The 144179-nt window shown below is 38.9% G+C and overlaps 1 protein-coding gene across 4 annotated transcripts; it reads left to right on the top strand.

Moving 5' to 3' along the window:
* Nucleotides 1-50734: 50734 nt before the first annotated feature.
* Nucleotides 50735-128143, top strand: MAN1A1 (mannosidase alpha class 1A member 1). 4 transcript variants are annotated; one of them, XM_032215727.1, is made up of 13 exons: nt 65717-65721; nt 73716-73719; nt 79989-80085; nt 98417-98532; nt 106022-106102; nt 106649-106743; nt 109020-109143; nt 111006-111099; nt 114158-114273; nt 116080-116299; nt 118302-118474; nt 121749-121864; nt 123247-128143. In XM_032215727.1, the coding sequence occupies exons 3-13, from the start codon at nt 79989-79991 to the stop codon at nt 123365-123367; spliced, it is 1353 nt and encodes a 450-aa protein (XP_032071618.1). In that variant the 5' UTR covers nt 65717-65721; nt 73716-73719; the 3' UTR covers nt 123368-128143. The 4 variants fall into 4 exon arrangements, with proteins under 4 accessions (XP_032071616.1, XP_032071615.1, XP_032071614.1 ...); XM_032215725.1 differs by lacking the exons at nt 65717-65721; nt 73716-73719 and adding an exon at nt 50735-51972; XM_032215723.1 differs by lacking the exons at nt 65717-65721; nt 73716-73719 and adding an exon at nt 56373-57425.
* Nucleotides 128144-144179: the final 16036 nt, after the last annotated feature.

Genomic DNA, 144179 nt, shown 5'->3' with positions numbered 1-144179 from the left:
AAGTGGTTGTTACAATCAGCTGTTGCTCATAACTGTGTTCTCTCTAAAATAAGCTGCCTGACCAATCAACTGTTCCATAATTGAATTTGTGGAATTTATCAGTGGCAAAAATAGGCCTATAACTAGGCATGTTTAAAGCCTGCAGCAGTTAAAGGGTTATTGGAATTAAACATGTGTGTTACGTATGGTTTTAACAGAGATAAGTGCAGACATTCTGACATAAATACACACAGATACATCTTGACAGATTCTGGCTTTCTCTCTAAAACACCACATAATTTTTAACTACATATTTTGATACACACAACATAATTTTAAATTGAAAATGAAAGCTTTTATTTCTCAGAATCTGGGCAATTGTCACTGAGGAGTACTGGATTTAGTGCGAGGCATTTATCAACATTAGATTTGTGAATCTGTCTAGATAAAAACAGTTTTAAATATTTCAAGACAGTGCCGTCCAATTTTGCATTGAAATTTTAATTACCAGGAAAATGGCCAAGGAATTACATCTCTTTTTATCAATTCCAACTTATCTGAATATTCTCCCTAATCATTTGACAACTTTCCCAAGTACAAAGGATATGGCTCATTTAATTGTCTTCTGAAATAGCACTTTTAGAAGAGGAAAATTAGTATTTACTCAGAATAATAAATATCTATTTCAACAAGCTTCTACACACACTCAGCCCTAATCCAAACAGAACTTAACCACTGTCATTTCATAATAGAAGAGAATGAAATAGTATGAAATAAAATGTTTTTTTTTTAAAAAAAATACAAGAAGCATATTATCTTTTGGACAGAGACTGGCAACAGTATTCTGTTATTTTAAAAAATGTACAGCACGTTATATAGTTTTCTTCCTTTCAAATTAAAAAAGATAAAAGCTATTCTCAGAGGTGTCCATAAAGAGGATTTTTTAAAAATCCAATTGGTATCCATCGCTGTGTTATTGCCTTTCTTTTGCACTAGTCACAGCCACTGTCTTGACTTTTGGATGCACACTTCCCTGGAGACATCCTTGACTGCCTTGGAAGAGAATTTCAAAACTATACTAAATACAAAATGCAGCTGACTGAATGACAGCCACTGCAGCAACATTGCACCTATGTTATGGGCATTGCATAGGTTGTATGTATCCTGTTCAAACGTGTTGAAATGAGAGGGATGCTTCAAATTCAGAGGTGGTATTCAGCAGGTTCTCACCAGTTCTGGAGAACTGGTAGCAGAAATTTTAAGTAGTTTGGAGAACTGGTAAATACCACCTCTGACTGGCAGTTCTCCCATCTATTCTCTGCCTCCCGAGTCCCAGCTGATCAGAAGGGAATGGAGATTTTGCAGTAACCTTCCCCTGGAGTAGGGTGGGAATGGAGATTTTACAGTATCTTTCCCCTGCCATGCCCACCAAGCCACGCCCACAGAACCAGTAGTAAAAAAAAATGAATCTCACCACTGTTCAGATTCATTCTCTATGAAAATAGGGAACACAAGAGAGCCCTTCTTGGTGATGACCCATTGCTTGCGGATATTACTATTCTCAAATCTTGGAAGGCCTGTTGTGCCAATTGTTTATAAAGCCATTAAAATGTGGCTTTTCTGGTAGATTATGCATAAGGTGTGAGATCTTATGAAAGCAATATTGGTTTTGATTATAATGATTATGTGCCATCTAACTGAAAATGAGTCTTTGTATAGATCTTCTCCATGATGCGCTGTCCTTAACTTGATCCTTCAGATGTTTCAATAGTGCACTCTTCACTGCTGTAACTATGTCTATCCATCTCGCTACTGTTTGTTTGTCCTCTGCTCTTTTCCTCTGTTTTTCCCAACATCAGGGCCTTCTCCAGAGAACCAGGTCTTTGCATAATGCAAGTTCAAAATAGGATCATTTGAACCTAGTTATCTATGCATTGAGTGAGAACTCTGGGTTGATTTGTTTGATTGTTCATTTGTTTGTTTTCTTGACTCAAGGTATTCTCAGGATTCTTTTCCAACACCAAAATTCAGAGACACTAATTCTCTTTCTATCTTCCTCATTCAAAGTCCAATTTTTGCTTCCATACAATGTCACAGCATGATTCTGATCTTTTTAGATATATGCATGACTTCTCTATAGGTTTCAATGAAGAGAACAATGAAGTGTTCTAGGACCCCTATTTTCTCTGCATTTTCCACTGCTTGATACAATCAATTCAATCAAAGGCCTTTGTTCCAGAGTTAGTAGCTGATAATCTCTTTGATGCTATAATTGAACTCCTCCATCTTTGTTTGGCAACAATGTACTCAGTTTGATTTCCATGTACTAAGTTTGGTGATGTCCATGTATTGTATACAGGTGTTGTTTTGATTTTTTTTTTTTTTGAAGACTTTGTTCTGTAAGTCCTTCCTTTGCTTCATTTTTTTCCTAAACCATACAATCCAACTACACATAGTTCTTTAATATTTCCAAATTTGGTACACTGATCAACTGCCCAAAGTCATTGGGAATCCAGCAGCATAAATTCCAGTCTCCAACTGTACAGACAACATCTTGCTTACAAGTTCTACCAATTTCAAATTGAATTTGATCATAAATTTCTTCTGCATCAATGATTGGAGAGTAAACTTAGATAATTGTGACACTGAAGTGTTGTCTATGAAGCCTAATTGAAATTGTTGGTTTTACTTTTATTTTACTTTTATCTTTTTCTATAGTTTCAGTTTTCTTCTTTTTCTTAATATTTATTATTGATGGTTTATGTTTTACTATGCTGCTTATTGCTATTAGCTACCCAGAATCATATTTAAATAGATGGGTGTGATGAAATGCAGTCTAAATTCCCAGGAGGGAAAGAGTACATTCCAAAGAAGTAAGAGGCAGATCAGTTTAGATAATTTGTATCAGAGAAAGGAGATGAAGACAGCTTCTCCCTAATAGTTCTCTGAGCATATATGTGTTGTAGATAGTACTTGATCTAGCAACATTCTGCCAACAGGTGTGGAACAATAAAGAAATCTGCTTGGAAGAATCTCCATGTGTCTTTCTTGGCTTTTAGAGTCCCAAGGGTATACAAATTCTATAAATAAATAAGGCCCCTTTCACACCTGGAGACCACCACTACCATCTCAATGTGCAAGTTCACAATGGAATACAAATTTGCGCCTCTCATTCCTACATAAAAAAAAAATGAAGTATATTTATGAGACCAGCTGAGAGAAATGTACAATGCTATTAGATGGGTAAGTTTAGATTTTGCATAATTTGGCTGATAGTTTGGTGTTTTAAAAACATTTGAAAATAGCTATGGTAACACAAGACCAATAAATAGTCCACAAACCAGATGGCCATTTTCTTTAGTGCTGCACCAGAGAATATCTTGTTCATAAAAACGCATGTCAAAAGCTCTGTCTTCCAATTACCTTATACTTTTACATGCCTTTTAAATGCTTGTTGCTGACTAATATTTTCCCCAAGTTGTAGCTATGTTGGCACTGGTGTGTTATAACGGAAAAGGGCTTTATCTGATTGCCTAATACTGATTATCAGACTCAACTTTGATTTGCTTTTCAAACAAAATGTGAGAGGTCTCCCAACCTCTTCTTTGTCTGGGGAGGCGCCAAAGAACCAATCTACTCCCCAGTTCTCCAGCCTTTGCTATGGCCGTTGTCTTTTTCAGAAATATGTTTAGTTCTTCGTGCTTCTCCCAGAAGTCTGTAAAAGATTATTTAAAGGATATTTTTCAGCGGAAAGGCTGATTCAAAGATTTGGGGTGTAAGATTTTGGTTTTGGAAAGGGTTACATGCAACATGACAGATTACATTTTAAGTCGAAACTCTTTGATCTTCATTGTTCTTTGATTTTCCAACTAATACATATGCAAGCTATCTACTACATAGCTATGACTATGACCTTTCCGGAATCAATTTGATTTGGCATCTTTTATACATGCCTTAGCTATATCATGTTCAGACTTTGAGCCTACCCCACATAAAATTACTGCAGAGAGTATTCAGAAGACTTAATTAGTGCAAAATATGGCAGGTAGATTACTACGGCTGTAATTATGTGGTCACTGAACTGTGGCATGTTGCTATTTCATTGTCAGAGAATGAAAGTCCAGCCTTGTATGCCAGGTTGCTGGTTTTATTCTTCATCAATATGCAAGACAAGAAATCAATATAAAGGTGGTCCTTGTTTAACAAGCATTTGTTCAGTTATCATACTAATTGGCAACAGTGCTCAAACATTGGTAGTTATGACCAGTCCTCAAAATACCAGCTCTTGAAGCGCACCCATTGAAATTTGGGTGCTTGGTAACTGGCCTGGATTTCCAACTGTCTCAGGGTCCCATGATCATCTGATTTGATTTGCATCCTTCCCTGCTGGCTTCCCACAAGTCAGTGTGGAAGCCAGCAGGAAGTCACATGAGATCCTTGCTTAACAGCCTACACAGTCTTTGCTTAATGGCAGCAACTGGGATTGTCAGAACTGCTGTCCCTAAGCAGTAAGATCATATGATGTCACACTTTATGACATCATTGTTTAGTGATGGAAATCCCAGTCCCAATGATAATCATTATACAAAGACTACACGTAGTCTTCAACTTACAAGTCTCTTAACAACTAAAGTCATGATGTACTCTAAAAGAGTTACTTATGACCCATCCTCTAAATTATGACTGCTGCATCACTCTCACAGTCACATGATCACATTTTGGGTACTTGGCAATGGGCTCACATTCACAACCAGTTGCAGCACTCTGTGGTCACATGATCGTGTTTTGTGACATTTTTGCAATTCTCTGGCACAAAATATCCATTGAATAAATTGTAATTGAACTTACCACCATGTGATTAGCTTGACGACCACTGCATAACTCACTTAAGAACCATTGTAAAAATGATAATAAAATCGAGTTTGCTCACATTGTGACTCAACTTATGGCCACAACAACCTAGAACCAAATTATGTACACGCACACACACACACACACAAACCTCCAAATCCCACTGCTGGCTGGCCCAACCCACCTCACCTCGCCTCTTCCAGGAGTCTCCACGCTGCCTGTTTTGGATGCAAGGTAAGTGCAGGGTCCACACAGAGGCTCAGGGAATGATATGCAATGGATTACATTATGAGTTATTTTCATGATCAACAGCCAAAAATATGTAAGATACACCCAAGTGTCATGAAGCCAAATTTTTGTTATCCACTTTTTAAAAAAAAATAAGACAAATGGCATCCCAAAACATGTTGCAGGCATTCAGTAACTGTCTAATGAAGTATGTTCACCCTTTTTCCTCACATACTTTATTTTGGTAATCAGGCTGTTGTTGTTTTTTTCCCCAAGAAGGTAACCTTACTTTGGAGTTTTACCAATAAAGGAGAATAGCAATAGTAATAGCACTTAGACTTATATACCACTTTACAGTGCTTTACAGCCCTCTCTAAATGGTTTATAGAGACAGCTTATTGCCCCCAACAACCTGGGTCCTCATTTTACCCACCTCCAAAGGATGGAAGGCTGAGTCAACCTTGAGTCTGGTGAGATTCGAACTGCAAAATTGCAGGCAGTCAGAAGAAGTACCCTGCAGTACTGCACTCTAACCACTGTGCCACCTAATATTTTGTAGTTCAGGCTGAAATGAATTTGGTTGTTTTCTTGCAGATGTTTCATTACCCAAACTAGGTAACATCATAAATCAGAATACCAAAGACCCCTCAGACTATTTCAATATCTCTGTAATTAATAGCAGTGAATGTCATCAGTTTTTTGAATCATCAAGATACAGCTATATATCGGGGGGGGGGGGGATGAAAACCTTGGATAGTGAGCCACTGCCAAGGTGAGGGGCACAGCATTTCCCCTTCCTAATTTCTCCTCATTTCATTTCTGACATCTACTTGTTCTTCTCCCTTAGTGAGACATTAATAAACATTTACATTCTTTGTGGGAAATGACCAACTTCTATCTACTTGCTACTAAATTGTTAATATTCTTACAACAGTGTTTAGGAATTATCATTATTATACAAATTGATAATAATAGGTGAGGTAATGAGATTTAGAAAATGAATTTAAGAGGATACTTTCAAATACGGCTACCCAGAGATGTTGTTGGTGAAGGTCAGGGAATTGAGTCCATGTAAGCAGATAAAGAAAAATACTTTTTAATTTAATTCAGATATGCACTTTCTTTCTTTCTTTTCTATCCTTCCCATAGCTCCATACTTAATTCCCCTGCATATTGGTATGAGACTTTTTCCAGTATATTTAGAGAAATGAGGAAGGAGAAAGAAGAAGAAAAGTATAGGTGAAGACATTAAGATTTTAAGAATTACTTTCAGGGGTTATTTTTTTCCTATTAGTAATTAGAGTAGTTCCTTGTCACCCTGAAATCCTTTGGTGCCAAGAATAGTTTTGCCTTGCTATGCAGCTTTTCAAATGCATTATGATGATGAGCATCCCTCAACAGTTGAGGAATGGGGGGGGGGGCGCACAGGAATGTAGGAGCAAATGTTTAAATAAAGAACAAAACTAAAGAAATTCCTGATTCTGCTATTTTCTTTCATTGCTGAAACTGAAAGAGCCCACACATTAATCACCTTGCATGGAAGAAGATGGTTCTACATGCAGGTAACAGAAGGCGAGAGGCGGAGGAGAGGGAGAGAGAACAGACACGAAAGGAACAGGACTATTGCTGTCACTTTCTTTCATCCAGTAAAATTCATGATTTCTGACTCATCATCTGGAATTTTTCAAACAGTCTCAGAGGCGTCCTTCTCTTTGTCTTCTAGAATACTTTGGAGAAAGCAAAGAGGCACTTTATCACCACCCATAAGTTTTCTACTTTTTTTTGTTTCTTCTCAAAGACATCTTGTCTCGACAATCATGTTTGCCAAATGACCTGTCTTGTTTACAAATGGCAGCAACATTTATCATAATCCATGATCATCCTTTCCCCTGATTTCTTTTTCCTGCTTTTATTTTGCATCTGCCTTTCAGGGCGGGGGCTGGGATGATTGAGGATAGTAAGGGAAAGTTTCGATCCAACTCACAAATTTCTGGTGGATTTTTGAAGATAACATGGCAAAGTGGTTTTTGGTTTACTATTTCTATATCACGTTCATATCCTGCTCTACCTTCTGAAGCTCAGCGCACCATATTTCTCTAATCCTCCTCCAACTTTTCCCTAAAACATTAACCTCTGAGGTCCAATAGACTAATAGACAGTGACTGCTCCAAAGTCAGCTTCAAAAGCTCCATGGCTGAGCAGGCACTTCCATCTTCCCAGGCCAAATCCTACTTGTACACTAACCATTATGTCATGCTGACTCCCACTTTTTTAAAAAATGTCCTAAAGATTATTGGACCAGAGCTTATTAGGTTTTGAATAAATATAATTGGCTAGATTCACATAACATACTAAACCATAAACCATGATTTATAAATGATAGTAATTGAATTCATATACTAAGCCAAATGGAAAAAATCATGATTAACAGAATAACAGAGTTGGAAGGGACCTTGTAGGCCATCCAGCCCAATCCCTTGCCCAAGCAGGAGACCCTACACCATTTATGACAGATGGCAGTCCAATCTCTTCTTGAAAGCTTCCAATGATGAAGCTCCCATAACTTTCAAAGGCAAGCTGTTCCATTGGTTGATTGTTCTCACTGTCAGAAAATTTCTTCTTATTTCTAGGGTGAATCTCTCCTTGGTCAGTTTCCATCCAGTATTCTTTGTCTGGCCTTCAGGTGCCTTCGACCCCCCCTCCTCTCTGTGACAACCCTTCAAATATTGGGAAATATGATAGTATAAAGCAGATCATTGTCAATGTAATATTCTCTGTCGCTTTTTGTGTTTTGAACCCAATACCTTAATGAAAAATAGTGTGCCGCAGAGCTTAAAGTAATTAAAAACTGGGAATGATATTTTAAGAGACCCAGTGACTGACTTAAATGAATAATTCCAAATTCTGCCATTTCAATTTGATATTTGAGCATGAAAACACCACCACGGTTTTTCTGGAACCACAACTATGAAGCTGGAAACATTAACGGAAACAGCAAATGACTTTCTTAATATCATGTCACTACAAACAGGCAGTGGTAGATTTCTAGCAACACAATATCCCACACTCAATAATGGCTATTATTTTTGGCTGCATAAGCCTTGGTTGCAGATGTCAGCTTGTCTCTTCTGCAAAATATAATAACTGCATCAAGACTGTAATAGACTGATTTATCACTGTGATGTTTTTGATTATTATTACATTATTATTATTATTATTATTATTAATATTAATATTATTCAATTTCAAATGCTATCGTTATTAAAGTACTTTTAGTCATTACAAACATATTTATAAGTATATTTTCTGTGGGCTTATAAGAAACCACTATTAGGGCCATGGAGTTTTCAGAGATTATTTGGTCTTTGTTAGGTAGTATGGAGTTTCTTGTACCTCATCTATTATAATTGTTGTCTGTAATTGAGAGCATCTGCTGTGTTTATTGCAAAAAGCCTTGCTTTCATATGGATTTGCCATTTTCTTTGGCCGAAAGCATATTTTTATCTTGGTAACAAGCAAACTCTATGTTTATCCCAATGTACCAGAACAAAGAAGGATGCCAAAGTGCTCTACATTTTCTATCAATTCAAGGAATGATGATGCTAAGTTTGTCAATCACAAAAGTTGGCAGTTTGGCGGTTCAAATCCCTAGTGCCGATAACACAGCGAGCTCGCGTTACTTGTCCCAGCTTCTGCCAACCTAGCAATTCAAAAGCACATGAAAAATGCAAGTAGAAAAATAGGAACCACCTTTGGTGGGAAGGTAACAGCGTTCCATGTGCCTTTAGCATTTAGTTATGCCAGCCACATGATCAATGAGACGTTTCGGACAGCACTAGCTCTTTGGCTTTGAAACAAGATGAACATGCTCTCTAGAGTTGGGAACAACTAGCACATATGTGCGAGGAGAACCTTTACCTTTTAAATACAATGTAATAATTAAACAAATATTCACTGTGAAAAGGTATACCTTTTTAGGTTTGCTGACTTTAAAAATGAAATGATACAATGCAGAAAAATTACATTATAAAAACCGATCCAATTGGTCCAGCCTTGTCCACATGTACTTTATAAATTTCACACTACTCATTGATATTATCAAGGTCTACATTTCTTAAATTCTTTTTTCCCAAGGATCCCTTTTCATTTTTAAAAATTATGGAAAGCTTTTGTTTGTGTGGGTTGTATTTCTTTGTAGGTTTTAACCATAAGTGTTAGCAAAATACAAATAAAATTGCTGTAATCCTTATTAGTTCAATACAACCCCTTCAATGTTAACAGCATTATTTGTCAGGATGTGCTTTAGTATCTTCCTTGCAGCCATTGCAATCAATGCAATTGGGTTATAATTATTGATATTTTTCAGGTTAAAAAGTACAGTCATATTTGTTTGTTTGTTTGTTTGTTTGTTAATATTTATAAGTGGTGTAATATGGGCAAATGTGAAACATTAATAATTGTGTCCCTGTTCTGACCTAGGCTTTCTCAGCAGCACGAAGCACAATTCCTCATCCCAATAAACCCCTTTTATTTAATTTACAGTGAATTCTTCTCCAAAAAAGTCTTTCCTCTCCCGCAGTCTTTCAAGATAGTTCACAATTACTCACCTTTATCAGGCTTGGAGACTGGCCAGGCTAGTGGTGGGTTCCGGCAAGTACACCCTAGTACGGGCATACCGGTGCCTGCTGGGAGCAGCAGGCACCGTATTGAAACAGTGCTTTGGAGGGCCCACCTACTCGCCCGTGTTCCTTACCTGTATTTGAGCCAACCGGGCCATTTGCGCACGCACACACAGCATACGGCACCTGCGCGACACCCCTCCGAGCAGCTGGAGAGTTGCAGGGTGGTGGGTGTGCATACCTGCACAGCATGCATGCACGTGGTGGACACCTGGCCCCGTTGCTTCGTGCTGCTGGTTGTGACGGGATCCAAAACGCACCACTGGGTCAGGACAATGTCTTTTAGATGCCGCAATACTTGGCAAGAATGCAGGAATGAACTCATTCTCTCCTGCAAACACTCCTCCCCTTTCACTCCTCTTTTGTTTCCTATGGGAGGGCCATTCACTGTCCACCTATGGCCTTACTCCCAAGTCAACCTTTGTCCCTTAGCTATTCCCTTCATCTGGCAACTCTGCACATGCGCACACTGGGAACAGCCTCCAGCTATTTGTCTGCCTCACTGATGTCTGATTCATAAGGCAGCTGATAACTGTCAGACAGCCCTGGCCCCATCTCTGCCTCTGACACAGAGCCCTCATCTGAGCCTTCCCCAGGCTCCAGGACTGGCCCATGTTCCTTCCATGTTCCTGTCAGACCGAGCGCTTTTAACATCCAGCATCAGAGCCTACCTTCGGGCAATTAGGACGACCAAAAGAACACACATTGCCTCTCTGATTGCTTCTGCTGAGTCGCGCCCAGCCGCCCTGTTCAGGATAACCTGTTCCCTCCTAAATAGGAGGGATACGGGCGATACTTTGCAGGGCAGAGCTGAGGATTACGTCCAATTCCTCACGGATAAAGTGGCTCGGCTTCGGATGGACCTGGACTCCAATTGCGCAGAGCCAGCCGAGGCACCAGGGGAGAATCTGGTAGGACATCACTGGATTGATTTCGAAGCTGTTACCCCTGAGGACGTGGACAAGGCCATGGGAGCTGTAAGTGCTTCCACATGTGTACTGGACCCGTGCCCCTCCTGGCTGGTTGCTAACATCAGGAAGGTGACACGGGGCTGGATCCAGGCGGTTGTTACCGCCTCCCTTCGGGAGGGGTTCTTTCCCCCCGCTTTAAAGGTGGCGGTGGTGAGACCCCTTCTGAAGAAGCCATCTTTAGATCCAGCCGTCTTAAACAACTATGGTCCAGTCTCCAACCTCCCCTTTGTGGGGAAGGTTGTTGAGAAAGTGGAAGCCTTTCAGCTCCGGCGGTCCTTGGAGGAAACCGATTATCTAGATCCCTTCCAGTCGGGATTTAGGCCTGGCTACAGCACGGAAACCGCTTTGGTCGCATTGATTATCTCTGGAGAGCCAGGGATGGAGGTCATGCCTCCGTCCTAGTGCTCCTTGACCTCTCAGCGGCCTTCGATACCATCGACCATGGTATCCTTCTGCGACGACTGCGGGAGGTGGGGGTGGGAGGCACTGTCCTACGGTGGTTCTCCTCTTACCTCTCGGACAGGTCGCAGTCGGTGTTGGTCGGAGGGCAGAGATCGACGCCTAAGACCCTGAATTATGGGGTGCCGCAGGGTTCGGTCCTATCCCCCCTCCTGTTTAATATCTACATGAAGCCGCTGGGTGAGATCATTCGATGGCACGGGATAAAATACCATCAGTATGCGGACGATACGCAGCTGTATCTGTCCGCCCCGTGCCAACTCAGTGAAGCAGTTGACGTGATGTGCCAGTGCCTCGAGGCTGTTAGGGACTGGATGGGGCTTAACAAGCTTGTACTCAATCCAGATAAGACCGAGTGGCTGCTGTGTTTCCCTCCTACTAATTGGCCAAGTGTTCCATCTCTCAGGCTGGGGGGTCAAACAGTACGCCCCTCAGACAGGGTTCGCAATTTGGGAGTCCTCCTGGACCCACAGCTGACTTTTGAACACCACTTGTTGGCTGTGACCAGGAGGGCATTTGCCCAGGTTCGCCTGGTGCACCAGTTGCGTCCCTACCTGAACCGGGAGGCCCTCACAACAGTCACTCGTGCCCTTGTGACCTCTAGACTGGACTACTGCAACGTGCTCTACATGGGGCAGCCCTTGAAGTGTATTCGGAGACTTCAGCTTGTCCAGAATGCAGCCGCGCGAGCGATCGTGGGTGTACCTCGGTTCACCCACGTAACACCTATCCTCCGCGAGCTGCACTGGCTGCCTATTGGTCTCCGGATACGCTTCAAGGTGCTAGTCGTCACTTATAAAGCCCTTCATGGTATTGGACCTGGGTACTTGAGAGACCGCCTGCTGCCAATTACCTCCACCAGACCGATTAGATCCCACAGATTAGGCCTCCTCCGAATTCCATCCGCCAGCCAGTGTCGACTGGCGACTACCCGGAGGAGAGCCTTCTCTGTGGCTGCTCCGACCCTCTGGAACGAACTCCCCGTTGAGATTCGAACCCTCACCACCCTCCAGGCCTTCCGTAAAGCCCTCAAAACCTGGCTGTTCCCACAGGCCTGGGGCTAAAGAGCTGTTGCCCCCGTCTCGAATGGTATGACTGTTGTGAGTTTTAAATTATATATTGTTATGCTTGCTGTTTTTTAAATTTTTTGTCTGTATCCCCCTTCCTCGGTTCGAGTTGTGAGCCGCCCTGAGTCCCCTTCAGGGGAAAAGGGCGGCATATAAATATAATAAACTGAAACTGAAACTGAAGCTTCCCGACCTCCTCACTGTCCAAATCTGCTGCCAGCTCCGCTGGTCGCTGGCGGGCCACAACAGTCCCCTTCCGATTCTCCCCCTGCCATTCCTAAGCTAAAGTACCTATCCTATTTAAAATAAACAAGAGATGGATTAGATTCCATCTAGGCTACCAATAGAAGAGGATACATCTCCATCAGGATTGAATTGTGGGGTCCTTTGTCCTCTATGAGCTTGGTTATTTTCTTTACCAATCTAGGTAACTTCTTCTGTGCTGCAAAGGAGTGAGTTTTGCTCTCTGTTTATATACAGTAGCTTGCCTTATCAGAGTAAATAGGGATGTTGTTTTCTCCTTGGTAGTTCTTTGATTAAGCTGTTGTTTATTGCTTGTTCATCTGAGTTGGTAGTTCCTTGATTAGGGCATTGTTTATTGCTTGTCTGGAGTTGCTTCTGGTTTTAATTCCTGTTTATCTTGATTGCTGGCAAGGAGATGTTCTGATCTTTTTATTTTAGCTTTTTTGTTCTCTTTTGAATAGTGTGTGGATTGGTTTATCTTTGTCTTTTTAAATTCTGGGTGGGCTTGCAGTCAGTCAGATCCAGTCTGCAACTTGGGAATTCTCCTGGACTCATGACTCCTGCTCAAAGAGCAGATTGCAGTCACACTAGGAGAACGTTTGCACAACTTTGGGTTGTGAACCTATTGTGGCCTTTCCTTGGTCAGGGGTCCCTGCACTCAGTCATTCAGGGTATAGTTATCTTATGACTGGACTACTATGATGCACTCTACATGCAGCTATGTTTGAAGACCATATGGAAGCTACAGCTTGTGCAGAGTTCAGTGGTGCGGGCAGTTCCTGGGGTCCCAGGAATGGCTTATATAATACCACCTCCGCAAGCTGCATTGGCTCCTAGTCTATTCCAGGTGCATTTCAAGGTGTTAGTAATCACTTTGAAGGCCTTCATGGCATGAGTCTGATCTTCTTGAGGGACTGTTTCATCCCACTGGGATTGGCCTGCCACACCCATGCTTGCAAAAGAGGTATGAGGAGGGCCCTGTCAGCCCAATTATTCCAGCTGGCAGGATCCAGGCGGCCTTTTCTGTCATTACTCCTGCCCTGAGGAACATCTTGCCCCCTGTGTGAGGTCAACCCCAACCCTCCTGACATTTTGGAAGAGCATGCACCTGGCTCTGGTGGTTAGCTTGGGGCCCCAATCGGAGAGTGAATATGGTTGATCAATTAATAATGGATACCACCTCCCTCTCATCCTTCTCCTGCTCTCCCCATTTTTTAATCAGGATGTGATGTGTTGGATTTTATATTTCGGGATGTGATGTGTTGGATTTTATATTTGTTATGTCTTTATTTTATATAGTTTTATTTTTTATGATTGTAAGCTGCCCAGGGATACCTTGAGGCAAGGCAGCATATAAATTTTAAAAAATAAATACACAAATAAACAAACCTGTTAATGGCTGATTTGTCTAAATGCCAAGAGTCCAGCATTCCCTAGCATTTTTGGATTTAGATGTCTATGATGGTTAGTTTCCCGGTTGAAACTATGGTTAAAAACTGTCTATGTGTTGTGAAATTAATGAGTTTTCATCATGTCTTCTGACTAGTTGCAGTTACAAGTCCTTACACTGTAGGTTGTAAATGACTCCTGTTTTGTTTTCTTCTCTTCTCTTTTGATTTACTTAAGATCTTTTACAAAGTTTTAATTGGTTTGTGTGCTACACTGATGCCATATAGCTGTAAGCCTGTTGGTTATTTCTAAGATATTTTTCATATATGGCAGTGCTATAGTGAGTTGACAGGTCAGGCAACTTTTTTGATAAAATTGCATCCATTTTGTTGGAAGATGTTGTAGAGATGGTCTGTTTCTTTTTCCCAATGTTAGGTTTACTCCCAAAGTATATGGGTGCTTTACAGATTTTTACTGCAGGACATCATATGTACTAAAGCAGCCAAATGAAGTAAGGATCTATTCCATTAATATATGAAGCCTTTCTTAAGGCTATTTGTAATACCCTGTGCAGAGAAGATGTGCAGTACATGAGATACAGGAACAAGATAGGAACAAGATATAGCTGTGATGGCAAACTTATGGCACGTGTGCCACAGGTGGCACGCAGAGCCCTCTCTGCTGGCACGCAAATCATTGCCCCAGCTCAGCTCCACCATGCATGCATGTACACCTCCTGCTGGCCAGCTGGTTTTCAGGTCTCTGCCACGCATGTGCGGGGGGCAGGCTGCATGCGGGGTGGGTGGAGCGCATAAATGGGGGTCATGTGCACATGTGGTGGAAGGGGCACACACAGGTGCAGGGTTGCATGTGTCGGGCCATGGCTCATGGGAGGTGGCATGTGCATGTGCAGGGTGTGGGGTATAAGTGGGGGGGTCATGCAGACCTGCATGTGGGAGGCGCGTGGGGGAGATATAACAACAGGAACAAAAGAAAATGAAAACACTCATTTTTATATGACTTTTACTTATATATCATTAACATATGGCTCCAGCAAATTACTCAAAGAAAATGAACCCCATAACATCAAACACAAGAACAAAAAGAAAAAGGATCGTAATCTCTTACATACATACACATTTCAAATGGGAAAGTACATATACATACTGTACACACGTAAGCCTATGTTTGTACTTTCTTTGGAATACAATGAATGTAGTTAGAAACCAGGATTTCTTTTAACTTTTTGTTGGATGAACATTATGAAACAAGTATTTGCTCCTATATAATGCATAGGATAATTGTTAGGCATATTTTCTTTTATTCATGGACTAAGGGGAAATGACATGAAAGAAGGTAACCAAATATAAAGAATATATAAGATTATACGCTTGAACAAACTACGAGTGGTGGGGTAGCCTAGAGGTGGAGTTTTCACACAATGAAGAGGCTGTGAGTTCAATTCTGGGAAGCAGCAGATATTTCTCTCTCTGGGTGCAATGAGTAATTATTTGCTGTGAACTCCATGTAGGTGTCAGGAAGGGCATCTGGCCAGAAAACGCTCAGCTTCATTCAGTCACACTGACACCACCCCAATGCAAGGAGTTACAGGGTCATCCAAAGGGGGGGAAATACACTTTAAATTAAACATTCATGATGATAAAATAATCAACTGGCACTCAACCACTAAAATCTTTTTCCAAAATGCTTTGATAAATACAGCAAGGGACATCTCATATGGAATGAATTTTCATTTTTATTCAGGCAGCTACTTGAAGACAATGGTGAGATGAGTCTGCTTTCTACCTTAGTCTTACTGGTTCTTCATATATCCATGCAAATATTCAAGCAAAACCAAAATCACTTCTCTAATAAGAAGATCAAAAGTTCACCTGTCAAAGAAAGGTCAGTTGACAATCTGTTTGATAGAAATGCCAGCCAATATTACTTTAAGTCAGTCCTTGACTCTGGACAGAAAGTGTTATAATATTTAGCAACATAAAGTATTATATACATTGTACATCATACTTATAACAGGCATGAGCTTGATATTAAAGGGAAAATATTTTCTCCTATACTTTTCAACAGAAAACAAAACAATGATTCTATAAGTTCGGCTGAATTTCTTGTGTCAAGTGAATAGTGTTAAAAACATGAAAATGATTCTTTACTGATACACAAGTGAAATCATAGGTATGAACTGATTTTGGCACAGGAAGGATTCTAACAAGGTACAAATATCAGGAGTCAAAGGTTTTGTAAAGATGTGTGTTTAAAAAATGCATAAATCACACTTCATCCAAATGGTCTGTAACTTACTGTATATATGAAATAATCCCTGATCTAGTCACTACCACTGAACTGTGGAATTAGAAGATATCACAAGATTCAGCTAGTCTAACTCTCTGCAATATGCAGGGAATCCAATTAGTGTAAACCATCCTTGAAATGTGGCTCTCCAAATTCTTAAATTATTTGTTAGAAATGGAGTACCATGGAGAACTTATGTAGGTAAACTATTCCATTGTTGTACAGGTTTTACTATCAAGAGTTTTCCCCCATATGTTTCAATGAAATAGACAGAATTGCTACCACCTATTATTTCTGACCTAGTTTTCCTGTGAATAGAAAATAATTCTTGACCATATTTCCAATGGTTCTCTTTTATGAACTGAAATACTAATATAATGTTTCCCTTTAGTCTTTTTTTCTAAACTGAACATATGTTCCTTCCACCCAGGGGTGGGTTCCTCCCGGTTCGCACCAGTTCGCATGAACTGGTTCGTCGGTGAACCCAGAAGTAATTAACTTCCGGGAACGCCGGTACCGGTCCTGGCCCCTGTCGCTGCAAAGCGCCCTTTTGCCGGCGCGTCGCAGCTTACTTGCTCATTCCCCCGCCCATCCGCAGCTCGCTCCCTCGCTCCCCCGCCCACCCTCACAATCAGTGAGCGGGCTGGAGGCGAAGCGAAGCTTTTTTCGCGCTTGACCTCCATTTGAAAATTCCCTTCGGCCTTCGCTTGCTGCTTCCCCCTCAGGTAAGCAACAAAGCCCAAGTAGCGGGATTCGGGAGGCTTCGGGTGGCGGGCGGGTGGCGGCCCAGCTTTCGTCATGGAAGGCCTCCAGGCCTTCGCTCACGAAAGCTACGGGCTCGCGTGCACTACGCGGCCAAAGGCAGGTGGGGGCGGCATTAGTGGTGGCGTTAGTGGCGGCGGCATTAGCGGCGGTAGCGGCGGCGGTAGCGGCGGCGGTAGCGGCGGCGGTAGCGGCGGCGGTAGCGGCGGCGGTAGCGGCGGCGGTAGCGGCGGCGGTAGCGGCGGCGGTAGTGGCGGTGGTAGTGACGGCGGCGGTGTTAGCGGCAGTAGCGGCGGTAGCAGCTGAAGTGGGGGGCGGCGGCTTACCTTTCACGAGGGAAGGCCTCCAGGCAAAAGCCGCGGGCTCGCGTGCACTACACGGCCAAAGGTGGGGGGCGGCGGTAGCGGTGGTAGCGGCGGTAGCGGCGGCAGTAGCGGCGGCGGTAGCGGCGGCGGCATTAGCAAGCCACTCCCATCCGGTCACATGGCTGGCAAGCCATGCCCACAAATGAGGCCACACCCACCAAGTAGGTTCAAACAAATTTTGAAACCCACTCCTGCTTCCACCTATCTTCAAAATACATATCCTCATTTTGTTGAATAATCTTTACCATTTGTCATCCTCCTCTGAACTCATCAATGTCCTTGTGGTGCCCAAAACTATAGAGACCTCCAAATGTGGTTTTCCTACCACTGAAGCATAGAGGAAAAAAAAGATTTCACATGTAATGCTTATTCTAATGCAGCCCAGAATGGTGTTAAACCTTGCATAAGTTGTCTTACACTAGGCTCAATAACCACACATCCAGGTCCTTCTATGTAGCTATAAAAACCAAACTTATATATATGATCTGCACTTTTCCTCCATATATGTAATGTCTTTTTGAAGGATATCTCATTCGCCTTAGACAATCTTCCAACCCATCCAAATTAGATTGCAATTTATTTTATCATCATAGATATTGGTTAGACTTCCAATTTTTGAGTCATCTAAAATTCTGACAACTAACACTTGGCTGTTACTCCAATCCAATAAGAAAATACTGTACATCTGTTCTAATTGTCTGAGCATGCTTAGCCAGCCAACTGTGTGGATCCATCTTACTGAAATGCCATGCAAGTAATCAAGAACCTCATCCAAAAACTTGGCTTAAATTAAAATAGATAATATTCCTAGCATTTTCCTTACCCAATAAAGTAGATACCTTATTAAAAGATATTTGTCTCACATGACTTGCTTTTGACATTGCTGACACTTAGGACTCTCAGCATTTCCGCTCAAGGTGCTCACAAATCATGTTTTATTACCTACTGTAACATCTTTCTAGCTATTGACATTAAGTTTACTCATCGATGATTGCTGGATCTTCATCTTTTTTAAAGAAGTGGGGGCTGTATTTGCACTTCTCTTAGTCTTCTGGCACTTTTCCAGTTCTCTATGACCCATCATAGATAATTGGCAGATAGCCCTGATAATTCTGCTCTTTTAGTACTCCAGAGTGTATTTCATCAAGGCTTGAGGACTTCAAGCCCACTTTAATATCTTCAATCAATTACTCCTATTAATAGAAACCAATAAATTCAGCAGAACCCTAATACTTATCTCAAACTTTTGAAAAAGAAAAGCCTGTCATAAGCTTGTCAATTTATGTGACATCTTGCAATTGGAAGAGTTACCGTAGTTTTCCAAATATCTAAGTAGTTGAAACATTTCATTCCAACCACTTCATGGTATATTTTTGTTTTTGAAGCTTCAGTATCAGCTTTAATAAGTTTTCGTTTATCTTTTCTGACTGATTTGGCAGTATGTAGTAGGCTCCAAGATATTATCCATTCTGTTAGTTTGCCTTTTACCTTAACTTGTTTCAAAATTTACAAATTTTCCCACCATCTTGCATATTTTGACACACAAATCCCTGTGGACACTTATTAAGTCTAATGTCCTGTGAGTGGGAATTACGTATTAGAACATAGTTGCCTTTGTGCTTTATAATATTCATATTATCTTGCCCATACTTCATAAATTATATGTGATAATGGGTTACATTTCCTCTATTCACTCTTTTTCTTTATGCCTTTGGTTCCATTATTTCGTTGTTAAATTATTAATATTCCAAAACACTATTTTACTGCTGTTTTTAATTCATTAGATGCAAACTGATTCCTCACTAATGGGCTTAGATCTCCCACTTTCCTGCATTTTAGCCAAAAGCACTCCAAATCAAGAACTAGCTATTGTTCAAAGATGTACTTTACCCCTTAGTGTGATGAATTCTAAGTACCCCTTCATCCCTGAAGTTTGCACCACTGTTGAAAAATCCAAATTCTTTCACTTAAACCAATCTTGTAATCTGTTCTTGAAAAAAAAATAGTTTGGTCTTGCAGTCTTTTGCCTTCAATGTGAAGTCCTGATGAAAACGTCATCTCAAAATCCTTCCTCGCCAAAGCCAAGAAATTGCTCTTGATATACAGCGGTCTTGTCTTGCAGTTATATTTGTTTCCACATTGACAAGTAAGCAGGTTTGATTGAGCTTTGCCAGTCTTTCTATCACATCTTACATTTGCTTCCAAGGACACAACATGCATGTCAAGATGAAAAATCCAGATGATAAATAGGTGATTTTCTGCCTCTTAAGAGGAGTTACCTACAGACATTACTTGATGCCCTTTTATAGCTCACTCATGATTGTAGAATCCTGAGATATTAATGGTTGGAATCAGTTGCCATAGTCCAGGGGAATCATCATTCTTATCTTTTTATTAAACCTGTTTTCTTCAGGTAGTTCAGGTTTCATGAACTACTACTTCCAGCAGCAACTGTTAGAAGTTACAACAGTCCTGAAATTTTCTTTTTACAACCAAGGTACCATTTATGACTTTTGCAGCATGTCTCTGAAAGTGTAATAATGAATGCATGTTCCTCATTACACTTAGTACACATTAACCTGTGTCTGATTCTTTTCCCTCTCCCCCACATAGAGATTGTTTTAACAAACTATCTCTTCCTGAGCTGCTATTCTCTACAGTGCAGTTTTTTCCCCAAAAGATGCTGATTGCAAGTTAACAAATATCTTTTATGAGTCTAATTAGTTGGCTTGCAGCTGCTCCCTATAACTGACAAGATTTTAATCACTTTAATAACTTTTGCCTCCTAAGCAACTGAGGATCAGAATCAAGAGCGCACTAGGCCAGGGTTGTCAAACTTGTGGCCCACAGATCGGATGTGTCACACACTGGTCACACCCATGCCCGGTTTAGCAAAGGGGGGGAGTCCCAATACATTGTGTAACGCCATGATGCCACGAGTGACACCCCTACACTAGGCAAACAATCAGTAGCATTTATTTCAATGTATATTCACTATTATGTGAGTGCTTACTCTCTTGCAATCCCCTTCTCTCTAATAAATATGAATACATACTTTAATTCTCTTTCTGCTAATTATCCCAGCACTAGCAGGAGCATTCCAAAGTTTAGGGGAAAGTGGAAAAAGAAATCTGAAATAAAATTGCAACCACAGTTGCAGTCACATGATTTTCCACTTAGAGGGTGCATCATTTAGCAACTGTCCCAATTGTGATCACTAAATTATGATCCTTCAATTCACCCTATTATTCAAGATGTGTAGAGGAGTATGGTAAATACCTTGAAGGAGGAACCCAACAATGGTTATGGAAACATCAGCTTAATCTGGATAGATAGGAGGGGGTGAGAATTTTATGCAAAAGAGAATTTCTGTCAAACTTTCTAGATTCTATTATTATTCTCTGTGACAATAGAATACCGGTAGTTCTTGTGGTATCTGTTTCCTGATCTGGTCTATCTGAAAAGGCTAACAAGAAGTTATTTTCATTGTCTTCCAAGTTTCCAACAGCTGACATGTTATCAAGGTGAAGTCTGCTTTATCTTTGAAAAACAGATGAACATAGCCCATCTATTGCAGGTGAGTGCCAGGACCCTATCTCCCATATTTTGTATAAGGGGAAAAGCAGGTAGATTTGTTAAATTTCACATGCCATTACAGAAAAGTGTATTTGGTCCAGGAGATGGGGAGGGGGCATGTTAAAGAAACTCAGATTCCACCTTAATTATGCTAGGAATAAATTGATCTGCAGAACTGTTTTGACAGATCCTGTTACACTACCTCACTAGCAATAAAGATCATTCCAAAAAAATCCAAGCAGTTCTTGTTCCTGTGGGTGCAAGTTTCAAATGACATAATGTCAATCAGGCATGTGGGTTGCTGGCTTGAAATGGTCAGAAGTCCAACTTTTCCAGTTCTTGCAGTAACTTCTATTCCCTTCCACAAATATGCCAGGATGCCCTGTAAATGTACATCAGTTGGTCGTCAGACCTTGGTTTCTTTTTTAAAAAAATCAGAAGTCATGACATACAAACAAATGTTTTAGCGGGTATATAGAAGAAAATAATATTTTACATCTGAGGAATGCAGTGTGATTACAACCTGTATCCCTAATATTTACTGCCTAATTTTGTATCATAGCCAAGGCTATATGGTTCTCCAGTACACAGTTTAATGTGCACCTTTGAAAAAGCTCTTGGGATCAACAAATTACAGTTCACTATGCCTTGAAATTGCCAAGCATATCCCATATTAATATAACTGGGCAAGAAAGCTTAACCTTGGAAAAGGATTAAGAGTAATGAAAAAGATCAGCAGGATGTACAGATTTCTAAACTAGATTTCCCTCACCTATATTCAAAAAATTACTTAGTAAATAAGAAATGCCACAGATAAATACATGAAGATGCCAAACCATCCAAACCAGTGAGGCTTATTGGGAGATTGGGGAGTTAATGTCTGAATCCTGAAGGAAGCAGACTGTGTAGTTGTGTGAGCAGAATTCATGATACATGCTGAAGCCAAAGTGCCAAATAGTAATTAGCCTGGTAATAATCATTAAAACCAGAGCTAAGTTGTGAAATTAGTGATTATATTTATATCCTGTATTGTACTAGAATATTTTAGTAGCACATATGAACTGGAGACCAGAACATACATATTGGTTTTGTTGGCCATGCTAGAGATAAAGATAGGTCTAAAGAGGGGTGATGTTATAGTCCAGTGATGGCGAACCTCTAAGGTACAGAGTGCTCAAACCAGAAGGCGTGCATGTTCATGCGCGCACACATGTGCACGTCAGAGCGCCGGAACCCCAATGGCCAGCTGGCCAGCATGCATGCGCACTTCAGAAACCCGACGACCAGCTGGCTGAGCTGGGGCAACAGCGCACATGCCCACAGAGAGGGCTCTGTGTACCACCTCTGGCATGCGTGCTATAGGTTCACCATCCTGGTTAAAGTCTCTTTATAGACGTATACAAATTAGAATTTGCATGTGATTACATAAGTAGGCATTTCATTGGCTATAATACATCATGTGTCTAGTAAAATCAATGAGGCCATTAGGATGTAACTACAGATAATACCTGCTTAATGACAGTAATTGAGACTGGAATTTTTGTTGCTAACCAATGAAATCATAAATTGTGATATCACATCATCATGTCACTTAAATATGGCAATCCTGGTAGTCCCCGTTGCCACCGTTAAACAAGGATTAGAGTTGTTAAGCAACACCTCAGGTGACCCTGATTTGTGACTTCCTGCTGGCTTCCCATAAGCAAAATCAATGGGGAAGCCAGAAGGAAGTTGCAAGTCTCAGACAACTTGCAAGCAGGCTGGACAGTCAGTGAATATTAAACAGTGAGGTTGGAGGGGAGATGCTGCAGCAAGTGTCTGCAGAGAGGGTTTTGCACCACAACATGAGAGTGCAGGTAGGGTGGAAAAGTAATGCTGTGTAATCACAAGAGTGCATGTAGACTGGGGAAGGTGTGGTGCAGAGTCACAGGAATGGATGCAGACTTGGGTGTCCTGGGAAGCCAGCAGGACATTTGCACATCCTAGATGACTTGCAAGTAGGCCAGAGGGATGGCAAATACTATGCAGTGGGAAGGGGGATGCTGTGACGACCGCATGCAAGCTGGGGAAGGAGTTGAAGAGCAACACAACTGTGTGCAGGCTTGGGAGGGTGTGCTGTGGAGCTGCATGAATGTTGTGGGTTGAGGAAAGGATGATGCGGTACAATTCCATGCTTCTAAGGATGAGATATCTGAGGAAGAGATCACATACTCCTTAGCAGGATTTCTTGGAAGAACAAGCAGTGAGAGCAACTTGCAACCTTCTCTGCAGGCTTCCCTAATGGCATGGCTGGTGAAAAGCCACACAAAGGATGCCAGTGGTAGTCAGGGGATTGCGAGACACTTCCACCAATGTAAGGGTGAGCTGCTCGCCAAGCACTCAGGTTGTGATCACATGGCCACAGTGGTCTGCCTGTATAAGACAATGAGGCAGGTCTTCAAAGATAACAGGGCTTTGAAAGAACAAAAGGACAGGATTTCATGAATATTGTGTCTTTCTAGGGAGAAATTTTCTTCCACTTTCCCAGAGCCCTGCTTGTCTCCAGCAAATCAGGGGTCGCCACCCCCCGAGTCACAGACTGATATTGGGCAGCAGCCCATTTGGAACCAGGTTGCTCAAGCAGAGGGTGAGCGCACTTGCACGTGCAGCTCAGTAGTGGGTTGCAGGCGGTACACCCCAGTACGAGCGTACCGGATCTGCCCAGAGCATCGTTCCGGTAAGGTGCTCCGGAGGGCCCATCCGCCCGCCCAGGCTTCTTACCTGTGCTTTAAGCTTTTGGCACTTCTGCGCATATGCATGGTATATATGGCGCCTGCGCAATGCTCCGCTAAGCAGCTGGAGCATCATGGAGGCTTGCATACCGGTTGGAACGGAATCCGGAATCCACCACTGGTGCAGCTCCACTTGTGCAAATAGTGAGCGTGTGCACTTATGTGTGAAGCTCTATTCATGCAAGCAGTGGGCATATGCACCTGCCACTTCCACAAATGGAGCTGCACAAGCAAGCACATGTGCCCGCTGCTCATGGAAAACCATCTCCTCTCCCTGCCCCACCACTGATGCCGCCGGGCTGCAAAGCTAGAAAGGTTGGGGACCATTGCAGTATATTTTCCCAGCTTACAGTACAAGCAGTTCTTGACTTACAACAGTTCACTTAGTGACTGTTTGAAGGTAAACGGCACTGAAACAAATTGACTTATGACCGTTTTTCATACTTATAATCCTTGCAGCATCGCCATGGTCACATGATCAGAATTCAGACACTTGGCAACTGAGTAACCTTTATGACGTTTGCAGTGTCCTGGGGTCATGTGATCATCTCTTGCGACTGTCTGACCAGCAAAAGTCAAATGGGGAAGCCAAATTCACTTAACAACCATGTAAGTAATTTAACCACTGCAGTGATTCATTTAACAAATGTGACAAGAAAGGTAGTAAAATGGGACAAAATTCACTTAACAAACTTCTCACTTAGCAAAAGAAATGTAGGGCTCCATTGTGGTCGTAAGTTGAGGCCTACCTGCATCCGCATCACTTGGCCTTCGCAATGTTTTATGACTAAGCTAAAAGTATTAGCTTTCCTGAGAAGCTGAATATGGAGTAGGGGCTTTTAACTTGGCTTAACTTCTTATTTAGTTCTTTACACATTCCCTTTGAAACATGTCAAATAATATATAAATGTTTTTGAAATAAGGGTAAAAGGAAAAACAATAATAGGATTGAGCCGCCCTGAGTCTCTCGAGAGTGGGCGGCATACAAACCCTATAAATAAATAAGTATAGAAAAACCCAAGATGTTCTTCGACAACTACTACATTACAAATATCTTAGTCTATTTTTAAAAAAACCCAGACAATTGTAACACAATTACATCCCTAAAGCAGAGTGATAGAAACAAATATCCTTTCTGAGCTCCTCAGAATTCAGTATGGGCTATCATTTTGTTCTCAAAGTGCTAGGCATATGGATCACACAGCAGGAAATATATTGTTTTATTTTGTGATAATGAGCATACTTTGATTAATTGTTCAGCTGAAATTGTCTATTAAGATCCTTTCCATGTTTGTTTAAAAAGAATAAAACATTGCTTGTGAATAGGTGGAAGTTCTTTAGGCGATTGGCTGATCTGCACAGAATTAAGACGAACATCAGTCAGATATTCAGCAGTCTTGAACCTCATGTAAGGGGTAATTAGTTAAGCAAATGTCATGCAACTCTGTCCAAAGCAAAATACTATCAAAAAGGGATCAGCCTGTCTTAATATTTCTTCAACATTTCCTCTGAATTTGATCTGTTTTCAACCCATCAAAACAATAAAAGCATTGCCCTCCTTTATACGTTTTCCATGCTAATCAATAGCAGGCACAAATTAGACAGCTTTTCATTTGATCGTCCCACAGGTGCTTTTTCTAGAGGCAATTGGACTTTCTGGTTTTTGTTTGAAGATGTTTCACTTCTCATCCAACCAACTTTGAGCTGAAGAAGCTTGGATAAGAAGCGAAACATCTTCAAACAAAAACCAGAAAGCCCAGTTGCCTCTAGAAAAAGCACCTTTGGGACAACCACAGGGGTGGGATTCTACTGGTTCAGAGCGGTCCAGGTGAACCGGTAGCTCCAAAGATCAGCTGGGAGTGAACCGATTCGTTCCGACAATCAAATGGGCCCACCCACCTGCCCCTGCACTTTACTGATCTTTGTCTTCTCAGCTGAGTCACATGGCAGAGTGGGTTGCCTCGCCTCAGCTGTTTTCCTCCCCAGCAGTAATGTGTAAGGTAAGTTTTCTCTAAACTGTGCACACACGCACCAATTGTTAAACTGGTAGGATCCCACCTCTGGACAACCATGACCTGGATGACTGAGAATCTCCATAGACTTTTAATTTGATCCTAATAATTTTTTTCCTACGTGCCAAATAAGGCCCAAACTTGTGGGAGATGTACAAACTTACTCCCTTTATTTTTTGGACAAAAAAATGAAGCTGAAACCTGAAAACCCATTTTCCCTTCATAGAAATTCACCTCCGACATGAAGAAATCAGCTCTGAAAGTAAGATTTATCCTCCAGCTTTTGCACATTTCTATACAAACCTTCCAAAAAGGGAAGTTGCATAGTGATCAATGAACTAAGGCCACCCAATAATTACTCTGGCATAGATTCAATGTTCACTGTACCACACAACCTGCAATTCTAAAAAAAGGTCATAAATCAGATCAAATATTGGTTTCCCCTTGGGACAGTTCAATCATCAAGATAAACTGTAAGCTCATATTATGTTCTCTCCTCCTTCAGTGCAACCAGAAAAAAAAGAAGAAAATTCCATTTAAAAAAATCAACAGCACATTTTAGTTTTAAGTGCAAACATTAAATGCTGGCAAATTATAGTTAGAATAACAGAGTTGGTAGAGACCTTGGAGGTCTTCAAGTCAAGTCCAAACCCTTGTTCAGGCAGGAGGCTCGCCACCTGTGATGGCGAACCTATGGGCCAAGTGCCAGAGGTGGCATACAGAGCCCTCTCTGTGAGCACATGCGCCGTCACCAGCTGCTCGTCTGGTCTTCAGGTTTCTGGTGCTCTGGTGCTCCTACTATGCGCACCGGTCTTTGGGTTTCTGGCAGTCCGGTGCACGTATGCGTTCCAGTTTGGACACTCAGTGCCGAAAAGATTCCCCATCTTGCTCTATACCAGTGTTTCTCAACCTTGGTGACTTTAAGTCCTGTGGACTTCAACGCCCAGAATCATCTGGGGGATTCTGGGAGTTGAAGTCCACAGGACTTAAAGTCACCAAGGTTGAGAAACACTGCTCTATACTATCGCAAACAAATGGCTGTCCAATGTCTTCTTAAAAATTTCCCCACTGTTGGAGCATTCACAACTTCTGAAGGCAAATCATTCCACTGGTTAATTGTTCTGTCAGGAAATTTCTTCTTAGTTCTAGGTTGCTTATCTCCTTGATTAGTTTCCATCCATTGCTTCTTGTCTGCCTTCAGATGGTTTGGAGAATATAATACAATGAATGAGCTGGGAGGGACCTTGGAGGTCTTCTAGTCCAACTCTCTGCTCAAGCAAGAGAACCTAAGCCATTTCAGAAAGGTGACTCTCTAGACTCTTTTTAAAAACATCCAGTGATGGAGTTCCCACGATTTCTGGAGGCAAGCTGTTCCACTGGTTAATTGCCCTCACTGTTAGGAAGCTTCTCCTTAATTCCAGGTTGCTTCTCTCTTGGATTAATTTGCAAGCATTGTTTCTTGTCCTGCCCTCCAGTGCTTTGGACAAGAATTTGACCCCCTCTTCTTTGTGGTAGCCCCTCAAATTTTTCAGTTTTCATTTTATAGTTTTTCAAATATACTTCTCTATTATACAGAAAGTTGCATGGTCATGTTAACTAGCTACAATCAACATCTCATACAAACACAAAATTTTGATAGCTTCAAACAAGCCAATTTTAAATTTTTTTCAAATTAAAAAAAGCCTATGTTATGTTTGATTATAGTTTGGCTTCAGGCAAAATTATAAGCCATTATTTATTTATTTTAAAAAAGGAGTGAAACATTCCCGTCTACTCCTTGTTGCCAAGACTTCTGATATGTAGAGATAATCTCAATTTATAATTGGTCACTTAATGATCATTTAAACTTCCACTAGAGCTACCCGGGAGGTACTTACAACCTGCATTTAAAGTTGCAACAATCACTCTCATGACTACACTTCATATGCTTGGCAACCAGGCCACATATACAACCATTTGAAGTGTCCCACAAACTATTGACTCATTTAACAACTGCAGATTTGCTTAACAAACACTGCAAGAGAGGGGGTCATCAAAACTGACAGGAAGTTGATGCCACAAGTTACAACTATGATGGGCAGGCCCCACTACAGTCAAAACTCAGGGACTATCTGTATTCTTTAATATATACATATATTCATCAAATAGAAGGGTTTGCCCAGAGTGGATTTCTAGTATAAGGTACTAGAAATCAGCCTGGAATAGACCTCTCTAAAAGGCGTGACCCGTCAAAACCGCGGTCCACAAAAGCACGATCGACGAAAGCGCACATTTGACATCATCACAGCGCGACGAAAAAAATTAAAAATTGAAATAAAAATTAAATTAAAGCAAGTCGATTCACATAAAGGTAAGGGTTAGGTTTAGGGTTAGGGTTAGGGTTAGGTTTGGGGGGGTTAGGGTAAGGTTTTCGCTTTATTTTTACATTTTTCTATCACAGTGCGATGTTTTCGTCGCGCTGTGATGACGTCAAATGTGCACTTTCGTCGACCGCGATTTTGTCGTCCGCAGTTTTGTGGTGGAACCTCTAAAAGGATGCAAATGACCAGCTGTCTGCAAGGAATATAAATCCTTCCTTTGCCCACCATCCAGTCAGAGCTAAGCTTGTTGGATGAGAAGTGAAACATCTTCCAAGAAAAACAAGGAAGTTCAATTGCCTCTTGAAAAAACACCTTTGGGATAACCTTGACCTGAATGACTGAGAATCTCCATAGACATTCAGCCTTAAATTTGTTGAAAACTAAGGTAGGCTTTTTTCTTTGCCTCTCCCCATTCATGTGTGTGTGTGTGTGTGTGTACTTAACAAGATGCTATTTCTGTGTGACTAATGCAAGCTGTAATACAATACTAAGATAGCGGATACGGCTGAATAGATTGTTTTGCTTGCGTCTCATATTTACGCAATTTATCTATATACAATTAAAATTCTCATCATGACCTTTATAACCATGTTGCTAGTATCTTTATGATTTATATTGCTTTATTTGTTTCCTAGTATGATTTGATTGCTCATTAGTAACTTATGACTATCACTAAGCGTTGTATCTTATGATTCTTGATGAATGTGTTTTTTCTTTTTATGTACACTGAGAGCATATGCACCAAAGACAAATTTCTTGTGTGTTCAATCATACTTGGCCAATAAAGAATTCTATTCTTCTTAACTAGGCAAAACGTTGCATGACACGACAACAATTTTTGAATGAACTAACTCAAATGGGCTAACTTGCAGAATACGAGACCCATCACTCCCAAGGGAATATCTGGGACCCATCACTTCCAAGGGAATGTAATTTGCCAAAACCAGGCCTTGAAGGCCTTTCTAAAGAGTGTCAAGTGGGAGCCAATCTTTTTTATGAAGAGATTATTTTCCACAGGGAAGGAGCCACCACGGAAAAGGCCCTTCTTCTTGGTTCCACTAGATGGATCTCCTTAAGAGAAGAGCCCAGTGAATCAGGTAGATGTAACTGGGAAAATTCCTGCCAGCTTCCCCACTGCCTTTCTCCCTTTCTCCCTGAAGGCTTTCCACAATTAAAAGAATTCCAGGCAGGCAGGCAGGCAGGCAGGCAGGCAGGCAGGCAGGCAGGCAGGCAGGCAGGCAGGCAGGCAGGCAGGCAGGAATTTTAATTGCTTGCCAGGCTATTTGCTATTGGCAGACTTCACACCGAACTATAATGTACTTCATTCACTCTTGGGTTAGCATGGTAAATGATTCCACTCTATATAACCGCAGGATGTGCAAATAAGATGGCTATATTTCTTGAATTACCTAGAAATTAAATGTTCTCTGAAACATTATGTTTTAACAGGCATGTCTAGGGTTAAACACTGTATTTGGTAGTCCTACTAACTAATCAGAGCTCATGATTAAAGATGGAGAGAAAGCAGATGAAAATCAACTGATAGAAATTTGGAAGGATTTCCACACTAGCGATTTATAATGTCATCTAAGCATCTCCATGATAACAAATCACTAATGCAGACAGGCTTTATATCACCATAGCGATGGAGAGGTGACGCTATAAATCACAAGTCAGGAAACAGTCTTAGTGATTTGAAGCACATCAACAAGGATGTCTCACTCCCAATTGTTTAACATTAGCAAAGGCAAAATTAATACTTTCTAAATATATGCCCTGAAGAAAGCTTGTAGCAATTAAAATTTCTGTAGAACTGCATTCTGCACTTTATTTCCTACGTGTTCTTATTGTATTGAATGAATATAATGTACTATAGAAATTAATTCAAAAGAGAAAATAATTTTGAAGAAATACTTATACACGGAGTTCCTGTAGGTTTGTAGCTATTAGCTAGCCAATCAGTATAAAAAATGTTTTGTAAATCAAATAATTTTCCAATAAACTGTACCTTCCCTGTCTTGCAACACTTTAAGCATACCTAAATAAAAACATAAGATGATACCATGCCCACTGTGTTTTTTTTTCTCTCTCTCTCTCTCACACACACACAAACACACACACCACCTCCAGTAATGATACTGTTTTCTAAGCTATCCTGGAAAAGTTGTTGAAGTTCTCTGTCCCTTGGAAAAAAATATCATGAATTTGGTTGTGGATGTTGAAAGCTCAATAAAAAAACAAGCCATTGGGCTCAAATTATATTAATTGTAATTCAATTGCATCCAATTTTAACAACTGATTGGTTAAACAATCTAAAGTTTGTTTGGGCACAGTCCTAATTTTAAACTGGGATTGAAATAATTTGATTTCTCTAACTATGAGATGAATTTGAAAGCAATGTATTCTTTATTATTTTTCTTTCCTTTCGTTTTTTGCCTCCAAATCAATGTTGACTCTTGGCAACTGCCTGGACAAGTTCCTACAGTTTTCTTGGCAAGATTTTGGAAGTGGTTAATCCTTGCCTGATTCCCAAGACAGAGAAAGAGTGACTTGCTCAAGGTCATCCAATTGGCTTTATGCCTAAAGTGAGACTAGAATTCATGGTCTTCCATTTTCTTCTAGCCAGATGCCTTCATCACTACAACAAACCAGCTCTCACTGCATGTTAGAAAGTTTAACATCCCAGACTAACTATTAATAATAATAAAATTAAAATTATCAGTGGTTATACCTAGCCAACTTTGATTGCTCCTGAACTGAAAACTTAATCAGGCTTTGCTGTTTAGTAGTTGAATGTGGGAACCACTTGGGAATTCCAGAGTGTGTAAACTATATCAGTTGTGGGTTTCAGATTCTGTTCCAACCGGCGTCACCCACATGGATGCGTTCAGCCCGCACTCACATACACGTAGCACGCACATGCGTGATACTTGCCTGCGACGCTTCCACAAGCCTCCACGATGCTCCAGCTGCTCGGTGGAGCATCACGCAGATGCCATACGTGCCATGTGTGTGTGCAGAAGTGCCAAAGGTTTAAAGAATAGGTAAGGAGCTCGGGCAGGCAGAGCACCATACCGGAATGGTACCCAGTACTCCGGGCAGGCTCCGGTACACCCGTACCAGGGCATACCGCCTGCAACCCACCACTGGACTATATTATAAAGTAAGAAAGAAATCTTAGCAGAAAACAATAGCCTAACAGTGATAAGAAAATATACATAAATACAGCCCCAGTACTCAATACTTGATTTGAGGATACCTTTATTTTTAAAATGATTTTAAAAACTGGTATTCCATGTTTTAAAAAATGCTGGTTACACTAAATAGATTCTACTATTGTCACATCATTTTTTGCTTGAAATACTTTTATATTTTTTTTCAAAATAGCATTGCAATTAAAATATATATTTTGCTGTGTTGATAAAAATGATGCATCATAGTCTATCATATAATTTAAGGTGATATTCTCTATAAGAACACAAATTCTAAATTTGGCGAAGGAAACACAAAGTTAAAGATTTGAAGTATATTTCACATATTGCTGAATTACCGTTACTGTACCCTTATATTTTATCTTTTTGAATTCATTGCTTTTTTGTATAATCATTCCTGAAAGCTACATGGGCCTGTAGTAGATCATATTATTAAGTCAACTGCATGGCAAAAGAAAAATACCACACACAATCAAAGAGCTAACGCCTACAATCATTTTCATAACAATAAATAACAAGAATGCTAACATTTCATCTACCAAAAATAAATGATTTCTGTTTCAGTTTACTATTTTTAATAACTTGTGTATGCCAATGTCTGGGAATATAATAATTGTATTTCCATTCTTACATTGTTTGAAAAAAAACTGTTTTAGCTTGGAAAAAAATACCTATGCTATGCTCTCAAGCCTTAAGGCTAAAATCACTTATAAAATATTGTCATCCACTGCACAGCTGAAACTCATGCTTTGTAAATAATGCTTTAAAATGCTTCTTGTTATTGCTCATTGGTTTAACACCGAGGAGACAAGTGTTGAAAATAAATGAAAATGGCTGGAAAATGCCACCAGAAAAGTAGTATTGTCAGGTTGGTCTTGATAAATGTATTTGTTTAGTTTGTATATCTGGTTTAATCCACATTCAGGGTTATTATATACTAGACTTGTCTGGATGTAACATTATACCACTGTTTAATCATGTTTTATTGAATAATCCAAGATAGGTTTTTCAAATGCTAGGCCCTCAAATGTGAAATAATTTGTTTCATAACAGGCTGATATAACCTTCACTCTCTCTCTCTCACGGCCTTCTCTGTAAGTACAAATCTTTGGCAATAGCCAGAGATTGTCATGTTACCTACTGTCTGGCCAGTCATCAGCTACAAAAATGAAAGATGAATGTTTTGTTCCTTAGTCTATCTTGGCTAGTCTTGGCACTCTTAAGCAATTGAAAAAAGGAGCAGTTAGAGAAAATGTTTCACTTTAAATACTGAAGAAATTATAGCCTTTTGGGTCAGAAAGTACCAGTACTAATACTTGTGTCGATACAAAGCAAAGTAACCTAACATGTAACCTTTCAAATGTTATTTATTTCAAATATTATTTATAAATGCTGGCTCTGTGGAAGCTGAATTAGTTTGGGGCCACAAAATATGTAATTGGGATGGTGCATGCACCTTGATGCTAACCTGAAGTTGATTATTATTAATTATATGTGCATCCCATAGAAAAAGGACACGATGGCTCAGTGGCTAAGATGCTGAGCTTGTTGATCAGAAAGGTCAGCAGTTTGGCAGTTCGAATCCCTAGTGCTGTGTAAAGGAGTGAGCTCCCATTACTTGTCCCAGCTTCTGCCAACCTAGCAATTCGAAAGCATGTAAAAATGCAAGTAAAAAAATAGGAACCACCTTTGGTAGGAAGGTAACAGCATTCCATGCTCCTTTGGTGTTTAGTCATGCCGGCCACATGACCACAGACACGTCTTCAGACAGCGCTGACTCTTCGACTTTGAAACGGAGATGAGCACCGTCTCTTAGAGTCGGGAACGACTAGCACATATGTGCGAGGGAAACCTTTACCTTTATCCTAGAGAAGGAGGCAAAGGAATAGAGGTGTAAACTAATTTTTCTTCCTTCTATGGAGGCAAGCATCTTATCTCTCCCACATCTAGATTAAAATAAGTGAATGTTCGTGAACAACAGCAGAGAAAAACATTTCTGCTTGTCGTTCTTCAGAAAAAAAATATTTAAGAACATTTATTTATGGAACAGATTACCTTTATTTTTTTCAAGGTCAGTATCTACATGGGCTATCTGCCAAGTAATTGTCAGTCATTTATGTTTAAAAGAACTAGGGTCATTTTAACGAACAATAGAAAACACAGATATTTTGTGTTTTCTTCTTTTTGTCTCGTGTTATTATAGAATTGCTACTGTGACAAAACACATCAGGAAAATGTACTATGCTGTCATTTTAACCACTAAAGGAACTTTACTAGATAGCAAAAATTTTGTGGTTAGCACTAGATTTCTGCCACTGGGAGCGGGGGAGAGATTGAATTGTTCTCCCATAAAAATAGGTCTGGGCTCTCAATTTTAAATACAAAAAAGTGTTGTCAGGTGGGGTTAAGTGAGAAATCTGCAGAGGATGTCAGTTTGAGTGACTTATTCAGGACAAATAAATCATAGACAACTTACTTAGAATTAGTTGTAATCACTTGTGATAGATTATATTTTTGACTGAGCCCTTCAGATATCCTAACATTACCTATTTTAGTTTCCTTTGTTGTTCTTGTTAGAACAAACTTCAGGAGAAGGTTAGAAAAGGAACCATTCTAGAAAGGGTACCAATGTAATTTACAAATATGACAGATATCAGGAGTTTTCTGCTAGCACCTTTTCAGACTAACAAATGTCATTTTAAGGCACAGCTTTTGTAAGTTACAGCTCATTTCATCCAATGCACTCTTATCAAATCATGAATCTATACCTTTTGATAACATTTATTAGTCTGAAAAGGTGCAGCAAGACTTTTTTTTGGATCAAAAGAATTGTATAAAGGTTCTTCTAACTACTGTTGGAAATATGAAAAACATGGAGGGACATTTGCCATACATGGTGGACTTGTGAAAAACCCAGGGGTGGGGTGGTGATACTGAATACAAATATATAAAGTAAGATGACAAAGAGATTCTGAAAATATTCAGTTTAAACCAGACCTACTTTTTTTTTACTATGTACAGTCTATGTACAATCAACTAGAAAAAAATGTATGGATTGTTTTTATATATATATATATATCAACTGCAAGAAGACTACTACAGTATATGCACGAAGAAAGGGAAATTACTGAATACCCAATGGAGGAGTGGATTGTAAAATCGGTAGAACTTCTTAAAAGAGTAAAATGATTTGTCTGATTAGGGAAGGAGCAGCATTTAGTTTTATAACAAGCTGAAAAATAATTATGGAGTTTTGTTAAAAATGAATTGGTGATCCCAGGATTTACTGATTCAAAACAGTTTTGAAAGATTGTTATAGGAAGATAAGGTTGAAACTAAACCCTGGCAAGACTGAATGGTTCTGGGTTTGGGGTTCATTGGCTAAGGGAGAATTGTCACCTTTGGTCTTGGATGGGGTGGCACTACCCCATACAGACCCTGTGCGTAATCTGGGGGTTCTCCTGGACTCACAACTCCTGCTCAAAGAGTAAGTGGTGGTCATGGACAGGAGGGCCTTTGCGCAACTGTGGGTTGTGTGCTAGTTATGCCCTTTCCTGAACCAACAATCCATATTCACAGTTACTCATGCCCTAATTACTTCCCGTCTTGACTATTGCAACACATTCTACATGGGGCTACCCTTGCTTACGGGTGCAATTCAAGGTGCTGGTTGTCACTTTTAAAACCCTTCATGGCTTGGGACCAGGTTATCTGAAGGACCATCTCTTGCTGGTCACGTGTACTCAACCCATCAGAGCAGGGAGGCAGGGAATGTTCCAGATCCCTTCCCCAAGGGAGATACATCTGGTGGGACTCAGAAGAAGGGCCTTCTCCTTGATGGCTCCCTCTCCCTGGAACATCATTCCCCCAGAGATTAGAACGCCCTTCACTCTAATACTCTTCTGGAAGGTGCTGAAGATCTGGTTCTGCCAGTGGGCCTGGAGAACCCAGAGAGGGATGGAGCCCATTAAATAGCTTGTGTGATCTGCTGTCACCAGGGAGGGGAGGAGGGGATTTTATTATATTATACTATATTAATTTATTTGATTCTTTTTATTAGTTTTGTTTTAATGGTTTTATGTTCTGTAAGCCGCCTTGAGTCACTATATGCAAATAGGCAGCAATTTAAATTCAATAATAGCAATAGCAATAGCAGTAGACTTATATACCGCTTCATAGGCCTTTCAGGCCTCTCTAAGCGGTTTACAGAGAGTCAGCATATTGCCCCCAACAATCTGGGTCCTCATTTTACCCACCTCGGAAGGATGGAAGGCTGAGTCAACCCTGAGCCGGTGAGATTTGAACCGCTGAACTGCTGATCTAGCAGTAGCCTGCAGTGCTGCATTTAACCACTGCGCCACCTTGGCTCATTCATGAATGAATGAATGAATGAATGAGATGGAACCAAGATGTGGAACTTGAGAGATTTTATTATTGTTATTGTTGTTGTTGTTGTTAAACGCTCCAGAGATCAGTAACTGCTTCTTCAAATATTGGGGTGGGGGTGGGGTTGTTTGTATTCAACTGTTTTTTATTTTTTTTAAATGTGTATTTTTTTAAAAAGAAGTTTTTCTATTCTTACTTTACATTTCTGCAATCTTTTAATTTCATGTAAAAAAATTCAATAAAAATTATATGTTATAAAAAAATTTATGGTTTTTGGCCACCAAAGACTAGCGTGGCTTTCCACCCATAATGCAAATATAATAAATCTGATAAATTCTAACAAATAGTGTCAGGTTAATCAATATATATTCAGGGAAAGCATGGTGGATAAACATATTATTCAATAAAAGTTTGCTGTAATTTCTTCTTTATGGGAAATAGCTAGCAAATCTCATCATTTCAGGCTGTGCAGACATTACAACAAACACAGCTGGACTTACTGGGCAGTTTCAATGTGAAGAGATTATTTTTGCAATTAATTTGTAATTTTACAGTAATCTTCATACAGAAGAAATAACAGTATGTTTCAAAACAATGTCATGAGCCTTTAAGTGATATGCACAAGTTTCTGCAGCCTTTTCATTCATGTTGAAGAACTGTCTCAAATTCCCTAATGTCTTTTTTAAAGGTTCTATACACTATATACTAGTGCCAACCAAATATATATTGCTGAATTCTAAATATCTTTCTCCTGGAAAAAAAAATTAACTGGCATAAGAGTGTATTTGCCAAAGGTTTCCATCCATTTCAATGGAAATTATCTAGAGCTTCTTCTGCCGAAAATTTAGCTGAATGAATATAGAATATGTAACATTAATATTCCCTCTGGGGTATTAAAACATATAGCCTCTCAATTTCCACTCATCAACGCATATCTATAGCTGTCATATATTAAATAGGATACTGGAATAACCAGTGTTTTATTTCATGTCTAGTAATAATGCATTTTGCTCCTTGGCTTTCTGGTCATTTTCACTTCATTCTCATTTTCCCAAAAATAAAACTGAAGTAAACATCTCAAGTTAATCAGTCCATAGTTTGAAAGTATCCCTGGATTGCTTGTTAATTTTGATCTAATTTTTGATCTGAGTACTACTGTGAAAGAAAAAAAAGTTCTTCCACATTATAAACATTATTCTGACAGTTATTTCACTTGCTCTTTCTTTTTCAGATCCTATTTATCATGTCCAGCTTGTTAAAATCAGAGAGTAATGCACTATGAAATCAATGGATCTGGCTCCACTTATTCATGCATTTAAACTATACTTCTGCATTTCAGGTACTCCATGTAAAAGCTGCCTTTTAAAGACATCTCAGAAGTTTGCATCAACATAAAACACATCAGTCTGGATACTTCTTAGGGATCTGTTCTATATAAATCACATTATTTTCAGTAGAAATAATTGATACTGACTTTGAAAGCATCAAGGATGAGATCAGATTATCAAAAAGATTATGTATAGCCGTAAGAATCTACTCAGGTGTTAAATTCAGCTAAAGACCCTGTACAGTGTAGTGGTTAAAACATCAGACTAAAAATCAGAAGACCTCGTGTTCTAATCCTGCTTTAGACTCAAAGCAAGCTGAGTGATCTTGGGCTAGTTAAGGTTTCTCAATCCTGGGAAGTCAACACTGACTTGAAGGAGCATGCTTACATGTGCGCACATAACATAAGTGAATCTACATACACACTTTCTATTATGATAAATTATATTACTAAGAGAAAACCTTGTGGTTCATTATTATTTTTTATTGTATGTATTCATTTCAATGCCTTTTTTGTACTGAAATAATGAGCTTTATTTTCTATTATTTCTGGCTGCTTTTCATGGTGGTAATATAATTTCATTATCTGTATATGATATGATAGGATTCTACTTCAATATATGTTTTATGATATTGGACTTGGATTGGATTAGTGCATTTCTTTGTGTCCTTTCAGACCTCTCAGCAGCTTTTGCTAGTATCGATCATGTATACTCAATGTATCCTATGAAATCACCTGTAGAGATTGAGAATAAGGGGAACTATTTTACAATGATGTCATTCTTTTCTCCATAGACAATTTTGGTCTGTTGTAGTGGAAGAAGTTAAGCCAGATAACATTAACCTATGGGCTATTACAGGGGACATTCCTCAACCCTCTGCTTTTTAATGTCTACAAGAAACCACTCAAAGACATACAATTCTTTTATGCTGATAATAACCAACTATTCATTGGTACCCCTTTCTAGTGGGAAAAAGCTGTTATATACCATGTCAATGCTGGAGGCTGAGAGTTTTCTGTCTTGGCACTGCTGACTGCCAGCCAACAAGAGAGTAAGTTGGATGCCTGTCATAGTCCAGTCATATGCAAACTCTGAAGGAATGTTCTTGTTTGCCTATGTCTAAGAACAGGTTGGCCAAGACAAAGACCAGTAATCCAATAAAACAAGTGACATATCCAAGGAAAAACACAAGAATCACAGTAGGATGGAATCCAAATTTCAAAGTTGCCAGGTAAACATGACAGGCTGAAGTTTGAAAGGTTGTTTTCTCAGCATTTTCTTTCAACCTAATAAATAAGCCACTACTGTAGTGCTGTCCTGCTTTTTGGTTGGTCTATCTGACCTGCAGAACTCAGCCTCTGCTGTTAAGATTTTTAAGGAACGTCTCTGTTTGGAACTGGATGGATTGCTTGGGGAGGGCGGTGCAGGTAAGGAATCCTGGAGTCTTGCTGGATCTGCCTCAGCCAAAGTGAAGTCATTGGATTAAACACTACTGGAATCATCCCCCAGGACTATTATTCCTAAATACAGTTGCCTCTATTCCCTCCTCCTTTTCCTCACAAAATACAATCCAGTAGGGTCTATGGAGATTCTCAACCATGCAGCTCATGGTTGTCCCAAAGGTGCCCTTTCCAAAAGGCAGCTGGACTTTGTAATTTATTCGCTGGATGAGATGTGAAATGTCTTCAAGGAAAAACAAAGTCCAGCTGCCTTTTGAAAAAACACCTTTGGAGCAAGTGCAGCAGGGACATTAGAGTGAAGGTCTGTACAGGAAGAGAACAAGCTCAAATTAAAACCAAGCAAGATGGAATTGCTGTTAATACATTGGGGTCCTCTTTTAGTCAGTATTATCCTTAGACAGATAAGCACTACCACAGTAGGAGGAGGATCCTAGGGAGCTCTGCTTGAACCATGGAGGGGGGAGGGCAGCTTCAGCAGTTGCACCTATTGCATCCTTATCTGATGCAGGAAGAGCTAGTGATTGTAATGCCCTCATCATCGCCCAGATAGACTTCTGCATCTGTTTCTATAGGGCTGCCTTTAAATTACCCAGAAAGTACAATTAATCCAGAATGTGGTGGATCATGTATTAATTAGATCAGTCTGCTGAAGTTACATCTGTATACAGTATATAAAATAACAGTTGGAAGGGACCTTGGAGGACTTCTAGTCCAACCCCCTATACAGGTATCAAATTCCTCATGTCCCTTGTGGCAAAATACACTACAATGGTTGTTGGGAGTTGTTTATGTCTAGCAATCCATGAATTAACACGATATATCTTGTCTATTTGCCAGTCAAAGTCCCCTCTTGACCGGCCCACCAATTGATCAAAGGCTTCTGAAAGAATCTCCTTCAGGTTTTCTTGATTTTTCTCTTTAAGGTCCCTTATTCTCAGAGCAAATTCCCTCTGTCTTTATTGCAGCATTGTGATTTCATTTTGTGCATCGTAAACCTTGCCTTGGACCACATCCATTTGTTACCAAATTAATATTGGACTCATTAACTTCTTCCACTTTTTCCTCCAATACAGATACATAGCCAGATAAGCATTTAAAAGCTTCTAAAATTGTCCTAAATATTTCTTATTCCATTTTCAAATATTTTCTGTTTTCTACATTTTCCTTTTCTTTGTATTTCCACTTCAGGAAAAGAACGCTGGCACCTTATCAATCTGTTGCCATCAGACACATTTAAATCCATCAAATGACTGAAAAAAAGAGCTTCACTTTGGAACAGATAGAAACTCAGACAATAGAAGTTTTACTTGAGACTCTCTATGCCAACTTTCAAAACAAGTTTTCTTAAGATGACTAGTGGTGATCCTGAAGGAGGCTCTTAGATCTGAATTCTGTAGGAAAGTACACCAATTTAAACAAATTATTACTGGTTGTTGACCTCCTCCTTTACTCACTTTAATTATGCTTTCCATTTATTTATTGATTTGATTTTTATCCTGTTCCCATATTAATCAAAACAACAATAGAATTGGAACAGGGTACAATCTGGATAGTGACAGTAGAACCAGTAGAAAAAAAGAGAGCAAAGTAATAACAATAGTTGTAGGAGAAAGGTTTTTTGAGATATCTCCATTTTAATACTTCCTTAATTATTAGGCATAGTTAATTATTAGAGAGGGAAGCAGTCTGATCTCACTTAGAGCTATTCCATAGTGTTGGCACTGCTGCACAGAAGCAGTGCCATCTAGATGTGGTTCTGCTGTCATCCCAGAAATATGAGAGAACAAGGAGTCCCTTACATGATGATAACAGGCTAGATTGAATCCAGTTAGATGAGGCAGTTCTTGGCATATTGAAATGCCATCAAGGGCTTTATAGCTTGTTACCAGCATTTTAAATTGTTCTTAGAGCAGAACTAGAAACCAGGGCAGGGCCTATAATTGGAAACTAATCAAGGAGAGAAGCAATCCAGAACCAAGGAGAAGTTCCTGAGAGAACAATTAATCAGTGGATTAATGTTCTCCACAAGTGAATACTCCAACTATGGAAGTTTTTAAGGAGAGATCAGACAAATGGTATAGGGCCATGATGGCAAACCTATGGCACGCATGCCAGAGGTGGCACAGAGCCTGTGGTTGCATGTGTGTGCACCTCCCGCTGGCCAGCTGGTTTTCAGGTCTCTGCCGTGCATGTGCAGGGGGCATGTGGGAAAGATATGGGTAAGAAATGTAAAATTCACGCAAGCCCAAAACCTGAGAGAGAACTTTTACAATATGTTTTATAGATGGCACTTAGATCCTAAAAAATTGGCTTGCATGTATCCAAATTTACAGCCTGAATGCTGGAAATGTGATTGTGTTGATGCTACATATTACCATATATGGTGGACTTGCAAAAAGGTTAAAGCATTTTGGATAAAAATATGGTGGATTATGCAAAATATTTTTAAAAAGAGGATAAAGTTTACCACTCAGTTATTCTTGTTAGGTATAACTACTGATTGTAATGTTATAGAGACTAAATTGATTTTGAACCTAACAACGGCAGCAAGACTGTTAGTGATGCAATACTGGCAGAAGGAAGATTTGCCTACTATTTAAGAATGGACATTAAAAGTAACAAACTTAGCAGAGATGGCTAAAATATCAGCATATCTCAAGGATCACTGAGATTAGAAATGTAAACTGGAGTGGAGAAGATGGATTGATTATATTCAAAATAAATATGGGAGTAAGAAACTCCAGATAGCCTATGATTGAAGAAGCAAGGAATGACATAATTTGTTTAGGGTTAGCCTAACAAAGGAGGAGTTAAAGTACAAGTGAGGATGATGCTAAAGTTTTTTTAGTTTACTTTAGAATATGATTGTTAAAGATTTATACCCTGTATTTGCTCTGGGAAGTCGGGGGGGGGGAGATGGGTTCGGGTGGGGAGGGTGGGGAAGGGGAGGAAAATATTTGTAAAAGCTTTTAAAATTTTCAATTAAAAAAAGAAATATTTAGGACAAACTATGAAGACTTCATCCCACTCTCTTGTGAGAGCTAGAAATAAGCATTTTCATAAAATCTTTATCTTTATAAACTCTCCCAAACACAGCATCCAGCCTTCAGCCAAATGATAAAACAGGAAAATCTGACAGATTCCTATTCAAATGCACCATAAAAATGGATGTATTATTCCAGTCAGAGAGCAAGAAAGATAATAAATACCATATGGCCACTCACTAATAAAGAGACTGCAAAAGAGAAACTTCACAAGAGTACAAAGTATGCAGGTTCCCTTTATACTCACGGGACACTTCCTCCACAGAGAAACTGAATCCATGTAACACAAATGACAGAGAGATTTAGGATTTAATGAGTACCTTCATTCAAAATATTCCAACAGTAGGATATTTTAACACAAATGATTACTGCTCCCATCCTGTCACTACCAAGTGCTAATGGTGCTTTATATTATAATAGCTAAGCACCTAACATATCTATGATTCAAATAAATCCTATATATGGTTTTTAAGGCAGGACTTGGGATCTACTGCCCTTGTGTGTTTGGACTACAATTCTAGTCTCATGGCTAGTTCTAAGTTAGCAATTGGCAGCACGTTTTCCAGCCACTTTTTAATGCCTCCGGTCCACTTCAAAAACAAAAAACAGCATACATTTTATATAATATTCAGATTTTTAAAATTTAAGAGCACAAACTCATAATTCAATTTTCTACAAAGTACTATATTCAATAACAACTTGTATATACTTTATTCATTAAACATGAAACTCAGTCAACTGAACATTTAAAAATGTATCACAAATATCATTGACTGGCTCTGATAGTTGATACGGATTGCTGCCAGCATCCTAGGTATCAACCAATTATCTTCTTAAAATGTATGTTCTAAGGAATAGCACAGTCTTTTGCAGCAGGAAGCTGCAATTTCTTGATGTACTTAGTAAAATTCTTGGACATGGTGCCAACTCCCCCGATGACAATAGTTATCACTGTCACATGTTTCATCCATAATCGTGTAGTTTCAATGGCCAGATTGCGATATTTCATGATTTTTTTCCAGTTCTTTTTCTTCGTCTCTGGTGTCTCCTGGTACAACGATATCAATAAATTATACGATTCAGTTTTCAACATCTGTGATATCTGGCATGTTGTGTTCCAAATGACGATCAGTCTGTATTCGAAAATCCCACAAGATCTTCACCTTATTTTCAACAACTTTATTATTTATTATACCTAAAAAGGATTATTATTATTGTTGTTGTTGTTGTTGTTGTTGTTAAATTGTCAGTGTCAACTCTTAGTGTCACAAAGATAGGTTTTCTCCAGGTGGCTCTGTCATCAATCAGTGCTTACAATAGAGCACCTTTCACCACTAGAACTGAGTCCATCTACTTTAATAGTAAACATTATCTTCTTCTCTTTCCTTTTGCCTTTCACAGCATTAGAGACTTCTTCAGAGAGCAAGGTCCGAAATAAAATAATTCCAATCTGGTCACGGAAAAACAGCCATTTTGCAATGGCTGCCATAGCATTTTTTCAAACATCCAGACATGTCCTCTGCCTCAAAAATATTAAAGAGATATTTATGTTGAAGTTTTCTGATTCAAATTATCCAAAGGAAGAAAATATGTGCTCTTTATTTCTTATAGTCTATTGCATTCTCCCCCTCCATTTTTTTAAAAAAAATCCCTCTGTACTCCACTTACATTCACATTCATATGATCATGCACCTCATAATTGGTTTCTGGGTACAGATGGAGGAAAGTGCAATCTAATTTGCACTTCTCAAATAAATGCATGAATCAGGCTACAGTTCTCTTTCAGACTGTACACATCTAAGAATTTTGCTATACAGTGTAGTTGTTGAACACAAAAGCCAATTGTTTCTTGATAATCTTTTCTATCTCAAAAAAATTGCATCCCTGTAAATTAACCTTATTTGTTTTTCCTAACTTTGCAGAGAAGATTCCTTGGTTTTACTGCTGAAGATTAACATGTCTTTAACATCATCGTTCTCTATATGTGTTTCTTAAAGGATGGCCATGTCTATATTCCTTTCAAATAAAAGTTTGGAAATGTATTGGCTCTTAGATTTCCTGAGCCCTTCAACATTAATTTGGCATATTCTAACAATGACAATGTCCCCAATCTGTCTTGACCTTTGGGCCATGGGATTAGAGAGCCAGGAGTTCTACAAATGTCTGGCTGCCAACTGTGGTTAACTGCCAACTCTTCAATATAGTCTGGCTGCCACTTGTTGCTAGTTGTTTGGTTCAAACTATCAGGCTATCCAGGGCGCACCATGAGGAGGAGACCTAGCATCACACCCCATTTATGGCTATAACCGTGTTGCTTATATCTTTATAATTTATGTTATTTTTATTTGTTCCTAATATGATTTCATTGCTTATTAGTAACCTATGATTATAACTAAGTGTTGTATCTTATGATTTTTGATGAATGTATTTTTTTCTTTTTATGTACACTGAGAGTATATGCACCAAAGACAAATTCCTTGTGTGTCCAATCACACTTGGCCAATAAAGAATTCTATTCTATTCTATTCTATTCTATTCTAGTCTAGTCTAGTCTAGTCTATTGTTCTTGAAAAAAAAAACCTTTGGATTCACAAAAAGCAATAATATATGAGGCTGCATTTTTGTTGATTTCGTTTGGAAAGAGACAAGTATTCATAATGTCTAATCACCTATATCTAAGTTGCATTAATCAGCCAGTGGCAGTTTTACCCCCTGAGAAATACCATATCATGAGTGATTGCACTACCTAAACGTTTTAGGGCTTCTAGATTGAAAATGGCAGTACCAATTTGAGCATCAGAAGTCACTAGATCACTGTTCAAAATTACTTTCAAAATAATGTTCTTACTTTCCAAAAGAAAAAGTTAAAGACATACAAATGATCACCTTGGCAGCAATAGCTTGCATATAGTATAAGTTCTTCAAAAGTACATGGATCTTTTCTCTATTATTGTTCTTGTTCTCTGTGAGTAAAGTACATCAGATAAAAGTAGGGGCAGGGGAGAGATGTTGATTAGATAGAGATGTTTTTTCCTCCACAAAAAAATACTTAAAATAAACTTAACGCAACTTAACTTAACTAAACTTAACTTATTCTTGAGTATTATTTGATTCATGTACTTGTACTTGCACTTACATTTCCTTAACTTGGCGAATAGAATATACTAACCGGTAATGAAAAGAAAGAATCATACTTCATTATAGAGATAGATTAGGTAGCTTTCATTTTCATACAGCTAAGAAAAGATTGGCTTAGTCTGACGTTGTGCTAGAGCAGGGCTGTCAAACTCGTGGCCTGCAGTCTGGCTGTGTCACACACTGGCCACACCCATTTGGGAAAGAGGAAAAAAGGTCCCAATACATCAATATGATGCTGCCATGATGCCGCGAGTTTGACACCCCTGTGCTAGAGAATAGTTAACTAAAGTTGGCAGAATGTGCGTGACATATTGATCTACAAAGCATGATTTGGAAAAAAAAACACAGTAGATTGGATTAAAAAACAGGTTGAGCCAAACCCAGTAAACCACATTATGACTCAGTGCATAATGCAAAATCAGACAGTGAGTTATAATATGCCCAACGCTAATGTGATGAAAGCTTAAATTCAATAAAAAAATACTCCCAAGTATGCAGTTACAGCCTATCTGAGATAGAGTGTTAACACATATGGGACAGCTTTGGTTGAAAACTGTCTTTCAGGCATGCTGATGCCAAATCATGAAAACATCAAAAGCATTTCAAATTTGGCTCAAATACAGAATGAAAACCAGCAGAGTTTGGGTTCCCATATTATGTTAAGTCATACTGAGGTTGTTTTGATTTTATTAATATATTATATGAAATTATGTATTACATTTTAATCAACAAGTCATGGTTAAACAATAGTTTAAATATGTAGGCCACATATTTAAATAAAGGATTTATATGTTTTCAGAAAATAACCTTGTTAGGAAGTTGCAGCACTATTAAGATAAAACAGTAGGACTGGAATTCATTTCTCATACCTATTCCACTAACTATATATCATATTCATTTCAAAAAATATATATTCCAATGCCCAGGGGTTTATAGCATTTAAACACAAAATAACAATGTATAATAAAAACAACAAGAAAAAAGCTTTCCCCCCACTCCATATAAGGATAATTTCCAAATCTAACAATTCAACTAAAAGGATGCTTGAATAATAATTTTTAAGCATTAATACATGGCAGAACAGAAGCAAAAAATAGAATATAATGAATTTCTTTTAGAAGAGTTTTGTAGTTTATATGGATCCACTGGGAAGGATCTCTCAAATATAGTGACTAACTACATAGACAGGTAGAAAAGAATCTCTCATTGATAAAGCAATATTTATCTATATGCTTACTCAACTTAGTATTTTAAACCACAATCAAGAAAAAAGGCAAGAAAAAATAAAAGAAAAAATATATACAGTAGAAGATTGAATAAATGTTTTAAAGTGATATTAATTTAATGATGTATATTAAAGTATTTTGTGTCAAATTAAGATTTTAGAACTATTTTTATTAATATCAATACTTAGTAATTGACTAAAGCAATCAGTATAATATGAATGATTAGGAATAGAAAACTTTCTATCTTAATCTAAAAATTCTATCCTTATTTAATTAATTTAATTTAATATAATATATTAAAACCCTGTGTTGGGAGAAATATAATAACCACAGAATTTAATTAAGAAGACATTCTGGAAACTATCTGGAAAGAATAGTAGCTGAGAATTATATGTTCAAGGAATTTTTTGGCTAAATGAAAGAGAGAAATGGACCATAATAATAAATGAAAAAACTGAAAAATTTGGGAGACATGGATATAAAATTATGTAAATACAATTTTTCACAAAGCATGAAGTAACATGAAGAGATTTAGAATTCTTAAGACTACAGTGTAGTGTAGTCTTAATTTGTTCTGATGATCACTTACAATTACCAGAATATTTATAGAAAACTCCAAATAAATAATACTAGAAAATGCTAAAGGTTTAACAAAACAAAACATAACTATGAATATTGAATTAAAACAAATTATACCAGAATATACTTTTTTTCTGAATTTGGACTTTGTGTAAACCTAGCCACTGTGGGTTTGTCAATAGTATTTTAATATTTAGTGTGCTGTACAAATTCAGCTGTTAAAGTTTATTCAATAAACAAGTATTAAACAATGGAACAAACCTGGGCTTTGTATGAACTTTTAAGTGCTTAACGAAAAACAGTATCTCAGAGAGGACAGCTGTGCATATCAAAACACCAGAAACTGAAAACATAGAAGAAACAGTTCCTTTTTAACCTTAACATAAGAAGCTGGTGCTAAAAAAAACACCACAAAACAATTATCAAAGGGAATATGATTGTTATTAATTTGAAAGTTATGTTAAGGGTGCTTTTTATTGTTTCAGTAAAATTCTACCTACAAAGCAACACCTCAGAAATCTTGATCTCTCTTTAAAATGGGGGGAAAGATAGGGTTATTATTGAGTTGTGATTTGCTTTGCCTTTCTCTTTACATACTATTTTGATCATGTGAAGGAACCAGCAGGAAGTTGCACCTTGTCTGAAGTTATTGTACCATGAATGTGGTTTAGTGTCAAAGATTTCACAAGTTACAAATTGTTGGATAAACAGTTCAGTAGTAAAGCAAAAGAACACAAAGAAATGCTCATAGAAAGGATGAATTAGAAATAAAATTCATCAAATTAAAAAGTTTATAATTTAAAAGCCTGTGGGGAAAATCCCCATTCACTAGTAATCACTTGTTACATCTGTGGCCAGCTAAGGAGGGTAAAGTGGAACTGAGGTTTCCTAGAAAATAGAGAAAAATTGATGTCCCTGAACAATTTAATTCCTTATAATACAACAGAAAGTTTTCTCCTTTTGTTCCTATTTCTTGGTTCACAAAAATCAAAACTAGTAAGATTTCTAATTTCAAAAATCAGCATCTTTATCTGCTTACCAAATGCCCTTCCGATCACTGCTTTTAAGTTAGGAAAAATGCCTGACTAGGTAACACATTAAGGAGCACTTGCTCTGAACATCTGTAAATTTGCTCATACAGATGCTACTCTATAGCACTGCCTCATTTTCTACTATTGCTGGAAAGGCAAATTTAGTAATACTTTAGATCAGCCCAAGCAGCAAGAATACTTGTGCACAGAAAGAAAAAAAATAGTCTGGTTTCAATTTATGTTTTAACTACAAAGCTGTAAAGCTATTTCTATGTTGTATCACAAGCATTTAAAGCTCTTGAAATATTCACCAAAACAGAAGTGTTTTGAGTAGCTACCTAAGAACTTCGGAAATCTTTCTCTGAAGAGTCACTTAAACTATTGAGTTTCTGAGAAACGGAGTACTTCCTATTTTAGCAAATGAAAATCATTATGGTGCAAAGGAGGATAATAAAGAATTAGCATATTTTTACCTGCCTCAAATTTTTGAAATAGATCAGATTAAAAATAAAGAGAAATTTAAATTCTGCTATATTAATGAAAAGATTTGGGCAATCCAAATTGTCAGTGATGGATAATTCACAAATTGTCCAATGATGGACAGTGATAGGAAAAACTATTTGCAAGCATCCTGTCTATTACTAGTATGTAATAAAGCCTCAGCTCTCTTGGGGAATTCTGGGAGTTGACATCCACAGACCTTAAAGAGTGGGAAACACTGGTATATACAATCTCCTTTCCTTAAATTTCAAGGCAAGTATTACCATATATTATTATGCCTCCACATACAAGGTTTTACATAATTTCCATCATCAGCTCTTAGATCACCACCATGTAAAATAGAGAGGTCCCCCTCTCTAAACCATCTAAAGTACAAAAGTCTGAGTTCAATTTCTGGTACAGGGGTTGAATCTTCCAGAATGACACATGCTACTCATATCTGAAGAGCCCCTATGCAAAACAAAAATTGATCACAAACTACTTCCTGATAGTCAATGTAATTGAAATAAACCTTGAGTCTCACCCTTATCTTCTAGACTTCATTTTGCTATTCTTTGACATCATCTATAAATGAACGCTTATACATAACATCCTGGTTGATTGCTGTTCCCAATGCATTGCAAACTCATTCTATGTTTGCTGTATTGTTACTGATAGATCACAAATACTTCCATACTCATTGAGTATGTGCAAAGGTAAGCAGGGAGCACAATGAACAGTCAGTCTTTCCAATGAAAAAAGAAAGTACCAAGACAGATATCTACAAATGTATTTTCCACCAATGCAAGAGCATAGAAGGAAGGGGGAGAAAGCAGGGTTTCCCAAAACTATAGAGTAACTGGTGGTTTTAAGTGTATGTTGCATTCAAATTACCATACCAGCGTCCATCTAGTGCTGCATGATTGATAGGAGCATGTTCTTAACCAGACATGAGTCTAATTCTTCTGTGGTAGACCTCAATGATTGGCAATGAAAGTTAGTGGAAGGCTGCATATCAGATGCAGAATAAAAATACAATTTACAGATCTGGATAAGACTGAAAGCTTGCATAGTACAATGCTTATTCCATGTAAGTAAGATGAAATGCAGTACAGATAGTCTCCAATTTACAAATGTTCATTTAGTGACCATTTAAAGTACAACAGCACTGAAAAAGTGACTAATGACCTTTTTTTCAGTTATGTCTGTTGCAGCATCTCCAAGAACACTGGTTCCGTTTATGTTGCAAGGTCCTGGACTCATGTGATCTGCTTTTGAAACTTTTTGATAAGCAAAGTCAATGAGGAAACCAGATTCACTTAACAACCATGTTAACAACTTAACAACTGCAATGATTCACTTAATAACTGTGGCAAGAAAGGTCACAAAATGGGGCAAAACCCACTTAACAAATGTCTCTCTTAGTCACATAAATTTAGGGCTCAATTGTGGTCATAATTCGAGGACCAAATATAAGATAAAAGGAGAGTAGGGAAAGTTTGAGATTTGCTAGATTTATATTTTACCTTTCAAGAATTCACGGCACAATGTAGGCTCCATTTTATCCTATTAATTTGATGAGATAAACTGAACTGAAAAAAAGTGATTGTCTAAAGTCACCAGTGAATTTCCATAGTTGAGGGCTGACTTGTGGCAAGATTTCACATTCCTAATCCAGTACTTTAACCACCAACCCTTATAGCAAGGTTCCTCAAAGTGGTCAATATATTGATGGGACTATAGATCCGTGGTGGCACAGTGGTTATGTTGTAGTATTGCAGGCTAATTGGTAAAGACCAACTGCCAGGAGTTCAATCCTGACCAGCTAATTGTTGACTCAGCCTTCCATTCTTCCGAGGTCTGTAAAATGAGGACCAGATTGTTGGAGTCAATATGCTGACTCTGTAAAACTGCTTAGAGAGGGGCTGTAAAATACTATGAAGCGGTATATAAATCCAAGTGCTATTTGCTACCCAAGTGATTCACATTCTTTGTAGTGTTGTTAGTTCATTTTATTATTTCGGTATAATAAATGTTTGGGAGTCAATCAATAGAAGACTTTGAGGAACCCTGCCTTACAATAAGGTAAAAAAAAATCCCAATTTTATAAAGTAGTTCTAACGCGCTTCATTGAGAATTCATCCCATTCTGTACAGCACAAGGAGATGCAGATTCTATGCAGATTTACACAGAACCAAAAGAAGTAACTCAATATTTCACTCCATGGCACACAATCTCCCTGTTAACTACACGTCCAGCGTTAGTAACCCTTTTTTAATTGGGTAACCCTTTTTTAATAAGTGTTGCAAAAATGAAGAGATAAACTGCGTGACGCTCCCACTCCGTGCATGAGACAGATACGAAAAAACCATGAGCCCGCGCTTACAAAAACTCGACACACACCCCCGAGTTTTGAGCGGTTAAACGGCATTTGCGATTTAATGTCCTTCCGTGGAGCACCGATCCAATTCCCCTGAATTAACAGGACAGAGTGAGGGAACCTAACGAATCTGGGGCTATCGGGCACTGCCTCCGGCGTGACGGGCGAGCCTCATCGACGGGGAAACACGAGGACTGTAGCGGCACCCACAGTTCGCACGTTCGGATCCGGGGAAAGCGGCCCGGAGCCTCCTCCGTTATTTCTAACGGAACGTCTTCCACGCCCACGTCAATCGCCCGCTTCGCCTCGCCTTCTAAACTCCGCCCCGCTTTTTTCCCCCCGTAACGTTTTCCTGCTCCGCCTACTCTGTGATTGGCCCGGCTCGCTCCTTCCCCGCCAAAGGGGGCCTCCCCTTTTTTTCCTCTTTAGCTCTCTTGGTTGGGCGAGCCTCTCTCAGTTCCGCACTTCGTGACCGGACAAATCGATTGTTCTGCGTAGCACGCGGGGTCCGGCGGCGCCTCGGCGGGGAGCAAAGGTTGTCCCTTGCTACAGACGAGCGGGGCGCCTCTCGGGCAACGCAGGCGCTCCGGGACCCGCCTGCCCTTCCGCTCGTTGGTTACCTGACAGCCAGCGTTGGAGGCGCCGGCATGGGCAGTTCTAGAGAGAGCAGCCGCCCCAGGAGCTGACAAGAGTCCGCCCTTCATCCCCCGTCGGCCGCTTAACCACGGGTCGCCACCGCCTGCCTGCCTTCAGCCCAGGGCTCCAACCGAGCGGGAATCGTGTTTTTTGCAAACAAGAGGCGGCGGCCGTGGCGGCGGCAGGGACTCGAGAAAACTTCCTGTCGCTGGGGAGGACGGCGAAGTTGTCCCCGGCAGCGGCGGCCCGAGGCGACGGGCGCGGGCTAGTCCCGCTGCTCGCCCGCTCTGAGTGGGGCTGGGGAGGCAGCGGCTGCTGCTGCCGCACGGGAGCCTTGCAAACGGGCCGCCCCGCGGTTGTCCCGCGGCGGCCGTCGCCATCCTCTAGCAGCCGGACTTTATCAGTGGGGCTGCCATGCCAGCCGTCAGTTTGCTGCCGCTTTTCGGCAGCCCCGCCAACCCGGGCACTTTGGGTGGCTCCTTAGGCGGGGGTCCCTTGGGAGGGCCCGGGAGCCGAAAAGGGCCCGGCCCCAGCGGTGCGTTCCGACTGACGGAAAAGTTCGTGCTGTTGCTGGTCTTCAGCGCTTTCATCACGCTTTGCTTCGGGGCCATCTTCTTCCTGCCGGACTCCCCCAAATTGCTCAGCGGCGTCTTCTTCCACTCGACCACCCTCCAACAGCCGCCGCCGCCGGCGGCGGGGCCGCCCGCCCAGAGCGATCCGCACGTCCCGCCACCGGCCGGTGCGGGGAGTAGCAGCAGTTTCGGGGCCGGCTCGTCGGCGGCGGAGGAAGCGGCGGAGAACTTAGCCAAGATCCGTGAGGATCACGAGCGCGCTTTGCGAGAGGCGAAAGAGACTCTGCAAAAACTGCCCGACGAGATCCGCAGGGAAATCCACCAGGACAAGGTGAAGCTTCTCATGCAGGACAAGTTGGGCCGGGGAGAGCCGGGGGCTCCCGGATTGCCCGACCTACCTTTCCGCAAACCTATCGGGGCCGTCGGAACAGAACCCAGCGACCTCGCCGTCCAGCAGAAAAGAGAAAAGATCAAAGAGGTGAGTAATTATGCGGGCGCTCAAATATACAGCCCTTGTGGCTTTTTTTCCTCCTCCCTGCGAACCTCTGGGAGCAGCCGTTCATTTTTCCATTTCTCCGAATGTAAGTTGATAGTTTATTTGCACTCTTCTTAATACCATTTCTTGGTAATTCGTCACCTTCAAGACCTGCTTCCGCCGCTTGTTTGCAAGTGATTTAAGAGCTATTGTGCTTGGGTGCGGTCCTGTGATGGGCACGTCTTTTGACGTGAGCAGGAACTTCTAATGGGGGATAGATATGACACGTGTCACTCTTGTAAAACTGACAACGTGGACAGTCTTCGGAGAAAGCAAATTGTACCAACCCATATTTCTGAAGCCCTTAGTCCAAAATTGAAACATGGCGAACAAATTATAGTGATTTAGTTTTAATCGCTACAATTGGGAAGCCACAGCTAGAGAAGGTGGGATGAGGAGAATGGTGTCAAAGCCAGAAGAAGGGAAAGAAAGAAAATGTTTTTTGCTTTAATTTTGCTATCACAAACAATTACTGTCAGAAAGGGGTGGGGTTTTTTTTGGAGGGGGGAACAATACAATATGGTATGGTTTGCCAGAAGATGTTTACTTCTGTGATCAATTGTCACTTTAGATTTCAATCCACAATTGTAAAAATTAATGGATAATGGGGGAGGGAGGAGGGGATTACTGAAAAAAATAGCAGCTTTATAAACTGATTACATTTGCATACCAGTCTCTGAAATCATTTAATATTTCAAGACAAAAATTGAAGAACTTAAACCTTAACTACATATTTTAAATTAATGGACTCATCCCTAAAATGTTAACTGGTGGATATCATTAGTTAAGAATATAAAAATTGTTTAAAATACAGTACTATTTTACAGATGATAGTGTCCATTTTCTAATGCTGTAAAGTTTAGAGCACAGTCCTCATCATATCTTGGAATTCTTGGATGTCTTTCCCATGACTAATATGTTCCTATCTGAAGTAAAGAAGGAGTGTGATACTGTTTTCCTGCCACCTTGAGTGAATTAGCATCGTGGGGAAACAACGATAGAATAGTCTTTTAAACTGTTATTAAGAATTATTCTATACAGGTAGATCTCATGTTTGTTCATTGAGGGGGTATTAAATGTCTTAAAACTATAAAGAGTTTAAAAGAAGCCTTTATGTGGAATAAAACACCTGCAAGTAAAGCAAATTATGTAGCAATAAATATGAACAGGTAGGTGTTTATAGGTAAGAATGATAAATACTGTAGAAATTATTTAGTGTGTCATATAGCCCACAAAAAGACTATCCTATGGAATGTAAGTAACTGGCTGCACTTGCAATAAGATCTATTTAGTGCAAAAAGATCTATTTAGCATGACATATTAAGCAATATATTCCATAAAATGATCATGAAATTAAGTACCATTTTATTCATGCTATAGTGCTATAGGAGTCATAGGTGCTGAAATAGAAGAATTAGATGAACTCCTGGGAAGGTACATCTAATCTCTAGAACAAATTGCTATGCAGTTTGGCTTGTGCTATCTATAAAGCTATGTCACATGTGACAATTCAGGGTACATTACAGGGCATTTGATTTCTCATTTATAAAATAACTGTTTTCTGAACTTTGGAATAGTAAATAGAACTGATAAAATGTTCTAAAGTTTGTATGTAACATTAGTGATAGATTACATGCATGCCTGCTCAAGTTTTCAATTTTTTTATTTGGGAAATTCAAGATAGTTAATCCCTACAGTTGGTTTATCTTTAAGAGATTAAACTATTCATTAAATCAACAAAGTTTCAAATTAAAACTGCTACTGCTATCAGTGACTATTGAGTGGCATATCTGGCTTGTAATTCCATGAATCTGATATTATGAATTGTAATACTATACCTATGCTGCATATTTATATGAAACAGCTTTTTTCAGGCATTTCTGTCAGCATTAGTGAAATATATTAAAGCTATCTTCAAAGCTGTCTTAGAGTCATTATCAAAGAAGTTGATGACATTGTATATGTTGTGTTCATGAATTTCTGCCTAGAATTTTTTATTTTTTAGAACAGATTTTTTGAGTAGTTCAGACTACTTCACTTCGCTCTCTATCTCAGGAATATGCAATGTCCCAATACTACATTGTGCATTCTAAAATGCTATATTATACTCTGTAGACATGTGGTTCCTGTGAAGTTTACAAAAAGTAAAAAAAAAAAACATTTAAAAAGATGCAGCTCTTCTATAGATGTGCATCTATCTGCAAAATTACAGTAGCAGGGCATTCTCCAAGCTTAAGAAAACAGTTCATTTGCTTTAGTTGTTATCTAGTAACAACTAAATTTATAAATTTATAAACGGAAGTATGTGTAATTTGAGTCCTCATTGAATTTCATGGTCTCTTAATGAAGCTGGAAGAAAATATTATGTGACTTGTCGGAAGTAAATTTTTATTGTTGCTCTAGGGACAGGGGAGAAAGAACCTGAAGAAAATCTGTAGAGACTGTTGGAGGAATAAAAATATTTGTAAAGTAAATGAGGAATAAAATCATTTATGAATCAAATAAGGTGGTTCTTGTGATCCTTCTACTGTTCATTGCAATAGAAGAACACCAGTGTAGATCTTGATCCATGCGTTTCATCTACTGCAGAACATTTTGCTTGATGAACATTTTCAAAATGTTGTCATGAAGGCTTTCATTTTATTGTCGTCAGCATACTTTCCACTGGAAAAATGTAAACTGTATTTAGGTAGTTGTCTAGCTTGGGTTCTCTTTAAGTGTAATCTTGTGCAAAATCCTGAATAAGTGAACATAAAGATATCCTCAACTTAAACATTTTTGATGTTTGTGACCCTGAGGTTTCCTTTACTTCCTTGTCAGTTTTAGGGAAGTAATTTGCATTGCTTTCTTTGGCAGGGGGTTTTATACTGCAGAGTTGACTGTTGTAGAAATCTCAGGTATTCCCCCTAGACTGGAAAGGTCTATACAATTTTCAAACCAGAGAAAAAAATACTTTTAAATATCCTTCATCAATCTAAAGTCACTTTGTTACAATATGATTGCTACATGAATAAGTGAAAATTTATTTTAGTGAACTAATTGGAAAGAGAGTTTGTCCATTATTCTCCACATGGCTGGTAAATTGAAAAACATGTCATTACAGCAATCCAGATAACTTCATTTGTATTACCTATATCTGCATGGTAATGTTGTTTGCGTATAACATCACATTATGTCAAGAATATCATTTCCCTAATGCTATTGCATAAAATGATGTAAACTGCTGCAGAATTTAATTCACTGCATTGACATCTGGAAAATTGACATTGCAGTGATTTTGTCTTGCCAGATTATCCTATATGTAGTTGATCTATAGATTTAGTAGCATAATTGGATAAGTGATTTTGCAACAGCTAGACTAAAAATAAAGTATTCAGGTTATAAAAGGGCTTCTCTATTTGTCATTGTATCTGACAAAAGTTTTTCTTCCTATGTAAACTACTAGTTTATTTAAGAGTTGGCTGAACTCTGGGATCAGTTTCGTATCATACAGATAAAAATATCATATATTGAAATCTAAAACTAAGTATTTAGCTTTAGGACATTATCCATCTAAAGGGAGGATATTTGTCAGCTTCTGCCTTGCTGTTGCTTCAGCTGCCATGAAACGGGAAGGGGGGGGCTGGTATTTGGGAGGGGATAATTGATGTGCTGGAGGAATGTTCTAGGATGTACCAGATATTGGGATTGCGCATGCGTGAGTGTTCCCGCCTGCATCAACGGCCTCGACATTCCATCTTTGGCCTGTCTTTTTGAAGTTATCTCACACCTGACACTTGAAGGACTTATGATTGGCCTGGAGCTATGATCCTAAGGGGTGGGGAATGGGCTATTCTATATATCAATCGCTTTCGCGCCTTATTAAGTAGACTTTGCTTCGCAACTGCTTGCTTACCATTTATAATTAGTAAAAGTACTTTGAATTTCCAACTCATGGAGTCTCTTAGTTTTCTTTCCTAATTATGGAATGGAGTAACGCTGACAAGAAGCAAAGTCTACTTTAAACCCTTTCCAGGAGATTTACGTCTACCGTGAAGGGAGATATGTCTTCACCGATCAGAGATACGGAAGGGGCCGTTAGCGGCGTGGATTCCAGCGAAGCCGGACCTCCCGAACTTTCGCTTCACGAGCCAGAGGGCCCCGACCTATCACTTCATGAAGATTTATTTCAACTGCAAATTTCCAGCCAGCCGGACCTTCCTCCCCCTCGATGGTCTACTTTGGTCGGGCAAAGAGAAGAAGAGGCGAGCTGGAATGCAGGGATCACTCAAAGGCAACCCCGACAACCAGTGCTGGAGACTGGAGCTGTGAGAAAACCCCAGAGGAGTGAATTACCTGATTATTGGGGTCAAAGGTATTTTGGGGAAAGAAGGGGGGAAGATGAAAGAGACTGGAGAAGCTGGCGTCAACAAACTCCACGCGCGCCTTCACCCCCTCCCCCTAGGCCTGCTTCACCCCCTGTGGCTAGAGGCTTTGCTGGACCCGGGGCCCCTCCTCCCCGACGGCACCGAATGGCAAAAATCCCTCCCCTGCCTGTGCGTTTCAACGGTGATTCTGCTACCCTGGCCTCTTTCATTATGCAGGTCTTTAATTATATGGAGATTTATGGCCGTGATTTTGAAACTGATGGCATGAGAGTCCGGATGGTTCTCTTATCTTTAGATGCTGAAGCTGCCACGTGGTCCACGGCTTTGCATATGTCTGGTTCTCCCCTCTTGGGAGATTTCAACCGCTTTATGGAGGCTTTCCGCCAACGCTTTGATGACCCTTTGACAGAGAAACGAAGCAAATTGAAATTTATAACCCTTGAGCAAGACGATAGACCTGTTGCCCAATACATCCAGGAATTTCAATGTCTGTCGCAATACATGAGAGGCTGGGGGGAGGACGCACTCCTGGACAAATTTGCTTCGGGGTTAGATGAAGACATTTACCAGCAATGTGTCAATCGTAACCTGCCCAGGCGTTTGGTCACTTGGTTTGAACATGCTGCAGACGCTGAGCTCGACCTCACCAGGCTCCGTTATGCCAAAGAAGAAAGAAAGAAGCGAAAGGAGAAAGCTGCGAAGTCTTCTCCCCCTCCTGCCAGGAAATCCCTCTTCAAACGACGGGGGGAAGGGAGGGGGCCCCCTTCAGGCCTCTCCAGACCGTTAACCTGCTTCCGTTGCGGTAAATTGGGGCACACCGCCCCCGAATGTCGTGCTAAATTGCCCATCTCTGCTCAACCCCCTCCCAAACGTGAGGAAAAGTCTGGCAGAGTCTCAGAGAAGAAGAAAAAAGAAACTGCCTTCGCTGTGGACAACAAACCCCCTCCTTTCGCCCAGCCATTAGAGGGAGACGCGGACGCCAACTCCTCTTCTTCTGAAGATTCCGATGATGACACATCGCCTCACTGGGTGAGTTCAAACAAAGGGCCGCTGCTAATCCCCATTGAGTTAAAAGTACCCCCCCAGGGACCACCTGCCACCCTTCTGGCCCATCAATATAGTGTCCGTAGGGCTTCGGGGGGAGGAGCCTGCCGCCGTCGGGAGCTCAACGAAGCTCCTGTCAGGATTCTGGTTCGTATATCTTATAAGATCTATAGATATCTCCCCTTTCTGGCAGAAAGGGGCAGGGAGAAGGTCAGTCGTTAGGATCTCTTTGTAATTCATAGCTTTTTTTTGCTGTGAATGGAGAAGAGGTTCAACATTAGCTGAGCCTTTACTCCGGCCAGTTTTCCGCGCTGCCTTTTTTGCAGCCCCAGGCAGATTGCCCCCCCCCCCCAGGACAAAGCTAAGCTATTTAAAAGTCAATCCGGGCGGGGACCATTCCTGAGGAATTTCTTCTATTACTATCTAAAATACCAGCTTCAATTTCGCAAAAGGCTCCCTTTCTTTTTTAGCTGTGTCACAAGATGGCGATCTCGTAGCTTTTGTGTTTGATGTGACGTACTTAGTCAGCCCTACCCTCCTGAAGGCTTCTCCGTACTAATTGCTAAAAGATTAACTGAGGGGAGCAGAGACTTTGATTTTTGGCTCGCTTGATTGCTTGTCTTTTATTTTTACTCTGGAATGGCTCCCAAATCTAAACAGAAGCGCTTCCTTAATAACATATTTCCAAAAACTGCTATGAAGCCGCTACCCTTGCCTCCTACACCCTCCACGGGAGATTTGTTAACACAAGAATTTCTTCTCAAAACGCTTAATGATTTCAGACAGGAAATTAATCAACTGATATCGGATTTATATGATCAATTTGATGCTAAAATTGCTCAGGCAAAGAAGGATATGATCGGAGTAATGACAGTCATGACAGATTATATTGCTGAAACGGAGGACAAATTGGAACTTTTGGAAGAAACTAATCTTAATTTGATATCCAAAATTCAAACGTTACAACAGGAAATTGAAAATGCTCAAAAACAACTTGTCATGATAAATTATAATAAGACTGCCTTTGCAATAAGAGTTAGAGGATTGCGTGAAAACCAACAGGAGAATTTGAAACAGATCTTCTTTGAGGCTTTCAGCCGCTTGGTGGGAAGTCCGGGATTTAACTTTGATTGGCAGATTCAAAGAATTTACCGCCAGAATTCGTGGGTAGCAAAACAGCGACAGCTTCCGAGGGACATAATTATATACTTTACCACAAGGGAATCCAGAAATGAGATAATACAGAGGCTTTACAGCAAGAGGTTGAGAATTGATGGACAGGACTTGATTGTTTTTAAAGAGATACCATCTCAAATATTAAGAACAAGGAGAGAGTACGCTTTCTTAACCGAAGAACTCAGAAATTCTCAGATTCCATACAAATGGGAAGTCCCAGCTGGTATTACAGTTACATTTGGCAACCAAAAACACCGCATTAATTCTGTCTGTGAAGCCCGAGAATTTTACTACGAGACCCTGAAGGCGGGACTTCCTGATTCATCCGGACCTGGAGAGAGACAAGGAGAAGGAGAAGACAAACAGCGAGACACGTGGCTACAAGGCGGAGGGTGTTGCTTTCCTCTTCCGGAAGGGCAGAAGACTAAAGAATAAAGACTTAGCGATGTTCTTAAAGCTTTATGATTTCCGTCTGGGATAAAATGGAAAAGTTGTATATCGATGATGAGACATGGAGACTGAAAGAAGCGTTGCTGATTGTGGACACATATTGTATATAAGATTTGTCTGAACTCTAACTCAAATTGCGCATGAATTATTTTCCTAGGCGAGGAGAGCGGAGATTGCGATCTTTTTGAGTTGTGGTCTGGGACGAACGGAGTTGGGAGGCGTGTGGGAGAGGGAAGGGTAGCGAAAGCTTAATTAGATTACCTGGGGCTAGAATGCAAGCTGATGTTTGTTTGAGTTGCTATTTCAATATAAGGTCAAGAAAGATTGGTCGGAGAGTCTTCAGGAAAGTGGAGTAAATATGGGAGGAGCAATGGATGCGGATAAAATATATATGTGGATATGGATAAAGGCAGGGTGGAAGGTAAAAAAATTTACATGTGGAGGTGGGTAAGGATAGAAAGGGAGGTATTGGAAATGAAAAATGAAAGAAGTACTTGAGTTTAATGGTTTTATAGAAAGGTTTGGATATTCGGATAAAAAAGAGATAAATTAAAGGTCTGAATAGATAGATAGATAGATATTGAGACTTTTAGTTGGGGAATCCTAATTGATCAACTTACCTGGCTCTAATACAGTTTGAAACCCTGCAAGTAGTAAAATAACCGAAATTTGGAATGAGCTACATTGTTTAAGATTTACAGATAATGGGAAGCTGTGTTAACGTAGTGGGTTTATTGACCCTTCTTGTTTCTCCTTTCTTTTTGTGTGTGTGTGTGTGTTTTTTTATTTTGTATTTTTTACTATTCTCTTTTTTTTTCTTTGGCTTTACTTTTATTTTATTTTTTTAATTTTAAAGTTAGCTGGCCTTATTATACTCAAATGCTTGTTAAAGAATTATGCCGGGTATGGGACCTGCGAAGCCGTAAGGGGGTTAGGGAGGGGGAATTATAGGGGGGAGGGGGGAGGGTGGAATTACAGTTTCAATTCTTAGAACAATAAGAATTCACTTGTATACGGCGGCTCGTTTTTCTTTTTTCTTTTTTTATTTTTCTCCTTTTTTTTTTTTTTTTTTAAAAAAAAAAAAAAAAACTGAAATGTATGGATACACCAAAGCGAGGAGAAGAGGGAAAGAGGAGGGAGAAGTAAAGAGGGAGTGAGAGGGAATGTAAGGAGGGTGAGATGGAGGGAGGGGGAGATGTCTGAGGGGGAAGGGAAGTAGAAGAGGGGAATGCTGGAGGGGTGAAATGAAAGTTGGAGGGGGAGAAGAGAGGGTGTATGGGGGAATGAAGTGTCATGTTGGGTTTTTTTTTTCTCTTTTTTTTTACGCACAGTATATAAGTGATTGTATAAAATGAAAATGAAATAAATAAAATGTATTAATGCAGGAATATAGTGTCCGTTAACTTTTCAGCTTTTTATTGTGGTTTTTTTTTTAATGATTCAGGGGTAAAAGTAACTTTTTTCTAGATCTTGAGTACATTTCATTAGTGTCTGCTGTTTTTTTGTTTAAGTTTTGGTCATGTCTCTTTGAAATATATAATACAAGCATCTTATAATCTTGAGCCCAATCATAATAAAGCTATATGATACAGTCTTATTCTGTTCATGTAAACTTTAAAAAACTCACTTGTTCAACAAAGCTTTTTAGAAAGGATGCATTGAATATACAGTAATTGAAGAATACTTTAGAGTACACTTCTTGAAGCATAGATTAGTTGTGCTAGCAGAGACAAAAAATATTCTTGGGCATTTATTCAAGAAAGTAAACATGTTATTTTGATGTGTAGTTGCTCCAAAATTGTTAACTTATTAAAGCGGATAGTTCTTCTTTTTAAAACATAAAAACAAAACAAAACTCCTTAACTTTGCTTTCTAAAGGTTATAGTTTGGGCTATAGTTTAAAAGGTTGCTAAGGCTATTAAATTAATAGAGTTGTGCAAAACTTTGTCGCCAATGTGGTGCAATGAAAATCAAGGCTTGATTTTGATTTGATGATAGCCTTCTAGCCCAAGTTATCTGTTTATGCATCAGTTTACCAAATAAATAAATCTGTGTTGGCAAGAGCAATGAATGTTGTTGCTGAAGCCGCCAGTTTGTCCCTGAAGTGAAGCTGCTTACCTCATCGCAGTCCCAGCCAATTCTCCCAATAATTTGTACAGGCATAGCATAAATGCCATAACATTTAGAATCTTTAAAAAGAAGCTAATTTAATCCTGATGAAATAATAGCAAAAAAGAATTTAAACTCTAGTAACACCGTAATTTAAATTTCAAAATAGGATGTTTTATCATCAGAGCAAAATGGATTTTATATGTTTTGACCTGATTTGATATTGCCATGTGATAATTTAATTACATTTCCATTTGGCTAAGCCGTCCCTCCAAAATCCATTAAAATAATGTAGACACTTGACCCTCCTTTTTAACTATGTGAATCTCTAGAAACACATTTGTCAGGAAAAGTGCAGTAGCATGGCATGAGATACTTCATCACTCCAGTGGTTCTTTGTTCTCCCAGTATGTATGTATGTATGTGTGTGTGTGTGTGTATGTATGTATGTATGTATGTATGTATGTATGTATGTATGTTCGTTCATATGCATAATTGGGTAAAACTAAAGACCACTAGAGTGATTGATGTTTGTTTTTGCATATGTACAAGTAGGATTGACTTTTCACTTCTCTCCACCTCCACTTCTTCACCTGTGCTAGAACATATTGTATAATGGTCTAGAACTGAATACAGGGTTGCTGATGTTGCCTTTGTTTTCAAGTTATTGTTTACTCCTATTGACTGCCTGGACCTATGCGTGCAGTTTTCTTGGCCAAATTTTTAAAAATGGTGCGCCATTGCCTTCTTTCTAGGGCAGAGAGAGTAGTAATGGCCTAAAGTCACCCAGCTGGCTTCTTGCCTAAAGCAGGACTAGAATTCACAGTCCCCCTTTTTCTAGTCTGGCGCCTTAACTACTGTATCAGACTGAATCTCATAATACAGTTTAGGATGATGCTTTTTAGGAGCTAGGTAAAATTACTTCTAAACATAGGAGTTTTACTCTATATTTAATCAAGTAAACCACTTAATTATTAGAAATAAATATCACAAGGTTATTGACAATGACATAATATTTCATCGATTAAACTTCATCTTCAGACATATGTTTTAAGTATTTTATAATATATTTCATTAGCTCTGGCATAGCTAACTGCTGAATAATTATTAAAATACAGTTTTCCCGGGAGCTGCTGTATAAAAAGAAGAGTTAGGCTTGCTTACATGGTTCTTGTTCTCCACCCATCTGCAGCTTTGAGAAATGCAGTGCATGTAAAAGTTTACAGGATTAAAAGTAAAATGTCAACATTGTTAACATTGTTCACTAATCATTAATATATTTATAGTGGTGGTTTATCTATGAAATTTATATAACATTTTGTATAATATTCAGATGCAAATTGCTAAAATAATTGACTAACTTTAAAGTCTTGCTTAATTATAAACGTTTACAGGAAAGATTAAAACTAAAACAGAATAATCCAAAATCAAATTCATAATATATTTCTTTACCAAGCCCAAGAACCTTAGTTTTCATTCAGAAATGAGAACTTTAGTTCATTGTTGCATTATATTTTTCCTGCCATAAAGAGTTTCAGTGTTCCTTCTGACTATCTCTTGCCAATGTATTAATATCTTTGTACTTTGAGAAGAAACGATCTTATACTTCCTTCCTTCCTTTTCTTGACAATGCAACAGCTAATGTATCCAAATCAGCAACAATTCACAGTTTACACATATTTGTTTTACAAAATATTCAAATGCAAATCATCATTGAATTGGTATTGACTTTGGAGACCTATCAGTCATAACTGAATGTACTCGTAATACTATTCTTTTCTGAGATAAGCAATACAATACACAGCATAGAAAAAGAATAAAATTAGGAGGGCAGCATTATTCAGTGTACTTATATGGCATCATATTTCCAAATTTTGCTCTTTGCTACCTGTCATGTTTCAGCCAACTGCTAGTATACCGTTCCAGATGAAACCTCTAAACTTTTTGTATCTAATCTCTTTCTGTAACAATAATGGCATTGTTGGGAGAGACGCAGTATTCATAAACATGTACTTATATTTAACATCATAAGTATAAGGAACCCATATTTGTATTTTAGCATTTCTGCTGAGATGCCATCTATACTTGGAACTTTTTCTACATTCATGAGTTCAGGTTTTTTTTCCTTGGATATTTTCATTTATAGAATGTGTTTCATTTCCACTCTTCAACAGATCTCTGAAATATACCTCCAGTAAATGGTGGCTCAGTGGCTAAGATCCTGAGTTTGTCGAGAAAGGTCAGCAGTTTGGCGGCTTGAATCCCTAGTGCCACGTAACAGAATGAGTTCCCGTTACTTGTCCCAGCTTCTGCCAACTTAGCAGTTTGAGAGCATGTAAAAATGTTTGGAAATGTTTGGAAATGTTTATTCCATTTGTATGCCGCCCTATTCCCGAGGGACTCAGGGCAGCTAACAAACAAAGGTGTGGGGGGGAATACAAACAACAAAACAAAAAGACAAAAACAAGTTAAAAACAAAGCAACAGTCGCAACAATTCAAGTGGGGCTGGGAACTCATCAGCCACAGGCCTGCCGGAACAGCCTGGTCTTAATGGCTTTGCGGAAAGCCTGAAGGGTGGTGAGGATCTCCACGGGGAGATTGTTCCAGAGGGCCGGAGCAGTCACAGAGAAGGCCCTCCCCCGAGGGGTCGACAGTCGACATTGGCTAGCAGATGGTATTCGGAGGAAGCCTAATCTGTGGGATCTAATTGGTCGTAGGGAGGTAATTGGCAGGAGGCGGTCTCTCAAATACCCAGGTCCAATACCATGTACGGCTTTAAAAATGCAAGTAGAAAAATAGGAACCACCTTTGGTGGGAAGGTAACAGTTTTCTGTGTGCCTTTGCCGTTTAGTCATGCCAGCCACATCACTACAGAGACTTCTTCAGACAGTGCTGGTTCTTCGGCTTCGAAACAGAGATGAGCACCGCCCCCTTGAGTCGGGAACGACTAGCACACCTGTGCAAGGGGAACCTTTACCTTTATACCTTACTTAAGCATAATTTCAAATAATTTAGCCATTTTTGTTTTAATTCTCTTCACTTTGCCCACTTAACCACTTCCAAAATCCTCCCCCCCCCGCAATCAAATTCTGAGTTTTTGTCTCTTAATTTTAACTATTTCTTACTCTCTTTATCTATAGCTACATTTTTCTGTATATCTTTCTCTCCATTTTTCTATCTCATTTTATAAATCCATGTTTTTGCTATGCACTCCGTATACATTCCCTCATTCTTTATATGCCATTGTTCATCAACAGATGGCCCTATGAATATTAACCTCCACTATCCGTCATTCCTCTGGTCAGCCAAGATTTTGACATATTTCTTCTCTTGGCTCTTCCACCCAGGAGGAAAGCTAAGAAAACTAAATAGCGCCATGCAGATGTTGTCACTTTTGTTGTTGTTATTCTGCAGCCACAATCTCTTTCGTTTCTCTGTAAATAATTCTGAACCACTGTTTCTGGCTCTCAACTTCAGTCCCAACTTGTTAAAGAAAGGAAATCACAGTAGTGATAATAAACAAATCATGAGCAGACCCATCTGGATTAATTACTCATCACCCACTAGGAAGCAGGAGTCCAGTGAAAGTGATTGAGTAGTATATAACAGCATGCTTTTTCTTCCTGGGTAATCTAGAATCCTGTTCAACTATTTGTGGAAACACTTCCATTACCACTCCCTTGTTAATAAACATGAAATAATATTATATGGTTGTATATATACATTTTTAACCCAAAATGTTTTCTATTATAGCACCAGTTTTGGAGTACTTGGGTTAATTGCATTCTCCTATAGGAAAATGCAAACCTTAATGTGGATTAAAATTTATCTCCTTGCTTCACACTGAATTGTTTCCCTTGTTCTCAAATACATTGTATAAAATTAAGAATCTTAATAGGTTTTTATTAGTATATTTGTAAATCAGTTTTAGTTAATGCTCTACTATAAATATATAAATGAACTTTATTGTAAATGTGTTAAAATAGTGTAAATGTGTTAAACTGATCAACATCTTCAAGTCTTTTATTTCATGCAGTGCATGTTGCTGAGGTATTTTTTTGGTGCCCAGACTCAGGAGTCCCAACTACACATGTATAGTTTGGCCTTGTATTTTTGATGGTACATACACAGCTGTCTGCTATAAGAATTGAACAAGAAAAAAATAACAAAAAAAGTATCTTTGGCTGTTTATGATATTTATTCATATGGATTTTTACATTCTATATCCATGTTTTTTTAATATTGTCATTTCGTCTCATTGTGCATTGCCCCAAGTTGCTTTTGATGAGATAGGCGACTGTATAAATTTGAATAATAAATAAATATGTGAGCCAATGCTGTCCTTCTGCTCTATACCAATTATAAGGCAAAGGTCCTTCAGCGCATTTTTGCTGCGTGCATTAAAAAAGAGTTAATCCTTTTATTGCTATATTGATTAGACCATGACCTGCGGCACAAATGAACAGTGTTCATTTGGATTGTTGGATTGTTTGGATTGGATTGTTACTAGATGGGATTTTTTGCCAGTTGCCAGGAAAAGATCAGGTATGGATAACCAGATAAAGTATTCCTCCTTTAATTTCCTCGAACTATTTGCATTTGTGTTATTTAACAGCTGTTGAATTACATTAGCATTACATCTTTGGATCTCTGAGGACAATAATGTTAGAAAATCATTTGATCCATTTCTTCTAATGGCACATATCTAATATGCACATATGTACGCAGTTTGATTACAGTGTACATTGAGTACTTGATAAAAAATAGTAACTTGTAAATAAAAGTATAACTTGTCTCCATTGATCTTTATGCAACAACGGCCATAGTATAACAGTGCTGATATCATGGGGTAGATTTCTTGGGAATTTTCTGAACTTTCATCGAGTTCAATAGATTGGCTTCCCATTTTATCCTCCTTTAAAACTTCCATCAGATGAAATAGCTGAGGTTGGCTGGCAATTGAGAGAGGAGCCTATTGGGATTAGGGTTTTTTGCCAGGACTGGTTGAATGTTCCTGATTTCTTTCTCGTCATCTTCTATCCCTCAGTGGCTGAAATTTAATCCCTGAGGCAAGAGGCGATCCAGGAAAAAGAAGTAGAAGACTTTGCTTCAGGTTGTCTTTAAGCAGAGGTGGGTTCCTGCTGGCATTACTACAGGTTCAGTGCCCAAAAAATCTTGTGCGTGCGTGCTCACTTCACTCACATGCCAGACGCATGCTCTGCACTCGTGCACATTTGCACTTAAAAAGGTCTGTGCCATGGCAATGCTGTGCCGTGCACACCATTAAAAAAGAGGAAAAATTACATTTTTTTCAATGAAGATTGTTCTGTGCATGTGCCGAACAGAAAATAAAGATGGTAGTGCCCAGGATAGACCCAGTATAGTCACATGTCCGGCTGAGTTACTATCTATTCGAACAAACCGGGCCATACCACTAGGAACCCATCTCTATCTTTAAGTAATAAGGAAATGTTTTAGGCAGAAACAGCATTACATTTTAATTTCTTTGGTCTGTACATGCTCTTGCACTGTATGCCCTTGTGCTTCTAACAATCTATTCAGTGTCCTGATTAGAGCAACATATAAACCGCAAGTAAATGATAAGCAAGTCAACAGTATTGTGTATACTTTAGTCTTTTATTACACAGATGAGGTTTGCCTGAAAATACTTCATTGCTTCCAAATTACTTGTAATAACTTTTCTTGGGAAATTCTTAGAGGTTAGTAAAAGTCAGAACCTGGGGTGGAAAGTGCAGAGTTGGGGGAATCTCAGCAATCACACTGTGGTTGCCCAGGGAAGGGGCAACACACATTCAAGAGAGCAACCCAAAATAAGAGACTGTGCAGTCCGAAACTGGATGGGGGAGAGGAGGAAAAGGTTCAGGATAGCTACACCCTAGAATCTCCCAGGATATATTTATTAAAGTTAGAAGTCTATAGCTTTAGCCAGGTCTTAGCCTTAGATTCTATTAGTGTAAATCAGGGATGTCAAAGTCGATCCCATTGCGGGCCGAATCAAGATTTTGTTTTGCCTTTGGTGGTTGGGGTGGGCATGGCCTGGATGTGGCTGATTGGGTGTGCGTAGCCAGGGTGGGCCAGGGCGCACTGGATAATCCCTCATAGTCTCCAGGACAGCCCTGCTAGACAACTCTGGGCCTACTGCAGGCCGCATCTGGCCCGTGGGCCGCGTGTTTGAATGGGGCTCAATTGGATTTGAGCCTAGGCCTGACAGAACCTGATGGAATTGTAACAATCCAGTGCTACCTTATGATCTTGGGATTTTTTTTCTTGTTCTTAAACCAATTTATTAGCTACTGTACATTGTAAATTGGTTGACTCTACATTTTCGGTCCTACACATTTACAACTGTAAGATTTAAAAGCTGAGAAGTGTGTTTGCATTTCTCTTTTTTTTCCCTAGTAAAGTTTGATCTTTCTTGCCCGATTGGGAGTGGGAGAAAAGCTGATATCTCTACTTTGCACTTCTCAATACTATATGATAAAGAGGCAATGCGATAGCAACTATTTCATTATTTTCTTTTTATCCTCCAAATAATCATAAAGGGGCTGATTAACAGAGAAGACACTAGGGAGTGTCCCCTTGGAAGATGGGTGATAAAATGCCTGCCAAGCTGCTACTTCTAAGTAGTACTAAGTACTACTAGTACTAAGAATCCCTCAAGGGAGTTAATTTGTATTCTCTTGTTTTCATGTTTTTTTTTAAAGTTTATTTCAGACAAATTTAATTTGGATCCCAGGAGGATGCCATTAATAACTTAAACAGTGTTATTTATTAGAGCAACTAACAAAACTTAGGAAAAAGTGGAGTAAACAACCACACATTCACATCCACACAAATACTTCATAATTCTAACATCTGGCAAAGCAACAAAGGCACACATCTGCAATATATTTAAGTGTTCTGGAGATTACTGCCTGCATGAAGAATGAGCAGTGATAATATGCCTGCAGCTTGTTTAATGTTGGCAAATCCCTCCTTTTTCTAATCTCCATTTAGCTGTGTTGTATTCTTCATTGTGAAAAGACAAAAGCTCTGTTTGTGTTATTAGAGCTAAGCTGAAATGTCCCTCCTTTATAGCTAGTTCACCTGTGAAAGGGAGCCTGACAATTATTCAAAAAGACACAGAAACGTTGGCAGAATGCTGTTCCTCTATCTGCTCACACAAACGTTTCTACCTCTCACAGAGCTTTCAGGTGGTAATAACAATCCATGGTGCTTGCATTCATGGGTAGGATTGACTGTTGCTACTGTAACATTATTAAAAAGTGCCTTCCTTGAAGAAGAGATACGGGCTAATGTCATTAAACACAAGTAAAGATAGTTCAAAGATAAGAGCAATGTTTTCTATTTTGATTTAAAAAGTATTCTGGCCACCTCTGAATTAACTTCTGTGAGGTCATCATACAGCCACAATTAATTTGGTATGATACTTTGCTGACATTAGTGATGCTGTAATTTTAGTGTGTCTTTATTACAAAGTTTTTCAGATTTAGGCTAATTCTTTTTTAATAGCAGTAATATTTATCTTTAAATATGTAGTGTAGGTGTCCTTTTGTTTGTTTTTTCTGCTTTATTGCAAACTTATTTTAAAATTTAGTCTTATGACTAACAATAATGAATTTCAGTGATAGCATTTCAGATATATACATTTACCATACTTATTTTTTGGTGCAGTGCCTTTAATGATGTGGCATCTTGTTCTAAAATAACTGAGCAGGTTTAGTACTTACTTGGGAGACTATCAGGGAATCTCAGGTTGGTAAAATAGACTGGAAGTCAAAAAGCATCACAGAAATAGTATCTGCAGTCACCTGGATAGTATATACTTAAGAAATTTCACTTTCCCTTATTCCATAATCAGTCATGAAAGGAAGAGTAACATACCTCTTCTAAAAAATTTATACATTCTGTGAAAGACATTATAAGTATAATCTTTATTGTCATTGTACTTAAATGCAACAAAATTGGTTATTCATTCTTATTGAAATAGAAGTATAGGTGGAATTCAGTAATATATTGCTTTTAATCAGCAGAACAAAATAAAGGCAACTCTCCCTCCCCATTACTCAAATCCTGTTCTAAATAAATTCCAACCTCTTTGATAGGATTTTAATAGTCCGCCGGATAGTGATTGTAGAGGGAAAAAGCATCCCATCAAAAATAGTCTTTACTTATCAACTTTACCATTTAACAACTGCTTGCAGTTATGACAATGATGGAAAAGTAATTTTGTGAACAATCCTAGCATTTACAACCTTCGCAGGTCTCCGAAGCAAAAGAAATCAGGAGATCATAAGCACAACTTTTATTTAACTGTTTCACTTAATGACCAGGTTGCCAGTCCCAAATGTGGTCACTAAATGAGAAATACTTTTATAGCTGTAGTTGGACAGAATCCAACACTGGAGGCCATCTAAAATACTCTATAATTGTTTTTTCTTCTGTTACAATGTAGTGAACTCTGACAAAATTAGGTCTGATATCATGACCAAAACTTCAACCTCTTGCTGCCTCATGTCCCTCACTTATGTTGATTAAATTTTAAGACAAAATTTTAATTACATACAAGCTACCAGCGTGCCCTACCTTGTACTATCTCTTCTTTGAGAAAAAAAATGGAAGCTGTAGCTAACCTGGTGATCTCCCCATTGGGGAAAGTTGCTGTAATGTGTGGGGGGCCTATGGACACGGGAGTGGGCCAGAGCATTACGGTCTTAACTGGGAGGGGCAGATATGGCGGGGACTTTAGGGCAAGCCATTACCGGGGAAGGAGGGTTCGCTATGTTACAGAGATCCCTCCTTCCGGCCCTATTAGCCCCACTCCAAGGCCAGATGGCGTGAGTAGTCAGGGCCCTGGTCTCAGGCTGCTGTTGCTAAATGCCAGGTCTGTGGTTCACAAGGCTCCCCTCGTCCGGGACTTAATTTTAGACGAGGGGACAGACCTGGCATGTATTGCTGAAACCTGGCTGGGCCCGGAGGGAGGAGTCCCCCTCACCGAGATGTGCCCAGAGGGTTTTCAGGTGCTTCACCAGCCACGACCCCAGTGAAGGGGTGGGGGAGTGGCCGTGGTTATCCGAGAGTTTTTAGTTCCTCGTAGGATCCCTGCTCCGGAGCTTGTCGGGTGTGAGTCCTTGCTGGTGAGGTTGGACCCTAGGGGTCAAGTGGGCCTGCTGCTAACGTACCTGCCTCCCAACAGCGTTGCAGCAGCTCTCCCCTCACTCCTCGAGTCAGTAGCCGAGCTGGCAGTTGAGTTCCCCAGGCTTATGGTGCTGGGGGATTTCAACTTGCCTTCACTCGGCGAACACTCTGATGGGGCGCAGGAGTTCATGGCTTCCATGACAGCCATGGGCTTGACCCAAGTAATTCGGGATCCGACTCACTCGGCGGGTCACACACTTGACCTCGTATTCCTCTCGGAGCAGTGGAATTGCGATCTTGATCTGAGGGGTATTGAGATCTTGCCCCTGTTGTGGTCGGACCACTGCCTACTGAGGCTTGACTTTCAGAGCCAATCCCCCATTGTAGGGAGGAGGAACCGATTAGGTGGTTCCACCCCAGGCGCCTTATGGACCCTATGGGCTTTCAGACGGCGCTTGGTGTTATACCTGATACTCTTGCCCGCGATTCGGTTGGGACGCTGGTCGCTGCTTGGAACGCGGCAGGGGCCCTTAACCGGATTGCGCCTTTACGGCCAATCTGAGGCAGTGGATCCAGGAGGGCTCCTTGGTTTACTGAGGAACTCCGGGAGATGAAGCGCCAAAAGAGACATCTAGAGCGCCGCTGGAGATCCAGTAAGTCCGAGTCAGACCGAGCACTATTAAAATCCTGCATCAGAGCCTACATCCGGGCAATTCGGACGTCAAAAAGAACTCATATTGCCGCTCTGATAGCTTCCGCTGAGTCACGCCCAGCCACCTTGTTTAGGATAGCCCATTCCCTCCTTAAAGGGAGGGATTCGGGCACTCCTTTACAAGGTAAGGCTGAGGAGTTCGTCCAATATCTCGTGGATAAAGTGGCTCGGCTTTGGGCAAACCTGGACTCCAATTGCGCAGAGCCAGCCGAAGTACCGGGGGAGGGTCTTGAGTGACATCGTTGGATTGATTTCCAGTCTTTTACTCCTGAGGAAGTGGACAAGGCCATCGGAGCAGTGAGTGCCTCCACATGTGTACTGGACCCGTGTCCCTCCTGGCTGGTTGTGAACAGCAGGGAGGTGACACGGGGCTGGATCCAGGCAATAGTGACCGCGTCTCTCCGGGAAGGGTCCTTTCCCCCCCATTAAAGGAGGCGGTGGTGAGACCCCTACTGAAGAGACCATCCTTGGATCCAGCCATTTTAAATAACTACTGTCCAGTCTCCAACCTCCCCTTTGTTGGGAAGGTTGTTGAGAAAGTGGTGGCCTCTCAGCTCCGGCGGTCCTTGGAAGAAGCCGATTATCTAGACGCCTTCCAATCTGGTTTCAGGCCTGGCTACAGCATGGAAACTGCTTTGGTCGCACTGACTGATGATCTCTGGCGAGCCAGAGATGGGGTCCAGGCCTCCGTTCTGGTGCTCTTGGTATCCTGCGGCGGTTGCGAGAGGTGGGGGTGGGAGGCACCGTTTTTTGGTGGTTCTCCTCCTACCTCTCGGGCAGGTCGCAGTTGGTGTTGGTTGGAGGACAGAGGTTGACCCCTAGGCCCCTTAACTATGGGGTGCCACAGGGGTCAGTCCTGTCCCCCCTCCTGTTCAACATTTACATGAAGCCGCTGGGAGAGATCATCCGACGGCACGGGATAAAATACCACCAGTATGCGGATGATACTCAATTGTATCTGTCCGCCCCGTGCCAGCTCAGTGAAGCAGTTGACGTGATGTGTCAGTGCCTGGAGGATGTGAGGGTCTGGATGGGGGTTAACAAGCTGACTCTCAATCCTGACAAGACCGAGTGGCTTGTGTTTTTTCCTCCCACAAATTGGCAAGGTATTCCATCTCTCAGGCTGGGGGGTGAAATTATGCGCCCCTCAGACAGGGTTCGCAATTTGGGAGTCCTCCTGGACCCACAGATGACCTTAGATCACCATTTGTCAGCTGTGACCAGGGGAGCATTTGCCCAGGTTCGCCTGGTGCACCAATTGCGTCCCTACCTGAACCGGGAGGATCTTACAACAGTCACTCATGCCCTTGTCACCTCAAGACTGGACTACTGCAATGCGCTCTACATGGGGCAGCCCTTGAAGAGTGTTCGGAGACTTCAGCTGGTCCAGAATGCAGCCGCGAGAGCGATTGTGGGTGCGCCGCGGTACACCCACGTCACATCTATCCTCCACGAGCTGCACTGGTTGCCTATTGGTCTCCGGATACGCTCCAAGGTGCTAGTTATTACTTATAAAGCCCTACATGGTATTGGACCTGGGTACTTGAGAGACCGCCTCCTGCCAATTACCTCCCATAGACCCATTAGATCCCATAGATTAGGCCTCCTCCGAATTCCATCTGCCGGCCAATGCCGGCTGTCGACCACCCGGAGGAGGGCCTTCTCTGTGGCTGCTCCGGCCCTTTGGAACGAGCTCCCCGTGGAGATTCAGACCCTCGCCACCCTTCAGGCCTTCCGGACAGCCGTTAAGGCCTGGCTGTCCCAGCAAGCCTGGGGTTGAGTTCCCCCCCCTACTCGAATTTGCTGTGCTTGCTGTGCTTTTTTAAACTGTTGTATCACTGTCCTGTTTGTCTTATTTTCTGTATTTGTTTTTCCCCTTCCCCTAGTTTTTGTTCAGCCGCCCTGAGTCCCTTCGGGGAATAGGGCGGCTTACAAATCGAATAAATACCAAATACCATTACCAATACCAATCCCTTATGACAGTGGTTTTCAGCCTGTGATCTGGAGACCGGGGGTCTGTTGTCACAGGGGGTCTGTGAAGGCTTGAAGAAATGTTATGATTTAAATATTGAGTTAAGTCTTGGGGCTCCATGGCCACAAAAAGTATTTAAAGGGATCAGTGGTGAAGAAAAGGTTGAGAATCATTGCCTTATGATATTGTAAGATATGGCTGGTGGGAATTGCACAATGTGATTGATATAAGGGGTATAAGAGTTCAAGAGTTCTGCAAGATTTATTCTGGTTACAAACGTTTACAATATGTTTGAAATAGAAATCATTGTCTAAAACCAAACTAGAAATAGTGGCGATATGGTTCTTGTCAGTTTGAAATAAATCCTACACCAGCTCTTCTTGCTGCTAAAGTGCTATTGAGTGGCAAGCAAGGAATGGCCATAAATTTGCAGTTTAAGTATTAAGAAGACATTGGACTTGGCACTTACTGAGATAATTGCAGTTACTTGTTTGGTCTGTAAGGCTCCTTTCTGTTCATTAGAACAAGTAATAAAATAACTTTTTGGTTCTCTTGAAAGCTACTTGATGGCATGTAGTCAGTCAATAGACTAAAATCACAAATAATGTTATGCATAAAACCTCAGTGAAAGGCAGAATAATTCAACAGACTAAAAAAATGCACAGTAAATAACCAGCTATAAAAACAGTACAAAAGAGAGGTTTTGGTTCTTATTTTCTGAACAGTTAATTAAGATTGAATCAATTTGCATTTTTAAATCAAGTGGAAAGGAGAAAATTAGCTTATAGTTCACAATTTTAAATGGAGTATCTCCTCAAAGGTCATCTCCAGAATAATTGCTGGGGTGTGACCAGACAGCTTCAAATTGTCTTTGGCAGACTGTGTAAGCAGAGATTGTAAAGAAATATAAGCTAGGTTCTAGGAAATGAGCCCACTGAAGCTATAAACAGGGAGAGTAAATGGGAATTGCAAGTCAACTTCAACAGGCAAGTTTAAAGGGAATAGTACAAATGTAGAATTGAAAGTGACCAGAAAGATCACCTCAAACCAGCCTCCAGTAGTTTGCATGCAGGGCAATTAAAATATCGACAAGAAATGGCTGGTCAGCCTCTTTTAAAAGCCCTGCAGAATTGGAAAATCTTAAGCAGACTGCCTATTGTGGCACAAATCTTTGACTCTCAACACATTTTTGGCTTATAATTCAACTAAATTTTGATAATTGCTGCTTATACCCAGAATTTCTAGTTCTAGTTGCTGTGGACTCTCGAAAACATGAATTGGAGTTGGAAACAAGACAAAATAAAAGCTGGCTGCTCTTGATTGCTTAAAGAAGAAAAGGAACGGAACCTTTGGTCACACCTGAAAGGCAGTATGTTTGGGTTTCCACCTGAGAACATCCTGGCATATATAAACAACAATTATATGATTGTAACTCTCATTCAAAAAAGCAGCAAGCAACCATACTTTAACAGAAAGATTAGATCACAGAAGAAGAGCATCACAAGAAACCAACAGTGAAAAAAACAGTAAGTCATAGAAGCAAGCCCAGTGAACAAGGATAATACAGTAATGGATACAAGAGATGTAGAAGATATTCTGCCATATAGCAACCCAGAAACAGATGAAAATACTGTAAGTCCTTGTGATGGTTCTTTGCTGTCCAAGAACCTGGACAGGCCATAGTGTTAGTGTAGTAAATATATATAGAATTATATATATTTGTCTCCTATTACAAAACACATCTTCCCAAATAACTATTGCTCTGGGTTACATCCACATTTCTAGACTTTACAAGGTGGTGATGTCACATGAATATGTCTTAAATACTCAGTCCTTTAATACTTATTCTTTTAATATTCGGTTCAAACTAAAGTCTCAAAATCTTTAAAGTAACACACAGCTTTTGCCTTTCTCCAAACACTCTTGCACTAGTTGGGATGAGGTGCTGTTTCAGCATGTTTGCTCCTTTTCTAATTGCTGCTAAGCTCCAGGCAAGGTTCCAAGCTCCAGGCAGGAGTCTTACTAGGATAGGCTGCTCAGCATAGCTTATGGTCCCAGCAGGTGGGACCTGCTTGCCTCTTGCCAATCTATAGACACCACTTCCACTTCCTTGACTCTAGGCGGTGTGCTTTTACCTTTCCTGCTACACACACCCCTCTCTCCACTCTGTCTTAGCATTTACATTGGTAACTTCAAAAATCTGAGTGGTGTAAAACTGCCTCTGGAGGTCTGCACATCCTTGGAAACACCAGGGTATACATGTACAAGTGCATGTCTGAATGGATGAAGGAAGTGCAGGGGAAATGTTTCTGCCTGATAGTAGCTGCTTTTCCAAAGCATAGGCAGCAATCCCAACCCCACTCCCTCCCAGTCCTAAACCTTTGGAAGAAAAAGGAAAAAAATACACTGCAGTATAGGAGACAAATTAGTGAATCCATAAATGGCAGAAAGGATGGAATTGTTTCTTGCAAAATGGGTAGGCAAATAGGTGTGGGAGATGGTGACTCACTAGCACAAAACAAATGTGTTCAAAATGAACCCAGAGACTTAACATATATTCTCAGGTAGGAGCAAAGGTTATATAGTAGTTTAATGCAGTGGTCAAGGCATCAAGCTAGAAACCAGGAGACCAAGGTATGAAGCCAACTGGGTGACCTTGGGCCACTCTCTTTCAGCCCCAAGAAGGAGCAATGCTGAAACATTTATGAAAACCTTGCCAAGAAAACTGCAGAGATATATCCAGTCAGTTGCAAGAAGTCAGCACTGACTTTTGACCTTGGCCAATAACTACTCTGTATTAGCATTGTAGTCTCCTGGCTAATATAACATTGCTTATGCAAAACAAATAAGCATTTACTGGAAGGCATTAAAAAAGGACCAAGGATCAGGGATGTCCGAGCCCCTCCCAACACATGGCAAAGCCACTGCTTATTTTTCAAATGTGCAGCATTAAGGGAAAAAAAGTGTTTCACAGGGCATGGGAACACGAACAAAGCATCTCTTATGAGATTGCTAAAACAGCCATGTCTCTTTTAGAAGCGAATGTGCTCTAAAAGCTGTTCCCAGATGGTTTGTCTTTACTTTGTAAAGAGAGAAAAAGGAAGATACATGGTCCATGGACCTGCAGCCTGCCATCAATACAAAAGAAGGTGATTCTTCTTTCTGGTGAAATGATTCTGTTGGTCAAAGAGGATACTGGAAGTTTTGCTTTGTTCCCCCACCTCAAGATAATTGTTAGCATTTTAAAGGAAAAGCAAACAGAGAAGCACAGGTGGATTCTTACAGTGCAAGCTGCCAGGAAAGATTACTAAAGCATATAAAAAGATCTTGAATAAAATATAAAAAATACCACTAGTTGGAAAAATATAGTGTAGCATGCAAAGTTTAATAAGTTCTACATATAAGAACTAGAAGTATAATCATAAAAGACAAGTGAGAGGTAATTTAATAGTTAAAATACCAGACTAAAAATGGAATACAGTGGTTTTTAGTGCTGCTTTAGGCACAAAGTCAAATGGGTGACTTTGGGCCAGCCCATTCTCTCAACCCTAGGAAGAAGACAATGGCAAACCACTTCTGAAATGTTTATTTGTTTATTGTTGCCAAGAGAAGTGTGTGGACTTACCCAGGTAGTCGCCAAGACTGACTTGAAGGTGAGATGGAAATAGATAGAAATGACATGTGAAGGTTAAAAGGATTGGAAAGAATAATCTATAAAAATTGGCAGCCGTGTTCAACTAGGATATGTTTAGGATGGAGTTTTCATCGTAGAAATATCTGAGCTTTGATTAAGGAGATCTGATCAAAGTTCTGTGCTTCACTGTAAAGGGAAAATGAAAACAATACCCCGCAACACTAGGTCCAGTAGTAAAGTTTGGCCTGACCTGCTACTTTGAAAGATTGACAGTAACACAATGAGATGTATTAGGGGCAGATATAGTTCTTCACTCAATAAACCTAAATATACAAGCATCAGATAAACGATAGCTAGTATGACATAAAAAAGATCTTGGAATTAACAGTTGTTTCTAAATTGAACAAAATATGTACAAAATATGTACAAAATAACAAAATGACATGCAATTCTAAATTGCATGAACAGAAGCATAATTCCCAAATCTCAGGTTGGAAGAGTTCCAATATATTCTGCACTTCTCAGACCCGATGTTAGTTATGATGTCTAGTTATGGGCTCTACACTTTAAGGATTCAGGTGAAATGAAACTTAAACCAGCTTGGAAGAAATTGAGTCTATCTACCATTGAAAAAAAAAAAAAAGAAAACTAAAAGACCATATGCTGACACAGTTAAATACATATGCAAATAGGTATACTGTTCTGTATCATCTCAGAATACAAGACAGAAAAAAATGGATCCCCATTATATGATTGCAATTTCTATCATTGAAAAAAACCTCCAAATCGTAAGAGCCATTTGACAGGAAGGATCCATTATACACCAAGATGACTGACTGCCTTTCATTAGTACATGGGTATATTCATGTAGAGGCTAAGCAGACATTTGATCTAGAGAATCAGATGTTTGGATTTGTTTAATTTGAATTTCTGTACTCAGCAGGGCAGTTGAGTTTAATAATCTAGCTGAATATTTCTGATTCTGTCACTCTAGATAATTAGTTCTTCAGTCAAATACTTCACTTAAATGTTTCATTCAAATACATTTCTCAAATGAGACTATGCTAAGTATTCTTGAAATCCAGCCACAGTACAATATTTCTGACTAGCAGATTTCGTACTGGAATATTTTATCTGAATCCAAACTTTTACTGCAGAATGACTTAATGGAGTGCATTCATTGCCAGTTTTAAATATAATATGAATACCATTTTCCATCCAAACTTAAGTAAAAGCAGGAAATGATGTATATGAGTTGAATTTTGCCAAACTTTCTCTTAAATGCAGAATGTTAATAGACTTTAAAGAATATATAAACAAGAAGATTAGATTTGATTTAGGGAAGTAATCTCATCTAGCATATTTTTGAGAAAGCCTTTTTAAAGAAAACTATTTTAGTACTCCATTAAACTTGCTTTCTGCTAACTTGGAAATCAATTTAATAAGCTTAGATTAGAATGTCAATGTGTTTTGGAGAACAGTACCTGATCACTTAGCTGATTCACTTCTCAGATTATTTTCTTAATTCAGTCTTCCTTGGCTTGTTGCCCTCTAGCATATAACTTTAATTTACAGAATTCCCACAATAATAAAAGGACACCAGAATGAGAAAGTTTGCCTTGGTTATTTAAAAATTAACCTGAGTGAGACAATCTCTGTACTACTGAGCTGTTTTAGCTTTAGCTTTATATGTTGTTTGGGACAGTTTAGCCCAAATGATATAGCTTTGTCCAACTGATATATAATGCTTAAACAAGCACACCTTTTAAATAGAACATGTATGTGCATCTGTGCTGTGAGGTACATGCAGGAAAACAATATGAAGTTTAGAAATGGAAAGCTTATGCTTGAAATGAGGACACAATTTTAGTGAGAGAGTTTAGGTTTTAAGAGTTTAGGATTAAGGCTATTCCAGTTTTCCCAAGTGCTAGGATGCTGTTGCTTCATATCCTATCAATGCACCTTACCCTGCTAAGGAAAAAACAAAACAAAATTAATCTTGGGAAAATGGGAATTGATGGCAGAGAACTCTCTTCAAGAAGAGAGATCTTTCAAAGGGCAAGTGATACATTTATACCAAACTGTGGTGTATCATGATGAGACTCTTAAATATATTCCTTTATGGAAAGGAATGCTCTTTTGCATAGGAAACATGTACTTCTACTCTTGTTTGTGAGAGGAAAAGAGAATGGTGACTATATTTAAATGTGCATATTCATATCTGTTATTCAACACGTTACAAAGGCAGTAGTATGAATTCTAACCTATATATCAAAAATAAATATTTAGGGGATGATATAAGAGGGTTGATGGGAATTTGCAAACATTCTGGTGTCTGTATCTGGTCCGTGCATTGGAAATCACATCTTTGTGAAGAAAGTACTGTTTGCTATAGAACAGGCATTAATTTGATTGCATCATTTTTTTAAAAAGAATCATCTCAGAGTTATACTAAAGTGAATAGGAACAGATTATATTTTGTTTTTAATGCCAGGAAACATTTTGGAATAGTAAGGAAGACACTTTTCCTGTCCTATCGTCCAGAAAAAAGTTAGTAGTATGCTAGGGTAATACAGATAGAAGATGTAAAATTTATTAAGCGTTCTTTCCAAAATCTTGGGATTTAAGCACCTCAGTAGATTGCAGATATTTAAATTATTTTTTTTAAAAAAATACATTCATTTAGTATCAATCTGCTGAAGGTATACATCTTTGTGCCAACATTTTGCTGATTCCTATTTTACATAATAGTACTCAAAAGTTTATGACAATGATGTAGGAACTTATATAATCGATTGGGAACCACTGATTCGTGATGTAAAATTATTTCTGCTTATAAAAGGATGACATCCAACTCTCTGCCTGTGTTGTGAATAAACAGCTTTGCATTTGCTGGGGATGTCCATTAATTTTTCTTTTCCATTGCAAAATTATTTTAGTAAATTCTGCAATGTCTGCTAGAGTTTGGATTTGCTTTATGTCATTATATGCTATAGGTGAATAAAATATAAGAATGTTATTGTTTATTAGTTTTAGCCAACAGACTTAAACATAAATGTTTGCTGTACTGGGAATATATGAGTTTCTATTATATATTTCTAAGTAAGAAATGGGATTAGAATGGAATTAAAGCAGTTTCCCTGTATATGAGTAACTAAAACAGCGAATATCAATATGATGTTGCTGCTAATAATATTTAACATTAAAATATATCTATAATTTAACAGGCGTTTAATTTACCATTGAATGAGGTGCATTAATCTTTGGTTATAGTATATTTTCTGCTAGTTTTCTTGCCAAATCCAAATTACAATCCTGCTTACATTTCCCACCAGATGATGAAACATGCCTGGGATAATTACAAACATTATGCCTGGGGATTAAATGAATTGAAACCCATATCAAAACAAGGACACTCAAGCGATTTATTTGGTAAGTAATATGTGCTTTCTATTTAATGACATCAGCTGATTTCCTATTCTGAAGTTAAAGATTACATTAGAATCAAACAGAGTTTTTGACTAGCTGCAGTGACATGTTATTGAAAATGTCTGTTTCTTTATCAAAATTTAATTCTCTGGTTATATCTTGTCTATTGTTAAGAAAATTAGCAGCATTTGCAGTTAGGGTGAGAGGCAATGTTGCTTCATATTCCAAAGTTGGCAGAAGAATCTCTAACTTGCTACAGCTTTCCTCTTACATTTTTTGCTACAAGTTTTAATATATTCCCTATACACAAATCAGTAAGATAATGCAAACAAAGGAATTCATAGAAACTCTGAGATCCTGATAAGTTTAGTGGTCAAGAGGTTGAACTCTTAACCGCATTCAAGGACAGGACTAACAAATGCAATGATCCATGCTATTTGTTAAGATATAGGCACTTAACAAATGTCTTGAGTGTAAAAAGGAATAATTTTTTGCAATGCATGTTTGGGATCAGCTAAATATCAGTCTTAGCTGAGCTCCATCTGAGAGACTTAATCACTTCAGTGGTAGAGAAATTATATGTTCAAATCAGACATATATTAAAAAAAAACATTTGCCAGCAAAATGTTACCATGTACTACGCACTTGAACAAAATGTATGTAGAAATACACAAAAGGTCAAAATGGTGGTGGATGAAGGGCTTTCCTAGTTTCTATTGGGTATCCTGGGTTATAGGCTAGGTGAACTGGGAAGCTTCTACAATGTTGCTTCTTTGCAATAGTAAATCCTGGTGCAAACCACAATTTTCATCAAAGATTTCATTCTCCCTCTGCTGATATGTTCAATTTCATGGGCTAAATGAACAAAATATGGAAGCAGTACCTTGGGAGCCACTGAGTATCCATCGGAAGAAGCCCATTGACTGAGAGTATTAATAAGCATCTGTGAGAGCTCCAAGCATGGGGTTTTTTTCTTTTCTTTTTTTCCTTTTGGAGTTCTGAAGAGACATCTGGGACGGCCTCTGCCGAGCCTGAGAAACATTTATGTAAGTTTGGGAGGGACTGCGTATTTGCAGAGACATCTGCCAATGCATTTCTAATAGCATCAGAAATACTCTGATGAGACAGAATGGTAGAGGAGAAGAGCAAGGCCTCTAGGAGACTTTTTACCAAGGAGACATGCTTAATAGGCAAACCTGGATTAGTTAGAAACCGTCTCAGTTTCCATAAAGCTCAAATTATGCATAACTGCAAAGACATATCAAGAATCTACATAAATATTAGCAGATTTCCCTTTGGCTAATTTAAAGGCACATGTTAGCACATCTAGCTACTTGAGTCTGGCATTTAAGCAAGAGAGAAGAAATAGCATGTGATAACACAAAGCTGATGGCCCAAGGCAGAGATTTACAGACTAAAGAGCAGCAGCTACTGTGCCCAATCATGGAGGAAAAGAAAAAGCAATGAGATTTTGTTGAAGCAGGCCAGTGGTCTGTTTTGTTCCCTGTGCTATGGTGTTGATAGATTGACCAAAGGTATAGAGTTCATGGCCAAAGACGACGAAAGGCTTAGAGCAGTCGGGAATTTCTACAGCAAAAATTGAAACAAACACAAGTGTTAAAGCCAGAAAAGAGGATTTTGGAAATTTAGGCAATAAAAGGAAGTAGCAGAAGTTTTTAGAGGAGAGTTAGTTAACTTTGCTAAGTTCAAAATCCACTGGCAACAATAGCCCATTCTCTCAAAAGTGTACACCTCTGCCACAGGAGTATGCAAAGGAAATTTAACATGGAATCAAAGTGAGAAAGAGAGCCTACCTCGGGAAAAAGCATGACCTAGATAAGGCACGGAGGTTTTTCAGAACTGTAGCTTGGTGTTAGAGACCTTGTATCCTTTCTCAGCTGTAACAGACTGTCTGTGTCAGTCTGGCTAGTTTCCAGAAGAAAGAAAGCCATAAAATTTAGATTTAGATTTATTTTATTTGTATGCCGCCCTTCTCCGGGAGGGACTCAGGGCGGAGTCCTGGGAGATCATCAACATACTGAATTAGAGCAGAAGATGCAGAACAAGATCAAACCGATTATACTGGTACTGTACATACAAAACAAAGCTGATTATTGGGGTAATAGGAATGAAAAAGAAAAAGTTTACAAAGACTCATGACTGAAAAGTTAGGAGCATATAGAAAAATGCTGACCAGAACAGTGTGGGAGTTTGGAACCACAGGAAAGGTGGTGATAATAAGTCTATTTGTCATTCTTAGATGCTACATACACAAAGTGCCATTTACTACTCTATCACCATTTTTGAATGAGGAATATTAAAGCGTTGCTTCTAGTGATTACAATTATACCCTGCTTCAAGAATACTTCAGTTACTGGTTTAATTTCTTCTTTAGCTTCTGGGTTTAAGGGATATTACATTTTCCTGATTAATTGGTGTTTTTTTTTAATCAATTGCAATTTGAAGTTTAACAGACAGAACTGAAAGTATGCATTCCATTTCATTATTATAATGTTTTGTCCACAAAATATAACAACTTGCTCCAACTTGTAGTAATCTAAAATGTAAGGCTGGCTTACCTCCCGAAGAAGCATTACAAATAGAACTATTGTTGCTTCTTCATGCTGCGAAAGTATATCTAAATAAGTTCCATTTGGTATATAATATGTAATGGCTGTTAATTTGCATAGCCAGACCCAATTCTGAGACCATTTGCTACAGAGAAATATTGAGAAATCTGATATTCTGAGAGTAGAATAAAGAGCAGTATGTAGAAGGCAAAGGATAGTTTTTCCTCCTATGGTGCAATCAGCAAATGGTTCAGAGACAGAAAGAGATAAAAGAAGATGAGATGCTATTACTTTCACCTGAAAACATCCTTGTGCTATTTTAGGACATTTTGTCTCGAAAGCCCAGGATTTCCATGAGAGTAATGTGATCCTGAGCGGGGTTTGACCCTGTAAGGATAAGTTGAAGACTTGTTCCAGATTTTGTTGCCTGTTGCTATATTTAGAGGTGTTCTTCCTTTTCTTTGTCTATGAGTTTGGAAAGAAGGTAACCTGCAGCTGATTCAATTGAATAGCCATAAACAGTGTCTTCAGCTTTTCCTTTCCTCACCTAGAACCTTTTAAGTTTGAGTGGTCATTGTAATAATCTCATTGATGTTTTCTCCTTCCAGCCAGGTAAGATAGATTTTAAGTGCCACCTCTACAAAAGTGTTACTAAAATTTGGGCAAATTTCTTTAAGTCAGAGAGTCCAGAGTGCTGTTGGATCATGGTTCTTAAGCAATCCAGGTAATCAGCTGAGTCTTCCCCTTTTCCCTGCCTATGCTCTGTATTTTGTGCCAATCTTTATTAGGGGGACAGATGATCAAAATCTAAAGTGTTTTTTCCTGTGTTCAGGAGGGAACTTTTGGGGGAGGAAGGTGTTCCATAAGGCAAGCACCACAGCAGAAAAGGCCCACTTCTTGGCACTCGCCAAGTGAGTCCCCCAGTTTGCAAATGGCACACAACATGGAGCCATACAAAGGCCTTCTGAGGCATACCTGCTTTTTGAGCAGGAGTCATGAGTCCAGAGGCCTTCCAGATTGTTTACTGGGTCTGTCTGGGACAGTGCAACCCCCACCACAGAACCAAAGATGGTATAAGCATAACTGGCAGGTTCCAAAACCTCACTCCTACATGAGCTCACCAGCAGCTTCATGTAGATGTTGAACAGGAGCAGAGAGAGCAGAACACTGAACTCTGCAGTGTTCCCATGGTCACATGATCAAAATTTAGGGATTTGGCAACCCAACTTGGCACACCTTGTTAGTAGCAGGAGCAAGAAGATGGCAAAGGTGAGCTGGGACAACAGCACAGTATAGAGCCAATAGGGCATGGATGTGGCAGAGATAGGTGAGTGGAGGAAGTTGATGTGTCCCCTGCAGCTGTAAGTGCAGGCAGGCTGCCAAGAACCCAAACTGACCACACAGGGGCACTGCAGCAACTGTAACTGTCAGCATGAGTCATAAGTCATTTTTTTCCAGTACTGTAGTAACTTCAAGTGATCATTGAATGAATGGTTGTAAGTCAAGGAGTACCTATGTTTTAATTCTGGAACTGGGAAGAACATATTTCTCTTCACCATCCTATATCCCCCATCCCTCTTACAGTATTTTGGTACAGGTTTTGTGTATTTCTTGTGCATTTAGTCTGCGAAGATTACTGTACATCTGAGAGGATTTCTGTGTGAGGTATAATTAAGGTGACCAGATTTTTAGATTGGTAAAGAAGGACACCATTGACCAGATTGGGGGGGGGGGGGGCTTGATTAAAAATTTTATATTTTGTCAAACATGACCCCAGGACACTGAAACCATCATAAATACGAATCTGTTGCCAAACATCAAAATTTTGATCACGTGACCATGAGGATGCTGCAACGATCACTAAGTGTGAAAATGGTCGCTAAGTGTGAAAATGGTCATCAGACACTTTTTTCAATGCCATTGTAACTTTGGTCACTAAATGAACTGTTTGAAAGTTAAGGCTAGCTTGCATTATAATGCCTTATGCTGGCTTACATTTTCAAGAGAGAGAAGCTAAACTCCTTGTTAGAATTGAAATAGAAATGAATAGAGTAGAATAGAATAAAATAGAATAGAATAGTTTATTAGCCAAGTGTGATTGGACACACAAGGAATTTGTCTTTGGTGAATATGCTCTCAGTGTACATAAAGAAAAATAAAATAGTAAGATAGTGAGATCCTTGCTGCACCAAGCTCAGAAAGCAGCAATCCCGCAATCTCCCCCACACCTCCTCTTTCCGAAAGAAGAGGTGGGATGAGGGATCCTTGCCCACCAAGCTCAGAAACCAGCGATCCCACGATCTGCCCCACACCTCCTCTTTACTTAAGTGGAGGTGGGGTGGGGGATCCTTGCCCACCAAGCTCAGAAACCAGCGATCCCACTATCTCCCACATCTCCTCTTTCTCCCTCTCGTTCTCTTTTTGGGGGGAAGGAGGAGAAAGGACAAAAAGGAGAAAGAGGGAGAAATGGCTGCAGGGAGAGCGGCGCCCGAGAGAAGCGGGCAAAAAAAAAACCTTCCGATGGCTGAGCCTCTTGGCCTGGGACCAAGCCTCCTCCTCACCACGCTGCCTGCAGAAAAACGGTGTGCGTCAGCGCACGCACACGCAGGAGGGGAGAGAGCCGAGCGGAGAGAGGGAAACCACTGCCCTCTAAAGGCCACATCGGGAACGATACTTCAGAGAAATAAAAACTTTTTTTTAACGGCGTCCTTTTAAAAATTGTTTTCTTTCTTTTGGAAAATCGAAACTTTTTGAACACGCTGCGGGACATGGGACAAATTATTAAAAATCGTGACTGTCCCGCCGAAAGCGGGACGTCTGGTCACCTTAGGTATAATTCTAACAATTGATTTCATTGGCTCGTGTACAAAAACCATTAGCAAAAGATTTTTTACTGTAGTGTAGTCCATTCCTAATGCAAACGCATAATTATTGGGCTCCATAGATGACATTATGAGTCAGTATTATATGAGAATCAGGCTGTTTAATTCTTATCTGATTAGAAATACATTTATACTTTATATTAATTTGTAATAATTTTGTATACTATTTCTAATATATATAACACTTCTAAAATTAGAATTCATAAATATATGCTTTATGTTTGTAATTTCCTAGTAACTGATTGTTTCAGGTAGCAATGCTTTTTAATTTGAGCTAAAAAAAAATTAAAAAGAAAATATTATGGACAGCAACATAATAAGACTCTTATATTGTAGATTTTAAAAACTGTAGTCATTTATCTTTATTTCTTAGTGACATCCTAACTTTTATATCACTTTATTTGTTTCTTCATCCAGTTTAAAAAAAAAACATAATTTTGTGTGTTGCTCATTTTTGGAAATAGCTACTTTTCTGCAAGAGGTAATTAAAGTTTGCTCGTTCAATCCAACATGTTGCAGGAAATTTGTGAAGAACATAAATATTAAGAAAACATTTACACTTGACTCACAGATTAGGAAAAGTATAATAATAAAATAGTAATAACAATGATACATCTGAATTGTCTGCTGTCAAAATTAGAGCTCTGGTTTTCTAATGTGATGTGGATGCTGTGTTTGCCATACTGTAAATTTCCTTACTTTTATCTCATTTTATTAGTTTTGAGTGTAGAAGGAAACTGGAGTAAAATGTGGTAATTGTATTATCTTCTCTAAAGTACTGTATACATTTGCCTGGCTGCATTTTTTAGCAGAAGCCTGTATTTCAGCCAACTAATCCCAGATTTCATTTCACTTCCATAATTTGCTAGAATTAGCTGGAATATATGCCATTTTTAATTGTTTTGGTCTTCAATCAGCCAGACCTTTTTCCTGTCTAATATTGTCTATATTGTCTTTCAGTCACATCATAAACTATAGCACTGAAGCTGATTGTTTTATCTATGATTACTTGAAACCAAATTGTTTTAAAGTTTGAAATGATAAATCACAAGTTAGACATACAGTTCAGTTATATAACAAAGAATTTAGATTTTTTTAATCTCACTTTTTTAATAAACTCAAGCCAGCAAACATAGCTAATATTCCTTCCTCCTTCTATTTTCCCTACAAAAACCAGCACTATTGGGCTGAGAGAGTGATTAGTCACTCAGCCGATTATCATGCCTAAAGTTTTCATGCCTCACAAGTCTCTTGGTCTCTACCTGGTGCTTCCGTCACTAAACCAATGATACAATATTATTTACGGGAAAAGAATATCACTGAATGAGAGTCATATGCTTCAGTTTTTTTCAAATCTTTTAACAATAGCCCCCGAATTTAAAGCATTTTTATACAACTGTGTACTATCATACTATATGAGAAAAGATGGGGATCTGAATCTTAGAAAGCTTAGTGTTTCAAATATGTATTGTCTAAGGCTTCATAGAGTTCTCCTCTTATAAGGTGACCAGACGTCCCGCTTTTGGCGGGACACCCCCGCTTTTTAATGCATTTTCCCACGTCCCGCACACTTTTTTAAAAAGCACGCTTTTTTTAGCGCTCGCAACTCCCGCCCATCAGCTGCTAGCTTGCTGGGCTGGCTCATCGTTCTGTTCTATCTGCTACCTACAAATTTAAGCCAGCCCAGCCTGCCGCTCACTGATTTAATTGGCCAGGACTCCAGCCAATCAGTGAGCTGGCTGGGATGGAAAATTTTCCATCCCAACCAGCTCACTGATTGGCTGGACTCCTTAGCCTGAGGACGCCTGCGCGAGTCTCCATTTTCCTTTCGTCTTTTGGGGTTGCAGCTGCGCTTGTTGGTGAGTAATCTAATCTAATTCTAATCAGAGAATTTTCCGCTCGCCGCGGCAGGAGGGGACGGTGGGGGCAGCGGCAGCCGCCCGCAGAGAACTTCCTCTCGCTTCCAGGGCTCCCGCCGCCCGGCAGAAGCCCCTGAAGCGCGTGGAAGTTCTGTGTGGGCGGCTGCCGCTGGCCCCACCTCTCCTCCTGCCTCTTCGTGAATGGGATCGCCGCCTCCGAGAGCGTGGGGGCAGCGGCAGCCGCCCGCAGAGAACTTCCTCTCACTTCCAGGGCTCCCGCCGCCCGGCAGAAGCCCCTGAAGCGCGTGGAAGTTCTGTGCGGGCGGCTGCCGCTGCCCCCACGCTCTCGTTCGTGCAGAGAATTAGCCTCGGCTGCTGAAGGGATCGGGCCGCCACTTTAACTTTCTCCTCCTCCTCCTCCTCCCGCCCTCAGCAAGAGAAATGGCAGCCCGCCCGGGAAACGGACACTTTGGCAGGGCTTGCACAGCGCTGTGGAAGCCCTGTCAAAACGCACGTTTCCCGCCTCGGCTGCTGAAGGGATAGGGCCGCCACTTTAACTTTCTCCTCCTCCTCCTCCCATTCCACCCTCAGCAAGAGAAACGGCAGCCCGCCCGGGGAACGGACACTTTGGCAGGGCTTCCACAGCGCTGTGGAAGCCCTGTCAAAACGCACGTTTCCCGCCTCGGCTGCTGAAGGGATCGGGCCGCCACTTTAACTTTCTCCTCCTCCTCCTCCCGCCCTCAGCAAGAGAAACGGCAGCCCGCCCGGGGAACGGACACTTTGGCAGGGCTTGCACAGCGCTGTGGAAGCCCTGTCAAAACGCACGTTTCCCGCCTCGGCTACTGAAGGGATCGGGCCGCCACTTTAACTTTCTCCTCCTCCTCCTCCCGCCCTCAGCAAGAGAAACGGCAGCCCGCCCGGGAAACGGACACTTTGGCAGGGCTTGCACAGCGCTGTGGAAGCCCTGTCAAAACGCACGTTTCCCGCCTCGGTTACTGAAGGGATCGGGCCGCCACTTTAACTTTCTCCTCCTCCTCCTCCCGCCCTCAGCAAGAGAAATGGCAGCCCGCCCAGGAAATGGACACTTTGGCAGGGCTTGCACAGCGCTGTGGAAGCCCTGTCAAAACGCACGTTTCCCGCCTCGGCTACTGAAGGGATCGGGCCGCCACTTTAACTTTCTCCTCCTCCTCCTCCCGCCCTCAGCAAGAGAAACGGCAGCCGGGCTTCCGCCACGCCCCCGCGCCGCCGCTTTTTCTTCTTCCCCGGCCTTCCCAGTTAGCTTGCTTGAAGCTCCGAGGAGGCGGGAGGAGGGTCGCAGGAGTGGAAGTGGGGGGAGGTCTCCCCGGCCGGGAACAGCTGAGAGGCTGCCGGCCCCTTTCGCAGGAAAGTTAACTTTTCTTGGCGAAATCCTCCCCCCCCCCCCGCGTGGTTGAGTGGTCGGCTGTCCTCTTCCCGTAAGCCGCCCAGAGTTACCTGTGTGTGAGGTGGGCTGCCCTATGCATTTGCGTGTGTGCGCTGGAGAGAGAGTGAAAAAGAGAGGGAGAAATAATTATATTAATTAGATAGATCAGTCTTTCTCCACCTTGGAGACTTGAAAGTGTGTGGACTTCAACTCCCAGAAAGGGAGTTGGGAGAAAGGGAGAAAGGAGGAGAGAATGAAAGGAAGATGGAAAGAAGAAAGAGGTAAGGAGAGGAGGATGGAAAGGAGAGAAAGAGGGGGAGAGAGGGTAGAAAGGGGAAGAGGAAGAGCAGGAGTAGGAGAAAGGTAAGGGAAGAAGGAAGGGAAAGGAGAGCAGGAAGGAAGAAAGTAGAGAAGGGAGGAAGGGAGAAAAGAAAGGGAAAATAAGGTGGTGTTATAACAGGAGGAAGGGATGGTAAACAAAGCAACCCAAACTGTATATTATAACCTATTAAATGAAATAATAAATGTATAAGAATGATAAATGTTAAAACACTTGTAACCAAATGACATGCTATATGTGATGATGGGTTTTTTTCTTTTTGTTTTGTTTTGTTTTTATTGTTGTGGGTATGTGTCGTCTATGTAACAAAAAAAATAAAAAAAGTTGATAGGCAAGAGGAAGGAGGAAGGAAGAAAAAAAGAAAAAGAGGGAGAGAGGAAAGAAGAAAAGATGGAACTAGAAAGGAAAGAAGGGAGGGAGGGAGGAAAGGGGAAGACAGGGAAAGAGCAGAAAGACAGAGAAGGTGAAGGTAGATAGGCAGAAGGAAGGAAGAAGGAAGAAATAGGAAAGGAGGGAAGGAGGAAGGAACAGAAGCGAAGAAATGGAAAGAGCAGAAAGACAGAGAAGGTAGATAGGCAAAAGAAATGAAGCTGAAAGAATGGAAGGAGGAAGGAAGAGAAAAAAGGAGGAAGGGAGTGAGTGAGGAAAGAAGAGAGGATGGAAGGAGAAAGGAAGGAAGAGAGGGAAAGAGCAGAAGACAGATAAGGTGAAGGTAGATAAGCAAGAGGAATGAAGGAAGAAGTGAGGAGTCTCGAGGAGGGGGAAAACATTTAGTGACCAAAGTTACAATGGCATTGAAAAAAGTGACTGATTACCATTTTTCACACTTAGCGACCGTTGCAACATCCTCATGGTCACGTGATCAAAATTTTGTTTGGCAACAGATTCGTATTTATGCTGGTTTCAGTGTCCTGGGGTGACCTTTTGACAAAAAAAAATTTTTTTAATCAAGCCCCCCCCCCCCCCCCCCCCCCCCCGGTCAAGGGCGTCCCTCTTTTCCAATCTGAAAATCTGGTCACCTTATCCTATTACCAACCATATTGCCATTAACCCTTGCCCCTGCTGGAACTATTAAATATCATAATTACTGCAAATTAATTTTAGTGGATGACTGTTTTGATTAGCCATTCAGAATTGCTGCTTTACCTCTTACTTTAGAACTACAGTCTGAAATGTCAAGGTTGAAAATTAAATGTCAGACTCTTTTCTGTCAGGCCTTCCATAAAATGACCTTTGTACATGTTCTTCATTTTTGGCAACACAATGAACAAACAAAACAAATAAGGTTCAATACCACAGAAAAGCAGATGCCGTACCATATTCTTGCTAACTCAAAGCTTATCCTTGTGTAATTGGAGGAATATATTTGCCTGAGTGTATCATGTGAAATAGTACCAGATCACTCGTTGTACCTAGTAGTAAATGTTAGATTATTTTCTATTATTTACTATTAATTTCAGTATCTCTGTTACTTTTTGGCTTTATGGAAGGAGCCTGCTCATACTAGTTAGAAACAAATGTTAGCAAAATAAGTATTTCCAAATTTGCCAGCTTTTAATTTTATAAAGAAACATTTTAAGAGCAAAATTGCCACAGCCCCATTGGAGAAGTGCCAACATTAATCACAGAATCATCGCATTGGAAAGAGCCTTTTAAGTATTGAGACCAAGCTCAGTTCCGAAATCCAGATTAAGACATCTCTGACAGATGTCTCTCCAGCCTCTGCTGGAACACATCCAGCAGCAGGGAAATCACTTTACTTTCAAACAACTATCTACTCTTACTGTTAAGCAACTTCTCTACCACCTCAATTTATGGGACACAGAACAACGGTCTCAAGTTCACAAGCAGGGAAATTCCATTTGAATGTTATAGAACATTTCCTGATAGTATTACTCACTGGTTGATCAAATTAACTGAATTGATGTAGCTAATTATTTCTTCTTTATCCAGCAAACACTGCCAAACTATTAGCTGGGCAGTAAACTTCGCTGCACAATGCACTTTGCTGCAACACTTAATAAGTAGATAATCAGACTGGAGTTAGTTACCTATTCTTAATTCTTTGTGTGTGTAAAAAATTAAAAAGATAATTGAGTTAGTAAAAGGAATGGAAACCTAAAGTTTCCATAATGCTGGATCAGAAATGCTTTGTAGGTTATTTGTTTATCATCAGGACACCACACCTTTCAAGATGACTAATAATTAAATGCAATACAAATAATTGTAATTGAATATGTGTTTCCTCGGCCATTACCTTGGCAACTTTAAGACTTATGGACTTCAACTCCCAGAATTCCTCAGAAGTCCACAAGTCTTAAAGTTGCCAAGGTTGGAGACCCCTGGCCCAGCTGAACGGCCTCCTCCAGACAACTCCTTGAAGTATAGCTGCCCCTAGATCAGGGCTCGGCAACCTTAAACACTCAAAGAGCCACAAAGATCTTAACCAGAAACCCCAGTTCAGTTCCAGAGCCAAACAGAAGTCTGATTCCCCCATTATAGAGTCTCCTCCTATTACGACATCCTTTTTCCTCTACCTGTCCTAACCAAAAGCCCTATCAATTGTGGAGCCGACTGGGAGCCGCAGCAGAAGGATAAAAGAGCCACATTCAACTCCAGAGGCGCAGGTTGCTGACCCCTGCCCTAGATATATCTGTTTGCATGTTTTCCAGAGAGAGCAGAACTCTGAACCAAATTAAGAAAGAATAAAAGGGAGTGGAAAGAGAGGAAACCATAGAACATTTATGTCATTGCTCTCCCCAGCTGTGCTCTAATGAAGATAAAATCATTCTTGTATTGGTGTAGTGTTAACTAGACTTTAGAATTAGAACAAAATCTTAGTGTGAAGTGCTCATTTTCAGAGTCCCACTACCCATAACTTGAGACGAGTGTGTTGAGATGTAAGAGAAGGATGAAAGTGGACACAGAGTATAACATTATAGAAAAATACAGTGGAAAATAGTGCTCTTACTTCCTTCTTAATTCCTAGAAATAAAGGAACCTGCCTTTTACTAGTATTCCAAGTAGCAACTCGGACTACTTTATTTGGCTTTAGTTCATCAAAATAATTGCTTCCAAATGTAATTATTTTATCCATAAAACTGTGGAGCTCCTTATTTTTCTTTTGCTAAATACTGGCATATGCAACCAGTATATGCTATATAGCTACTAAATGTAATAAAATAACACAAAATCATTGTATTTTCTGATTCCACAATACATTTGATTTTTTTAAATAATTTTTTAATCATTTAAATGAAAATTGCTTTCAACAAATAAAACTAATACAACTGCATACTATTTTTTTAAAGAATTAAAAATTTGAAAAAGTGCAGATAAAAAGTTACTTCTACCTTTAGCCTCAGCAAGCATAATCAACATTAACAATATATCACTGTTAAAATACAACCAAACATTCATTCTCTATAAGTCCATCTCTAGATCTTCACCTCTCCATATTAGTCAAAAAAGTCCAGTGAAGTAAGAACATAAGTATTACAAACGATATTTCTTATACCCAATTTGTCTCCTCCTATTTATATTTAGGTCTAGATTTCCATTTAAACAAATTCCCCCTTTCGTCTCTTCAAAGTCTAATCCCAGTAAAAAAAAAAAAAGGAAAAAAGGAAACATTACAAAAAATAGCCATTATAATCCAGTCCCAATCAAAGAAACTAATAAATATCACCAGAAATAGCAACTTATTATATGTATACAAAAACTAAAAAGATAGTTTTACATATTATATCCTTTCATTCAATTTGAATCATTCTTTTTATATTTATGTTCATTTCTATTTAAACAAATCCCCTCTTTCTCCCATCCAAAAAATATTGAACCTAATCAAAAAAAGCAAACCATTATTTTAACGATGATAAAATAAATCAATTTTACTTTTTTTTCTTATTTCCAGGAATCTTCAAACTTCAAAAAGAAATTTCTAACTTAATGCTTTCTCATTCAGGTAACCCTTGACTTATGACTATTTGGTCATGTAGTCAGAATCTGGATGCTTGGCAATTTGTTCACACATACACCAAGTGCTCCACAATCATATGATCGCTACTCGTAATTTTCTCTGTTGACTTCCTTGGAAATCAAACCTTGGCTAGCTGAGTGAATGAAAGGAATGCCTGCCAGAGAAATTCAGCTCTATGAAGAGCGGGAATCCTTTGGTAGGCAGTTCTTTTGCTCTATTTTCTTAATAACCTTGGAGATCACTTAACAAGTACAACTGGGAATGCAGGGATTGTGATCATTGAGCAAGGGAGTCACATGACATAACTATTTGAAATACATATAGTATTCTCAAGACCTCTCCTTGATCCACAGAAAATGTTTGGCAGTATGGATCCAGCATCTAGCTGCCTTCGACCATAATACCTCCTGCTAAACCATGGAACATCAGTTCAACATTTATCTCCGAATGCTTCTTCCAGATTTCATAATACATTTTGGTGGTATTCTAAAGTTGTACTTGCATAATAATCCTGAAATGAGACTCAAATAAAAGATGAAAGATATAAATTATTCTAGTTACTCTTTCTCTTCATAAGATTGTGCTAAATTGCATTTGATTAAAATCAATGTCTCCCATATTTGATAATGCAGAATTGTTAGCTGTTCCTTGTGATTTCAAGAATTGCTTCACTTTTCTTTATTATTACATAGAAGAAAGCAGTATCCTGTTGGAGATGCTTTAGTTTGCGTTCCTCTACACTGTAGGTATCTAGATTTAAGTACATAATTGACCTTTTTCTATGCATTCCTGCAAAATTGTCAGTTCTACTACCATTCTATTATCTTCTGTGTGTCATTAAAAAGGCTGCACTCTAGGCCTACTGAGTATGCTTACTCTCACTGGGTTTCAGGACATGGATGAAAGATCGCTTAACATGGTTTAAATATCTTACTCAAACAAATTGAGAGCTTTTTAGCATTTATTTATTTGAAATATTTGTAAATATTTATTGAGAAGTCAATATCCTTTGCATTCAAGAGCTCAAAACAGCATAAATGGCCCTCCCTCACATTTTTAGTAATTTACTATATTTAGATATTTATAATATAAATATTATGTATTTTTATTTAATAGTAAGTCTTACAGAATGAAGTGGAATTCATTACCTAGTGAGTATGATCTGGATCCAGCCTGAGGAGAAGGACTAGAAATACTTAAAATTAAGACATTAAATATTAATATGCTCATATATCATGCCAGCTGTTGGCCTACATATACGCTTCCTAGCAGTAGGTGCCTGGAAAAAAAATTAGATTTCGTTGATATTGGTTCCTTTCCAGTTACTCAATTTATCTTATGTAATGTTCAATCATTGTAATGAACAATTAGCTAGTATAATTAAATTTCTATTTTCAGGACTATGAGTTTCTAATGTCTGAAAACCATTCAGTGTAAAAAGTACAGTACTGTACTGATTTTTTTTTTTTGCACATAATATTGCTCTGCATAAGCTTTCTCTTGTCATTTTACCATTGGAAAGCCTATAATTCCTTATCCACATATGGCGGTATAATATAAGAAATGTCTTTCATAAATAAGCACTTCTGGTCTTTCCATATGTTTAGTATCCTCCCTAATGATGTCAGCTTGCTAGCTTGGTTTGTCCTGCTAATCTTTCTTCGCTGTGCTCAGTTGTGCCTTCTTCTGTTACATCTCTTCCCTCTGACCTTTCAACTTTGATCCCAGTGCATCAGGACCATGCAAGTTTTCTACTTCCAGAATACTATGGAGGTGATTTGGGGGGGGGGGGGGGGTTACAAGCAGTTATGCATCCAACAGATATAGTGAAATAGGAATAATGAAAGATTGTCCACTTACACAGCATCTGTTTGAAAAGCAGAAGTCAGGGCGCAAAGATGTGTGATTTCTGTTCAGCACACCACAGCTAAAAGTCAGATGACATTAAGATTGTTAAATGATTAAGGAATGGTCAGTAAATTGAATTGTTTACTGGAGCCATTAACTGGAGTTTGTATTTATAACCTTTAAACTACTTCAAATCCAGGAACATTTCCTTCTGGCAGTTTAGATAGATTCTAGGATTCATTGGTAAATCAAATAATGTTATTCTATATGAGCCATGCTTATTTTAAATAGAGCTTTGTCAGGTTGGAAATATGTTTCTTACAAAATTTTGTTTTTTAATTTGTTTGAACTATGATGTAAGATGTTTTTGAAGAGTAGAAGAAGACAGAATCTAACTTCCCAATATAGTATCTTGTTTAAAAAGTATTACATATTTGTGAATAAAATAAAATAACTACATGATGATACTTTCCCCAGTTTTCACTCCAAATTGTTAACAAACTATTTTTCTGAGTATAATAGAGAGAAACTAATTTGATGTGAAGCAATTCTGGGCTTATACCCAGAATAAAGAATAGAATAAAATGCCTATGGATTAATCAGTAGGAGTTACTTCCGTGTAAACATGCAAAAGATTTAAACCGAACATAAAAATAAAAAAAATGCATGATATACAAAATAGCCTACATTTGTTTTTACATGAATTGCAATGTTCTCTTTGCTCAGTATGTGCTAATTTCAATATTTACTTCCTGCTTTATTTAATATAACATTGCTCAACTAACAACACAACTGCTTTCTCATAAATATTAGTCATGCTTTCTAGCTGAAGAGAGGGTATGATGGCTCAGCAGTTAAAGATGCTGAGCTTCCAGCTGACAATCCAGATTCGAGATCTGAGTGCTGTGCAATGGGTCGAGCTCCCATTAATGCCCCAGCTTCTTCCCACTTACCAGTTTGAAAGTATGCAAATGCAAGTAGAATAGAATAGAATAGAATATTATTATTTGTATGCTGCCCTTCTCCAGGAGGACTCAGGGTGGCGAACAATTCAAGGGGGAAAAAAGGGGAACATAAAAAACAAAATACAAATAATAAAAGTAAACAACAGTCGCACAACCATACATGTCGAGAGGGGAGGGAACTCATCACCCCCAGGCCTGTCGGCAAAGCCAGGTTTTGACGGCTTTTCGGAAGGCCTGGAGAGAGGTGAGGGTCCGAATCCCTGCGGGGAGTTCATTCCAGAGGGCCGGAGCTGCCACAGAGAAGGCCCTCCCCCGGGTAATAGCCAGGTGGCATTGGCTGGTAGATGGCACCCGGAGGAGGCCAACCCTGTGAGATCTAATGGGTCTGTGGGAGGTAATTGGCAGCAGGCGGTCTCTCAAGTACCCAGATCCAATACCATGAAGGGCTTTATAAGTTACGACTAGCACCTTGAAGCAGATAAATAGGTACCACTTCGGTGGGAAGGTGACAATGCTGGCTCCATTTGCTGAGAAATGGAGATGAAAACATCCCCCGAGAGCTGGACATGACTAGACAGGGGAAGCTTTTAACTTGAATCCTTGACAACTCATTCAGGTTTTCCCTTATTCAAATTTAATGTATTGTGGAGAAATTAAAAGTTCACATACACAACATGTCTGGAATAGTGTAGTATTATTTATTTTTAAGGTATTGGTGTAAGATATTTTCATAATGTTATTGTTGCCAGGGGTAGCCCAGTTAACTTGGATAATACTGCCAGAGAAATAATACTTATCATTTCTAGGCATTTTAATGTGCCTGCACTGTCACAAAAGTATTTTAGATGTATTTCATCAACCACTGAATGTTTTATCATCAACCACTGAGAACCTTTGATAGTTTAATGTGATAACAGAATCTGTTAATCAAAATTAACTAGAACTTTTTTTCCTGGAACTGATGAATAAACAAATAGAAAACAGCCACGGAACTTTGTTTATATATAAACAAAGTTTTATTGTCTTGTTGTAAGATTGAGATTGTCTTGGTAACGTTTCGATGAGGTCCCACTCGCCATCTTCAGGCTGGTGCCTTCGGCTTCGTGCTTGTACGAGCAAAAAACACACACCATGAACACATGGCCAGACCGCAAACTCAGAGCCAAACCAAAGCCCGGGATGTTACACCACAGCCATCTGCTCAGGACATTACGTCACAGAACTCAGGAGGTTACAATGCAAAGGCTCAGGATGTTACAACGCAGCCAACCACCCAAGAAGTTGCAGCACAGGACTCAGGATATCACTACAATAGAGTTCAGGATTGTCATCACACAGCCCATTAACCAGGTCATTACAACACAAAAGAACAATAGGCACACAGCCAATACCTCAGCCACACGGCAGCTCCGATCACGCTTTGCTCGCACAAGCACGGCTTCGTGCTTGTGCGAGCAAAGCGTGATCAGAGCTGCCATCTTTCTATGGGTATTGGTGAGGGTGTGTGGAGTGCTGACTTTGTTGCTGTAAGTGGATTGGTTGGCTGTGTTGCAACATCTTGATTAGTTGATGGAGTTGATGTTTGCAGATTAGTCGGCTGTTTCGTAACATCCTGTGTGGCTGAGGTACTGGCTGTGTGCCTATTGTTCTTTTGTGTTGTAACGACCTGGGTAATGGTCTATGTGATGACATCCTGAGCTCTATTTTAGTGATATCTGAGTCCTGTGCTGCAACCTGGTTGGCGAAGATGGCAAGTGGGACCTCGTTGAAACGTCGCCAACACAATCTCAATCTTACACGGGAAAAGATCTGAATACAACAAGACAAGCATACCTACACCCGTGAAAATCTATGAAAGTGTGTGTGTTTTTGTGTGTGTGTGTGTGTGTGTGTGTGTGTGTGTGATGAATGCATAGGCATGAAAAAATGGCAATACCTGAAGATAATAAAACTTGCAAAATGTCTGTGGAAATTCTCAGTCATCCAAGTCATAGTTGTTTCAATGATGCTTTTTCAAATCGTTTTTCTTTTCTTTTCTTTTGAAAAAGCACCTGAGACAACTTGCTAAAATGTTTAAACTGATGTTTGATTAAGGAAAAGATAATAGCTACATTTATTGATAACTGGAAACCCACTGTGGACTTTTTGTCTAAAAGAATTAAATAAATCTATAATTTATGGTTTTTATATCAAATGGAATACATTATAGAAAAAAGGGAGTCAAATATCATTGTAATTATTACTACTATGAAAATCAGAAGCTTCATTTTATTTTTATTTTTTTCTTATCTGCACTTTTAGCTTTCCTTTTTCTCTTTTTTATTCTTAGTTCTCATTGTTCTTAAAAGTATCAATAAAAATTATACAATGGACTAGAGCGGTTAATTAATGGTCCAGAAATTTAAACATGAATATTGCTATAACGTCTCTCTTCACAAATATGGAAGAATAAAAGAACCTTATCAATAAAGTTGCTGACTTTTTTCCAGGTAATATTCAAGGAGCAACTATTGTTGATGCCTTAGATACACTGTATATCATGGAAATGAAAGAAGAATTCAAAGAAGCCAAAGAATGGGTAGAAAAAAACCTTAATTTTAATGTGGTGAGTATTAACATGAAATGCTGCCTTTTTGTACACACAGTTTGCCGATATGACTGAAAGAATGTTCATTTATCTACATTTTTTAATCATTCCTCTCAAGAGGTACAGGCAACTTCTGATAAAACTGAGAAAAGGGTAAAAAAATGTAATTGATTAAAATTAAAAAGATTAAATAAGAAACTAAAAAACAAGATAATAGACAATGTGGGGATTTTCTCTCTATCCTGTCAGCTACTTCGAGTTTAGAACACCCCTATCAGAACACCAGGCAGGCAGAAGAGTCAGGTTTAAGGCTTTTCCGGAAGGCCAGATGAATGGAAGCCGATCTCACCTCCAGTGGGAGCTACACCCTTAGCTTCTCTTCTGCCTCTGTGGATATTTGTTTATTTAGAATGTCAATTCCTTTCTGCTGCTTGAAATATGATACATAGATAGGTGATTGGATCATTTTTAAATGAAAAGCTACAAACCGCTTTAAGTAGTGTCATATTAAACAGCTACTGTTCTGGAAACAGTATGTAAATGGGAAAGCAGAATAGGAAAAAATAATTGTGTTGACATGAGACCTGGCAGCAGCTATGGCCAGTTCAAAATTTCTAATGTCGCATATGTTTTAAAGAATCAGGGTTGCCCACATATTTCAGAACACTTAAAATGGCAGAAAATACTTCTCTCAGAAGTGCTGACTTGCCTAATTTATTTCCTACATGATTTTTATGCAAAGATATTTTTGCCATTATAAATGTAGAAATTATAATTACCTATTGTAAAATGATCTGAAATGGTATAAGATCTCTTGCTTGAGCAAGAAGTTGGACTAGAAGATCTCCAAGGTGCCTTCCAGCCCTTTTCTGATTGATTGGTTGATTGATTGATAACGATGATCCATTGTCCTCATACAAAGGGAAGAAAAAAGTCATTCAATGAAGCCCCTCAAAGAAAAGGACATTACTCAAGAAAATAGGCAAGTCTTAATCAGAGCTATAAAAACAGAGTTTTGACTTCTGTTGCTAGACAGCTTTCCAGTCTTAGATCTAACCTGCATGGAACTTTAGCAACTGAAGTCAGCTTGTTTGTTTTCCTGTACTCTTACATTCCTGCAGTGGAATAAAGTGCACAGCTGCCATAAAGTACTCTAATCTGTTAGGTCTGACCTCTTGTACTTGTAATTACTGGCACGGGACAGGTTTGAACTGTCTGCAACTTATCATGGAAGATGTCTTCAAATTATTCTGGATAGTTCATTGGTCATGTCAACTCATTGTACATGGCTACTGTGGGGAAAAAAACAAATTTCATGCTAGGAGTTCCTTAAAAAAGAGACCAACAATAAAACTGTATTGTTAACACTGTAATACCCTTATACAAATATGTGTTGTATGTCTGTATCTGAAGTACTTTATACAGCCTGGTTGCAACAGTTGGAGAAAACGATATAAGAAAACATACAAAGAAAGGGCAACGAAAATCATCAGGGGTTCAAAATCTTCTGTATTTCTGGGAATCTTTAGCTTGAAAAAAATGCCAACTGAACAGGATAATGAAGCGGATTCAGAGAAGCTTTAGAATTGACAAGGGAAGAGTTATTCATACAGTACATACCAAACCTATAGAATTCATTATGAGAAAGTTGGTGATTATCATGTAATTCCCATTGCATGGTTTTAAATGTTTTTTAAAAGGCTTTGGATAAGTACATAAAGAATAGGTCTAGCCAGAAGGTATAGTGTCAATTCTCAGCAGATACCCCCAGTTACTGGTTCCTGGGAAAGTGATGGGAGGTGGGTATGTCTACTGCTTGAGAAACAGCCCAGAAGGATCTTGTTGGTCACTGTGAGAAATAAAAATAGAAATAAAGTGACCTTGACCTGATTAAGAGCTGTTCGTATGTATATGTCAGAAATAAACCAGCATGCAATATTCAAGCTGTGAGATTAGAGTTAAACAAGACGTGACACTGACATATAACTTATTGTGCACAATATGTCAAAATTTTTGTTTGGAATAGTTTCCTACAAATATAAGTGAGGATCTATTTGAGAAGCAGAAGTTGGCAACTCTAAGAACAATTTTCATTAAATGTGTGCTATTCTAAAGCATAGTGATAATTGTTTTCAAAATCTGATATGGGTATAAACAGCATAATTTTCAATTAAGTACACATTGATTTCTTAAAATTGCTGTTGGCAGCTTCATGTCTGGTATTACACATTATATTTATATATTATTTTGATTTATATTCTAAGATTCCAACCTAGAGCATTCACAATGCAAAAACAAAACAACAGAAACAGTTAAAACAGCAGCCAGTGTAATCATTAATCTCAGAACAATCATTCAGTTCAAAGGAATCCTGAGGGACTCAATAATTCAACTGCTATGAGGAAACAGCCATCTAAATAGCACTCTAATACAATGATCCCCTCATCCTAATTCCAACAGCCTACTCAGAAGGATATCAACATTGATACCATCAAAAGCTGCTAATAAGTCCAGCAGAACTAACAGGGATGCACTTCCTCTAGTTTGGGTTAAGTTAGGTTGGGTCTTTTATGGCACAGGTGATCGCACAGTAGGAATGGGCAATTAATTTTCCCAAGGCACCACTTGAGAAACTGGGACTGGGAGGTTCCCACCACCACTGCCTCCCTCCACCAGACAGGGACAGTCAAAGGGCCAGATATGGCCCATGGACCATAAAATCCCCAAGTCTGCTACAGAGCAACCAAAATAGTTTATGTGCCATAACCAGACTTAAAACCACATTGAAAAAAGATCTAGACAATGTGTCTCATCCAAGAGACCTTTTCTTCCTTATTCACCAATAAGGAAAAAAGAAGGAAGAGCAAATTAGCCACTGACCTAGAGTTGTTTTCATCCTCTAGGACCACATTTAGTTTCTTCAGAAATGGCCTGAGAATTTCCTCTTTTGAAGAGGCTGCAACTACTTCCTGCTTTGCTGAGGCATTTATAACATTTTGGCGCTCACCCAACAACCCCCCCCTTATTAAATTAAATAAGATGAGAGGGCAAGGATTGAGTACCTGGTGGAATTTCAGGCACTTCACCTCAACAATTGAAACTCTTGCAATAAAACAGAAAAGAGTGGTACTCTGGACACTCCCGCTTCTGGAGTTGCTTTAAGTACAGAGACTGTGTGCTCATATGTTATCCTGGAATCAAGAATAGGGAGCTGGCAGTGAACACAATTATTTTATCACAATTAATATTAAAATTCTATTACCTAAAGTTTTATATCATGATTTTTATATATACATCAGGGGTGGGTTTCAGCAGGTACACACCGGTACGCCCATACCTGTTCATGAAATTTAGCGTGTTTTCCCATACCTGTTCCTCCGGAGGCCGTGTACCAGAACGCTCCCTCCCATGGCCTGCCCCCTTGCTCACTCCCCCTGCCTGCCCAGTCACTGCTAGCTTGCTCACCCCGCCTGCCCACACCAGGCTTGTCCCGCCTACCCAGTTACTTTGTCAGATCAGAGGATTGGGAGAAGTCCATGTGGCGTACGCTCCTTCTCTTTGACAGCCACCTCGTTTCTAATTGGAGGAGATCCATGCAGAGGGAGGAAAAACATAGATTTCTTTCCCCCATCCCCATTTGGAAATGAGGCTGCTGTCAAAAGAAGGGAGCCCTCCCCGTGTGGCTTCTTCAAACAGGCGAAGAAGGAACAGGAAAGGAGTTTGGCTGTTTGAATAAGCCATGAGTTTCCAATGGGGGGAGAAATCCATGTTTTTCCTCCCTCTGCATGGATTCCCCCACCCCAATTGGAAACGAGGTGGCTGTCAGAGAAGAGAGCAGCACGCACCCGTGGGCTTGTGCAACAGCCGAATCCTCACCTCCTGTTCCTTCTTCGGCTGTTGGACAAGTCCATGTGGCATGTGCTGCCCTCTTCTCTTTGACAGCCACCTCAGTCTAAAACATTTTTTTTCATCCACATTATTTCCCATGGCCCTTCTGATGAGTTTTAGGATAACACTGCTAAAGACAAAAGTTTTCATATCAGATGCTGGATGCTGTCTTTTTTCTATAGGTTTCAGCAAACTGTAGAATATATTGTGCCAGAGTTGAGATTTGTACAATTATTATTAGCTTCAGGAAATCTGCTAAAATGTTGATTTGGAAGTAAAATTTAAAATGGTAGTATCTTCACATGGTTCTGTAATTCATTTCAATACTCATAATCATTTAACTGATGATAAAGAGTAGAAACATCTAATTAACTTTTACAGGAGGAGGAATTTTTTTCCATAATTTTCTTGAGGATTATATTAAATTATATAGTATATAAACATTTTCAAAGTGCAGAGAAAAATCAAAACAAAAGAAGTAAAGGAGACAAACAGAACAAATTCTCAGCAAGAATAATCAACGTTAACAATTTCACCGTCCCTTAAAATATAACCAAATATTTCTATACTTCACCCCTTTTTCTATAAGCCCGTCTCTACATATTCAGCTCTCATTATTAGTCAAGAAAAGCAAGGATTATCAGAAATAACAAATATTTATATCTCAATTTCCATTTAAGCAAATTCTCCCTAATCCCTCTCTGCAAATAGGTAAAGTCCAGTCCTAATTAAAAACAAACACAACAAACATCCAGTCCCAATCAAAACAGCATTAAACATCATGAAATAGTAAATCATTATTTATGTACAAAAATAACATATTATAAATAAATCCACAACAACAAATTAAACATTACCTAAAGTAACCATCATTTCCAGTCCCAATTAATATGTGTGTGTATGTATGTATGTGTGGTTTATATATATATATGTATATATATCACCAGAGATAGCAACCCATTATTTTAACCATAATTAAGTGTATAAGATATTCCAATATAAGAAAATAATCCATATTGAGTTTTTTTATTTGTAGATCTTTTTTTAATTTTTAAATCATCCAATTCCATTTGTTAATTTAATATTTCCATTTCTTTCTTGTAATGTTTACATTTTGAATCCACCCTAAAATCCATTTCAGTTTTATTCAATGGGATTTGTTCCTCTTCAATAATACCTTTTGATTTCTTTTTAGAGTTAAATAACTCAAAACCTCTTGGACCCAAACATCAAACATTTTCTTTAAGGTAGCCATCTGGTGCCCTCCACTGTCCACCTTTCAAAGTTATCTTGTCAGTTCAAAATATAAACAAAAGAGCTCTTCCCACAAGAGATAATTCTTTTAATTAACTTCAAAGTCCTTCTTTAATTCAAATTCATCTGAACCTTTAATCAATTTTAAAACTCTTTGAAATCAGCACTGTAATCACCTTTACCTGACTAGGTGGCGCAGTGGCTAAGACACTGAACTTGTCGATCAGAAAAGTTGACAGTTCGGTGGATCGAATCCCTAGTACAGGTCTCTTGCGTGAGCAGGGGGTGGGACTAGATGACTTCGAAGTTCCCTTCCAACTCTGTTACTGTTTACTATTTACCTTTTGCTGTGGTAAATTGCAAAGAAAACAATTCTTATAAAACTTGAAGGACATAATTTTCTTCTAAATGGATTGAAGAGAAACTACCCAGCGAATTCTAGAGTTGCAGTTCTGAAAAAAACCCTTCAAAGTTATTAAAAAGATAAGGTGTGAGAGAACTTTGAGTCCATGAAAGGCTATATTAATAGCTTTCAGCATGATGAATTCCTATGATGCCTAACTGATAGCAAGAGACTGCAAAAACATCAGTTTCTGCTGTCTACTCACAAAACAAAACAAAATAGATGCACAGGGTATGTAAGTGTAAGCTTAGGACGTCTTCTTGACCCAGAATTTTTGACCTAGCCTGGACGTTATATTCAGCTGTTTTTTTGGCCACAATTTCTCCCATGATCCAATGAACGACAATTTGTCATTCCTCACCAGAAGTGATTCCTGAGAGGAAGAGTAATTGATAATCCATCTTGTAAAAAGTATGGGTGCTTCTGGAAGCCAATAATATGGGACAATTATACATTTTATATTCTTCTTCTTCTTGTGCCATATCCGTTATCGGACACTGGCAATCATGTTGGCAATCCTATAAAATTAACATTTTACATTAAACATTAAACATTATTTTAAAAGTTATCTTAATGTGGTTTCTCTTTTTAAAGGAAAATAAGGAATATGAGAATACGGGAAGGAGAATAGGAGCAAAGGGCACAGCTGACAGTTTTCCACTGATAATCTTACAGCTGATAGTCTATGGTAGGATTCTTGGAGCAACAGATGGTGAACCCCAATTATATCAAGAATATGTACTGAACATCTTGAATATGTGGGTTGCCAAAAATAGAAAGAAAGTTCTGTATCTTATTTGCAACAGTGGATTGTCAATATGCGTATGGGTATTTGTCAGTATTTGACGGAGAGTTGGCAAAAGGGGAAAGGTAAAATATTTCAAGCAACATAATCCAACTTTTTAGTTACTCTGTTATAATTCCTGGATTCATGTGCTATCTTTCCTTCTTATCGGTTTTGAAGTTACACTAATTTTGAGTAGTTCAGAGAACTGGTAAATACCAATTCTGACTGGCCCCACCCCCATCTATTCTCTGCCTCCTGAGTCTCAGCTGATTGGGAGGAAATGGGGATTTTGCAGTATCCTTCCCCTGCCATGCCCACCATGCCATGCCCACCAAGCCATGCCCATAGAACCGGTAATAAAATGATTTGACTCCCACCACTGGTTACTAGTGCCTAATTGGTAAACTAAAAGTTTCTAAATCAAGACTCCACATAGCCTCTTTTTGCATAGGTCTGCTTTGTCTTTCTTTTTTAAAAAAAGAGTTCAGATAATCTTTGAGTTATTATTGCAACTGGGACCAGGATTGCCATCACTAAAAAAAAGTGGCCACAGAGTGCAGTGTCACATGACCACAACTCTTAGGAATAGCAATCCAATAAATCCCAGTTATTATCATCAACCCAAGACACATGGGTCATTAAGCAGGAGACAGAGGAAGTCCCAGGTAAAGAATGTATGGGTGCCACAGGGGATGGGGGAAGCCCTGGGACCACAGGCCACACATGAGTGGGGGTTGTGTGTTTGTGCTGCAGTGCAGCACAAGCTCAGAAAGGTAGGGGAAGATCATAAGGTGGATCAGTATAGGTGGGTCGTAATAGTCTTTGGTTCAAACTCAGATGCACATACTATAATATATAGAACTGGAAGTAAGTAGGAGAGACATGAGAGAATAACTCTGGTGCAGGAAACTATAAACATACATAGCAGTAAATCTCAAATTACTTGATTGAATTCCCTTTAGATGAAATATTCTTTTAATCTTATTATCATAGACTAGTATTCCATAAATAAGTTTGAACTTATTTATGGAACAAGACATTAGAGGAATGAAGCATAATTTCCCTCAGCATTATGCAAAATACAGATACTAACAGTATTAAGAATAATAGGAGAAAGTTATTACATTTCTTGTGTTCAAATTAATGTATAGCTTAAAATATATTTATATTTCCAGAATGCAGAAATCTCAGTTTTTGAAGTAAACATCCGTTTTGTTGGGGGATTACTTTCAGCATACTATCTTTCTGGAGAAGAGGTAATATTGGATGTGGCATTTGTTTGTTTGTGCGGTGCCTTTGCATCAGTGTTGACTCCTGGCATTTGCCTGGATTAGTCCCTTTAGGTTTTTTGCCCCTAGATTTGTTCTTGCCTTGTTCCTATGACTGAAAAAGAATGAGTGTTCCAAGGTTGCCCAGCTGACTTTGTGCCTAAGGCAGGACTGGAACTCACAATCTCCCAATTTCTTGCCTCAACTCTTGTTTCTTCTGTTTTGTTACAATAATCCTGTTTTTCTCTGTGTTTTGAGTTGGCCTTCTGTTAGCTGGCAGGCAGGCAGCTGACAGGTTTAATTCATAACAATTTGAAGCGTCATCTCATGTTCATCCTTATTCCTATCATTTTTAAAAAAACTGTAATTAATACTCTTTGTATTAACAGAATTTGATTTAGTCAAATTGCCAAATATTTCTAAAGAGTTTTAGAAAAATATTCTGAATTTTATCTGAAATTTCAGGTTAAAATATAGAAACCTTCTTTTCATTTTCTCCTGTATTGCCTAACCCTTGCTTATTTCCATTTTTAGATATTCCGGAAAAAAGCAGTAGAACTAGGGGAGAAGTTGCTTCCAGCTTTTAATACCCCCACAGGAATTCCTTGGGCATTATTAAATATCAAAAGGTAAAAGCAGACCAACTTTCCTGTATTCCTTGCCAGTTAAATTCTTTGATCCCTTGAATTGCTACCAGGTAGTCATTTCTCCTGTGTTTTTGTTGCAGATTGCAAACATAGCTAATTTTCTTCAGTACAAGACATAGGAGCAGCAGGGAGCAAGGCAGAGGTTTTCCATTGCTAGCAAAATCAGGTTTAACCTGGGGACTTGATCATTTTTCAGTCAAACTATTAAGCTTAGTGTTTCTTGCTTTGAAATCAGGAATCAATGAGATAAATAGTTAGAAAATCTTGCATATGTCTGAATCCGTGATTGTAATGGTGAATTGAAAGCAACGGTAGGTATCCCAGTCGTCCATGATACTAAGTGGTCAATTTCTGACCCAGGTCTTGTTGCCACACTGAAGTTAAGATGTAGGACTGGAAGCATTAATAGCTTTTGGTTCTGAAAACAAACCATGAACATGTGCTGTAAAGGTCACAATTAAGTATATGAACTGGGACCTTTTCTTTTCCAAATCACTGTTCCCGAAACATAACTCATAATTGCAGAATCATCTCAAATAAAAGCTGCTTCTAAACCTTCTTACTTAAAATTTTGAGTCAACCATTTTTTTCATACCGATCAGCTATATTTTCTCAGAATCAATGTAGTTCAATTAACAAAATACTAAAATCAGCACTTTGCTCTATAACTCAGGTATATTAACTACCACAGAAAAAACAAGTCACATCAAGAAAGTTTTAAAAAGTCAACATATACAATTTTTTCACATCAAATAATATGAATTAAAATGAGAAAGATGTTGCTTTTTTAATTAAGGTGGAGAGTTTTTGTAACCTACATACAGTAATTAGTAAACGAGGCCTGGAATAGGAGGTGCATGGTGTGTGATAGTATTTCCTGCACAACTCCCTATAGTTTTGGTAGAGTTCCTATGCAACTTTGGGAGATCATTCAGAGGTTTTGAATTGACGGATTCATAAGACTACCCCTTTCAAAATAGCTGTCTAATTATACAGCTCCTTACTAAGAGAAGAGGATTCACTCCTTCCTTACTCTCCGTTGGATTGACTATTTCTATACAATTTCTTGGCATACTCTGATTTCAACTATCTTCTCAAATTTTATTATATGAGTTTGCACCTATATTTCTTAATTCTGAAATGTTTAATTGATGTGTCAGTTTTGGTTGGTAGCATTCATACATTTAATTAATAGCCTGTGCACCTTTCTTCCATTAATTGGATGTTAAATTTCTTAAATATAGAGTTATTTTTCAAAATAACATTCATGGAAATCTCATCAGAAGTGTGTGGCCTTGAAGCAAAAAACCCAAACATTTCTGGCTCCCTAATTTCCTAAATATGCAGATGATCTAACAATAGTGGGCCTTCTTCAGGATGATAATGGGGGTGATTACCGGAAGGAGGTTGAGGGTTTGATGAACTGGTGTAATAAAAACAGCCTGGTTTTAAATGTAGGAAAAACAAGAGAGATCATTGTCTATTTCAGAAAAAGCAGCCTCAGCTAATACACCTCTGTCTATTAATGATTCAGCTGTGGAGGTGGTTAGCAGTGCAAAGTTTCTGGGTGTACAGCTGACGAGCAGATTAGGTTAGTTGCTCAACAGTGAGATACTAACAGTGGGCAAAACAGCACTTGTATTATCTGCATGGTATGAGAAGAGCACATCTTCATCCCCTGCCCATACAACTTTCTTTAGAGGGATGACTGAAAGCATCCTGCCATATTGTGTGGTTTGGAAGTATTAGTGTTTCAGACAGGAAGGCTGTGCAAGGAGTGGTGAAGATGGCAGGATGGTTATTGTTATCAAAATTCTTCATTTTATTCTATTTTTATATAGGGATTTCATTTATGAGCGTATTCATCACAAAAATGATGTAACAGTAAGGCTGCCCTGAGAGTATTGATGAAACTAGATTCTTAAGTAATGATCATTTCTAATGATCAGTATCCCTAACAACACTGATAGGGAGGAAAAAGTAAAATGTGTATGCTTAAAAGATATTGCTGAAATGTTCAAAAGAGACATTCCTAGCATATCTTGTGCTTTTGAGCTCCTGACAGATATCTTGTTTCAGCAAATAGTGACACATAAATGTTGGACTCTGGTTTCCTTCAATCTCATTTGATTTGAGGATGAAGAGAGCTGGGAGTTCTAAGTCAGGAGAAATTAGACTATGTTCAATTTCACATTACTTTAAATCAAATTGTTCTATTTCTCCAGCTCAGTTAATTTTACCCTACCTTTCTTTTTTAGTGGCATTGGTCACAACTGGCCCTGGGCTTCAGGTGGAAGCAGTATTTTGGCAGAATTTGGAACACTCCATTTGGAGTTCATACATTTAAGCTACTTATCTGGAAATCCGCTGTTTGCTGAAAAGGTTAGATTTCTACTTTAAATGGCCTATCAATTGCTGATCAATTATACATTTTAAATTTAATTATAAATCCTCTGGACATATTAGATTCAAAGTGCAAAAACCTTTCTTGTCACTTTCAATGAGGTTCAAGAACTTTCTTGAAATTACCTATAGTGACCTTGTACTGCTAACAAATGAAACTTTGAGAAAGTATTCATATAACACTAAAACAAGATTTAGCATTAAAATAAAATCTCAGATTCTCATATTTCTCTCTTCTACCCATACAACTAAAAGAATAACTCTTTGCCTTTCTTGGAGATCCTCTTATTCAGCAAGAGACTAGTTTAATTCAAATATTGATTAGCTAAATAAAAAGTTTAGTACAATAATTTCATTGATTCATCACACATTAATTGATGTTTTATTTACTTGCCTTTATGTTTCAAGCATAGAAATATGTTTTTCTATTATATGTTTTATTTTTAGCTGTCCTTCATCTTATTTCATAGTGGAAGTAAATAAATAGTACTAAAATAAAATAAATCAGAAAAAGAATTTGAGGGGGGCGGTGTGTTCAGTTGGTTGGTTTGAATGTTTGTTGAGAATGAAACTAAATCAAGAGCTGTCCTATTAGCTACATGAAAAGAAAGCACAGGAATAGTAAAGTTTGGTATGATAGCGTAGGGTAGGGTATAGTACAGTATAATATATTGATTAGTCAATTGCCCATAGCCATCAACCACAATAAGACACAGTTAAATGAGATAAGATAAAATACAATGAAATGTGATAAAATAGCCTATAATAGGATAAAATATATTAAAATATAGTCGATAAAATTAAAATAAAAAATAAGGTAAAATAATATTGAAATAGTATAAGGTAAAATAGAATTCAGAGATATAAAATGACTCCTAAAGTTCAAAAACAGTGTGTGTTTAAGTGAATTCATTACATTTGTATGCAACTCCAGTATGTCCTATAAACCATGTTCTTTGTTGGACAGTTCTGATTATAAATGTAATAGTTTGTACATGTAATAGTGACTACATGTATGTTTATGCCCTGAAGGAAATAAGATAATCTTTAACAAAAGTCACAGTGTATGGTTCAGTCAAATAATGTATGCAAGTGTATGACTGTTGCTGCAATTGAATAGAACATGTGCAATAGCTTCTATTTCTGACACTCCACAAACACATGTTCTCAAGACATGGCACTTGAGAGAATCATCCGTATTTGACCCTAGTATATAGATGCTCAAATCTTGCTCTACTAAAGGCTATCCTATGGCATTAGAAAGCACTGGAAAAAGATAAAAGTCAGCCAAGGTTTCTCTTAGGCTCATTCCACATTTATACATTAGATCTTTATATTCATAAGCAGCATCTTGTTTTTGCTTTCAGAATCCTTGTTATGAACAATAGTCTCATCTATTCCAATCACTGAGCCAGAAGGATACTTTCTAACATTTGTGTTTATCAAATCAAACTGTATTATCACTTTAAATATACTCTGTATATGATCATAGATGTAGCTGATGAGCCATCAGCCTCAATAAAAGACAGTAAAATTAGATTACTTCCCCAAATGGAACTAAGCTATGTGTTCAGTATTTTACGTTTCCATCCATGGGGGATAGGTTTCCTTTAAAAAATATTGTTGATAAAGATTCATTGCACATGTGCTATAGACAGATCCATTTCTGTAGAACATGTATCATGAAGGAAGCTGTTGTTTGAGTTGTTAATTAGTACCTTAAATGAATATTTACTTTAAAGTTAGAATAATATTATGACCAATATTTAAAGAATGCATTTTATGTAAATGTATTATATAGATATATTTATGTAAAAAAACATATTTTTGTTTTGAAATAGGTTATGAACATTCGAAAAGTATTAAACAGATTAGATAAACCAGAAGGACTCTATCCTAATTATTTAAACCCCAACAGTGGTCAATGGGGACAGCGTAAGTACTTCTGTTTAATATAGTATGCACAAAAGAAAAATATCTTTTCTAAGTTAGTTGAATTATGCAGTCAGTTTGGGTATTTCTCCTTGAATGATTGCCATCGAGCTTAGTATTTTGTTTTCTGAACATGAGGTATTTATTGTATGTACATTATATTGGGTATCATAGCATCTTAAAGTTATGCATTTTCTTGTGCTAATTGTGGTAAAAAACTTGCCCAATAAAGCCAACTGAAGAGGATTCCAAATTATTGTTTATTTCATTAAGCTAGCAGATTGCAATGAATCATTGATCTGTTATACCCTGAAGATCTAAGAGCAAAGGCTACAGAATTACATCAGTTTTGTATAAAATGTTGATCAACAACAGCTTGTGCATGCATATGCATTAATAAGAAACCCCAGTTGAGAAAGAATTATTGTGTAACTCATAAGGATACAAGGTAACAGAAAAGAAGACATGGGTACTTTATTCTTCATGGTATGGAAACTACATATAACTTCTTTGAAAGGAAATAATTGATTTGTTACAAGAGTTGTACCAATTCTCTTGTTATTCTAGCAAGTTGTACGGTACTTTACTGCAGGAAGAGAGTTAAGGAGATACCGCAGTATGCTTTCTTGGCAGTGTGAACTTTATAGCCAGTTAGTCAGTAACAGGTACAGATTGGCACAGTAGTAAAAATTACCATTCTTAAAAAATGATACATAAGAGATACCATAAAGGAGATGTACTATGGTATGTGTGATAATACTGTGTTAGTGTATACCAGTGATGGCGAACCTATGGCACGCATGACAGAGGTGACACACACAGCCCTCTCTGCTGGCAATCACACCATCGCCCTAGGTCAGATCTCTGTGGCGTTTCTTTTGTGAGCTTATGTTTCCCTGCAAACGTCGAAGCAGAAGCTCACGAAAGAAAAAGATCTTACCTCTTGCTGCGCTGTCTGTGTTGGGATGCCCCGCCTCCCACTGGCCAGCTGGTCTTCGGGTCTCTGCTGCGCATGCGTGCATGTCTGCACATGTGCACGTACATGTCTGTGCATGTGCGCGCGTGTGCATGCGTGTGCATGTGTGCATGCCTGTGCATGTCCATGCATGTGCACATTTGTGCATGTCCACGTGTGCCTTTCAGTTTGGGCATGAGTGCGCCCGCAGTTTGGGCACTCGGTGTCTAAAAGTTTCGCCATCCCTGGTATATACTATATTAGTATGAGTAAATATGCTTTTTTATTGATTCACATTTTTAAACTCAAGTTCTTATTGAAACTCTCTGCACTAATAAATAAAACCTTTCTAAAACAAAGTTTTCCTTTTTGTTTATTTTTATTTATTCAAGTCATATGGTTGCCTATAACAACTAATGGCTCTGGACAATGAATAGAATTAAAATACAATAAAAACAATTATAAACTTTACAAAAGTTAAAATGCACAGCAACCAAGTAACATCAACCACAAACACTTGCATAACCTAGCAGAGAATCAGGTTTTCAGGGCCATAAGAAAGGCCAGCGAGGTCAGGACCATCCTGATCTCTGGACAGAGAATGTTCCACAAGCAGAAAAGACACATATTCTTTAGCTAGCAGAATCTGAAGTACACCCATCCTGCCTGACTGGATGAGCCCTCGGGTAGCCCCGTTCTAGGTCAGGAAGGAGTTTGAAGGTGTCAACCAGCACCTTGAATTGTACCCAGAATTGTACCATGGAATAATGGTGTTATACCCACAAAATAACTGGCATCATTTACTAGCCATGTTGCTGCATTTTGCACCAGCTTTGATAGAACATTTTGAGAATTATTAAAATCTCCAAACATCATCACAGCAACTTATAAATATTGAACTAGGAGAGAGAAACATATTTAATGAGGCCTTTAGGAGCATGTTATTGTGAAACTAGCAAGCTATATCTTTGAAAGTCTCTTCTGGTTTTATTGTTATTTTTTCTGTCTTTTGAGCTTGGCTTTCTTTTTCACTTTAGAAGTAAATTGAAAGTGATTTGCAGCACCACAGGTCAATTAGATTTGTTTCAAGCAACAATGGCTATAATAACAGGACATTATTGATGAGTCTCTGTGTATGCTATTTAATTTGCAAATGTCAGGATTTTCAGAGGTAATTCATTTAGGAAACTGTAAAGGTCTTTTATATGGTGCTATTCAGAGATCACCCTTCCCCCCGCCCCAGAAAAAATGCATTTTTTATTATTTGTTTATTGGAGCTCTCATTTTTCTATTAATGGAATTCATGAAATGTTCTTTATAATGGAAAAACCACTCTTCATACTTCTATCTTCTTATCACATAAAGTTTCTTTGGGAGGGAAAGCAAAAGTAGCGTTTTTAAAAACAAAATGCCAAGTCACAGGCTGATAGACAAGAAAACTTTCTTTAAAGAGGAAACTTTTAATAAGGAAAACAAATTCTGTGCATGTCTGGTTTCTTAACCTTTTTTTATAAAACAACCTATTTGTCTTCATTTTTAATGGCCACAATTTGAGAACTTCTAATGTAAGTTGTTCTTTCTCCCCTCTCCTCAATAGCATGCATATAATTCTTTTTAATTCAAAGCTATATTCAGTTGGCATATATATATTCAGTTTTGAATCATACCATTTTTAGGGCTCACTAAAGTAGCATAAAAGTAAGTGTTTGAGTTTTCCAGAATTCTTAACAAGTCAACTTGTTATTTAAAAAAGGGGGATGCAGAAAAGGAAGAAAACACCCCACTACACCAGAAGCTTAAATTATTCACAAATAGAAAAAGAATGGATCCAAGCAAAATAGGTTTGTTGGGGATTAAGAGTTGCTTGTTTCAACATGGGGGAAATTGGGCTACATATTTAAACCCTTGTTATGCCTACAGAGCATCATGTTTTAAAATAGCGTAGTCTAATGGGATAGATACAATATATCAAAGAAGATATAGCTTGAATAAAGCACCATGCTGAAAGTGGGTTAATGTGGCTTTTCTATAGTATTTTGCCATTATTTTTTTGCCTTTGGGATTGTGTGTACATAACATCACCAGATTGCTCTCCCCCTCACCCAGATCATGTCTCCGTTGGAGGACTTGGGGATAGTTTTTATGAATATTTGCTGAAAGCATGGTTGATGTCTGATAAAACAGATGAAGAAGCCAGGGAAATGTATTATAATGCTGTTCAGGTAAATATTATACAGAACTTGAGACATTATTATATGTAACTGTAAAAACAAATATTATGATAGGTTTTTTTAAAAATGTTTTGACTATATGCATACATATATACATATACATACACACATACCTTTTAAAAATATTTAAAGTAACTTAAACATTTAGTAATCTTTTCTGTAAATGACAATGTTATAGAGAAGCAACTTTTTAAATAGCAAGCAAATTAAAACAATTTTATTTTTATAGTGAAGATAGTTGTGGGTTGTTGGAAGATATTTAGGTTTAGTTCATATCTTTAAATAAATCAATTTAATCAGTTGGGCTATTGCTTATTAAAGAGTTGAATCAAATCACCTAAAGCCAGTCTCCAAAGGAATAGTGTGTTGACAAAGCAGTTCTGATCAATCTTCCTTTACTGTGGCTGCTACTCCATTCAATCTAGTGTGGTGTCTCAGGCTTTAGAAATGAGGAAGGGGAGGTGTGAGAAGAGGGTTTCTTGATCATCCATTATGCAGTGAAAATGAATTGGGATTTTTTTTGTCCCAATGTGCCAATAGTTTACATTTACTACACATTTCCTTTTATTTGCCATTCTATTTGCATCATTCTGAACTCCAAAATCACTTGTTTAACAAGTTCCTTGTTCAACTAATAAGATCAAACACTTCCTTGAAAACTTCAACTTCAACAAAGCCCACTGATTCTGTTTGCTTTTTTTAAGTAAATCTATAATTGAGAAATCCATGAGATCTGTTTTCCTATTTCACAACTAAATTTACTCAGAAACCTTTGCTTAAGGGCTTTGTCATACATTTTGGGCTGGATTGGGTAGGTAAAGTTTTGAAAGTTCAAATTTCCTTGACTGGGTTCACATATCATAGTACGCCATGTTATTTTAGCCATATTCCTTGAATGAATTATAATTGAATAAATTCACACCACTATGCCAAGCAGGCCACATCATGGCTTACTATAATGTATGACTAAACTATTACCTACCAAACCTTCCCTGTCTAAATACTTGTTAATGCATACAAAGTTAAGTCAAAGGTTTTTGAGACACTGATTCCCTTTGTCCAAGTTGTATTAATTCTTCTACAACAACAATTGCATTCTGTATTTTTCCATACTTTGGCTGGAGTAGAGATAAACTGAGCAGCTTATAACAAAATGGTCAACCCCTCAACTCATTTTGAATACCATATTTCCCCGAAATTATGACATGTCCTGATAATAAGGCCATGCCACATTTTTCTGGTGGGCAAAAATATAAGTCCTCCAGCTCTGCCAGCAGCTGGCCTACAACCATAGAGTGTATGCCCAGAGCGGCCACTCCCAGAAGACTCGGTTTGGAAGCTGCTAAAAAAGCCATGCAGCGGCGGAGGTGCCCTGGCTCTGCAGAGAGGCTGGCAGGCATGTGAGTGAGAGCGGAACAGCCACTCGTGCAACCCCCCTCCAGCCATGCAGAGCACCATTTACTGCCATTTCAAAGGGGCCAAGGTGCAGGAGCCAGGAGGTGGCGAACAGGCGCTCACGCGGCTTGGCGATACCCCTAGGTCAGTGAATGGCACTGTGCCCAGCTGGAAAGGGGGTTTGCCGGGTGGCTGTGCATGCGTGTGGTCACTTCATGGCTGCTGTGCTGCACTGCTGCGACAGTGCAACACAGCCATTTGCCCATGAGGCTGTGCCTGGCTCTTTGGGGAAACATGGTATTGTTATATTCAATGCTTTTAAGTATGTGAAAAATATTTAGATACCTATATTATTGAAATTATTTATGGTAGATTAATAACAGTTTTTTTTAACAATTCTAGTCCATAGAAACCCATCTAATCAGGAAATCCAGCAATGGTTTAATGTACATTGCTGAGTGGAAAGGTGGCCTCCTTGAACACAAAATGGGTCATCTCACTTGTTTTGCTGGAGGGATGTTTGTTCTGGGTGCAGATGGAGCACCAGATGATAAAACTGGACATCACATTGAACTTGGAGCTGAAATTGCCCGCACATGTCATGAATCTTATGATCGTACAGGTAATTATAAATTGTTGAGTGCTCTTGGTCTGACTTTAAAATGTTGCTTATTGCTTTGTACTTGAATGTAGGGCAATGCATTTGGGGCTTTTTCCAATCAAACTGATATCAATTGTATAAGACATTTTTATTACATGTAGTTTCTACCTCTACATATTATAGAGTTAGAAATGTTCGTAGACAGTTTTCCAACTGTAACATACTTTATGTTTGTAGGGGAAGTAGTTGGATTGCTTATAACAGAAATGAAAATATATGGCCCTATAGATTTGCTGAGTTACAGCTCCAGTAATCTCAGCTAGCATGAGCAATGTTGAGAGAGCTTTAATTGGATAACATCTAGACATCCAAATGTTATCCTCTCTTGCCTTTAACAGTGTTTGCCTTTGGCATTAACAGTCTGATGTAAAAATTAATATTAAAAGATCTTCCAGGATTCTGCCTAGAAATACTTTGTTAATATATTCAGAAACAGAGTAATACTATGCAGCAGGAAAATGGAATAATTTTCTTAAATAGCTAATCCTATACATTGAAATTTAAGGGGAGACACTCAGCAGAATATAAGAATCTTGGTAGGTCAGAATAGCCAGAGTAAGAGGTGGAGGAATTTTTTTGCCCTTCCCATTCTGATTGTTTTTCTTTTTAAGTTCTTCTTCCATGGGAATTAATGGGCAAGAAAATATCAGATTAAGAATTTGGGGGCCTATCACCAGACATCTGGCAGTTTAGATATCAGTCCATAGAACTTAATGTAAGTAATAATAGCAAACTTAACAATAGCTTCAATATACTGATTGCATAAACTAATTTCAGAAGTAAGGAAAAAGCTATCAAGGTGAACCCAACTACTTTATTGTATGTATTGTCACAAAGCTGTTCTCCATCAATGGTGCAACATACCCATATCTTCCTAATCTTTTCCAACCAGAATTTTAAGTAATAATAGCAAACTTAATAATAGCTTCAATACACTGATTGCATAAACTAATTTCAGAAGTAAAGGAAAAGCTATCAAGTTCCTTCACTCATTCTGAAATGCTAAAACATGTGCAATATGAAACCTAAGTTTGCCACTGTTGAAATATAACAGATGTTAGGCAATTTCACAATCATCATTAAAATAAACACATCTCCAAGTCCATGTGCATGAACATGCAAACATTCATGACAATAGGCATGCATGATATATTTCAATTCCACATATTTAAGCATTTTGATTTGTTTAATTTGGGGGTCTGCAGATGCCATGTTGAGTTGTTATAAATTACATATTACCAGCTCCGGCCCTACAGCTGTCAAATACTTTCTTTTTTAAAAAAATAAAATAAAGTAATGCAATGTATTCCCCAGAACTTTTGGTTATGTTTTTATATTTGAGTTTAATTTTCCTCATTTTTGTTTGAATAGTTGTGTAAAACTTAAAAGAAGTTGATTCAACAAAATATGTTTTAAATACAATAAGACAATATTTAGGAACACCTCATGGCTTTAGACACTCTTACACAATTTTGTGAAGTTTTTCCAGGTAAACATTTTGCTGGATAAAACCCTACCACTAGAAAAAGTATTCAAGATCGCTTCAGGCATTATTTTATATATATATATTTGGATATTTCTCAGCTATCAAAGTGCCATTATGTGCACAAACATCACACAATTTCCTATCATATTGAGGCAAGAATCCATTAAAGCTACTGCATAATGTAACACTTAACAGGGTTCTTCCTCTTCAAACTAAGTAGAACCATTCTACCCACTTTTCATCATTTTTCTGCCTGCTGTGGTCCTTCAGATTCCAACACTGTTGAGTGGCAAACAAATGTTTACCAACCTCCTTATACAGCAGGAGAATCCTTATAATGTGGAGTTCAAAATTATAACATGTTATACAACACGTTATATGTAATAAAGTAATTCACATATATTAAGATCATGGTTCTTTACTAAAACTTTTAAAAGGGCTTCATTCCAGCACTGAATATTTTAATATTGTGTGTAGGCATGAAATTGGGGCCAGAAGCTTTTCGATTTGATGGCGGAGTTGAGGCAATTGCTACCAGACAAAATGAAAAATATTACATCTTAAGACCTGAAGTTATAGAAACTTATATGTATATGTGGCGATTCACTCATGACCCCAAGTACCGGCAGTGGGGTTGGGAAGCTGTAGAGGTGAGACATTTAAATTATTTCTTTGAAGTATCTTATAATTTATATGTTTGCCATTTAAAAGAATTATTTGAATTTAGTGCATAGAGCAATGTACTGTTTAAATGGACTGGAAATTGGTAGGCTGCGATTTATCTCATGCAGATAAAGTTATTTGAGAGATTTCAACCATTTCCATTTTTTATATCTAATGTTTAAGAAAAAAGAAAGAAAATGATACTTAATTTATTATATTTAAAACATAATTAGTCATAGTTAATAAAATTTTCATTTTTAATTTCATTTTTTCTGTTTTTATCTTTAAAATCCAATAAATTCAAAGGAACAAGATAGGAAAAGAAACATTTGATTAATGCAATGGTTTCCCCCTTAGTATTTGTAATCTGCAGACATTTCAATACTCCAAACAGTTTCAATTATTATTGATATAAGATGTCTAGACACAATGATCAAGAAAACTTTACAGAATCCTTCATATCTAACAGAATTAAAATATCAAATGAATCTTAACCCTTTTCTATTATCAGAAACCTTTTTCATCTTGAAATATAACCAGGATTTAAAACTTCACAGTTCCCCAAGAGAGATTATGGTCACTTTCTTGATCAGCATCAGTGTGGGATTTGGGGCTATAATTTCTTTTTCCAGTTGTTGCAATGGAGTGTGCTATGAAAAAATAGCTCCTCCTAGCCATCTGTCAGTTTGCTCATTCCAATTCCAGTTAGAATTGTACCCATTATTACCTTAATTATTTATGTATGTTTGTATTTTCACTTAAATTAATGCTACAACTTGTTCTACTAAAATGTATGCTTGGTCAAAAATGGAATAAAATTACCAATTTAAAAGGATAAAACAGATTTATTATTTATTTATTTATTATTAAATTTTATATGCCGCCCAATCCCGAAGGACTCCGGGTGGCTTACAAAAAAGAAGAAGAGGAAGAAAAAAATAAGAAAAGGACAGAATTTAAAATCACAACACATGCATTCGTTCTAATCGGGGCTGGACCTCAACAATGAGGTGAACAGCCCCAGGCCTGCCAGAATAGCCATGTTTTAACAGCTTTCCTGAAGGCGATGAGAGTAGGTAAGGTCCGGATCTCTGGGGGTAGCTCATTCCAAAGGGTTGGAGCAGCCACAGAGAAGGCTCTCCTCCGGGAGCCCGCCAGCCGACACTGTCTGGCTGAAGGCATCTGAAGGAGGCCCAATCTGTGGGATCTTACCGGCCGCTGGGAGGTATGTGGCAGTAGGCGGTCTCGCAGGTACGCTGGCCCTAAGCCATGTAGGGCTTTAAAGGTAATAACCAACACCTTGAATTGCGTCCGGAAACCAATTGGTAGCCAGTGCAGCTCACGGAGGACAGGTGTAACATGGGTACCTCGGTACACCCAATATCGCTCGCATGGCCGCATTCTGGACTAGCTGCAGTCTCCAAACGCTTTTCAAGGGTAGCCCCATGTAGAGCGTGTTGCAATAATCCAGACTTGAGGTGACAAGGGCGTGAGTAACCGTTTGAAGTGCCTCCCGATCCAAATAGGGCTGCAATTGGTGCACCAGGCAAACCTGGGCAAAGGACCCCCGGTTAAGGCCGAGAGATGGTGTTCCAGTGTCAGCTGCAAATCCAGGAGGACCCCCAAATTGCGGCCCCTCTCTGAGGGGTATAAATTTTCGCCCCCCAGGATTAAGGATGGATTGTCTAGGCTGTCCGTTGGGGGCAGCATCCAAAGCCACTCAGTCTTATCGGGATTGAGTACAAGTTTGTTCATCCCCATCCAGATCCTGACAGCTTCCAGGCCTCGGCACATCACGTCCGCCGCTACACTGAGCTGGCACGGGGCAGATAGATACAGTTGTGTATCATCTGCATATTGATGGTACTTTATCCCGTGCTGTCATATGATCTCACCCAGCGGCTTCATGTAGATGTTAAATCGGGAGGGGGGACAAGACCGAACCCTGTGGCACACCACATTCGAGGTGCCAAGGGTCGACCTTTGCCCCCGACCAACACCAACTGCGACCTGTCAGAGAGGTAAGAGGAGAACCACCATAAAACGGTGCCTCTCACTCCCACCTCCTCCAGGTGTCGCAGAAGGATACCATGGTCGATGGTATCAAAGGCCGCTGAGAGGTCAAGAAGCACCAGGATAGAGGAATGTCCTCTATCCCTAGCCCCCCAGAGATCATCGATCAGTGTGACCAAAGCGGTTTCCGTGCTGTACCCAGGCCTGAAACCAGACTGAAAGGAGTCTAGATAATCCTCTTCATTCAAGGTCCGTCGGAGTTGAAGCGCCACCACCTTCTCAACAACCTTCCCCAGAAAAGGAATGTTGGAGACAGGATGGTAGTTTTTCAGGATAGCTGGGTCCAGGGAAGGCTTCTTGAGGAGCGGTCTTACCACTGCTTCCTTCAATGGTTGCGGGAAAGACCCCTCCTGCAAAGATGCATTAGCAATCGCCTGGAGCCAGCCGCGTCTCATCTCCCTGTTGGTCGAAACCAGCCAGGAGGGGCACGGGTCCAGTAAACAGGTGGAGGCACTCATCACTCCCATGGGCTTGTCCACTTCCTCAGGGGTGACAAATTCAAACTCATCCCAGGAAATCCGATTAAGGCTCACCCTCGGCATCTCAGCTGGTATTGCCCAAGCGGAGTCAAGGTCGGTCTGAAACTGAGTGATTTTATCTGACAGAAACTGAACAAATTCCTCAGCTCTTCCCTGCAGGGGTTCCCCCGCCTCCTCACCTTTCAGGAGGGAGCGGGTCACCCTAAACAGGGTGGCAGGGTGAGATTCCGTGGATGCAATAAGAGCGGAAAAATGTGTACATTTTGCCACCCGTATCGCCACTAGGTAAGTCCTGATAAAGGCTCTTAATAGATATGAGAATAAACATTTATCAGAGTCTAAGTGATGCAATATAACATACGCATAAATTAAAATTGTAGGGCAAAAGATACTTGATTGAAACAATATGGATAAACCACATTTATTATTGTTGTTGTTTATTCAAACAAATCAAGTTTCTGAATTAGAAAAAGACAAATCTTTTGTTGCAATAAAAATAATGCAAGTTGTAATATGATTCTTAAATTAATTTGACTCCAATTTTCAGTTCAGCATGACTGTGTTTCATGCAGAATATACTATTGTTCTGATAATTGCTTTAGATTTAAAATTATAAAGTGGTATTATAGTGCAAATTACCCTACAATGTTTTGCTTTGAGAAAGATACTTATAAAATATCCTATTTTTCTTTTTCTTTTTTTAATTCAGGCATTGGAAAAATATTGCAGAGTAGATGGTGGTTATTCTGGCCTTAGGGATGTTTACAGCAGTCGTAAAAGCCATGATGATGTGCAACAAAGTTTCTTCCTTTCAGAAACGCTCAAGTAAGCAATTGAACGGATTTTTAAATGAGTTATGAATTAATATTTTACTGGATTGAAGCAATAAGTAGCTGAAACTAGCCCTGTGGAAAGCAAACATACATTTGCTTTAACAAAGTAAGGTAGGTTGAAGAGGGAATCTGATTTACTTCAAAGCAGCAGAGGTCAGCTGAATCTCCTTGATGAGAAATATGTCAGATTATCTTGAATCACTAGGCAACCAGTGCTGTGGCAGGAAGCTTCTGCCAACCTTCTTGCCTAGCACTACCTGAATTGCTTCTAGACTAGGTGGTTTTAGATTATCTGTGGTGTTTTTTTAAGCTACCCAGCCTGGAAAATATTTGACCTGAAGACCTGTTTGAAGCTACAGAAGATGTATCTGAAACTATCCCCAGAAACAAAGAGAATATTGAAGAGTTGGAGATGGGGACTGGGGAATCAGGAGAAACAGCCATCAAATCCTAAACTAAGAGAAAGAAGCAGGACAGCAGATAAGCTCTGTGGTCCTGGAAGCAAGAAAATGTCTTAAGCACTATTACCTATGTCTAATCTGAGGAGATGTCAGATGTTGGTGTAATTGAGAAGAAATGAGATCTGCCTTTTCAGCCACAAATGTTTTAATAACTTTCAAAAGCTTGTCTTTTTGAATTATAATACTGTCTCTTGGGGGAAAATAGGAAAATATAAGAACAAATAGATAATCCCTGATTTATGACTAGTTGTTTAGTGACCATTCGAAATTACAACAACCTTGGAAAGGTGCTTTACAACCCATAGAGCACTTCCAGCTACATAAAATGTTGCACACATACCCTGCAGTTAAATGACTATGTTTCAAACACTTGGCTCCCATTTAAAACTGATTACAGCATCCTTCAGTCACATGTTTGCAATTTACAATATATATTTTTTCTATGTGCTGGTACTTTTTGCCAGTTTCCAGCAAAAAAAAAACACCCATTCAGGAGAAAGGACTCAGACTTACACTATGCGATTTGCTTAATGACCATATGATTCAGACTTATGGCTGCATGATTCACTTAACACCCGCCTTAAAAAATTTAAATTAGGTCCTATCATATGGGTGCCTCAAATTACAACTGTTATGAATTATTACTGAAATTCTGGCCCCAATTGCAATCACAAGTCGAAGACTATGTTACTGAACAAATTCAATATATAAGAATACAATTTATGAAATATAACCAGATTGTTTTTAAGTGGAATAGCTGATATATTTCTAGTGGAAGTTTGATATTTCACAATGAAATACTAAGCAAATTCTTAATATAATACATTTTCATTATAAATAAAATAAATATGCTACGTACATATATTTATAATTTTGTAATGTATTAATAATGCATTTTATTGTTCTTTACTAGGTACTTATATTTATTATTCTCTGAAGATGATATTCTTCCATTTGAACATTGGGTCTTTAACACGGAGGCACATCCTTTCCCAATTATTAAAAGAGGAAAAGAGGAAAAAGACAGCAAATAAAGCTGTTTTGAATTTTATTTGGGCATATTATATGGTTGTTAATGTTCTAGCTGGCATTTTCTAGTTTTAAACCAGGTTCTGTTTCATGTTTTGTTTCTTTCTTGTTTCGTTTCTTTGTTTGTTTTTGCAGTCTGCTATCAACCTGGCAATTTTTCTCAAGGAACCTAATATTATTAATTTTAATTATTAATATTTATGTTTTCCCAGAACGTGTCATCTCTAGTTTTTGTTGACCATCAGTATAATGAGTACTTGGTCAAACAGAATACAGAATTCATCATGTTACTTACTTTTTACTTTATGTTTAGACTGCAAAATTGTTTCCTCCTCTGTGAGGAGATGTCTGCTTTAAGCTGTAATACTTTGCTGTGTTGCAAAAAGCCATAAAGAATTAAGTACGAAGAGCTTTTTTCTTTTTAAATTTGCTCCAGTGGGATTTGTCTGATCAGTGGAGACAAATCTAACTGTGACAGCCTCTTCTTATGCGGGTCTATCATTAATTGGTAATCAGAATACTTAGAAAGATGTACTATTCATATTAACCAGATATAGTTTTATCTTATCTGTATATACAATTACATTGAACTGTGGCTTGTCTTAGAAGCCTGGATTATGAAATCTTTTTCACATATTTACATATCAAGCCTAACCACAGATAACTTTGGTACCCATCTATTTCTTTATCTCTGAATTTGTTTCATAAACAACTGTGAAATTGGGTTGACATTTGGACATGGCTTCACAGATACCCTTTGAGACTGCACAGTTCTCAAAGCCTGTCTTGGTGAAAATAGAAGTTCAGCAGTATTTTCACTGAAAGGAAAAATCTGTTTCCTGTAAAACTTTAGTAGTTATGCAAAATGAACTAATCTAATGTGCGATATCCTTTTTGTGCTTTGAAATTTATCCTATTTAGAGATTGGTTAGTCCAATTCTATAAGTCTCTAGTTATTATTTCCAACATTCCATTAGCTTTTTCTTCCACTTGACAGATATTGGGCACAATAATGTGGAAAGGGGGGGGGGGATAATATACCTCAGAGGTACCATGTTTTAGAAGTTCACACTGTAGTTCTAATTCTCTTTTGAAAGAATTGACCACAGTACTTTAATGCTTTACTGCAGGGGGGAGGGGAACCTAAACTGTTCCCTACTTTATCAAATGTTGACTGACTTTTTTTTTTAGTTTTGTTACGGAATGGTTCTTTTTCCTGTTTACATTTGGGATGCTTCTGTAAATATTATAGTTTTAATAAGCAACATTAAACAATGCGAGTAGGGATGGATTTTATATGATACGTCATGTTTTCATGTAACAAAGCAAATTTTTGTTGGAAAAAAACCTGGGGATTGATGTACAAGAGAAGGGAACCTGTTGTGGTAGCCTTCATTCATTATGTAGCTTTTAAAACTGAATTTTGGCTATCCTCTAGTCCTAAAAGTTTCACTGCAGTCCCAATATTGTATTTACTATGCAGTGATACATCCCCCTACCTGGACACTCAAATCAGTTTACACTGTTACTGCAAGTACATTTATGCTATCAAATTTAGCTATCTACGTTTTGAGCCAAAGTAAGAGGACTAATTATAAAAATTGCATAAACTTACTCCCTGATCAGCAGACAACCTGATGATACATAATGTTGTGAGTATCTGCACTGATGTGAGGCTTTTCAAAACTTGCTACACCTCAATGCAATTAGTTTCCTCTGCACCCTGGCTTAGTCATGCTACAGTGCTGTTGCAACATCACAACTCTATTTGTGAACCCTATGGATGATCATATTGTGCTGGGTTTGGGGTTTTAGGTTTTAGGTTTGGCCATAATGATGATCTGGTAGTCTGACTAGGGAGAACCACAAGCAATAATTCCCTTTCATGCCCCTACCCTCCCAATTTTACCTGAATCTTTTTCTCTGACTCTCTCTGCCAGTTTGCATATTAAGTTTCACACACCCTCCAAGACTTAAAAACTATTCTGAAAATTAAACATGGCAACTGAAAAATCAGCAAGTAAAATTATTGGAGGAACAAGGACGTTCATGTATATTTGGGAACAGGACTGTTGCAGCTAGCAATTTATTATATTAAGACATTTTTGTACAAATGATATCATTTCTTGATTACATAGAAGACTAACATGCATATAACTTTGAGTATCAAACTGAAAAAAATGCTTCTCATTTGTTGGGCTCATGTATTTTCTGTTTGGTTCTTTGCATCCTGAAGTACCTTCACATTAAGTTTTTCAAATTCTGATTTACAGAAAAGCAAATACAATTTCTATCATGGAACATTGAGGGAAATTAATTTCTACTTTATTTCCATATTTAATGCCAATAGGTGTGACTTGGGAAAAAAAACATTAAAAATTATATCACAGCCCAATTTTACATAGGGACAGTTGATTTTCTTGCCATAATAATGGAATAAGTAGTAAAGTTTCTTTTCAGTTGCAGTATTATAATGCAGATATAACATAAAATTAATTACCAAATAACATTAACCTCTTTAATCAGCAAAGAAAGATAGCTTCTGTAGCTGCTCAGCATGTTAACTAGTAACACATATATGCGGTATATAATTACATAGTGTGAGAATCAAACTATATACTGCTGTACAGGATTTATTATTAATATTATTCATCCTGTTACAAATCTACTGGTATTGATTGACCAAAATACTTTTAAAGTCAATGCACTTTCTGAAAGTAAGTGTAATAGGGCAGCAATCATTTGTCTGGATAATAATGTGCAATATTATCGGTTCAAAGCCATCACATTATTTTTTTAAAAAAATATGTAGCAGTTTTAATGTAAAAACGTACAGTTGATTTCCACTTCTTAAGCTTTATTGTTCCAACTAAAGTGCCATTTTTACTTTTTTGGGGAGCCACCATTGATGGTAAAAGTCTGTAATGTCATCTAACCCTGAAATCCTTTCCCAAAACACACTGTAAGTTATTATTCCTCTTTATGACGCTGTGCACTGCCATGACTTGCCTTGCATCATCCAACAGATGATAGTTAAATTCTTAGCCCTGTTCAAGACCTTTTGAAGAGTGCATTTTGTGAAACTTTTTAATTTCCTAAGAGTAAACTCATCAAACTAAAAGTGGTTACCTGGTATGACTATCTCTAATGCAGTACTTCATATTTGTTTGTTTTGCAGTTGTTTGGTAGGACTATCAGTCCTTTATTGTCCCAGCCCACCTTATATCTTCCACATACAGTATATCATGAACATACCATGAATCATTTTCTCACTATTATGTTTACATGAAGATATTTGGAATAGCAAATAATTTGTTTGTTTTAAAAGGGTGTGCTTTTTTTGTTGTTGTTCTTTTGTTTTGTGTTTGGGGTTTTTTGTGGGTTTTTTTGGTTAATATAACAAGTATTCCAAGACTGTATGTCATTGGGCTCAAATATCCTTTCCAGAAATGCTGTGTTGGGCATTCAGCAATCCAGTTTCAATAATATACCAGCTTGTTCCCAAAAATGTGCCAATCTTTAAAAAAAATACAAGGGAATTATTTCACTTATTCTTTCTAATCATTATATTTAGTTTGTGAAGCTTATTATGGGCTCATATGTGGCATTTCCCCTCCTCTTTTCACTGCCAGCCCTCCAGTGTATACTGCATCAAGGTGCCATTTGGGGTAAATTGGACTCTGACCTGCTCACATGTAACCTTAAGCTATAATGGTCTAATTTTGAGTTCCCATATTGTGTGTACTTAACCATTGTGATTTATTTAATAAATCATAGGCCAGTGATCCATGGCTTAATTTAATGTCTGTGAAGTTAATATTTTCCTATAGTCATCTTTGTCTGCTTCTATAAATTGAATGAAAAATGAACATTTAAAAAATTATGCCCACCCCTTTCCATCCTTTAGAGGCAATTAATTGTGCATAATCTTCTCAAACGCAGTGACTCATTTTTATCAATTTCATTTTTTTTAAAGAGAGTTGTAATTTTCTCATGGGGGTTATTATTTAAAAGAGCACAACGTTTTTATAGTTCTATAACTTAGAGGTAATCAGGTTGTATGTACAAGCTGCACTAATGTATCTTTTTTGTAAAGTGATGTAAGTAGACAAGAAGATTGTATATCCCTTAGAATTGCTAAGTATAAAAGAAACATTGTTTTATATCTTTAAAGCGGCAAAGTCGAGTTTTACAGAAAACTGCCAAAGTATAAAGTTTCAGATTGATTGCCATTTTAAAAATTATTGCTAAAACCCTGAAATTATTTACAATGGTGTGAATACCTTCAGATTATCTTTTTTAGAATTTACTAGCAACGTCACACAAGCAACTTTGGGATTCCCTTTTATCCTTCCAGAAATGACTGAATTAATGCTGATCACTGTGTATATAGTTTAACAATAAAGTAACTCTATTTTTTTTAAGTGTCTTTTCCAAAGTAGACAGCATTTAAATTTCCATTGCTTTTTAGCAAAAAAGCTAAATCAACCACATTGATATGCACAATGTGGCTATTCAAATACTTAATTTACAAAACCCTGGAAATTCTTAATTTAAGTGCCATGTGTGTTGTATGACAGCTTTATAATCCCAAATGACACTGTTGGTAAAGTGAACTGATCATGCAGTCATTTTGTTATAATGTTTTTGTTTGTGCATATTCCACTTAGTCTTTTTCCACCTTTATAGAAATATCTGGTTACAAGAGATCAAAATGCTTAATTTTTAAGAACTATATTTGTAAAAAAAATCAATTGTGAATAAAGTCTTTTAGTAAATGCTTTTGTTTGGCAAAGTGTGTTCATGTATGTATGGTTATTGAAGAGGCACAAATAACAAATCTGCAATAAATGGAGGAAGATTTGAGCTGATTACATGGAAGATAATATGCCTGGTATGAAAGATCTATTTTGGCACTAGATAAGGATCTAGTGAATTCAAGAGACGTTGGACTTAGTTTTGTGGTTACATAGAAAGGCTAGGCTGATTCCTCGTTTGACTCCACCCCACTGCTCCTACCCAAAACTAGGTTTGCTGGTTGATTGTTTTACTAGAACACATAAAAATGAACATATAAACTTCCTAATCCATGTCAGGCAGTCCACAATGTACAATAAATAATGTAAATAAATATATTTCACTGCATTCGTCCAGAATCTAAGAATAGGTTTTCTCAAGTATACTACCTGAAAAATTTCATTTCACAATTTACATCCAGAATATATATTGTATTGTTGAACTATTTAATCGCTCTGGGATTAAATTGCCTTATATTGCTTATGATGGATGACTTGGTTCAGTGACATTTAAAATTTTGTGAACAAGCTATGGATGCGTTCACAAAATGGAATGGAAATTATGATTATTATAATGAAAACTACCAGAAGGTAAATTCATGACATTCACATCTAGCTATCCAAGCATCTCAATTTTCTTTTTCTTCTCCACCTCCTTTTTTTGGGGCATTGTTTCTAAACAAAACAATGGTGGAGCCATTTGCTTTTTAATTTTTCTAATAACCCCGCTAGACAACAGAATCCACAACACAGCTCAATGACTCCAAAATATCTGCACACAAACTATATATTTGTGTGGTTCAACTACGTAAATCATAGAATTAGCACAATAAATATTGGTGCGTAGGTATTATCCTTCTACCCCAATGGATGTTTTTTGCTCTGGCTCAAAGATGCTAATCTAATATGGTGCTTGGCAAAGCTGCTTTGATTTTCAGCCTACTAGCTTGGGTGTGTGTGGTTTTTTTTAACTTGAAATATTTAAAGTAAATATATAATTAAAAGAGCCAAAAGATGGAGGCCTCCTGAAGATGCTCCATGCAACAAGTCCATTGGGTTGTTCAGTATAGAGTGACAATCCAGCATTCTGTTTCCAACAATTGTACATTTATTAGCTGATGCTTTGTTTGTTGTTTAAATATTTGTGATGGTTCTGTGGAATTAACCATGGAAATGAAAGGGTATTTGAAAAATGTTGCAGACAGGAATCAGATTTATTTTCTCAAAAATTCTGAAGCTATGGGAAATAAATACCAACATAATATATACCAATTTTATAAAGTGTTCCTACATTAATTTTTCCTCCCATCAAATCAAGTACTTGCAAGTAGTTATTTGCTTATCTCAGACCCAGAATCAGTTCTACCATTAAATATGGTAAAGTAGTGGAAGAGTGAGCTGTGCCAAACATAACTTACCTTCTCTCCTCACCACATTAGGCCTCTGTTCCAAAAGTAGAAAAATTTGTTCCTTCATCAGTACACAAACAAAATTAACAGTCACTCTTGTTGGTTTTTGTAGGAGACAGAAAGCTATCTTCATTACCTCTAGTAGGGAAGAAAGTGAGCTGCTGAAGCAAAGTATTTGCAACTTAGAAATTCACTTAATACTGACATTCTTGAAGTTCAGAAAGGTTCTTCAATATATTTATTTCCAATAATCAGATTGTAGAAACACAAATTAAGTTTTAATTAACTTTTTATGTTTTACCTGAACATGTAAACTATAAGCCACCCAGAGTTACCATATGGTAAGATGGGTGACCAATACATTTTTACCTAAAATATGTAAGAGGGGTTAGAGTTAATCCTATTGTGTAGAATGCAGACTACTGAGCAGTACTACAGAAAGATGGAGTTAGATTGATCAGATAATAGCATTTTAAGATAAAACAAACTGGAAAGACCATGATATTTAATAAAAAGTAGAAATAATAGCTCTTGGTGTGCTCCTGTGTAGAAGGGACAATAGAACATAACATGTTCCATTGGTTCAATAATTTTCCCATCGCACGGGCATAGCCTTTTTTGGAGGGGATTTTTTTTTGTATCTTCCTTTGGTAATAGCTGTTGGAAAGCATCGAATCTGACTAAAGAAAGGGCATTTCTGAATTTTGGAATCATTATGCAACTGAAATATCTGGCTGGTTGGAGAGAATGTGCAGAGTGGCTTAAGAAGGTATTTCTGGGAAGACTAAGAAGTCAACTTGCAGCTCTAAATCAGTGGCCCCACTGTCTGAAATTAGTTAGAGCATGTTCATAGATCATCAAGGTGATTGTTGGCTATGAATAGCCATAAAGTTGCAGTTTAAATTATATTGCCTGGCTCCAGGAGCACAGGAAGCTGTCAGTCATCATTAGAAAGGTCAGATTAACTGGAAAGAAACGGATGTTAAGCCAATGGGAGAAGATGTGAATCCAGGCAGACATTTCAATTTTAAGAAGGCCAACTTCACAGCAAAGGTCTGTGCTCAAACACAGGGATGTAGTTGAAAGCTAGTTCTCAGAAATTTGGACTGAAGTCTTTCCAAGAGAAGAAATGACTTGAAGGGGCCCAACTGAGCTTCAAAAAGGAGCTGGACTCGAGTCTTAGTTGAGAAGACTTTAATTGCTGCAGGTATATGCTGAACACCCATTGGAGAAGTAAAAGGATTGTAAGGATACATTGCATATAGAGTGAGGTAGTCAACATATTTGCATTTACCTGTAGCTTGGAAGACAATCCTCAGATATTTGAAGGTCTTGACTTATCAGGAAGTCCTATACTGAAAAGTGTTTTGCCTAAAATCTTAAGCAGAGATTACAGAAGGATTTTTTAGTAAAGAAGGGACAATGTCATACTATCTTTACAGGTCATATACTAATGGATGGAGCTGAGTAGTAGCCAATCTAATTAGCTAAAAATCAATCACTGAAAGTTAATGTGAATATTGTATTGTATTCATAAATGATGAATACAATACTATAATATTAAAATCCTTGGGAAAAGTAAAGTTTTGTTTCTAGCATGTAGTGGCCTTCAACATAGTGATTAGTGGAACTTAAGATAAGAAAGATTGTGAACCTCCAACATATAACAAAATTCACAACTTTCCTCCACCTCTTGCAGATGCATTAATAGAAGTCAGAAATGTGCAATTTCTCCCTCGTTAATGGTGAAGCTTGGCCTGTGGCATACAGGGAAGCTGTAAATAAAGCCAGGGAAGGGGGGGGGGTGGAATCAAAATTCAGTTTTGTCTCATTTCATTTAAATGAAATGTAACTGCAATTAAACACAGTTAATATGACTAGTTATGCATGTTTAATCATTGTCCCCTGCTATTCAATTAAAAAAATTGTAATGTGAGGGTGGGGGCCGTATGTGGCCTTGCAGCCTTACATTTTGCATTTCTGTGTTAAATAATATCAGCCAATAGATTTACCTTCCAAAAAAGCTGAAAAAAGAATGATCATTATCATAATTAGTAATAAAATGAAACAATTAAAATCTGCCTGTTTGATAAATGCAGCACTCAAATATTCTAGCCAAGACAACTGCTCTCCCAAATCACCGAGTAAAGTCATAAGCTAGGTTACTAATTAACATAAATCAGTCAACATTTTCTCTGACCCATAAAATCATTACAAATATGAGAGTGCTATTTACAAGCCTGCCAGCTATTTCAACAGGCTTGCTTCAGTAGAGAACTGCTTATTAAATTCAAAAGCAATAAGATTAACTTCAAATAAAAAGAGCCCATTACAAACTGTGATGCAGATCTAAATGTTCAAGACTTGTTCATGACCCATGGAATTGGTTGGATGTAGGGGACGCAGTGGCCTAGCAGTTAAGACACTGGGATTGTCTAGCAGAAGGTAGGCAGTTTGAGACCCAGGTCCCATATGATGTGGTGAGTTTCCATTAATGCCCAACTCCTGCTAATCTAGCAGTCTGAAAGCATTCAAATTACAAGTAGATAATTCCAGGGGTGCAATCTACTTACCTTCACTACTGGTTCACTAATGTGAGTGTACCCCCTCTGTGCATGCTCAAGACCTGCCGCGCATGCACGGAGCATAAAAAACGGACATGGTGATGTCCAGGTGGGAGGGTGGAGCCTGCTAATGAGTGCGCCTGCAAAGGTAAGTAGAAGAGCAAGGGGAACGAATCTGCTGTGCCACACGATTTATCATGCTTTGTAGCTAATATAAATCACACGTCACAGTTGTTCATCGGAAATACAGGTTAAAAAATAGCATTTTTTTTACTACTGGTTCGAGCAAACTGGTAGCTTTTTTTTACTACTGGTTCAGGTGAACCTGTCCGAATCAGTGGCATTTCACCCCTGGATAATTCCCACTTCAGTGGGAAGATAACAGTATTCTGTGGATCTCAATGTATAGTCATGCCAGCCACATGACTACAGAAGCATCTTCAGACAATGCTGGTTCCCTTGGCTAGGGAATGGAGATGAGCACCATCCCCCAGAGACAGACATGACTGGATAGGGGAAACTTTCATCTTTTTTTTATATGGATGGAAATGGATCTCCACATAAAGCATGAATAAATAATAAGAGGTCTGTACATGTGAATGCTATCATAAAACTCCTTTCCAAATCTTTTTCAAAATATAGATACATTATATGCAATATTTTGAAAGCTATAGCCACAGACACACATAGTAAACTCCCTAGCAAGGCATGGTTCCCATATCCCTTTTTCCTTTTTTTGTGAAAGGGGACTCCTGGTTTCTAGGATTTGTATTATAGCAATAGCAATAGCATATAATGCTCCATAGTGCATTAGCCTGCAATACTGCATTCTAACCACTCCATCACCATAGCTCCTATTTGCTCCTATGCTATATGAATGTGTGGTTATGGCTGGGATGAAATCCTCACCCATGAAACTCTGCAGATGAATTTGGGCCAGTCACCATTTTTCATTTTATTCCATTTTACACAGATGTTAAAGAGACAAAAGAACTGCTTTGAAAAAAAATGCACTAAAGATAGGAATTTTTTTTAAAAAATGCGGAAATAACAGCAGCTCGGACGACTGCATCAATCCCACTTTCATCAGTCATTTTGGATATTGATATCCTTTTACTTGTCATTTCCCTATATTAAATCCCACTCTTTGAAAGTCTTAACCTTTAGACAACTGTTACTGATTTCTAAAAACAACTACAATCCCATCATTGCTTTCACATCACTGAGCACTCAAAAGCTTAAGTTCTCCCAAGGGGATGTCGACTTGGCAAACTTTGATTTTACATTTCCTGGCCTAGAATGAATTAAAGAAAATATAAAGGATGAGGTCCCTTTCAGCTATTGCCCAAAAAGGCTGAACTTAATCAAGAATTTGGAACAAATTGCAGGATAGACTCAACATTTCAAAATCACATTGCTCAGGGGGGCTGTCAGGAAAAAGAACAAAGCTCTTTTTGGTATTCTCTAAATTCTCTCCCACCAGCCGGTCCTCAAGGTTGCTTTTATATTTCTGTACATGGAATCAACAAAGGTGTCAGGAGGACAGATGCTGGCAGGACAGAAGGGAAGAATGGGGCTTTACAAGAATAAGGAATTAATTGGAAAATGTAAATGGAGCAAATAGAGGAGCAGATGGGACGGGAGTTAGAGCTCCATTTTAGGTTATATCTCCAAACATTTAGTTTCAAAGGCAATTTTGTTTATATAACACAAAATTTATGTACTGAGCAATGCTGCGGTTAGAGACGATACATGGATAATGCACAATGAGAAGACTTACATTTTTAATATAGCCCTTCCTCTTTTTTGGTGGAAATTCAGTTTAATCTTAAGAAACAGTGCTTTCTAGTTCAAAGAAGCTAAACTAGAAAGAAAGAGAGTTTTCAGAACACAATAAACTAGGTCAATCGGGGAGGAAATGAGACCACAAAAAGGTCAATTAATTCAATCATTGTACCCTCAGGAGGTTAGATAAACAGACCAAAGCATGCATAGGGTTAAACTACTACACATCAGCCATGAGGGTTTACTAGTTTCCATCTGTCCTGTGATCATGCAAACTGTGTGCGAGAAGAAAAACACTGGGAATTAAGATATGAGTAACTCAGTGGCTAAGACGCTGAGTCTGTCGATCAGGTTTGGCAGTTCAGTAATTCAAATCCCTAGCATCATGTAACGGGGTGAGCTCCTGTTACTACCATTTAAAGTGATATATTTATCTTATCAAGGAACCAGATGTGAAGGAAGATAGTTGGCCAATTCAAGTATTTGTCCAGATTTACTAGGGTGACTCACTTCATGCATCATCAATATTCCAAATGTAAGACACAATAGGCAGGGGCATCAAACTCAATTTCACTGAGGGCTGTATCAGGGCTGTGGTTGATCTCGGGGGGAGGGCTGGGGGGCATGGCTGACTGGGTGGGTGTGGCTAGCTTGACGCCACTCCCCAAACTGCTGGCATGTTTCCTCTTTGCACTGTCACCCAAGGCACCAGCCAGGATCATGTCATTCTTGGCTTCTGTCATCTTTCTCCCTCTTTCAAGAATAACTCTTCATCTAATTTCATCATCCACAACTCTAATATCCACAGCTCTAATAGCAGTCTATATTCCCAATTATCATCAGACAATAGGCTTGACTTCTCTCTCTCTTACTAAAACTGCTTTTCTTGTTCTAAACCATACCCATAAAAATTTAAAAACAAATTTTTCAGTGAGGCTTTTTCCTTGAAAGTCACCATGGCAGATCCTGATGCTGAGCATGGCTACCAATTCTAGACAGCTTGAGCATATTTGATATGCTCATGAGGCATTATTTTCCTCAAGAAACAGAAGACTATGTCATGGCACCATAGAGTTGGAAAACCTCTGCTTTTCATTATAGTTGGTAGTGATGTGATCATCAAAATTAAATCAGAAAACTGGGATTTCTTTTGTTGAGAAATAAAAATAAATGGACATTGATGAGAATAAGGGGCATTTTTTATTCAGTTTGCATTTTTTACTGCAACCTACCCAATTGTACAGTTTTAAACCAAGCAAAACTGAAACAATACAGTTATCTTTTAAATGCGCCCTTCTCCAAATATAATTATGCTGTTTTCCCCCAAAAATTGCTCACAATACTGCATATATATTGGTGAAAGTAGCATACTGGGCAAAGTTGCTGGCAGTTTGGGAAATGTATGTACTAAAAGATGAACATGTATACCGTGTTCCCCAGAAAATAAGACAGGGTCTTATTTTCTTTTGCCTCCCAAAATAATCATTTGGCCTTATTTTCAGGGAGGTCTTATTATTTTTGAGGTGCAGGAGGTAGCAAGCGTAGTCACCTCATGGCTGCTGCTGTGTTGCAATTTTTTTGGGGGGAGGGCTTATTTTCGGGAAAACAGGGTACATATTTTCACATAGACTTACCTTCACACACTCTCACAAACTGCTCATTAATGTGGAAACTGAAACCGTCAAACTGAAGGTAAGAAAAATGAAAAACTGAAATGGATACATTTCCCTTTTGAGTCATGCCTACATCACTAGAAAAGGGGGGGGGGAATGAATAACCACACATATTTTCATGTAGTTTAGAATTCACTAAATTATTGAAATGGGTAGCACTTTGCTGCCATCATCTGACTTTGTGAAGTTATTCAAGGCTTTTATTCTATAAAATACTGTAAAATACTTTCAGTATCCATGTTAGAACATCTTGATGAAGCCTCTGCAGAGATCATCAAAAGTGTAAGATTTTAAGATGTCTCAGCAAACCAGATGATTCAAAAGGCAGATGAGGGGGAAGGACTATAATATTAGAGTCATGAGGTCTATGTGATTTTAATTCTTGTAGCCTACAAAACTATCTTCTTTTGGAGGTTTCCTTCTTCGTTTGAGTGATGAATTAGCTCATGCCAACATACCTCCTTCTCAACAGCTGCTATTTTGGACCCATTGAATAGAAATTATTAATGATTTTCATACTTAGTTTTTATTTTCCTAATCATGTCATTTTATTCATCTGCGTAATCAATCTCTACTTACTCATTTCAATTTGGGAAAGTCCATTCTTATGAAATCAGTTGCTTGGGATTTCTCTGAAATAATGTGTTATGTTGGAATGAACATTAACATAGAGGTCTGACTGAAATTACAATTAATTCTTGATTGGGACTTTTTTAACAGATCATGATTCTCTTTTCTCTGTTGAGAGTGGAGCTGGCTTTAGGCTAAGGCTGAGTAGGCATTGGCCTAGGGTGCCAAAACCTATGGGGCACCAATGCTGCCCCTCTTTCCAAAACAAAGGCTATTTTATTAATGCAATCCAGTTAATGAAACTATGTGCCAGGCTGTTTAATACAGAGATCTAACCACATGTATTTAACTTTTGAGCTTTAGAAAACTGCAGTGACCTCCTTTGCCACGGAAGGCAGCAAAAGACTAATACAGGTAGTCCTCAACATACGACCACAACTGAGCCCAAAATTTATGTTCCACAGTGACACATTTGTTAAGTGAGTTTTGACTCACTTTATGACATTTCTTGCCACAGTTGTGAATCATTGCAGTTGTTAAGTTAGTAACATGGTTGTTAAGTGAATCTGGCTTCCCCATTCATTTTGCTTGTCAGAATGATGCAAAAAAGCAGGGGTGAAATGCTACCGGTGCGGACCAGTTCGCCCAAACCGGTAGTAAAATATGCTATTGGTTCACCCGAACCGGTAATAAAAAAAATGCTTCCGGTACACCCGAACTGGTATTTCTGATGATCAGCTGTGACACGTGATTTATATTAGCTAGAAAGCAGGATTTTCTGCTTTCTAGCTAATCTAAATCACCTGGCACAGCAGATTCCCCCCCCCCTTGCTGTTCACTTACCTTTGCAGGTGCGCTTGGTAATAGGCTCTGTCCATCTGCCCAGACGTCATCACATCTGTTCTTGATGCTCTGCGCATGCGCAGAAGGTCCTGTGCATGTGAAGAGGTGGTGCACACGAGCAAAGCGAGCAAGCGCGTGCACAAGTGTGTGTGCTCACATTGCTACCGAACCAGTAGCAAAGGTAAGTTGATGTCACCCATGGAAAAAAGGGATCACATGGTCCCAAGACTATCATCAATATGAGTCAGTTGTTGATCATCTGAATTTTGATCACATGACCATGAAGATGCCACAATAGTCAAAAGTGTGAAAAAGGTCATAAGCTATTTTCTTCAGTATCGTAACTGGAAACTGTTGCAAGTCAAGGACTACCTGTAGTACAAAATAGAGGAGTTTGTATCTTTTTTTTGTTCTTTTCCTCCACATATTTATGCAGAAAAACAATGAAGACGTCAAAAAAACCAAATGGAGGGTTTTTTCATGAGCTTTCAGGATGTTAGGCCTTTCCTACAGAGGAGCAGGAAATGTGTTTGGAAATGATTCAGGCTACATGAGTCAAAGCAATAGAATGTTTCATTATGTCACCAGGACACATACCTTAAGAGCAGTTTTATAAAGCATCATTTAAAAACACATTTCAGTAATAAACAGCATCAAGAGAGTCTTGCAAGTCATCCAAAATGTGTTTGTCTTCTAATTTTACTTACTCTCCTCAGTTGTGATCTGATTTTATCTTCAATCTTGGTTTTAATTTGCCTGGTTTTCACGGAGCATTTTACCTTACCTTATGATATTTGTAAGTCTAATGTGGCCTCTTGTACTCATTCAGCTCTCAGCAGAAAATTGCTGTAAGTATTAAATGACTCATTTTGCCAAAGTGTCTGGTGCGGGAGACGAAAACCTCGCAGAAGTGGAAGGAAATAGTGAGGGGACTGTTAAATGCCAGCTCTCCCTTCACAGGGCAGGAGAGTTAATAAGTAGGCCACAGGTTCCCACAACAGGTTAATACAAAATTCTCTTCAACTCTAAACTGAAAGACGCTTTAAAAGAGGATCATTCCTCAAGCTCTGTAACTAAAACAAAGCACGATGCAGAAGCAAGAAGCCTCTGGGGTCTTTCAGCTGTTGTTGAACTACAGTTCCCAGCATACCTCACTGTGGGTCATAATCTTCAACCTGACCTAGTGCACCACAGCTACCTCTGTTAATGGACAGCAAGATGCTGGTGTGTATCAGAGGTGATATTCAGCAGGTTCTGAACAGTTCTGGAGAACCGGTAGTGGAAATTTTGAGTAGTTCAGAGAACCAGTAAATACCACCTCTGACTGACATCGCTCCCATCTATTCTCTGCCTCCCAAGTCTAGCTGACTGGGAGGGAATGGAGATTTTACAGTATCCTTCCCCTGCCATGCCCACCAAGCCACGCCCACAGAACCAGTAGTAAAAAAAATTGAATCCCACCACTGGTGTGTATAGTATTGTTCTGCAACCCAGTGGTTGCAACAAAATTGGTGCATGCTAGGAAATCTTTAGAACGTAAGGCTAATAAGATTGCAGGGTACATGAAAGAGAAACAGATTGTCTTTGCTGTTAAAGAATGTGATAAACACAGATTACAGTTTAATCACCCCCTAAATGTCATGAATGGGATGACAGAAAATAATGGAGGTAGCGGAGCAGGGATCTGGTTCTGGAATTAAGCAGAGAACCAGCTCAGAGTTGTTGAAAACAAATTTTAGATGCAGCAATTAAGACCAGAGATAGAAAAGTTGTATCATATACAGTACCTATGTATTTAGATTTCATATTTCTAAACTGCCCATCTCAGTCAAAGAGGGGACCTGGAGTATTTAGCTGGAATAAGCCCACCTGAACTTCATCCCAGGTAAATTGCATAGGAAACAGCCTGCCATTGTTTCCAAACAAATAAATTTTAGCATTAATGATCACTGATGTTCTGCAGCAAGTTACAAGCAGGCAGCAAAAAGGCAAGCCCAGACTCTGTTCTTTGATTTCATTAACATTTGCCTGACATAATTCACACCAACATTCTAGAGAAATGAAGAAATTAGAATGTCTAAAGAAAAAAGAATATTATGGTAAATTGATTTCTGAGATGAATATTCTATACTTTAAAGGAGAGAAGTACAGTTACCAGAGTTTATGGTTTATTACAACGTTTCAGCCTTTTAGCCTTGTTCTGAGAATCTCAGCAGATACTTTCTCTTTATTAAATAATGTGTGTCTGTGGCTTTAGATCTGCTGATGTTAATGGAACAAGAGAGGCTTACAACTTCACAAGAATGATAGATCACATGCCTGTTTTCAAAATCACTTCAGGCTGCACTATAGAGAGAGCTGGTGGGGAGCTTCCGGGGGGGCGGAGCCTGTCGCCGAAGAGGGCTCAACGGAGCTCTCTCAGAGATCTGGTCTGTATATCTAAATAAGATCATAGATATCACCCCTTTTTGGCTATAAAGGGGCAGGGAGTAGCTCTGTGGTTAGTGTCTATTCGTAATTCACAGCCTTTTTCTTTTTTTTTTGGCTGTGGACAGAGATTAGATCCAGCGTAAGCAGAGCCTTTATCTCCAGCCAGTTCTTCTCAGCTGCTTTTTTTGCAGCCCCAGACAGGCGCCCCCCCCCCCAGGACAAAGCAAAGTTGTTTGAAGCTAGGATCAATACGGGCGGGTCCCACCCCTGTGAGATTTATGCTTTTATTACTATCGTAAACACCAGCTCCATTTGTCCTAGAGGCTTCTTTGTTTAAACGGACTTCAAAATGGCGATTTCTCTCCGTTGGTGACTGATAGGGGATGTACTTAGCCGGCTTTACCTTCCTGCAGACCGCTCCTTAACAAAATAATTTTTTTTTGGAAATAGAGGGGAGCGAGAGCGCAGTTTATTTGTTTATTTATAATGGCACCCAGGTCAAAATCGAAGCGTCTCTCTATGAATGTGCCTAAAGAATCTACGAATGAATTTAAAGAATCTACTATGGAATCGCAGCCCTTGTCTCCTACGCCCTCTACTGGAGAATTCTTAACACAGGAATTTTTCTTTCAAATGTTTAATGATTTTAAACAAGAAATTAAAGAATTTGTATTGGAGCTATATGGTAATTTAAAGTCTAAAATTGCCCAAATGAAGGCGAATACGTTTGTAGCCGTGTCTGCCCTGTCAGATTATACTGCTGAAATGGAGAATAAATTGGAAAGCTTGGAGGAGGCTAATTCTAATTTGACTACTAATATCCAAACATTACAACAAAAAATTAGAGACACTCAAGAACAGCTCGTTATGATAAATTTTAACAAGAAGGCATTTGCAATAAGAGTCAGAGGATTCCACGAAAAGGAGCGAGAGAATCTGAAACAGACCTTTGTTAAAGCCTTCAGCCATGCGGTGGGAAGCCCGGGACTTAATTTTGATTGGCAGATTCGGAAAATCTATCGCCAGAATTCGTTGGTAGCGGAACAGCGACAGCTTCCGAGGGACATAATTATATATTTCTCCACAAAAGAATCCAGAAATGCGATTATGCAAAAGTTTTATAATAAAAGCCTGCGAGTTGATGGCCAGGATTTGATTGTCTTCAAAGAAATCCCATCCCAGATATTAAAAGCAAGAAGAGACTATACTTTCTTAACTAAAGAGCTTAGAAATCATCAGATTCAATATAAATGGGAGGCCCCAGCCGGTATTACGGTCACATTTGAGAATCAAAGATTTCGTCTCAACTCTGTTTCGGAGGCTCAAGATTTCTATTACAAGACTTTGAAGGCGGGACTTCCTGATTCACTTGGAAAAGAGGAAAGACAAGCCGAAGGAGAAGGCAAGCAGCAAACCACGTGGCTGCAAGATGGAGGAGGTAGCTCTCCCTCCCTCGGAGAAGCAGAAAAGCAGAGATCGAGGATTTAGACATTTTAAAATATCCGTCAAAGTTGTGGATTGAATGGGGGTTTGCGACCTCTCTCCGGTAGAAAAAGCGGAATCGGATATTGGTGGGGTGATGTTGAATGTATACTTGTAAAATGCATGCAGAATGATTTACGCTGTTTAAATCCTGTTAGAGGGGAAAGTTTGATGAGATTATTTCAAAATAGAAGGTAAACTGATTCTTGTTGAAAGCATTATTTGAATATGTGGAATGATCCATGCTATTTAACTTTTTATTAGAAGGGAAAGCTTGGTGAAATTATTTTGAGCTAGATTGTAAACTAATGTCTGTATAAATTTGATAGTGGTAAATATCGGAGAAGCAAGGGACGAGGGCGGAATGCATGCGGAATGATTTGCGTTGTTTGGATCTTATTAGAAGGGAAAGTTGGATGGGATCATTTTAAGATAGAATGCAAACTGATTTTTGTGTAAAGTAATATTTGATCCACGCTGCTTAAATTTTACTAGAAGGGAAAGTTCGGTGAGATTATCTTGAGCTAGATTGTAAATTGATGTCTGCACAAATTTGTATAAATTTTGACTCTTGTGTGAATTACTGTTTGAAAATAAGGTTAAGAAAGATTATTTGGAGGGACTATGGGAAATAGTGGTAAATATTAGAGAAGCAAGGGACGAGGGTAAAATGCACGCGGAATGATCTACGCTGTTTAAACTCTATTAGAAGGGAAAGTTTGATGAGACTATTCTTCTGTAAAGTAATATTTGAATATGTGGAATGATCCATGCTGCTTAAATCTTACTAGAAGAGAAAGTTTGGGAGATCATTTTGAGTTAGATTGTATATTGATGTCTACATAAATTTGTATAAATGTTTATCTGAATATAAGAGGAACTGGAGAATTTACAGGAGGTTGGGGTAAATAACAAAGAAGCAAGAGACGAGAATAAAATACATATAGGATGACTTACACTATTTAAACATAAATATAGATGGGGGGCTGAGATTAATACAAAGTTTTTTTTCTCTCTCTCTCTTTTTTTTTTCTTTCTTTTCTTTTCCTTTTTATAATTTGTATTTTCTATTCTTTTTTATATATTACTTTTATTTTTAATTCATACGATCATAAGATACTTTAGAAGGGGTTTGACAGAGGGCAGTGCCAGGTGTGGGCCCTGGGAAGTCAGGGGGATTAGGGATGGGGATTTATGGGGGGTGGGTGGGTGGGTGTTAATATAGTTTCAATAAGAAGAAGAATGCACTTGTATACGGTTGTTTTTTCTTTTTTTTTCTTTTTTTTTCCTTTTCTTTCTTCATAATTTTCTTCCTTGGTTTATTTTTTTTCTTTTTTATCATATTATATTAATAAATAATAGTTGAATAAAGGAATACACCAAGGGGAGAGGTAGAGGGAAAGAAGAGGGAGGAGTAAGGAAGGAGTAAGGGGAATGTAAGGAGGGTGTAAGGGGAATGTTAGGAGGAAGGGGAGAAAGGAAGGTTTGAGGGGAAAGGGAAGTAGGAGGGGAGTGCTAGAGGGAGGAAAGGAAAGTTGGAGGGGGAAGATGGGGTGTATGGTGGATGGAAGTGTCAGGTGCGGTTGTGAAGGATGATGAGTTGTGTTTTCTTTTTATTTTATTTTAATTCTTTTTTATAGTAAATATCCAGTATATAAGTGATTGTAAAATGGAATGTGAAAATCAATAAAATATTTATCACACAGAGAGAGCTGGTGGGAGAGAGAAAGAGGGAGGAATTGAAATATAGATAGTCCTTGACTTACAACCTACCATGAACCTGAAGAAAGTTAGCACCTACTCCTCCTAGAAGAATGAAATATTTTAGGAAATATTTAAAAAGGCAGAATATTATATTTCCCTGGATGAGAAAAGGAGAAACGGGTTTTTAAGGACAAAGAGCAGCTCCATGCTCCCAGCAGATATTTGGTGCACATTAAGACTGGGCCAGCCTATCTACAAAACAAAAGACTTCAGCTCCAAGCTAATGGAATTAAGACATGACCCTCAAGACATAATAGGAGTAGCCCTCTACTCATTTAGCAACAGAAGTCACCACATGGCACAACCAAGCCCCTTCATTACATCACCCAGCACAGTTCAACCAGACTTATCTCAGACAAACTCCCAGGATTTGCACATGACCCCTACAGAAACCAATAGAATACCTGCCCTTTTCACAGGAACAGAAAGCTCAAGTTCAAAGCCCAAGGAAAGGTATAAATAACATTCACTCCCCACTCCATGTGTTCAGCTGAAGCAGGTCCATGTGCTTAATGGTTCTACTCCATTAAACCAGCTTTCAAAGCAACCTTCATGTTTCCAGTGTCTTTCCCTCCACTTGGAACTGAAGCCAGATGTGTCAAGGTTCCAAATAGCATCCTCTATGAAATAATAGCTCAAGGCAGGAAGTTCCTCAAAACACCAATTTATTAGAAGAGCCATGTTGGCACATCTGGGAAAATACAAATCTGAAAGCTTCCAGGTTTTCCCTTCCCAGTTGAAAGTTTAAGACTCTGTCCCAACACTCACAAGTCCATCAAATGGTCCAATCAGTTACTGCCGTGGATGAAGATTCCTCCCACCCACATCCATTCAGGTGCAGAGATAATGTGACCTTGACTTTCTGAGAAGGGATGTTATTATGACTACACATCTCCCAAACTCCATACCATCCCCCTTCCCAGTTTCCCATAGTAACTATGTTTGAATATGTGGCATATTGAATATGAGGCCCTATCCCCCGATGGCTTCCAAGCCTGATAAGATGGACATTTCTTCCTACAAATCCAAAATTTCTGTTGCCAAGCAAGACAAGTGTTGAGTTTTGCCCCATGCTACAACCTTTCTTGCCACAGTTGTTAAATGAATCTCTGCAGTTGTTAAGTTAGTAGCACGATTGTTAAATGAATCTGGCTTCCTCGTTGACTTTGCTTGTCAAAAGTTCACAAAAGGTGACTCCCAGATACTGCAACCATCATCATTATGAGCCAGTTGGTTCAGGTGCTTAGATCTGCCCTGCAAACAATGAAGGACTGGCCTGCAGTGCTTCTGCCAGCGAAAGCAGAGCTCGGGAAGGCTGCGGCCCACCCGAGCTCCATTTTCACTGGTAAAGGGTTGCAGAAGGCTGTCGCAGCCGAAAACAGAGCTTGTGAGAGTCATGGGCAGTTCTCCCAAACTCTGTTTTTGTTGACAGAGGGTTGCAGGAAGGAGTCGCAGTTGAAACAGAGCTCAGGAGCCCATTTTCGCTGGCAGAGGGGCCACC

Source organism: Thamnophis elegans, chromosome 4 (genome assembly GCF_009769535.1).
Source record: "Thamnophis elegans isolate rThaEle1 chromosome 4, rThaEle1.pri, whole genome shotgun sequence".
NCBI lineage: Eukaryota > Metazoa > Chordata > Lepidosauria > Squamata > Colubridae > Thamnophis > Thamnophis elegans.
The sequence above is the reverse complement of the archived record's forward strand: the minus strand, read 5'-3'. Positions and strand labels throughout refer to the sequence as shown.

Excerpts from the sequence above, each read along its gene's own strand:
- MAN1A1 (XM_032215723.1), top strand. The coding sequence starts at position 56,541 with ATGGCAAAAATCCCTCCCCTGCCTGTGCGTTTCAACGGTGATTCTGCT. Across the intron at positions 109,144-111,005 it reads ATCCGCTGTTTGCTGAAAAG|GTTATGAACATTCGAAAAGT; the intron begins GTTAGATTTCTA and ends GTTTTGAAATAG. Across the intron at positions 114,274-116,079 it reads TGTATTATAATGCTGTTCAG|TCCATAGAAACCCATCTAAT; the intron begins GTAAATATTATA and ends TAACAATTCTAG.